Below are 144,179 nucleotides of genomic sequence, written 5' to 3'. Positions count from 1 at the left end.
CCACATGAAAACACTAAGCTCTATTGAAATTGATGCCGAGGACTTAGTTCGGGCTAGTAGCCTCTTAGGCACATATTGCACTAATTAATTCATATGGACATCTGAACAGGGATCTAACACCTGTTTTTTAGAAAATCAGCAGAATATTCACGACATTTTTAAAATTGTCTTTGGAGCCAGAACCAGTGTTTACCTTTGGGTAAGGGGGGTAACTCTAAGAGTAACCCTTGAAGTCATAATGCAATGCACTATGGGTTGGCTTGTCAGCAGAGTTTTAAAATCGTCTTAGTATGTACTTAAGCACTTTTAAAACTTATAATCAACTTTAACTTGAAATCAGATAAGATGTGTTTTTGTGCTTAAGTCCCTCTCCAAACACTTAAAATGAGATGGAAACTTCACTCACAGAACAATTTAATTTGATTTCTGTCGTCATTTTCCAAATATTCCAAAAAAATGGAATGTGCATTTTCAAAGTGTTTCAATATTTTATGTCCCTTCAAGCCTCCATATTGGCTAAAGTATGGATAATATGGCAAAAGGTCATGTACTGCAGCGGGGTGAAGTGCGCCGGGATTCGCTGTGCAGAGTTGCGTCCCTTGGGCACGACAGAAACCTAAGATTGTGGGTTCGAATCCCGGTTCGCCTCGATTATGTTTCTAGGTTTGTCAGCACCATACCCGTGCTCGTGGGTTTCACCGAACTGGTAAACATCTGAGACCTGCATCACTCCGTCTTTCCTCCCACATTAAGCTGACACGCCGCGATATAACTGGAATACTGTTAAAAGCGGCGTTAAACCAAACTCACTCACTCACTCTTTGGTTATTTGAAAAAAATGTTGAATATTAGAGTTCTATAGATTAGAGTGCTGCCCATATTTGGTTATCAAATCAGTACAGTTTTAAGAAGAGAAAGCTTAGCTCAACTGGTTTGAATTTCATGTTTCATGTAAATAAATTCTATTCAATCCATGGCTGCGTCATACCCAACGACATTCAAAGATGGTATTTGTTGTTACCCTCTCTGACGTTTGGCATTAAGGACTGGTCGGCTCAGGGTTAGTTTTCTGTGCCTGAGTGGGGTACTCATGTTAAACTGCTGCATGGTATCTCAGTGGACTAGCACTATAAAATGAGTACGACGCCAGACAAGTACAAGCAGACCAACACACATGCAATAATGTCACTATATAAGTGCCATAATCTTGAATGCAATGTTAAACCAAAGTTCACCTCTCCTTGTATTTCGATTAGATTCATCATTTGGATGTAATGCTAAGCTATATAACTTATAAAGTCGTTTGTTATGAGAGTATCGTTCTGAAGGTGATGTTACAGTTTCTGAAAACATTTATCATACCTGTGCTTTAGAATATATTTACATCCTGTTGAAGTTTTAGTTTATTTATTTTCCTGTCTGTTGAGTTTTAGCGATGTAATTTTGCAACATGTTTTTTCACTGTCCCTGTCTTGTCCATGGTGTACTGAAGCTTGATGTTTGGATTCATTCAACTTGGGATAGGAGGGTAGCCTAGTGGTCAAAGCGTTTGCTCAGCATGCTGAAGGCCAGGTTTGCTTACCTACACTGGTGTCCCTCTCAGGCTCACTAACTTGAAGCATGTCATCGATCCCAATTGCATGGTTCGATGCTCATGATTTTTATCACTGGATTGTCTGGTCCAGACTTGATTATTTACAGACCACAGTCATATAGCTGGAATATTGCTGAGTGTGGCGTAAAACAACAAACCAAAACCCTCTCTGTGAAATTGCTAGACTACTGCGAAAAGAGACGTAAAATCCTACTCACTTACACACTCATTCGGCTTCTTATCCAGCATCCTTTACGCCAGGTGTTGTTGTCTTTGTGGTGTCTGTTGTAAAAGATATAAAGATTACCACTGGCAGATCAAGGGGAGGGGAGGGGTGGGGAAACACAATGGAATCCTGCCCATAGGTCTGTCCTGGACCCACCCCGCCCTTCCATCCATCATCACCACCATGCTTAGCATATGTAATTCATTGTTGCAGCTTAAGTGCCTATTTGTGTCTTTAATGCTGGGAAATTATATGGGTTTAATGGACACACTTTCAGTTGACTGTGTCCTCTGTGGGTTTTCAGAATACATTCCAAGTATGCCATGGCTGTTGTTAGAACTGACTATAGAGCAGACCAATGAAGATTCAGGTTAGAGTTGTTATTTGTGAACCCATTTTTGTCGTAAGAGGCAATTAAGGTGATAAAGCTGGTTGGTTGGTTGTTAACACAGCTCTCAGCAATATTCCAGCTATATTACGGCGGTCTGTGAATAATTGAGTCAGGACCAGACAATTCAGTGATTGATATCATGAACATCGATCCACGCAATTGTCAGCGAACTTGACCACCCGATCCTGTTAGTCGGCTCTTACGACAAGCATAGTTGTCTCTGACGGCAATCATGGGTTGCTGAAGACCCATTCTACCCCGGATTTTCTCGGGTTAGTGATAAGGTGATCAGACTTGCTGACTTGCATATTATTTCATACAATTATGGATGCTCATGATGTCAATCACTTGTTTGTCTGGCTCAGACTTGATAATCTAAATGCAACCATGATAAAATTGGAATATTGCAAACAAAATAACAAAAATCATGGTTCTGTCTGCTCTAAATGTTTTCATCCTGGCTGCATGTCATCTTTATATTGCTAAATATTGCTTGTGTGTGGAAAGCTTCATTGATATTAAACCTTAATGATTTGTTTACTTTACTCTTGTTAGACTCTATGTACTGTCCTATGTCCATCCATGAAATCAGTTTCTTGAAACAATATGTAACCAGTGGCTACAGGAAAATAAAATGTTTAAGAATGTTCTCAACACTGTTTTCACTGATGTTTTGGGATTTTGAGGGGTTTCAATTCTATTTGGGTCAGCAATATAGACGATGGGGCTACTCGGGCTCACCACCTGGACCAGGTCAAGCTCCTAAAAATGTTTCCATGGAGCTCTTAAGTTTTACCAATTATGTGATGACAACCCAATGATCGTCATGTATGGTGTCAATATTTTACAAGATGCCATCCAATATCGAGGAAACAATTTATTCTTTATCTCCCACAAGTTCTCTGGTTTTGAGGGGTCACGGTTGGCCCAGTCATCTGAGGCGCTGCGATTTGCTGCGCAGAGTTGCGTCCATTGGGCACGCCAGAAACCTATGATTGTGGGTTCGAATCCTGGTTCGCCCCAATTATGTTTTTTAGGTTTGTCAGCACCATACGTGTGCTCGTGGATTTCACCGGAGTGGTAAACGTCTGAGACCTGCATCACTTTTGGCTTTCCTCCCACATTAAGCTGACACGTCGCGATATAACTGGAATACTGTTAAAAGCGGCATTAAACACAACTCTCTGGTTTTGGCACAGAATGCTTGGCGTGCTTGTGATCTCCCCTGTTCTATGAACTTTTTTTTCTCATCTTAACTAGTGCCACAGGTCTTTACGGGAATTTGATGGAATCTCCTGCTTCATTAGGTTGTATTTGGTGAGTTCTGAGAACAGTAAACGAAACTCTTCCTCAGATATCTTGCAATTTGCTTTTGCTCCTGAGATATGATCCTCAATGCTATCTATCTTTGCTTCAGCCACCACCCGAAAACTATCATGTTTTAATGCTTTCTTTTGCACCTAGCTAGAAATAAATTAATGAGCTGTTCCTGCCATTCCAGAGAAGTACGATAGGTGCAGCAATTATAGTTGATAATAACCCAACACTAGCTTTGCAAGGTCCCATGCTAGTTACTCAAGTGCTATGTCAAATTAAGAGCATTCACAGCTCTATATAATCCAATTCGAGAATCACGTTCCAATCCTAATTGATGGTTTGTTTGATGTAACCGAAATCCATCAACAATACTTCACCGAGTGCAGGATATGACTCCATAATATACATGAACTATCAAGAGTCTTTAAATGGTTCACTGACAATGTATTGAGGCTATACAAGAACCTTATTAGATGTATATTTGAGGCATAATATCTCAGTGAAATATCCGTCACAACTCGAATCTGAATGCCTTCAAGACTTGAAAGCATGGTTGCTGTTCCATGTAGTATAAAAATACCACAATATTGACGTTCATGTAATTTACGCCATTGTCGACTTGAACCCCGTAATACAGCTATGAAATTTTCTGAAGCATCCCCAAGCTAGACTTCAATAGAAAGTGTAGAGACTCAGGTCTAGCTTCCAAGTTATTTAATATTTCACTGAATTACATAAACACATTTAAGTTAATATCCTTGAATGTTTGAAGACTCTTTTACAGATGGTCTGGTTTCTCCAGTGGTGGTGCAACGAACACACTCTTTCTGGTCCTGCAGATAACTGTAACCATCTTTTAAATGTGGATACAAGCACCAAAATCTATCTGTAGGTTTATCGTCCTGGAACCATTTATTTGAAAAATCCAATTAGCCATCTGAATTTTCAAAATGGCCACCATTTTCCATTTTTTTGACTATGGGGAAGTCAAATATATAACTCATTCAGAGCTTCTTTGTGTCATTCCTAGCAAATAATGTGAACATTCATACATGAAACTCCGGAAAATGGCCGCAACATTTCTTTTATGAATGATTTATCAATACAAAAAGAATCTTCACCTTATTTGTACGTTTTGGAGACATGAAATAAAATTCTGCCACTTACATAGTCCTATCATAAAACAGGGAAGCCAAATGCAGTACACTGTACAGTGTCCTCGTTATAGGCAACATCGGCGCGTCATCACTACATGAAAAGTTCTGTTGAAGTATTCTAATTCTGGCACCTGCAGCTGTACAGTGCTGTGCAGGTAAGACCAATAGGAAGCATTTGCATCGTCCACGGCACTCTGACTTGCATCCGCATTTGGTCAGCTGCTGACAGCTCTCTGCACTGTTGGTGGGTACTGGCTGAGTTTGTTGAAGATATCAGAAGCCTTTGGACATACGTCCCAGGTTTGCCAAACTGTCTTCTCTTTACCAAGGAAGGCCGAAACAACATCACAGCCGGTGAAGGCAAGAAAGAAGAGAATTCCTCTTCTCTTCTCCAGCCGGATAGAGAGATAGAGCTCATGTACAGGGATCCACCTCAGGTTGCATCCTTGGCCAGAGGCAATCCACAATTGCTGCAGACCAATCTCCCGAAGGGCTGGCAGAACGCTGACTTCTATGACGAGAATATCTGTGTCGCTGGCTTTGACCATGAGGACTTTGCTGCCCTCAACTGCTGCATGCCTTGCATGCACGAAGATTCTCGTGTCGGCTTCAGGCTCGATGACTGGTAGACATCAAACACGATGCCTGTTCTCTTTGTACTTGGTGGAGTACGCTTCTATTGTGAGCAGGACATCACATACTGCATAGTCTTCAAATGTCTTTGAACGCCATGGGGACAGAGTGTTCACCAGTGCTGAACCATCAATGATGACATCTGTTTCTGGTTCGGTGTCAGGGATTGTAACAAACTACTCTAAGATGGCTGCAAGCTGTGATTATTAACAGCTGTGGAGCTTCCCGCCATCACTAAGGGCAGTTGGTTCTCGTGACGAATTTTTTTTTTTTATGTCACATTCTCTGCTCTGGCATGAAATAAACAGCTTAGAGAAGAGCTGACTGTCCTCTTTTAGCACATTCAGCTTAGAAGAGCTGACAGATGCTGGTACCTGTCGGAAGAAGTCCACTCGGTTCTTCTTGATTGGTTCGTAGAAAGTAGATTCTTCTTCTTCTAGTCCTTGCATGAACTTCTGGAACTTGGCTATGCCCCTCTCAAAATGCGTACTAATCAATTTAGCTGCACTGGGGTGAGCAATATCCTTTGTGTCCAGTGAAAGCAGGTCTCGACTCTCTGCCTGGAAAGGATTGCCCAGATCTGTCATAACCTGGAAGAGCTTCTCAACTTTCTCAAGGAACACCTTTTGAGCTCGTTCTGTCTGCTCATGGTGGCTGGACTGTTTATTACACTCTTTGGCTTCGGATACTGCCTCATACTGTGCAAACCAAGTGACTGACTTCAGGACCAGCTACCATCCACCTTCTCAGCGTTGATGGATCTTCAGTCACACCGATTGCTCTCCTTTGATGACAGCATAAGCCTGCTCATTGGCTTGGTCAATCGCCATTGCTGAGAACTCCCTGCTCGATTTGTGCACAACGGATTTCCCACTCTGAAACTCCTGGGCCAGCTGAGGATGTTTCTGTTTCAGGGTCACCATGTCTCTGAGACGTATGGGAAGCCATCGTGAGTAGTTCACGTTGTTGTGGGCAAAAAAGTATGGTATCGGCTCGGCCAGTGATTTGACAGTACAGGCTGAAGTTTGCTTCCCTCACCATGAGGATCACCAGTTCCATTGACAACACCAAATTCCAGAACTGAAACTGCGGGCTTTGTAGGTTATGACTCTCGCACCAAGCATTTCCTCGGTGTTTTCAGTTATCTCATTGGAATAGTCAGTGTAGGCTGCCTTCAGAAGCTTGTACAGACTGCGGTGTCTCGGGGTGTGGCCACTGCTGTGCACAAGCAACTTCGAGGAGCCATAGGATTAGTGTCAGAAGTCCATCGAGAGGATGTGGCTGACATCTGAAACAAAAGTACTACCTCTACTGCTACACCACTACACCCCAAATACCTCTACCACTTCCACCACCATGCATGTTAGCCTACCTAGCGATCTCTAAGCAGTATTTTTATTGCATGGCTTAGATATAGTACAAGGAAGCGTCTGTGTAATTCCAGAGTTCTGAATTCGACATCTACGTGGTAACAAATGTATGATTCGACATTAAGATCATTCAAATAGGACAAGACTGGGTTATTCTATTGCAAAAAATCTTGAAAATGGCCGCCATCTTGAATTGTTTGAGTGGCTAACGGGTTTTATCGGGAGTGTGATCCCTAAGGAGTATTGGTGCCGATTTTGGAATTTGTATCCACATGTGAAAGATTTCCCTGAAATATTCACTTATCTTCAAGACTATTCGTTTTGATGGATCATAAGCTCCACGCAATTCCCCACTATTCATTATCTTAGTTAAATGATGAAACGTACCTGTTGGAATCACATATGGTGGTTCAATTTCGATTCAGTCGATTTTTGTTTTTAGCTTAACCCATTTATCATCATCAGTAAGGACAAGATTTACTTGGTGTTTTTGATGGGTTCATTACATTACTTAAATCCCCTTGATTTGGTGCTGCAATATTAGGAACTGTTAATATAACTTCTTTCCGCTTGTATACACCATCTTGTGAGTGTAAAACATATGCATTTTTTATCAATACCCGGTTTATCAATTCAGATCAGAACGTGCAATTGTATTACATTGTCTAAGGTGATGCCCTCCGGGGCCTGCAGATTCAACCATTATTTCCAAAATGAAGTGACACGCACAAATATCCTATATGTCCAGGTTGATGTTTTATAACTAATACAGAAACTCTGAGCTCTGTCATAATACCGTTTTAACTTAACGTAATGATGAGAAAGATTGTGTTCTACCACTATTAACTGTTGTACTAATCTGATCAAGATGGATGCACAGCTCTTGATAGGGGAATATATTGGGTAATTAACTCCAGTAACTGTTGTGTTGGGTGCCACTTCTCATCTTGTAACGCCGTGACATAACTGGAATAATGTAAAAAGCGGCGTTAAACCCAACTCACTGTCTCACTCACCTTGTAAACCCAAGTGTATTTGCTAAGTCCCTATTTTGTGCAGAAATAACAAAACAACTGGGAGCTGGCTCGGTTGTTGCTCCCGTGGGGAAGCAGCTGATTGTAGGGGAAAGCCGGCCAGGACAACCGTGGGGAAGCAGCTGATTGTATGGGAAAGCCGGCCTGGACAACCGTGGGGAAGCAGCTGATTGTAGGGGAAAGCCGGCCTGGACAACCATGGGGACGCAGCTGATTGTAGGGGAAAGCCGGCCTGGACAACCGTGGGGAAGCAGCTGATTGTAGGGGAAAGCCGGCCTGGACAACCGTGGGGAAGCAGCTGATTGTAGGGGAAAGCCGGCCTGGACAACCGTGGGGAAGCAGCTGATTGTAGGGGAAAGCCGGCCTGGACAACCGTGGGGAAGCAGCTGATTGTATGGGAAAGCCGGCCTGGACAACCGTGGGGAAGCAGCTGATTGTAGGGGAAAGCCGGCCTGGACAACCGTGGGGAAGCAGCTGATTGTAGGGGAAAGCCGGCCTGGAAAACCGTGGGGAAGCAGCTGATTGTAGGGGCAAGCCGGCCTGACAAAGAGCTGTGTGAGCAGGGGCAGTAGCCGGCCTGCGAAGAAGGGATTTGAAAATATGTTGGAATTTGAATATGAATTGGGGGATTATGAAATAAAATGCCCAATGTTTTAATGAAATAGTAGGATTTAGTTATGGATGGAAGCAATAACCAGCACAACTCCAAGGAGGTAGAATTGGGTGTCTGGAGGGCCGAGAAGAATGAGACAACATGGCGGATGACAACATGGTGGATGAAGAAGCGAATAAACATTGGAGGCGCATGCGCAGTATGCCGAAAGTTTCGAATGTACATGATGCACCATGAATAAATATGAAATTTGGCACCTGAAAATTAAATGATTGAAATGTATATAACGTAGATGCTAAGAATAAATAATGATAATATGCATAGGTGAAATACGTAAGTATGTTTAGAAGAAACCTACAATTGTGAGGGTACATTATGTAGCTGTGATGGAAAACGGAAGTAAACAAGTTTAAAAATGAAAGTATGTAGGTATACACGTGGGTATATATAAAATTGGTAAAGGGAAGTACTTATGCATAGATGAATTGATTAACATGATAAAGAATGAGGAAGTGGATAAAAGAGAATTAGAGAAATATTTAGTGGAAGAATATAGCGTAATAAATTGATGAAAGGAATAGCTAATTATAGGAATAGGAAGGAAGGTAGTGAATGGATGTATGGTAGGGGGTGTTTTTTCTGCACAAACAAAAATAATAAATTTACAAGTTTTATAGAATATTTTCCACTGCTTAAAATCAGCTTTCCGTTTGACTGATTTAATGTAGTAGCGGTTATGGGGTGGATGTTGGTGGGGCACACACAACACGACGCTACTCGTCAGTTCACATGACAACCATCTTTATTCAGAGAGTAGATAATAATCATAGTAAACCCTGAAAATATAAAGCAAACATCATAAGTATTTTTGTAGAAGAACATAAAAATATTGCTTTCATGGAGATTAAACACAATTACATGACCTCATCTTATCAGCTAGCACATTAGCACTAGCATTATAAATCCTTAAATATAAATAGCAGGTTGTAAACTATTTCTGAATAACTATATAAAATTGCCATTTGTAAATACTTTGTGAATACATTACATTCACACAAAAACATTAATTTAGAAGGATAACAATATACTAGTTATTAGATTGAACCATATATATAATTATGTTCCCCACTTACCACTGTGTGGCAATGAGCTTAATTCAGTGGTTCGCAGCAACGTTCAAGGTTGTTTACGGTCACATCATTCTATAACAAGTTGAAATACAACCTTGACAATACTAATAATGGCCATATAAAATAAGATATAAAAACAACCGATGTCCCATACATACGTTCTTATTTCATACCACATTCAGACAGTTATAGGTTTTAGAACATGTTTAAATAATAATTTAGTTTAGTAAAGCGTATACTAGTAATGCAGTATTTAAGAAGATAACATACTGTAAAGATGCAATATGATACATTTTAGATTGAAATGAAATAAATTCTACATACAACCAACTGTAATGATAGTTGAAATACCTACTTTACTTTAGCTACCAGCTCGGTTTAATTGTAAACTGATGCATTAATCTAAAACCTCTTAAGAAATACAACATGTACAAGACCATATATACAGTATATGAAATACTAAGCCCACATAAACTAACCTGGATAATGAAATCCTCAATACACAAATATAGAGTTCCACGAATGCACAATGTTCCATATCCACAATTAGCAAGGGGCTGATATGAAGGAAAATCCAAGTGACCTCCTCGAATAAATGTATACAACTGCCAACAGGATATGACGGACAGAAACCTTTAAAACTACATACACAATAGATAGTAAGCTGACCAGAGAAACTAAAGCAGACATTAGTTACATTTGACCACTTTCTAAATGGCATTGTGTATTCATAGCTTTCGGCCATGGGGGCCGAGCCAATTTACACTTGTCAGGGGGGTACTCAAAGTACGTGATTTAGACTACCAGTTGTCGGACTTCCATTTTTGTGGAAGCCTCGGTGGCTGAGTGGGTTAGATCGCTGACTTTGTGTGCAGGTGTGGGTGCGAATCCCGGACGGGACTCAACCCCAAAAAGTACTAGAATCTGTACTTTACTAAGAAAGTGTTATCCCAAATATAACATTAGTTATATAAAGGTGGCTATTGTTAAATGCAGGGTGCAGGGATAGGCTTATTGTATTGAGGGCTTGTATAACTCTGAAGGTTTGTTTGTAGGGTACTGTATGTAAAGTTTAAAGCTAAAATGAAACATCTAAAATATCTAACTTATATGTACAAATACTTAAAACATGACTTGGCCACATTAATGTGAGACTAGCTCCATAAGGCTTAAAAATTCATCATTTAGTGAACACACACTATGATATCAATCAGATATAGTACGATGATCTTTGTTTAATAATAACTCAGCCGTGAAGACCAGGGATAGAATGGGTCTTCAGTAACCCATGCTTGTCGTAAAAGACGACTATGCTTGTCATAAGAGGCGACAAACGGGATCGGGTGCTCAGGATCGCTGACTTGGTTGATGCATGTCATTGTATCCCATGTGCGTTAATCGATGCTCATAATGTCAGTCGCTGGATTGTCTGGTCCAGACTCGATTATTTACAGACCGCCGTCATATAGCTGGAACATTGCTGAGTGCGGCGTTAAACAGCAACCAAACAAAACAAACAAAGAATGCAACGAGATTGTGTGCGGGTTCTGCAAGTGGTGATAATACAGTTGCAGAAGATAAGGCTATAGTTGATGCATTAGGTAACCGATTCTATAGACCGCTTGACTTGGAATTACTGGAGAGTCACATGCCCTTCTACCAAGCATCCCCATGTGATAGGTAACAATATGAGCTCACTTTTAATGACTACAACAGAGTACTGTTGACACAGAACCTTACTATCGCATTGACAATATCTCACTGGTGTATGGTATGGCAAAACATCCTGAATTAGGAAGATATATGGTTTCTCAAGGTATGGTTTCTCAAGGCACAGAAAACACCACCACTACCAAACGCAGTCCAAGAAGGGATAAAGCCCCAATTAGAAATAAATCTCCATGTTATGGTATAAAGAAAAATGACCCCAGGTACAGATTGTAAAATATTGGGAAACACCGTGTATCATTCATAATCCTCTTTTTGTCTTAAACTGGCGAGCGTGACTGTCTCGAGGTCTTACCGCGCAATCTACTAGGCAGGATCTTAAATTCGTTGTATGATAAGAAGAATTTCACGTTTCAATAGTCAACTTTCTCTTCATGTCGAGCAATATTTCAGCAGCTCCAGCCTTAAGTGTTACATTTCACAACCTTTGAAATACAATCGAGCATACTCTTTCCACCAACATGTCAAGTTTTTTGATCAAGGTTACAACATTCAAGGCCTCGGTGAAGCTTTCCAACATATTTTTGGTAGAAATGTGGAGAGCATTTCCAAATTTGAGGCATCGGTAACAGTGAGTGAGTGAGTGAGTAAGGTTTTACGCCGCTTTTAGCAATATTCCAGCAATATCACGGCGGGGGATTCGAACCCGGGTCTTCGGCGTGACGAGCGAATGCTTTAACCACTAGCCTACCCGACCGCCCCTGCATCAGTAACAACATAATGTCCGATGTAATTCCTTATTTTGACTTGTACTTTATGTTCTCGTGTTTTTTTAGGTGCACAATTGACTTGCCTTTGCATGTGTTTGTGACGAGTGCCACCGGTCGTGCAGAATACGTACAATCAGCTATTTAATCAGGATGTATTAAATATGGAAAGGGTTTTGTCGCTTTCATTTACTTACCTTCTGGCCGCTGTTAGAAATTTAAGTTAGGCGATTATTTTTCTCAGTGCATTAATACTGCTACATTATTTGGAGATAAATCTACCATGTTTTCAATTCATGGACCATGTTTTGTGACCACCTTCTTAAATAATAGAAAGTTGATAGGCCAAAATGACAAAATGAAATGTTTTTCATCGTGGTGCTTGTCATTTAAACCAAGCGAGTAATGTTCTTTTCCCCGGTTTCAAATTCAGGCACACTTTTTCATGGGGCATTGAGTCTTCAAGGCTAGAGGCCATTGTTCACTATGTGCAAAACTGTTACAGTTTGGCTGTTTCCATGTTCGTGGAATATACTTGCAATTCTTTTTTTGTTGAAATTAAACACTCACACTGAAACACAACCTGGCCAAAAAAGGATTCGAAAAATAGGAGCCATTTGGTTTCAGCAAGCTTTTCCAGCCAGAAAAGTCGTGACAGCCAGATAATTAGGAATCCCTTCCACAACATAAAAAACCGGGTTGCGTCATTAAATGGAACATGAATAGCTTTTAACATATTGCACAGACTGAGAAGCACATGTAAAATGAGAGTGAATTATATTTACCATTGATTTATCACTTTGTGTATGTCTATCCCAAGGTTGTTGGATTTCTGTGATAAAGGAAGCGAGTAATAGTCCTGCTGGATACCGTTTGTCCTTGTCATCCATCAGACAATGGATGTCCCCCAGGTCATGTTCGTCTTTGATGGCGTGTAAGGAAGCAGTTTAGCTTTGTTCTTTAAAGCAACGAATGTGTCGCATCAATTCCATTTTTTTTGTTTCTTTTATTTGTTTGTTTGTTTGGTTTTTTTTAAATGCCAAGGTGATCAGGCCGTTTTGTTCTCTTTTCTTTGTGTAGATGGTCTTGTTTTTACACAGCCACTGGAAAAAGACAACTAGGGGCAGTTTTTATTTTTATTGCAACAAAGAAAGTGTTGAAAGTACATACCATGAACTTCGAAAGAACAAAACTGTAATAGTTTTGTACGAAGTGCAACATGGTCTACAGCCTTGAGTGAGTGAGTTGGGTTTAACGCCGCTTTTAACAGTATTCCAGTTATATCACGGCGTGTTAGCTTAATGTGGGAGGAAAGCCCGAAGTGATGCAGGTCTCAGACGTTTACCACTTCGGTGAAACCCGCGAGCACGGATATGGTGCTGACAAACCTAGAAACATAATCGAGGCGAACCGGGATTCGAACCCACAATCATAGGTTTCTGGCGTGCCTAAGGGAAGCAACTCTGCACAGCGTTGTAGACTGAAGATGCCATAAAAAGGGTGCCTCAATTATCAACCTGGAAAAAAACCCATCGACCCGCAAGGTTTATAATAAGCTGCACGACGACGAGAGACATTTTTTTGCCCCAGTATTCTATTATTCGAGAAAGAGTTCCCAGAACATGGTCGATAAGTTGAAAGCACAGTAGGTTTATTTCCAATTAATAGCAGTATTAAAGGGAAAGAAACCTTTAGGTGTGACTTTGATCTTTTAATCGTTTGTTTGTTGTTAAACGTGACGCTCAGCTGCATTCCAGCTATATGAGGGCAGCCTGGACCACACAATCCAGTGATTGCTATTGTGAAGAATGATCCACGCCTTCGATGTACGATGCCGCACAATCAACCGAGTCAACGCTTCTGACCACCCCATTAATGTGGACGTACCTTACGACCAGAATAGGGTGCTGGGGACCTATATACGGATCTTTGATGCTTTTTAACTCCGTACCCATTAAACAGATATCAAGCTATCCACTTCATCTTAACAAAAAACTGAAGAAAGAATAACTAAAAAGAATTTGTCCATTTTGTTATCTGCTGATTTTGTGTTTGTCTGTCCATTTTACAATGATCTTCGAAAGAAATCTATAAAAGATTATCTTATAGCAATGTCACCGATAAACGCCTTTGTAGTTATTCTATTGACAAAGAACGAATCTAATATATTAAATCTTTCTCTATATATTAAGCATGCATTAGCCAAAAGAAATGAATCTCAATGTGTAACATTTATGATTGTATTTACATGCGTTTATCTCTCTTGTATATTGGCCGGAGGCCTTTTGTACAATAGACTTCTTTTGAATTTGACATTTACATGTGGTTTGTTGTGTACTTAGAAGATTGCCGACTCTGTAAATTCATATATGCAGTCAATGTCATCATAATCATTATCAATCTGAATATAAACGGTACAAATTCAATCTACCCTTGATAAATGGTACGCACAGAAATGATCAAGAACCTTTTTTCCACTCTCAACCATTTAGAATTAAAGCCACTAAAAATCCTAAAACATCAGTGAAACAGGGTTGAGAACATTCTTAAACACTTATATTTACCTGTAGCCACTGGTTAATCATTAAGGTTTTACATTAATGAATTTTTCACAGACAAGCGATGTTAAGCAACATAAAGGTGACTTAGGATGAAAGCATGTGAAGCAAGACAGAACCGTGATTTTTGTTTTTTTATTTTTGTTTTTTGCTTTACGCCAGTCAGCAATATCCCAGCTTTATCACTTCTGCATTTAGATAATCAAGTCTAGTCCAGACAAACAAGTGAGTGATATTATGAGCAGCTTCCGCGTCATCAGGGTACGAAACATTCAATCAACCAAGTCACTGAGTCAGACCACCCAAGGCTCTTTGTCTTTGTTGTTTAACGCCGCACTCGGCAACATTCCAGCTTTCCAATGGGCAACATTCCAACTTTCCACGCAACATTCCAACTTTCCACTGGGCAACATTCCAACTTTCCACTGGGAAACATTCCAACTTTCCACGCAACATTCCAACTTTCCACTCAGCAATATTACAACTTTCCACTCAGCAACATTCCAACTTTCCACTGGGCAACATTCCAACTTTCCACTCGGCAACATTCCACTCGGCAACATTCCAACTTTCCTCTCGGCAACATTCCAACTTTCCACGCAACATTCCAACTTTCGACGCAACAATCCAACTTTCCACGCAACATTCCAGCTTTCCACTGGGCAACATTCCAACTTTCCACGCAACAATCCAACTTTCCACTGGGCAACATTCCAACTTTCCACTGGGCAACATTCCAACTTTCCACTGGGCAACATTCCAACTTTTAAATCAGCAACATTCCAACTTTCCACGCAACAATCCAACTTTCCACGCAACATTCCAACTTTCCAATGGGCAACATTCCAACTTTTCACTCGGCAACATTCCACTCGGCAACATTCCAACTTTCCTCTCGGCAACATTCCAACTTTCCACGCAACATTCCAACTTTCGACGCAACAATCCAACTTTCCACGCAACATTCCAACTTTCCACTGGGCAACATTCCAACTTTCCACGCAACAATCCAACTTTCCACTGGGCAACATTCCAACTTTCCACTGGGCAAAATTCCAACTTTCCACTGGGCAACATTCCAACTTTTAAATCAGCAACATTCCAACTTTCCACGCAACAATCCAACTTTCCACGCAACAATCCAACTTTCCACTCAGCAACATTCCAACTTCCACGCAACATTCCAACTTTCTACTCAACAATATCCCAGCTATATGACAACAGTTTGTAAATAATTGAGTGATTTAAGTCATGGGGTGCTGAAAATAAATTCTAACCCGAATCTTTACAGGTTTGCGCTATAGTCTGGTCTCATAACAAGCATGGCATACTAGCATGGGTGTATTCTAGGTAACCACGGTAACACAGCTAACTGAAAGTGTGTCGATTAAACCCATTCCATTTGCCAGCACAAAAGACATAGAAATGCACTTAAGCTGCAGTAATGAATTGCATGACAAGATGGTGATGATAAATGAATAGGGGGAGTATTTAAGGGTGGGGTGGGGCCAGGATAGACCTATGGGTAGGACTTCCTGGCGCCTCCCCACCCTACCCCTGATATGCCATCTTTATACTTTGATTTAACCGATTACAACAGATAAACAACAAAGACAACAAAGCCAGGGGTTAGGAGTCCCAAATTAGAAGCTGAATGAGTGCGTAAGTGAGTAGGATTTTACGTCTCTGTATGCAATAGTCCAGCAATATGAACAGCGAGGGACATGACACATTGGATTCACCATATGTTAGAATGAGCAGTAAGTATAGTGTTGGGAAATCAAAAATGCATAATTATTACCTGTCTAGAAAATTGCTATTGGAAGAAAAACATTATTTGATATCAGGTTTCAAGATATTTAAGATGCAGTGCTAAAACACGAAACATTGTTTATTTTCCTAAGTTAAACTTGAAAGAGAGAGCTACAATTTCAGACATAATTCTTATTTTCTTATACAATGTAACAGCATATTATTAAAATCGCGAAAAGCAAAAGACATCCGATATTTACTTCAAATGTTTATAAGATATATTGGTAGAATTCAAGTCAAACCGCAGTTTCTTTGTCATCTTGCAATGGTGACGGTTGTTTATATGTTGCTGACATTGTTAAAATCACATTTCAGTTTGAAATGAAATAATCCATTATCCATATAATTGTTTTTATAAAAATATGATGTTATGTAGGTCATTTAATGTTTTACCAATATTTAAGAATTGACTTTTATTTTGTGTGAGTTCATTGGAGTATGAACCTTCATAGAGTGAGTGTCCCATCAGTCATACGCCCATTTGCTTACTTACTTACTTACTTTGGAGATTTAGGTGAGGTGAAATTGGGTTTAACGTCGCATCCAAGATTATTGCACTTATATAGCGACGTGCATGCACGTGTATGTGTGTGTGTGGCTGCTTGTACTAGTCCGGACTGATACCGATTTATAGTGCTAGCTCACTGAGATACCATGCCGCAGTTTAACATGAATACCCCACTCAGACACAGTATACTGACTCCGAGCCGACCAGTCCTTGTTTTAGCCCCTTAATGCCCAGCGCCAGACAGGGTAACAACAAGTACAATCTTTTAACGTCTTTTTGTATGACGCGGCCAGGGATCGAACCCTGGACCTTCCGCTCTCCGGGCGGACGCTCTACCACAAGACCACGGAGGCGGTACTTTGGAGATTTAACGTGCGCTTTCCGACTGATGCGTATTGGGCACACGGCCCGGCTAGGCCATTTAATGTGTTTCCGAAAGGGGCGAAAGTGATGTGTGCAACCCAAGAAGGGGCTTTAGGGGTTGCTTATATAGAATTTGGGAATTTTGAGATTTGGAATAGATGCCAGGTGGTTTGTAATGCGGTTCGATGTGTTAGGTAGTGTGTGCAGTAGATGAGTGCGTGGGGTTTCCGGTTGTTTGCAGTGTGGGCAGTTACCTGTAGTGTGTGTGGTTTTTTTTTAGGTGGTTATTTAGGTTGGTGTGTCCTGTTTGGAGTTTAGTGATTACTCTGTCGATTTTTTTGATGGATGGAGAATTTTTGATTTGGTTAGTGGTTTGCTGAGCACTTTTTTTATTTGGCTATTTGAGTTTAGATATAGGTTATGCCATTTGTTTGGTGATTTTTTGCTTGTTTACACTTTTAATTTCTGATTTTGAGATGGGTAAGTTTAAGCTTATTTCTGGGATTTTGAGGGATAGTTTAGCTGCTTTATCGGCGTTTTCATTACCGTATATTCCTGCGTGGGCAGGTATCCACAAGAAGGTTATTTGTTAGGTCGTTGGAGCTTTTAAGTATTTGATTTATTAATTTAGGTCGTTTTTTTTTTATTTTTGTTTTGGAGGGCTTGCAGTCCACTTAGGGAGTCGGTAAGTATTAGGATTTTTTTGTGTGTTTTTTGGATTCTTGATTATGGAGGGCTGAGGCCATGCCCATTAGTTCTGCCGTGAATATTGATTGGTTGTTTGGGAGTCGGAAGGATTGTGTGGTTTTAGTTGGTTGTGTGGTATGGACTCCGAAACCTGTGTGTTTGGAGGTCGGATCTGAGGATCCGTCCGTGTAAATGTGACACCAATTTGGCCAATTTTCGTGTATGTATGCTAGTGTGGTGGTTTTAGCTATGTTTGGGTCGGTTTGTTTATTTATTTGGCTAGCTAGTGTTGTGTCTATTTTGGGTATTTTAAGTTTAGGGGTGAAGATATTTGATTGTTTGCAGTTTTGTTTAAGATTTTTAATTTGGTGTTCATTTAGGTAGTTTGTTATTCTTTGGGATATTGGGGTAAGTAAGGGGTGTTTACGAGCTAGGGCTTGGTTTTTGGGGCTGATATTTTGGTTTATTTGGTTTTGGATGAGAGGGTTTGATTGGGACGCGGCCCAGAAATTTAAGCTTAGCTGTTCCCTGCGTAGACTTAGTGGCATTTCTACTGTTAAGGCCTGAAGTGAGGTGTAGGAGGTGCCATGTTGGGTGCGTGTAATAAGTTTGAGAGCCTGATATTGTACTGAGTCAAGTTTTTTAGATAGAGAGTTGTTTAGGGTGTTGTATATGGCGCAGCCGTAGTCTAGTTTTGATCTAATTAGTGATATGTAGAGAGAGAGGTGGGTATCTTTGGAGGCTCCCCAGTTAGAACCAGTTAGGCATCTTAGGGTGTTTAGGTCTTTACTGCATTTAGTTGTTAGGTTTTGGATGTGAGCATCCCAGGTGAGATGTTCATCGAAAATTTGTCATACTCCCAATAGTTATACAGCAAATGAGGGATTAGTTAAAACAAAAATAGGCATATACCCTTTTGTCAAAATGGATTAGTCCACTAATTAGAAAGCTTTGGATTAGTTTAAATAAATACCTATGATGTTTTAGGAACAAGTACAGGATTCATTTCAAACTATTTACTGTTCTTTACTGAGTTAAATTGAGTTTACTCAATTTAGTGAAAAAACACAAGCTAGTACATAAAAGTGTCTTGTTATCATGGCAGGATTGATTGAATCCTGAGTTAAATTGAACTTACTCAATTTAGTGAAAAAAACACAAGCTAGTACATACAAGTGTCTTGTTATCATGGCAGGATTGATTGAAGTGGAATATGTTACTTCTAGGCGAGGTACACAGCAGGTACTGTTTCAAGGTCACCTTCACAACAAGAACTCTACAAAGGAACACTGTATTCACTGGAAGTGGGTCGTGAAAACTTGCCGTGGTAGCATTACAACAGTTGGAAACTATGTCAGGAGCACCACTCTTTATAACCACGGCCCACAAGAACCTGACACAGCTAGATTTGTCAGTAACACGAGGAAGAGGGCCAGAGAAGAGATCACCCCGATGCCAACCCTGTACCAGGAAGCAGTTGCCCAACATGATCCTGAAATAGTACCAAGAAGATCCTGAGGTCAGACGCTGGGTCAGAAAAGCATCATCCCTGGCTCTGTTACCGGAAGCTGACGTCCAAGATGCCTGGGTCGACGCCATGGACGATACGCCAGAAATGGACAACGCTCAGAGATTTAATGATTATATTTTAACAACTTGGGTTGATGATGATGCTAGATTCCCTATCCCTCTATGGAATCACCACCGAAACATTGGACCTCGCACGAACAATAATCTGGAAGGCTTCCACTACCGACTGAACAAGTCTCTGCCGCATCATCATCCAAACATTTATCGTTTTGTTGAACTGATCAAGCAGATTGAGAAGTCTGAATCTGCCAAGATGCGTCAAATTGACTTTGGTGCTGCTCCCCAGGGTAGAAAGCGAGTGTATCGCGAGAAGGAAAACCGACTCATCAGATTGTGGGACCAACTCCAAGTAGGTCAGAAAAACTGGATGCTGCTGGTTATCTGTATCCAACTGACCACAACTCCAAACTCAAAATGTTAATATGTGATCCTGCGTTAATGATCATTTAACTAACAGTGATTACTTAATGTGATTAATTATATATATATGTCATATAAGATTATAGGTCATTGATGATATATATATCATCATCAATGACCTATAATCTTATATGACATATATACATAAATAATCACATTAAGTAATCACTGAGGACTGAGGAGTATTAAAAGATTATTAAAAGTTGTAATTTTGTGTTTCTTGTATCATTCCCTTTTAATTGTGGGTATTACAAAGGTAGTTGTTGGTGCAGTCAACCGTACCATATGTTGTTTTAACCCGTATGACTAATGGGTCGTATGACTAATGGGAGGACACCAAACTGTATGAATGTCGACTGCTTCGACCGTTTCGCTTTCATGTAACCGATCTTACGTCCAATGAAAAAGACGTATATTGTCTAAACTACAAATTAAAAATTAATAATTTGGCTGTAACATTATATCCTGAACCGCAAAAGAAACGTCACCATGGATAGATATATGAGAAACCTTATTTGTCCAAAAACTGTCAACATACTTTGAGACATATTAAAAAGATGAAGCTTGGCAAAACTGATCATCAATTTTTGCAATTGAAGTGTCAAATGTTTTTAAAGTGAAACACAACACTAGTCTCTGAGACAATGTAGTGTAACGTCGATAAATGGAATGGATGAAGCTGTTGATGAAGGCCATAGGTAATCGATCCCACACTCTGAGTGTCAGGTAGGTATTTGTACAGATATACAGGACATTGATGCTGTAAACCATTGTGCGTGGGTATATGGTATGAAAGCAAGGGAGGGATATGTACATGGACTGTTGTGTGTGGGTATATGGTATGAAAGTAAGGGAGGCATCTGTGCATGAACTGTTGTGTGTGGGTATATGGTATGAAAGTAAGGGAGGCATCTGTACCTTTACTGTTGTGTGTGGGTATATGGTATGAAAGTAAGGGAGGCATCTGTACATGAACTGTTGTGTGTGGGTATATGGCATGAAAGTAAGGGAGGCATCTGTACATGAACTGTTGTGTGTGGGTATATGGTATGAAAGTAAGGGATGCATATGCACATGAACTGTTGTGTGTGGGTATATGGTATGAAAGTAAGGGAGGCATCTGTACATGAACTGTTGTGTGTGGGTATATGGCATGAAAGTAAGGGAGGCATCTGTACATGAACTGTTATGTGTGCGTATATGGTATGAAAGTAAGGGAGGCATCTGTACCTTTACTGTTGTGTGTGGGTATATGGTATGAAAGTAAGGGAGGCATATGTACATGAACTGTTGTGTGTGGGTATATGGCATGAAAGTAAGGGAGGCATATGCACATGAACTGTTGTGTGTGGGTATATGGTATGAAAGCAAGAGAGGCATCGGTACATGAACTGTTGTATGTGGGTATATGGTATGAAAGTAAGGGAGGCAACCCTACATGAACTGTTGTGTGTGGGTATATGGCATGAAAGTAAGGGAGGCATATGCACATGAACTGTTGTGAGTGGGTATATGGTATGAAAGCAAGAGAGGCATCGGTACATGAACTGTTGTGTGTGGGTATATGGTATGAAAGTAAGGGAGGCATCTGTACATGAACTGTTGTGTGTGGGTATATGGTATGAAAGTAAGGGAGGCATCTGTACATGAACTGTTGTGTGTGGGTATATGGTATGAAAGTAAGGGAGGCATCTGTACATGAACTGTTGTGTGTGGGTATATGGTATGAAAGTAAGGGAGGCATCTGTACATGAACTGTTGTGTGTGGGTATATGGTATGAAAGTAAGGGAGGCATCTGTACATGAACTGTTGTGTGTGGGTATATGGTATGAAAGTAAGAGAGGCATATGTACATGAACTGTTGTGTGTGGGTATATGGTATGAAAGTAAGGGAGGCATCTGTACATGAACTGTTGTGTGTGGGTATATGGTATGAAAGTAAGGGAGGCATCTGTACCTTTACTGTTGTGTGTGGGTATATGGTATAATAGTAAGGGAGGCATATGCACATGTGTTGTGTGTGGGTATATGGTATGAAAGTAATGGCGTTATTTCGTACAGATATCCAGGACAGTGATACTCTAAACTCTTGTGTGTGGGTGTATGTTATGAAAGTAAGGGAGGCATCTGTACATTATTTCTGTTACTCTCAATGCGGGCTCTTCTTTGCATGACATTACTGTGTCTACTTTTGCGTCTATGTTGCTGCTCGAATACAGGAGGAACTCAACACAGTTTCCAAAGACACTGAACCACAAAAGGGTAACAAACAAAATCATCAAAAGAAATACTGGTTTCGAAATAAAATAAAATGAAACAAAAAAAAGACTTATCCTGGATAAAGCTTTGCTTGAAAGTACGTTCCTCGGGACAACCAATGATATTGCCGTGATATTCCTGGAATATTGCTATAGGCGGCGTAAAATCATACTCACTCACTCGAAGAACCATGGATAGAGGATTACAATGATAGTGTACACGAAACAATTTGGTTGTGTTTCATTACATCTGTTTGCCTGAAAAATGTAATTAAAAAGTCCACATCTAATACGGCGCCAGGGTCTGATGGTATGCGAAATCGGTATTGGAAACTGTTTCCTTGTATCTAAACACCATTACTGTTGTAATTCTCTTGTGGATACAGGAGATGTTCCGCCTTGGTTGCGTAAAGGTCGAACAATACCTCTCCCAAAGAAAGGCGATTTGACTGATCCCCAAAACTTCCGCCCTATTACTTGCCTCAATACATAAAACAAAATATTTATAGGGTGTCTTACAGATCTTGTGGCATCATTATGCGCTTCCTTTGACATTACATTCATGGAGCAGAAAGGAATGTTGGGGTTGTAAGGATCTAACTCTGGTTCAAAATATTATCTTTGAAGAGGCTAAAACTTACCACCGTAACCTCTCAATGTGCTGGATAGACTACAGAGAGGCTTATGATTCTGTACCTCACGAGTGGAAGTCACTGGAATGCATTGACAAACCCGAGCGACTACTTGCTTTACCCAAGTCTTTAATGAATTGCTTGTCAACTCAACTTGAGATGTATATGCATGGGCAGATGATTACTTCGGAACCAATTTCTAATAGAGAGGAATATTCTTTTTGTACTTACCGAGTGAACAGATTCTCATTTCGAACAAAGTCACATGCCTGAGAAGACCCCACATGTTACAAGTTCTCCGGTGTGGGGTAGGACTGAAGCCCTAGAAACGCTCAGGTCGTAGAAAGTAGACACCGTTTATGGATAGTGTTCAAGCTGCTTGACATGATGATATCCATAAGATGTGTCTACTATATATTTGATAAATTCAGATTCTACATTAATAGTTCGTAAATACATAGCTACAGCGTACACTTCCCTATTTCATTCATGTAACATATGCATTATATATAGGATATTTATTATATGAGTGTTCATGTCCTGCTATGTTTACGACACGAGTGTCTAGGTTTTGGAACTTTCCATAGCGAGAGCAAGGTGTTTTATTCTTTAAAATAACATTCAGACTCATAGTTCTAAATACCAAAATATCTGGTTTTGTAAGTGTAGCTGGAAAAATCCCTCATACCTGAAGCTTAAGTTAAACGTCTTCGCAAAATTCCCTCGTTTTGATTTTGACAGAATCGACTTAACACAACTGTACCTGACATGCATCATAAAATGGATAGTTTAATGGACTTCACACAACTGTATCTGGCATGCATCATAAAATGAATAGTTTAATGGGCTTCGTACAACTGTATCTGACATGCATCATAAAATCGATAGTTTAATGGGCTTTACAAAACTGTACCTGGCATGCATCATAAAATGTGTAGTTAAATGGACTTCACACAACTGTATATGACATGCATCATAAAATGGATAGTTTAATAGACCTCACACAACTGTACCTGCCATGCATCATAAAATAGGTAGTTTTATCGACTTAACACAACTGTACTTTGCATGCATCATAAAATGGATAGTTTAATGGACTTCACACAACTGTATCTGGCATGCATCATAAAATGAATAGTTTAATGGGCTTCGTACAACTGTATCTGACATGCATCATAAAATGGATAGTTTAATAGACCTCACACAACTGTATCTGACATGCATCATAAAATCGATAGTTTAATGGACATCAAACAACTGTACCTGGCATGCATCGCACAATGGATAGTTTAATCGACTTAACACAACTGTATCTGACATGCATAATAAAATGGGTAGTTTAATCGACTTAACACAACTGTACCTGGCATATATAATAAATTGGGTAGTTTAATCGACTTAACACAACTGTATCTGACATGCATAATAAAATGGATAGTTTAATCGACATTACACACAACTGTACCTGGCATTCATAGCATGCGATAATCCGATCCGATTACTGATAGAAAAATAAGAAAATATGTTCAACGACAAATAGCAAGAACTGTTGTATTTGGAAACAGTGGATGTTTTGACATGCCTCTTTTGAAGTTCACGAACTGGTCATGTGGATTAAAACTAATAGAATAAGGAAGTTCCCTGACTTGCTAGATGGAGTGAGCCTCTGTTCACGCTGTTGTCGGGAGTTTGTTGAGCGGCATACAGGAATGATTCCAAGAGTAAATACAACATTTGAACATTTGCGCGGATATTTCCATTTGTTAGATCTAATCCCCTATTATTCCATATTTTCATTCATTCATTGATACGTTAGTTAAGTTGCCAAGGCAACGGTACTTTTGGTACATAGATAAATACAATTATCATGCCTCTCTGTCAGAATGGTGATATCTTATTGGTCCACGTGATCTCGATAAAATACTATGTAACCCGCTTTGGAGGGTAATAGTTGTTTCAGTGGGGTGATTAATCTCTTATACCCCTCCACGAGTAAGTCAGGCTGCACGTGGATTTCTCAGAGGCAGAATAAATCCCTAAACCCCGCTGCGAACAATCGAACATCTGTTTTTATCAATTTTGATTTTGTGTTAATTCTTTTACAATGTCACATTAAACATGTCGGTGAGATAAATTCGTTGTAGCAGGATCACTCGGGGTAGTTTTATGCTCCATCGTTAGGCTTTATGCCACTCGTATAAAACCTAACACGGGACGCATAACACCCCATATACCCCTCGTGATCCTGCTACATCTTACAATATATACATTCTCTCGCTAGACACACTGAAATTACAAGGTCAAGCCCTTGGTTTCCGACAATAAAAGTATTCTCAATATAGCAGATTCTCTCTGAGCTTTTAGTTTATCAATCAACTTAGATCAAGGCACGCGCCTTTAGCTCTTTTTGACCGCAGGCCCCAGGAATCTCTATAAATATCAGGATAACGATAGACTCTCAGCGACATTAATCACATTTCTGAAACATCTCTTAGCACCACCTTGGTCGCAGGAAGAGTGTGGACGTTTGGATCAGAGGAGAGACCGAGAGGTTCACGTCAGTTAATCAGCTGGTCATTTAATCATCTTAACCGGAAAGCAATTTTATTGAGAACCCATTGACCGTCCGGCTCAATTTGCTCAAACAGGTTTATTATGTGCTTTACGGTTTCGAAAGCAGCAATCGCGAAGACACACAACGAAGAGTTGCCAGAGGCCGTCTTTCTCATAGTGCCTTTACGATGACGCCAAATGTGTTTAAAATAAAATTTCAAGCACGGACAATGTTTTAAAAGATTGTGCCTGGGTATTTTAAAACAGAACACCCCTTGTGATACACCTCGAGATGTGAAGTCGAAGGCTGCAACGACGACGACCATATATGGATGATGTCTGGATTGACGGGCCCACTATCAGCTGTGACCTGACTTGTTGACTGACCTAATATCCCGGGGATCGATACTTAACTTGACCCGCAGATGTGTCTTATCCAGGTTTGTTTGTTTGTTTGTTGTTTAACGCCGCAATCAGCAATATTCCAGCTATATGACGGCGGTCTGTAAATAATCGAGTCTGGACCAGACAACCCAGTGATTGATATCATGAGCATCGATCCACGCAGTTGGGATCGATTACAAGCATCAACCAAATCAGCGAGCCTGACCACCCGATCCCGTTAGTCGCCTCTTACAACAAGCATAGTCGCCTTTTATGGCAAGCATGGGTTGCTGAAGACCTATTCTACCCCGGATCTTCACGGGTCGTCTTGTTCAGGAATACACCAACTACTCCTTGATTTAGTTGCAATGGATCTGAACATATACTAAGCCCATTCGGCTCCTGTGGAACTCAAAGTGTGTGATATTGTGCTGTACATGTGCGAGCTCTAGAACGGTTAATGGGTTGTCGTCGGCTTGTTTGCTATCTTTTAACACACACCCATCGTTTATAGTCTTATCGTATGGCTTCAGACTACTCTATGTGGCTTCTCGCATTAGTTCAAATGTGGTATGATTAATTGGTGTTCAACTATTTCTGGTCTCCAATATTTAGTTTGTACTTTTAAAAGCGGAGGGTTGGTCGAGGTCATACAGCCTGTTGAAACCACTATTGTGATTAAATAACGTGTATGATGGACGACCGTCATCCCATCTCGCGCCACCTCAAGTCGAACAACAACTCTCAGAACTGGTCCTCAGAACAACTTTCTGAACAGACGAAAAGCAGAATCGAATGATAATATGTGACCTCGTTGATAGTGTGTGATAAATAGCGGGTTATTGTTCATACGGCAGATCTGCTGGTTGGGCTGACCTGCGTCCACAGACATCCAGAAACCTGTGATAGTGGGTTCGAATCCTAGGTTTATCCTCATTGCGTTCCAAGATTTGAAGCACCATACCCTGCACTGAAGCGGTAAACGTATGAATCCAACCACATTTCAGGCTTTCCTCCCGTAGTAAGTTGACACCCTGTGATATAATTGGAATACTGTGTATCTGTTTGACTGGCGACCACGTTACCCCCCTGTACTTGTTTGACTGGCGATCACGCTACCACTTGTACCTGTTTGAATGGCGATCACGTTACCCCTGTACCTGTTTGACAGGCGATCACGTTACCACCTGTATCTATTTGACTGGCTATCACATTACCACTTGTACCTGTTTGAATGGCGATCACGTTACCCCTGTAGCTGTTTGACAGGCGATCACGTTACCACTGTACCTGTTTGACAGGCGATCACGTTACCACCTGTACTTGTTTGACAGGCGATCACGTTACCACCTGTATCTGTTTGACTGGCTATCACGTTACCTCCTGTACCTGTTCGACTGGCGATCACGTTACCACTGTACCTGTTTGACAGGCGATCACGTTACCACCTGTACTTGTTTGACAGGCGATCACGTTACCACCTGTATCTGTTTGACTGGCGATCACGTTACCACTGTACCTGTTTGACAGGCGATCACGTTACCACCTGTATCTGTTTGACTGGCGATCACGTTACCACCTGCACCTGTTCGACTGGCGATCTAGTTACCTCCTGTACTTGTTTGACAGGCGATCACGTTACCTCTGTACCTGTTTGACTGGCGATCACATTACCACTGTACCTGTTTGACAGGCGATCACGTTACCACCTGTACTTGTTTGACTGGCTATCACGTTACCCCCCTGTACCTGTTCGACTGGCGATCTAGTTACCTCCTGTACTTGTTTGACTGGCGACCACGTTACCCCCTGCACTTGTTTGACTGGCGATCACGTTACCACCTGTACCTGTTTGACTGGCGATCACGTTACCTCTGTACCTGTTTGACTGGCGATTACATTACCACTGTACCTGTTTGACAGGCGATCACGTTACCACCTGTACTTGTTTGACTGGCGACCACGTTACCCCCCTGCACTTGTTTGACTGGCGATCACGTTACCTCTGTACCTGTTTGACTGGCGATCACGTAACCACCTGTACTTGTTTGACTGGCGATCACGTTACCCCCACTACCTGTTCGACTGTTTGTTTAAGAGAAACTTAAGCTCAGTGGAATTTATCTAGACAACTACAAAATATCACAAAACAAACACACAAAAAACATCACTTATATCTACCGTGTGTCAAATATAGCGTCATTTATATATTTCTATTCGCCATACCCATCTTTCTTGTTTTGCAGAGTTAGGAATATGTTGAGCTGGTCAGTAGATATTTAATAAACCCAGATCTGCAAGCATAAAACATTATTCTGAATCAGTATACTCCGGTAAACAGTCATGGTTTCCGTGCAAAAGTCACCATTCTTGGCGTTACGTCCCAATCTGTCCTCAATTACCGTGTGTAGTATGTCTCGATTCTATTACGACAAATACGTTGGTTTATATATACTACCATACAAGGGGCGGTGGGAAGCCTAGTGGTTAAAGTGTTCGCTCGTCACGCCGAAGGCACGGGTTCGATTCCCCGCTTGGATACAACGTGAGAGGCCCATTTCTGGTGTACCCCGTCCTGATATTGCTGGAATATTGCTTGAAGCGGCGTAGAGCCTTACTCACTCACTCACTGCTACCATACAAACGTTTGTAAGGTGACATTGTACAGTCTTGGGGTAACCAACTCACCTCCCACTAAATGTCTCTCGCACTAGAATGAATGGCTGTTCTTGAGTTGTAGTGTCACAGAGACGGATCCAATGCGAAGGAAAGGGTTCAGCGTATTTATCAGTACAGTAATGAGATATAATACGTGGATAATGAAGAATGATCCTGAACATGCTCGATCTCCTGGCGGTTAATCGTCATTATACTGTTATCTTTGTACGTTAATTCTATCTCATCGGTTTCGTCATTATATTGTTATCTTTGTACGTTAATCCTATCTCATCGGTTGCGTCGTCATATTGTTATCTTTGTACGTTAATCCTATCTCATCGGTTTCGTCATTATAATGTTATCTTTGTACGTTAATCCTATCTCATCGACTTCGTCATTATATTGTTATCTTTGTACGTTAATCCTATCGCATTGGCTTGTCATTATACACTCTTCGGAAAAGGAAACGCACAGGTAGTATGTTGTTCATTGAACATGACTACACAAAAAATCCGGTATATAAATTGGATACATGTCATTGGCAAATGTTGGTGGCCTAAAATTCGACGAATGGTGCGTCAAAACGCAGCCATTGTCGATTTGCAATGTCTGAAACGGCATTGTGTTCACACTTGTTGAAAAATGTCATGTAGGAAAACAGTCAAGCAACATGCACGTGCAGGTTATGGCATTCGTAGCTCGTGGTAGTGGCTATAAAGAGGCAAGCATAAGCCAATAATTTGTCATTCAATTGTCAACATTTTTCACGAAAATGCCGAGACTCAGCGCTGCCGATCGGAACATCGTCATAGGACGGATCCAAAGAGGGGAATCGCAGTCTTCTGTTTCACGCCACTTCAACGTCCACCACAGCACCATTTGCCGCCTTTGGACCGATACACACAATTCAATTCCACTGTAGGCCGTCCGTGAACCGGCCGACCAAGAGTTACCACCCTTGCACAGGATCGCTACATTCGACTGTTCCACCTTCGTCATCGCAATGTCACAGCTACGGAGACTGCAGGACGCATCCCTGGTTTGAGGAGTATATCGGACCAGACTGTCAGGTACCATCTTCGCGAGGCTGGAATCCGACCCAGAAGACCAGTTATCGTCCCTGTTTTGCAACAGATCCATCGACAGCGATGCTTGCGCTGGTGCTAACCTTGCAGCCTTGGAATTTGAGAAACTGGAGACGAGTGTGGTTTAGCGATGAATCACGATATCTCCTATCTACCGGCGAGACGGAAGACAACGTGTTTAACGTCGTCGAAATGAGCATTTTGCCCCACATTATGTACGTGATTTCGACAAATTCGGTCGGTGGCGGTAGTGTCATGGTGTGTGTAGGGGGGTAAATCCTACACCATCTGAGATCTGACTTGGTTGTGATTCAGGGAAATTTGACAGCAAATCGCAACATCAATTACATGAATCAAATTCTTCAACCTCATCTTCTTCCAATCATTGACCTGGCAGAGGGAGCTGTTTCAACTGGACAATGCTCCACCGCACACAGCTCGTGTCACGGCTGACTACGTTCATAATGCTAACATCAACGTCATGCACTGATCATCGAGATCTCCATATCTCAACCCAATCGAACACCTCTGGGACGAACTCGATCGGCGGAACACGTCAGAACAGGCCATAGACACTCCCACAACTGACCAACGCGTTACAAGCAGAATGGCGCAGAATTCCACAGGACAGAATTCGTACACTTATCCAGTCAGTGCCGAGGAGATGCAGAGCGGTGATTGCTGCCCAGGGCGGTCACACAAGATACAGAGTTAAGCGCTACCTTGTGGACTTCTGTGACATGACAATGAACAGTTTTCAATACCTTTGTACTATGACAACATGTGACTATCGAGCTCCAAAATTTCATATTTGTATCTATGGTATCAAATTAAATATATCGGCTTTATTAGGTACACTATATTTACTAAAAATCTACCTGTGCGTTTCTATTTTTGAAGAGTGTATTTTCATCTTCGTACATTAATCCTATTTCATCGGCTTTGTCATTATATTGTTATCTTTGTACATTCATCCCACCTTGTGCTGAGTAAACATATGAAGATATATAGAGGTTATCACGCGAGTGTGTTTCGGGATGGTAGATATCCTGTATTAGGAATAAACAGTGTATATTAGCGAGTCTTACCGAGCTAAATACATAGTTTTAATTCCTATTAAAAATCTCTTCCGAAACCTTACGAACATTATCTAAAGTTTTCCTGGAATGTGTGCATTAATATATATTACGTCAGAAGGTAAGTGATGTGTCAGTCGTTTTTGACAGTCGACCTGTCCTGGTATAACGTTCAGATGTACGCACAGCGACAAAACGAAACAAGGTAACAATTCGGACATATACTGAACCAAATTAAAAACTTCACAATCCTAAATTTTTAACATTTTGACCAAATCCGACTGTTTTTATTTGGGGAGAAGGTTCCAAGCCGCAGAAGTCTCGAGCACAGATACGGATACTAATTCCGCTGATCTTTATAACTCCAAAGATGCCAAAACTTGTAAAATGGCTGAGCACAGTTAGACACTGATTTTCGGTATATATAAGACTATTTTTTTGATAATGATAGCAAATATCACATTGTTTCTCCATATTCCCAATGGTTAATTCTGACTCGATCGCCGAATGACAAGGGCGACGCCATGTTTCTTTATTATCACTGAAAGTGGTCCTTACTTGAACTTTGATATTTGCATCTCTACCCACATGTAACCCCGATATCGTTTTTATCCGTTGGCTTTATCCTGCCGAGAAATCTACCCCTTATGTGATAAATACATGTATTACTTGATGCACTCTCTCAGCATTAACCCGATGAAGGAGCAAGAAGTAGCTCTGAAACGTCGTGACAAAGAAGAAAAGAAGTTACTATCCATAAAATGACATGTATTCATGTTCTTCTAAATGGCTATCAAAGACTTCATATCCTCATTTGAAACTTCTAAATGTAACACAATGTCAATGCAGCATTAACAGTAGTTTTAAAATGACACCCTGATATGTTGTCCTCGAGGCGATCACTTCGGTATCTGATCGGCTTCTTGGCTCCAGATATCCTTCAGGTTCAGCCTTAGTTAAGTAAGATTATCCTGCCCACTTGATTTCTGTGCTAGTCAACACGCGCGTGTTCTTCGCCGGAATAAACGTGTGTAGGTCCCTGATGAGCGAGTGGTGAGCTGGGTTTAATTCCGCGCATGTGTTAGGTCTTCCACCATGTTGACACCTGGTGTTTCACAATTGTTTTCCATTGAACACACAATCACGCGACGAAAGTTTGTTATCATCGTATACTAATGGCATCATTCAACAATGGCATCATTCGTGACCAACTCGTGTTATTCCGGGACAAGCAGAATAGCGACTCGGGCCCCTCTCGTGGCAATTTTTGCGACCGGATTCCGTAAAACAATTGTCAACTTGTTGCGTAATGGTTCACATATATTTCCCCATATATAATATATATTTCAGGTGCAATTTAAAGCACATCGGGGCATGCGGAATTATAGAGTATGATTGACCACATTTAACTGTTACGGAAGCGTAGTAGGGCCACGGTGAAATTTCTTTTTGGACTTTTGATCTCCTACGTGGGACTTAGTATCTCCTACGTAGGACTTACTATCTCCTACGTAGGACTTATCTACTACGTAGGACTTAATATCTCCTACGTAGGATTTAGTATGGCCTAGAATAACTATCTCTTGCGTAGGACTTAGTATCTCCTACGTAGGACTTAGTATCTACTACGTAGGACTTAATATCTGCTACGTAGGACTTAGTATCTCCTAGGACTTAGTATCTCCTACGTAGGACTTGCTATTTCCTACGTAGGACTTGCTATCTCCTACGTAGGACTTAATATCTCCTACATAGGACTTAATATCTGCTACGTAGGACTTAGTATCTCCTACGTAGGACTTAGTATTTCTTACGTAGGACTTAGTATGGCCTAGAATCACTATCTCCTACGTAGGATTTAGTATCTCCAACGCAGGAGATACTTAGTCCTATGTAAAAGATACTAAGTAGGGAGATACTTAGACACACAAAATTTTCACCGTGTCCCTACTACGCTTCCGTTAACTGTGCATTGGGTATGCTTTTAGATGCAATACATATGTAATTATTTCTGAAGGATTCTTTGACGAAGAACTTCGTACACGCATTCTGATTGGTTTGTCGTATTTTCGCACATAACATTCATCGATAGGGGGACGAGTCTTCTTGCAGGTTACGGAAAGAGGCAAGTGGTGACGAACGCAATGGCATAATATGTGTCAAACATGCTTACTACACGCATGGCCCTAGGTCATCTTAACAACATATAGCCCTATGTTGAGGGAATATCTCAAAGACAGGTAAATGATACAGAATTTAAACGTTTTGAATTGGGACATCATGTGGCTGGTTGTTCGCCGCACTCAGCAATATTCCAGTTATATGATGGCGGTTTTGAAATTAATCGAGTCTGAACCAGACAATCCAGTGATTGGCATTATGAGCATCGATCCACGCAATTGAGATACGATGACATGCATCAACCAAGTCAGCGAGCCTGACCACCCGATCCCGTTAGTCGCGACACGAGTTAAACTACCTAAGTATATGAGAACTTAATATCATACAAGAACTGTTGATCAAACACCGCCCATGTATTACAGCAGATGCGCTGTCTTTGGAAAATCCGTCTTTAATGTCTGTGGGGCGGTCGGGTAGTCTAGTGGTTAAAGCGTTCGCTCGTCACGCCGAAGACCCGGGTTCGATTCCCAACATGGGTACAATGTGTGAAGCCCATTTCTGGTGTCCCCCGCCGTGATATTACTGGAATATTGCTAAAAGCGGCGTAAAACTGTTCTCACTCACACTCACTCACTTTAATGTCTGTGTCACGGTAGTAAACCAATAACGGTAGGTTGAATGACGTCTCTCAATACCCCTTGTCAAAACTGTCTGGCCTTTCCTCTTGGGATTTGGATGCTCATCATCTGCAGTTTTTTTAAACGCTCATCCTTGGACATAATTCGAAATAAAGTCCTCTGAGATGAAATGGGGTTTAAGGTCGGGTCCAAGATTACTGCACTTATATAGCGACGTGCATGGAGGTGTACACAGTATACTGACTCCGATCCGACCAGTCCTTGTTTTAGCCCCTTAATGCCGAGCGCCAGACAGGATAACAACAAGTACCATCTTTAGGTATGACGCTGCCGGGGATCGAGCCCACGACCTTCCGCTCTCCGCCCGGACGCTCTACTACTAGACCACGGAGGCGGTCTCAAGTCCTTTGAGATATGCTAGTTGCATGCAATGTTCTCTTTGTGAAACAACGAAGAGATATCAAGGGTGTTTCTCTTTTTGATTCACGTTTAACAAAACCAATATATCTCACGAATAATATCACGTTGTCAACATATCTACACGTTACACGCGATTGCTTGCCTGTAGCGATACTGTTGGTACAACAAGAGGTGTAGGGTGACCTAGGGTCATGCATGTAGCATGCATGTTTGACACACGTCATGTCGTTGTTGTGAGATGTTAAATCGTCTGTTCTTACACACAACCCCCCCCCCCCCCCCCCCCCCCCACACACACACACACACCCGCCTCTCCCCGACACAGACATTAAATACGGTTTTTCTGACGACTGCGCATCTATCAACAATTCTTGAATAATAATTAATATTAAATATATTAATATTCGTACACTAATCCAGTTTAACTCAAACTCTTGTTCCAATTCAAAACTCATATTCGTATATATAGAGGTTATCACGAAAGTGTGTTTGGAGATGGTAAATATCCTGCATTAGTAATAAACATTGTATTTAGCGAGCCTTGGCGATGGTGGTATTGGTGTCTTGATGTTGACGGTGGCGGTATTGGTGTCTTGATCTTGACGGTGGCGGTATTAGTGTCTTGATCTTGACGGTGGCGGTATTTGTGTCTTGATGTTGGCTATGGCGGTATAAGTGTCTTGATGTTGACGGTGGCGGTATTAGCGTCTTGATGTTGACGGTGGCGGTATTGGTGTCTTGATGTTGGCTATGGCGGTATTGGTGTTTTGATGTTGACGGTGGCGGTATTGGTGTCTTGATGTTGACGGTGGCGGTATTGGTGTCTTGATGTTGACGGTGGCGGTATTGGTGTCTTGATGTTGGCTATGGCGGTATTGGTGTCTTGATGTTGACGGTGGCGGTATTGGTGTCTTGATGTTGGCTATGGCGGTATTGGTGTTTTGATGTTGACGGTGGCGGTATTGGTGTCTTGATGTTGACGGTGGCGGTATTGGTGTCTTGATGTTGACGGTGGCGGTATTGGTGTCTTGATGTTGACGGTGGCGGTATTGGTGTCTTGATCTTGACGGTGGCGGTATTGGTGTCTTGATGTTGACGGTGGCGGTATTGGTGTCTTGATGTTGGCTATGGCGGTATTGGTGTTTTGATGTTGACGGTGGCGGTATTGGTGTTTTGATGTTGACGGTGGCGGTATTGATGTCTTGATGTTGGCTATGGCGGTATTGGTGTTTTGATGTTGACGGTGGCGGTAGTAGTGTCTTGATGTTGACGGTGGCGGTATTGGTGTCTTGATGTTGGCTATGGCGGTATTGGTGTTTTGATGTTGACGGTGGCGGTATTGGTGTCTTGATGTTGACGGTGGCGGTATTGGTGTTTTGATGTTGACGGTGGCGGTATTGGTGTCTTGATGTTGACGGTGGCGGTATTGGTGTCTTGATGTTGACGTTGGCGGTATTGGTGTCTTGATGTTGACTCTGGCGGTATAGGTGCCTTGGTGTTGACTCTGACGGTATTGGTGTCTTGATGTTGGCCGTGGCGGTATTGGTGTCTTAATGTTGACGCTGGCGGTATAAGTGTCTTGATGTTGACGGTGGCGGTATTGGTGTCTTGATGTTGATGGTGGCGGTATTGGTGTCTTGATGTTGACGGTGGCGGTATTGGTGTCTTGATGTTGACGGTGGCGGTATTGGTGTCTTGATGTTGACGGTGGCAGTACTAGTGTCTTGATGTTAACGGTGGCGGGATTGGTGTTTTGATGTTAACGATGGCAGTATTAGTGTTGAAGGTGGCAGCATTGATGATGTCTGGCTTGGAGTGGATGTCTTGATGGTGGCAATATAGATGGTCCAATATTTTGTTTTGTTTTGCCACTATTATATGCATTGGAATAAATTTAGTGTTAACGATTGATGATTATTCAATCATTCTACTTTATATCATGTATTCTGCTCTGTATCGTGTATCCTGCTTTGTATCATGTATCCTACTTTGTGTCATGTATCCTTCAGCAACCCATGCTTGCCATAAAAGGCTACTATGTTGTCGTAAGAGGCGACTAACGGGATCGGGTGGTCAGACTCTCTGACTTGGTTTATGCATGTCATCGTATCCCAGTTGCGTGGACGATGCTCATGATGTCAGTCACTGGATTGTCTGGCCCAGACTCGATTATTTACAGACCGTCGTCATATAGCTGGAATATTGCCGAGCGCGACGTTAAACAACAAACAAACAAACAAATTGTATCATATGTACTTTGTATCATATAGCCTACTTTGTACCATATATATCACGTTGTTGATCATGCGCTGGTTACATGACAATCCCTAGCATACGTTGAGCAGTATAGAACCATGGCCTACAAAGCTTTAACAATAATCATGTGAACGTGCAGACAATGTGTCAGCATATCGAATTATTCAACTGCGCTTCGGGACTCACACAGACGCATCAACATGACGTGGGCGGTCGGTCGGTCGATATTACCTCAAAAGCCGTTAAAAACATCCCGCATATCTAATGTCAGGATCATCAATAATATATGATGATTACCATGTATTTTAAAAAACAAATGTAAAGAGAAACTGTATGTAATACATTCTACAATCACTCAGAGAACATAATTTATTTACAGCATAAAACTATCGTCCCATTCCTTCTTCGCTTATACGGCATCACTGCCGTTACTTCTTAGAACGCGTTCCTTGCATGTAACGTATAACATGTCCTAATCTATGAAACCTTACCTTCACCTCAGTTTCACTTAGGGCAATAAGGGGATACCTTTTGAGAGGCTTCAAGGGAACCTTGAGGCCATGTTTAATTGAACTAGTGGAAGTAGAGTGCACATCGTATGTCTTTGACACACAAATCAATATCACACCATGTGCTGTCTTCGTTCGTTCACCACACCCGTTTCACAACGCGGTTGATCTGTTGTATCGGAAATACTCCTCTGAGCAATTATAGGACCATGCCAGTTAATTGATGGAAAAAGAACTCCCCAACACACACACAAACCCACTCCAACATTCCCACCCTCAAAACACGCTCTCAAGATCATACTGGCAAAGGGAAAATAGTTTTCTTTATTTGCCATTTTGCGTATTTTGATGGAGACATGTTTCGTCTACCCACGCAATGTTGGTGTTTTCACGAACCCACGAACTACTACTATTATACATAAAATACATGCTGTTTTTCGTTGGTTATGGCTATATATGGTGGGAACAAAATATACAATAACATTCTTATTTCATTAGATCATTGACACAAAGACGAAAATATATATATATTTACGAAATTGGTCTCAATCTGTATCTGAATCAAACAAATGGATTTATTACAAAATGGTAAAAGATGAATTGTATCCCGAGCAGTATTTATGTTGTTTAAATGTAAAAATATTCCAGGTTTCCTCAGCGAGATTTCGATGTTGTTCACATGACCTATTTATTGAAACTGGGCGTCACACGTGTATTAAAATAGAAGAACGCATTTGTCAATTGTGAATATCACCTCCTTTTTATATGCCCCTTTTATGCAACATTAAGTGCTAAGTATATACCTGAATATTACCATGTCAATCCCAATTTCTTTAAATTCACATCTCTGTTAAACAATGCGAGGTACTTACTTTTACAAATTGTATCATTTATCATGCCATGAGACACAGGGAAAATATAATGTTATAGACATTACTGGTCTGAATGTACAAATCGTAAATGTACTATAGGGATGTGGCCTCCTCAGTACGGACGGAAGACATTGAGGATACTACTGCTACGAATGGAATATAGATGTTAATCGTTGGAAGCTCACATGTGTACATCCGAGCATCACTAAAGTCGTCAAAACACATGGTGCATCGCCCCTGTTTCTTCACACTTACCGTAATGACGCCAGGGCCTTTTTACTGACTGGGCGGTCGGGTAGCCTTGTGGTTAAAGCGTTCGCTCGTCACGCCGAAGACCCGGGTTCGATTCCCGACATGGGTACAATGTGTGAAGCCCATTTCTGGTGTCCCCCGCCGTCATATTGCTGGAATATTGCTAAAAGCGGCATAAAACCATACTCACTCACTCACTCACAATTTTTACTGACTGTTTTCGGAGAATCGATTGATAAGTAATTTTCTATAATTATCAGAACGCTATCAGGGAAGGTGACGTTCTTCTTTGGTTCTTTATCTTTGTGTGGGCACTGGTAGAGAGTGTACACCCCATATCGCACCTGCGAGAGAAACATGTAACTAAATAAGTAGTATAACCCTGTCAGTACTTTTGATGGATTAAAAACCTTTAAGACCTTTAGATTGAAAGTTTGGTATTATTCAAATTCAAGTCTTTTAAAGGTATTTAGAAGTGATATACATAAGGAAGAGAATTTATGGATGTCAACATCTTTATTATGAGGAACGCAACGTTTCGGAGTATATGTTTACTCCTTCATGAAGAATGAATGCTGACTGACTGACTGATATAGAAGATTTAACGTGCGCTTTCCGACTGTAGCGTATTTCGCACACGGGCCTGGCCAGATCATTAAGTGTATTCCGAAAAGGGTGAAAGTGGTGTGTGCAACCCAAGAGGCGGCTTTTAGGGGTTGCTTAATTTTATTGAATTTTTGGAATTTTTAAATTTGGAATAAATGCCGAGGTGGGTGGAGGAGGGAACTAAGGGAGCCGGGTGAGGTGGGTGTTTGTATGTCTATTGGATTTTGGATTGGTAGATTAATTAGTTTTTAGATGCGCTCAATTAGGTCTGTTCTGATTAGGAATACGCCTAGGGCCTTGAAGTTTTCTAGTTTATTTTCAGGGTTTAGTATTTCATCTAGAGTAGGAACCTTATTTAGATTGAGGGTGGTTTGTAGTGTGGTTCTGTGTGTTTTGTAGTGTGTGCAGTGGATGAGTGCGTGTTCTGTGGTTTCGGGTTGTTTGCAGTGGGGGCAGTTGCCTGTGGTGTGCCTTTTAAGTTTTTTTAGGTGGTTATTTAGGTTAGTGTATCCTGTTTGGAGTTTTGTAATTGATCTGTCAATTTTTTTTGAGGGGTGTAGGATTTTAGGTTTGGCTAGTGGTTTTCTGAGCACTTTTTTGATATGGCTATTTGTGTTTTGATATTGATTATGCCATTTTTTGGTTATTTTTTGTTTGTTAACACTTTTAATTTCTGATTTTGAGATGGGTAGGTTTAGGCTTATTTCTGGTATTTTGAGAGATAATTTAGCTGCTTTATCGGCGCTTTCGATGCCGTAAATTCCTACGTGGGCTGGGATCCACAAGAAGGTTATTTGTTTGTCTGCTTTTGTTAGGTCGTTGGAGCTTTTAAGTATTTGGTTTATTAATTTAGGTCGTTTTTTTGGTAATTTTGGTTTGGAGGGCTTGTAGTCCACTAAGGGAGTCGGTGAGAATTAGGATTTTATTGTTGTTTTTTAGATTGTTGGTTATGCAGGGCTGAGGCCATGCCCATAAGTTCGGCCGTGAATATAGATTGGTTGTTAGGGAGTCGGTAAGATTGTGTGGATATAACTGGTTGTGTGGTATGGACTCCGAAACCTGTGTGGTTAGAGATCGGGTCTGAAGACCCGTCAGTGTATATGTGACACCAATTTGGCCAATTTTCGTGTATGTATGCGAGTGTGGTGGTTTTAGCTATGTTTGGGTCGGTTTGTTTATTTATTTGGTTTGCTAGCGTTGTGTCTATTTTGGGTATTTTGAGTTTAGGGGTGAAGATATTTGATTTTTGCAGTTTTGTTTAAGATTTTGAGTTTGGTGTTCATTGAGGTAGTTAGTTATTCTTTGGGATATTGGGGTGAGTAAGGGGTGTTTGCGAGCTAGAGCTTGGTTTCTTGGGCTAATGTTTTGGTTAATTAAGTTTTGGATGAGAGGGTTTGTTTGGGACGCGGCCCAGAAATTAAGGCTTAGATGTTCCCTGCGTAGATTTAGTGGCATTTCCCCTGTAAGTGCCTGAAGTGATGTGTAGGAGGTGCCATGTTGGGTGCGTGTAATTAGTTTAAGGGCTTGGTATTGTATTGAGTCAAGTTTTTTAGATAGAGAGTTGTTTAGGGTATTGTATATGGCGCAGCCGTAGTCTAGTTTTGATCTAATTAGTGCTGTGTAGAGTGAGAGGAGGGTATCTTTGGAGGCTCCCCAGTTAGAGCCGGTGAGACATCTTAGTGTGTTAAGGTCTTTGCTGCATTTAGTTTTTAGGTTTTGGACATGAGCCTCCCAGGTGAGGTGTTCATCGAAAATGAGTCCTAAGAATTTGGTTTGTTTTTGGAATTTGATTGTTTGGTTGTTTAGCTGGAGGATTGGGAAGTCAGGTTTCATGTTTTTATGTTTGAATACTACTCCTGTTGTTTTATCTGAGTTAATGAATGCTATGAGGCAGAGAGCATATATATGTTCATGTAAGAACAACAAAAGTAATAAGATAACAAAATGTGGAAACTTAACAAGGGAAGACAACAGATAATTGGCGCTGACAGGTGGTTAGCAATAGACAATGGAAGCCAAACCTGTACAGTAATTAGCGCTGAAAGGTATGGACAGCTGGAAGCCAGTATTTAAATTATCATTGATTTGTAATTGTCAGTGTATAATAGGCAAACGGGAAGCCGGGTGTAATTAGCACTGAAAGGTAAAACCTTGTGTTCCTCATAATAAAAAAGCTGGCATCCATAAATTCTCTTCCTTATTCAAATTGTTTATTGACGGTAAACTGAAAGGCCATTGGCTTATACTTGCAGATAATAATGTAATGTTGATGGCGCACAATTGGATTATGTCATGATGGTTACTGTTATATGTACACGACTAATTGACTGGTTAATTAGTAAGATTTGTATAATCTCGTTCATTAATATGTACGATGTGTATTATGATGATGATGTGGAAGCCACTTGGAAATTTGAAAAAATAAAAAATAATAATAATTAGAAGGTAAGCGTGATTCTTCTAACTGACAATGCATGATACATGTACAGTGCAATAATGTGTACTAATGTAACATTTGAAAGTGACATGAGTATGCTAATCAACAGATAATTAAAAAATATGTACACGTCTTTGGAATATATTTATTTCTTAATTGAAGATAGAGTTTACGTGACGATTTCCAATTTGAAACATGTTAAACATAAATCTTTACGTAAAAGAACCTAGTGCGAAACCAACAAACAACCAACAAGCGGCATACTATCAACAAATACAAAAGTCAACTTTCCCTTCATGTCATGCCTCAGTAAAAAGCTTTAAAAAAGTGACAAAAATGGTGTCCGATGCAATTCCCTATCTTTACTTGTACCAAATGTTCCCATGTTTTTTCAGGTGAAGAATTGACTTGGCTTTGCATGTGTTTGTGACGGGTGCCACCAGTGGTGAAGGATACGCTTACCTTTTTCGCGAACACCTGGTATCATTACTAGTTGATAGTAATTCATAAACACATGCTCGTGATATAGTCAGAATCGTACAATCGACTCTGCTTAATGCAAAGTTTTCTATTTGATATGGAAAGGATTTTGGCACCTGGTTTACAATATTCAGTTAGTTTGCAAATCAATACAAATTACTGCACAGCAGTTACAATAGCAGTACACAACAGAGACGAAGTACAATGTGCAATGGCAATATATACTGAACCGCAAAAAAAAACCGCTACCATGGATAGATATATGAGAAACCTTATCTATCAAAACACTGTAAACATGCTTTGAGACAAATTGAAAACTTGGAAAAACTGATCATCAAGGTTGAAATGCACATGCGTTCCCCCATTTCTTGCCCTATAAAAATCCACCCAGATCGGATAACATTCATTCGTTACTGAATTGCTGCCACATACAAAGATTGACAAGAAATCAGCGACACCAAGCCCTTGCACGATTGCAAGCTGGCCAAACTGCCCGGCAAGTAGCCAATGCATTTGTAGTCCACGTAAGGACCATATACCGACCACGATGACCGACCACGTAGTGGAAGACCAAGGGTCACCACCCGACGTCAGGATCGTCACATTGTGCGACAGCATCTTCAAGATCGCTTTGTTCCTGCTGCAGAAACTGCTCGACAGACCATGGGGACACACCAGCGACACATTAGTGCGGACGATTGACGAGCAGACACCTCCACTGTCACAGGCCACACCAAGGACCCATTCTAACATCACGTCATCGCCGGGACCGTCTTCAGTGGGCAACACAGCACCAGCATTGGCGCCACCAGCAGTGGAGAAGAGTCCTGTTCTCAGACGAGAGCCGTTACTGTATCTCAACAGCAGATGGCAGAGGGAGAGTCTGGCGAGAGATTCGTGGGGTGGTCCGAGCATCGTGGTGTGGGGTGGAATTGGTCTTGCACAGAGCGACCGGTCGGCCCTGTGGTCTTCCAGAGCATGGGTCCAGGGAGAGGCAATGGTGTCACAGCAGCTCGGTACATCGATCAAGTCTTGAGACCACACGCCTTACCTCATTTTGCACGTCGCTGCAACCACGAATTTCAGCATTATAACGCCCGTGCCAACACTGCGAGAGCAACAAGAGACTTCCTCCAGCAGAATGGCAGAACCATGCAGTGGTTTGCCCTCAGTCCCGATTTAAATGCCATTGTACACCTGTGGGACGTCAGGCGTTCCGCAGAGTGTGGGCTCAAGTGCCAATGACCTTCATCAACCGCCTCATCCATTCCAAATATCGACGATGCACGGCACATATCAATACACATGGCGGACACACGAGATACTAACTTGTGATGCCGTTCACGTTAAGAACATTTGACACTTTAATTTCAACCTTTATGATCCGTTTTGATGATCAAGTTTCATCTTTTTAATATGTCCCAAAGTATGTGTGCAGTGTTTGGACAAATAAGGTTTCTCATATGATCTATCCATAGTGACGTTGCTTTTGCGGTTCAGTATATGCCCATTTGCTAGTTCTTAGCCACATTATCTCTTTAAAGTTCATAATGACATCAACAACATCCTCATCTATCCTGCGTCCAAACTAAACTGAAAGGGTGATTTTGATATTTGTTGCCAAATATATTTTATTGCCAAATATGCTTTATTGCGTGAGTGTGATCGAGATAGGATATCATTTTACAGGATTTTACTGGGTATCGCATGGATGGAATAGGCGTCAGTGTTAACCAATACTTCATACAGCGCTTGAGTGAAAATACAATGTATATATAATGGGTATTTGCCACGTTTGGTATTATGAAACGTAAAGTCGCACTCCCACATGCAACCATGTCCTCGTGTCCCCCGGGGAGAAAAGCCGCATGCCGTTAATGGTGTAGAGGGATTGGATATTTGATATTAGATGATGGTGTTTGAGGCTAGGGCTGGTGGAGGAATCAATAAAAGATCACCTGCCGCTTTGATTTTGCCACGTTCCTGGCATCATTAAGTTGTAATTCAGATGAATTCAGTCTATTTGTCTCAAACCACCAGCGGTAGTACAGGAGTGTCACGTAAAATGCCATTATAAATGGACCGATACATCAAGACACATGTGACAATTATGTCTTTCTAAGATCTATACAATATACATTGATAAATCTTTTATCATCTCCCCAGAGGGTAAAAATATATCAATCTTTTGGTGAATATGGAAGTAAAATTGTTTTTCAGACATAAAGGGTTATTCTACATTCCTGGAGAGGTTCCCTCCTGAAAATGATGGAGAGGTACATAAATGGCCCGTTCTCCATTCCTTCGGTATATCCTTCCAACGGTCAGTATCAACAGGTAGATAATGGTTTAACGTGCTATCTCTTTGAGTGAAGGAATTGATATGTATTTCGGAATCAAGGTACTTTTAAATAATTGGGAAATGTATTCAAATGCTGATAATAATATCAGGTACTTATCAAAATTAAGATTTTTAATAAAAGTCTGATAATAATATCCTTTCGAGCTTGATAAAATGCTTTATCTCTACTTAAGTATTTTTTGGTTTTGTAATACATCTTCTTTAAGAGGCATTTAGAAGTTGGAGTACTAAGTAAGGATAAGCTGTATGGATGAACAACTTCTTTATTACAATCAGGAGCGAGGTTTTTGTGTCGGTTCTAAAACCACTATGAAGCAAGTGATGTACAGAGTTACTTACTTACTTACGTTTGGAGATTTAACGTGCGCTTTCCGACTGGAGCGTATTTCGCACACGGGCCCGGTCGGGCCATTTAGCGTGGTTTTGAAGGGAAAATAAAGGTGTTGCAACCAGAGGGGGGTTTTAGTGGTTGCTTATATAAGTTTTGGAGATTTTGAAATTTGGAATGCATGCCTAGGGGTGTGGTAGTGTACTAAGGGAGTGTGTTGGTGTGTGTTTGTTTGTTTATGTGGTGTGGTTGAGTGTTTTTAGATGCGGATCATTAGATTGGTTTTAGTTAAGTATACGCCTAGTGCTTTAAATTTTTCTGTATTGTTATGTGGATTTAGGATTGATTCTAGGGTTATGGCTTTATCTAGTTTTAGATTTGTTTGGAGTGTTGCTCGGTGGGTTTGGTAGTGCGTGCAGTGTAAGAGTGCATGTTCTATTGTTTCCAGGTGTGGGCAGTGCATGGGTCCAGGGAGAGGCAATGGTGTCACAGCAGCTCGGTACATCGATCAAGTCTTGAGACCACACGCCTTACCTCATTTTGCACGTCGCTGCAACCACGAATTTCAGCATTATAACGCCCGTGCCAACACTGCGAGAGCAACAAGAGACTTCCTCCAGCAGAATGGCAGAACCATGCAGTGGTTTGCCCTCAGTCCCGATTTAAATGCCATTGTACACCAGTGGGACGTCAGGCGTTCCGCAGAGTGTGGGCTCAAGTGCCAATGACCTTCATCAACCGCCTCATCCATTCCAAATATCGACGATGCACGGCACATATCAATACACATGGCGGACACACGAGATACTAACTTGTGATGCCGTTCACGTTAAGAACATTTGACACTTTAATTTCAACCTTTATGATCCGTTTTGATGATCAAGTTTTTAGATGCGGATCATTAGATTGGTTTTAGTTAAGTATACGCCTAGTGCTTTAAATTTTTCTGTATTGTTATGTGGATTTAGGATTGATTCTAGGGTTATGGCTTTATCTAGTTTTAGATTTGTTTGGAGTGTTGCTCGGTGGGTTTGGTAGTGCGTGCAGTGTAAGAGTGCATGTTCTATTGTTTCCAGGTGTGGGCAGTGCATGGGTCCAGGGAGAGGCAATGGTGTCACAGCAGCTCGGTACATCGATCAAGTCAAGTGTGGGCATTTTCCGGTTGCGTGTTTTTTTATTTTTAGGAGTTGACTGTTTAGTTTAGTGTGACCTGTTTGGAGTTTGGTGATTATTCTATCAATTTTCTTGGATGGATGGAGGATTTTAGGTTTGGTTAGAGGTTTTTTGAGGATTTTGATTATCTGTGTGTTTGTTTTTAGGTATGTCTTATGCCATTTTTGGGTGATTTTACGTTTGTTAATGCTTTTGATCTCTGCTTTAGATATTGGTAGATTAAGGCTTATTTCAGGAATTTTGAGGGATTTTTTGGCGGCTTGATCGGCGTTTTCGTTTCCATATATTCCTACGTGGGCCGGGATCCAGATAAATGCTATTTGTTTGCCTGCCTCTGTTAAGTTATTTGCGCTTTTGAGTATTTGGTTAATGAGTTTAGGGCGGTTTTTTTGTACAGAGTATGGTTGACAAGAATATATACGAGAATGAGGCAGTGTTTGTATATACAGTAGAGTAGACTGGGATGTAGTTACACTGGTGTGGAGAAGCCTGTTATGTATACATAAGAGGAGATATGAGGTAAACATCTTAACAGGTGAAGCCAGTAGTATAAACAAAGAATTATGACTGATTGGAATGTTTGTTCATCCATATATCTTATCCTTATTTACCTTTAATATCTTTTCAACTTTTGAGGCTAGCCAATTTGTATTACACTTTAAAGGAATCAGTAAAAACGTATGTCAGTCCAATATTATTCAGTGGCACTTCAACACAATTTAGTCCGAATTTCTTTATTTCACATACTGAAGAGGCCACAGGCCTATAGTACAAGTTGAAGAATATACAGTTTTATACAATTTATGTACATATCTCACCAGATCACCTCACGTCATTCCACCTCGCATTTCAACGCAGTCACATAATTTCACACATTCAGTACAATACCATGCCCTGTAATTTCATAATTTCTATATTACCATATCACATCTTGTTATATCATACAACATATTCTATAACATCATATCATATTGTATCATTATTATAAGATCATATTATATAGTATTATTTCATATAACATTATCATAACATACTATACATACCATCGTACCATATATCACAACTATATTGTATCACATTTCAACATGTCATATCACACAACACATTAGCAATGTCATAGCTTGTCCCATCTTATCTTATCATATCATACCATATAATGCCATGTCAATTTATTTCATATCAATCAATCAATATTTATTCAACACTGGAAGAACGCAAGCCATATAATATGTACACTAAAAAACAGTATTTACACAATTTCTATAATATACATAATATATTGCATCATATCCCCTCATGCATCATATCACACCACATCACTTCATATCATATCACATCATGTCATGTCACATCATATCATTTCATATACATATAACTATACTTAACCATTTGTAATATCACGTCCCACAATATCATATGACAGCCTAGTAGTTTAATACCATTTCTATCTCTTTTGTTTGTAGTTTATTCAGATGGCAAATATCTATAAATATGTACTTAATGTATATACACAATAGTTTCCTAGTACCAAGCAGCTAAGATTATTCTTTCATAAGGTTCTGTCGGTATAAAGATGCATAATATATGAACATGGACACATTTTGTAAGATACTTCTTTTTGTGTTTGACAGCAATGTAACAAATTTAATAATATTAGGGTACCTGTAATAATAAGCTTGCAGGTATTTTTCTCTAAGGTGTAAATACACTGGACATACAAGTAAGAAATGAAATTCATCTTCTACTGAGTTTAAACTACATAGATTACAGATTCTTTCTTCACGAGGAATGTTTACATAGCGCCCTGTTTCTATTAAAAGGTCGTGAGAAGAACATCTAAAGCGTGAAAGAGCCGTTCGAAATTTTTTAATATTAACTTTTGATAAATAATCTTCCATAATTATTTCTGATTTAAACATTTTGTAATAAAAGCATTTGTTTGTTAGAGTCAATGATGCAGTCCAAGATTGTAAATAAATATCCTTTAATCTCTGGGTTAATGAAAGTATAAACATTAGTTTGGAATACACATTTTGGTTTTGCCAAATATCACCAAAGCCACAACTGAAAAGTAATTCTCTAACACCTGTAACCCAGTTTCTTTTCCCATTATTATCATAAACTATCATCATATTATAACACTTTTTTGGCAATCTATATGGGGGCATGTCAATAAGTCTCAGCCAGTATTTAATAACTTTTATATTTGAATATACATAGAGAGGGAATCTTCCACATTCTCCATACACCACCAAGCTGGAAGTGTTTATTTTAACACCTAAATACTTTTTGCAAACATATAAATGAATCCTTTCTATGGCATCAAAGTGCTGTAAACCCCAGACTTCTGCCCCATACAACAAAATGGGGAGTATCTTTATATCAAATATTTTAAAAATTTAGTCATGGATACTCAGTTGGATTCATTTCAGAATCTTAGAAAAATATAGAGGAGATGTGGTCACTTTGGTGTCATTGATATGTAAACTTATTCCACAGACTTCACCACAGACAATAAAGACTTTTACCCCCTGGAGACCGCCTCCGTGGTCTAGTGGTAGAGCGTCCGCCCGGAAAGCGGAAGGTCTGTGGTTTGATCCCCGGCCGCATCATACCAAAAGACGTTAAAAGATGGTACTTGTTGTTACCCTGTTTGGCGCTCGGCATTAAGGGGATAAAAAACAAGGACTGGTCGGCTCGGAGTCAGTAGACTGTGTCAGAGTGGAGTATTCATGTTAAACTGCGACATGGTATCTCAGTGAGCTAGCACTATAAATCAGAATAAGTCCGGACTAGTACAAGCAGCCACACAAACACACATACGTACATGCATGTCGCTATATAAGTGCAATAATCTTGGACGCGACGTTAAACCCCATTACACCTCACCTCACTACCCCCTGGATGCCATTTGGACATATATGTCCCTACACAAAATGCAGTTGCTGTGCGAGAGGGACATATGTGTCCTTCTGAAACATCATGTTAAAAGAATTGGCACAGCGATAGTACACAGGCTATTTTTTGGTGGCAGCCAGAGAGTTAACTTAAGTTACTTAGTACGCTTTCCTGCGAGGTTTAGGAATTTGAAATGTACTTTTTCGATTTTGTCTAGGTCTTCCTATTCCTTAATTTCTGACCCAATAAGGGGCGATAGGTAGCCTAATGGTTAAAGCCTTCGCTCGTCACGCTTAAGACCAGGATTCGATTCCCCACATCAGTACAATACGTGAAGCCCATTTCTGGTGTCCCCCGTCGTGACATTGCTAAAAATATTGCTTAAGGACGACGGAAAACTAAACTCGCTCACTGTTTACTAGGAGTGAGTTCTCACTCACTCCGATCCTGTAATAAGATCGGTCTATGCTTATAAATGACGGCTCTTTTAAAGAGAGACATGTTATAGCTGTGGAGATTATATAACTTAATATTGCCATCGCATAACTGTGATGGCATCATGAAATAACCGCGATATTGTCATGATAAATCTGTGCTATTGGCATTTCTTACACACATATGGGTGAAAAACCAATTTGAGATAATTGGTATCAAACATATGTGTGAGATCGAATACCAGACCCGTGATTGGCTGCTCCATGGTGATGACCTGAGGTCAGGTGATGATGGACTACTTAATTTCTTGCTAAGTTACTCGTCCTTCAGTCGAATGTACACTTATGTGTGTTGAACGTTATGGTTTTCGAGTGTTACCCCCTGGATGCCACTGCGACATATATGTCCCTCCTCATCAACCCTCACTTCGAAATCGAATAACATTCAAAATACATCACGCACACTAAAACGTGAAGATCGGGGGTAGAATAGATCTTCAGCAACTCATGCTTGTCGCAAGAGGCGACTAACGGGATCGGGTTGTCAGACTCACTGACTTGGTTGATGCATGTCATCGTATCCCAATTGTGTGGATCTATGCTCATGATGTCAATCACTGGATTGTCTGGTCCAGACTCGATTATTTACAGACCACCGCCAAATAGCTGGAATATCGCTGAAACAAAACAAACACAGAAACCAGAGACGTGAGACCTCAGACACTTATGAGGCGCGTATATTTAAAACTCAGGTGCGATACATACATCCCTCAATTCCTCATACATTTTAGAATCAAATGACATATGGTCTTTGGCACCAATACAAATATCTAGTTGAAATCAAGCGTAATAAAGTAGTTGTGGACACGAACGAACACTGTGTTCGGAAAACTGTATTTGTTTTAAATGTAAACCAAGAAAATTCAGATTTTATACTGTGTAGCATTCTCTCCTAATTTGAGCGATCCATTCCTCTCATTGTTGCATATGTTGGCCCACGTGTTTGCTAATATTCATGGGAAGAGTATCTTAGCTCGATGTATGAAATTAAAGATATATACGGGACATCATGTAAATTCAACAGAAATCGTGAAAGTTTCCGTCCTGTGTGACGCCATGACTGACGCAAAATGACGCCCAACGAGGACGGTAGTTATCTCTATTTCCCGACAAATTCCCTTGGTTACATGGGAAAACATAAATACAAATAACAGTACACAGATTGTCAGATTGTTTCTGATCACTTACATGGCGCATATATGTATATTCGATCAACGATAGTCCTTCGTAGTGAACACGCCATTTTGAAAAAATCGGTAACCGGAAGTGATGTCATACGGAAGTAAACATTGTTGAGCATATTTTGTAATTTCTTTGAGGTGAAACTATTAACTCGGCATCCAGCGGGTAGTTGACCTTATCTTATTTGCATTACCATCATCGCCTTGATAATCCACAGATATAGCGGAAACCTTTTTGTGTAGGGTCGCATTACTTATAAGTAAGCAGTATGTCTGGTGACGTCACTAATGACCGATGTGTTATGTATCAATGCGCCACTGTGATCATGACAACAGACAAAATGCATCGATTCGATGCTAAAAAGGTGCGATTTAAGGCTGTGCAGGAAACAGATTACTGCAATCGTGACTGTCAGATTCCATTTATTTTACAGCTCTTTCTTTCAAAGCGGATCTAACTCGCCTTCGCTTGAAACAACTCGTTATAAGATAAATGGTATCTGACAAACACTCGTGCAGTAATCTCTGTATCCATGACAACACTATAAGTGAGTGGTAGGGGGCACGAGTAGCCTAGTCGTCTAAGGCGCCGTGCAGAGGAGCTTCCCTTGGGCATGTCAGAAACCCATGATTGTGGGTTCGAATCCCGGTTCGCCCCTATTATGTTTCTAGGTTTGTTAGCACCAAATCCGTGCACGTGGGTTTCACCGAAGTGGTAAACGTCTGTGACCTGCATCACTTCGGGCTTTCCTCCAACATGAAGCTGACACAGCGATATACCTGGAAAAAGCGGCGTTAAACCCAACTCACTCACATGTTGTATTCTGGGGACTGTAACACGGGTCTTGGAACCTACGAGTGAACACTGTAACCACGAGGCTACCCCATCGCCCTGAAAATACTGCCACATATGTTTGTTTGTTTGTTGTTTACGCAACATTCAACAATATTCCAGCTGCATGACGGCTGTCTGTAACTAATCGCGTCTCGACCAGACAATCCAGTGATTGACATCATGAGCATCGATCTAGGCAAATTGGATACGATGACAGTCATGCATCAACCAAGTCAGCGAGCCTGACCACCCGATCCCAGTTAGTCGCCTCTTACGACAAGCATAATCGCCCTGGGTTGGGTTGCTGAAGACCTTTTCTCACACGGTTCTTCACTGGTCCTGCCACATATATAACGACTGGCTGTCGATGATATTATATATGATTGTGTTATAATTGCATTTTCGATATCGACTCATATTACGCATTGTATTGTTTTCCGTGATCAGGATATCTAATTTAACACCAGCAAGGTTATCAGGCGCATCTCACAGAGCACGCTGTCTGCAACGTTAATGTAGCCGACGTTGTACAGTTATCGGGGACGCCAATTGATGCAGATACATTGGTACTACAGTAGCGCTCTTCCATCCCTCTCCAGGAATGGTCGGGTAGTCTAGTAGTTAAAGCGTTCGCTCGTCACGCCGAAGACCCGGGTTCGATTCCCGACATGGGTACAATGTGTGAAGCTCATTTCTGGTGTCCCCCGCCGTGATATTGCTGGAATATTGCTAAAAGCGGCAAAAAACCATACTCACTCACTCACTATTGACACTTAACATTTCTGAAAGTAGATTCAATCTCCCATTCATTCTAAACTGTTTCTTTGTTTAGAATGAATTCTTGCTAGCGGCGTCACATCCCCGCACGGGTATGGAAAATAGCAAGACCATTAGCATCATGTTTCATGAGAACTTTCTGTCTATATTGATTTTATCTTGTGAAGCCATCCCTAGCGTCGGTTAATGTTGAATTTCTTTCGCGAAATGTTCTTTGGCGTAATCCAATCCTCTTCTTTGTGTTTCCTCAAAGATTATAATGTTATCAATAATTATGTTGTTTAATCCTTATTTGGTAATTTACAGATATTCACATTAATTTTTTTCTATTAGTTTTTGGTATCGTCCAGGAATGGTCGGGTAGCCTAGTGGTTAAAGCGTTCGCTCGTCACGCCGAAGACCCGGGTTCGATTCCCGACATAGGTACAATATGTGAAGCCCATTTCTGGTGTCCCCCAGCGTGATGTTGCTGGAATATTGCTAAAAAGCGGCATAAAACCATACTCAGTCACTCTCCCTCCTTCCCTATACAACATAGAACCCGATGCTTTAATTTCGGCGTTAATGCGACACTTACATACATGTACTTGCAAATCGATGGTATGCGTGATAATGTTGTATAACGATGATTGGGTATGTCATGTTAAACTGCGTGTCAGCTCAGTGTTAGGGAATCTAGAAGTAGCAATAGTCTTTTACCAACTTGGCGCAAGCTTTGAGCATGGCGCTGGATAGTACTGACTGAGCTCCTCAATCAGGATTTAACTCGCGATAAGTGACCCTTGCACCTTGCGGCGTTTTCACCACTGGGCCAACGTGATTAAGATTGAACCTTGACAGAATCGGTGATTATTCGTGGAAGGTACTTTCCACAAGACTGTGTGACATGGCGGATGACTTTCCAATCGTCAACTTCTCCATTTTGTCGAGTCATATTCAAGCAGCCCGAGCCTTTGGTGTGTACATTTCACAACTTCACACATATCGTCATACGACTCTTGCTCAAAAGTTTGTAAAATCACTTTTACAACATTCAAGACCTTAGAAAAACTTTCAAAAAGTTTTATGGCAGGCATGTGGAGGGTATTTCCAAATTTGACGCCATTTGGGACAAAAATTATGTCCGATGCAATTCCCTATTTTGACTTACCAGTGTTGCCGTGTTTTTTAAGGTGAACAATTGACTTGCCTTTGCATGTGTTTTCGACAGGTACCTCCGTTGATGCATGATACGCTCACCTATTTGCGAACACCTGGTACCATCACTATTTGATAAGGATTCATAAACACATCCTCATGATGCTGTCAGAATCGTACAATGGACCCTGTTTCTCGGCTGTATAAAGGACTTAGCCGTTTTTATCCCCTCGGCATATAATGCGGGGGGATATAGCGATCAGCCAGTCTGTCCATCCGTCCGTCCGCCCGTCCGTAATAATTCCTTTTCCGAGGCAGAACTTGAAAACAATTCAGTGTATTTGATCGAAACTTTGCAAATCTATCAGTCACATACTGACTTTTGCTATTTAGGAATTTTAGATATTTTTAATTAAGCGAGACCATTAGCATCATGTTTCCTCAAAGATTATAATGTTATCAATAATTATGTTGTTTAATCCTTATTTGGTAATTTACAGATATTCACATTAATTTTTTTCTATTAGTTTTCGGTATCGTCTTTTGCTTTCGATATATCCACATAGTTTGAACGTAATGTGTCTAATTGTCATAGCAACAGTGACGGTGTATGTTACCATGGAGACCGTAAGTAGGGTCCAATAGTGCTACATGATTCAATGGCAGGAAAGGAAGTAGACGCTCGCAACAACTGGAAAACCTTACAACTGTCATTTCCGATGTCATCACACACCCATTATGCATTGCACGGTTGCCACCTATATTTGTCTTGATGCTGAACACACGCCATGTTGACGTCCATGGCTATGAGATAATATTAATGTAGAGGCAAACGGAAGCGGGAAACTGCAGCACTACTTCGATACTTAAGATCGCTGTGAGGTAGCCGAGTGGTAAATGCCTTCGTTCTTCACGCCGAAGGCCCGGGTTCGATTTTCCAAATTGGTACAACTGTGAAGCCAATTTCTGGTGTCCTCCGCCATGATATTGAGGAATATTACTGGAAGGGGTGTAATACCCTACTCGCTCACTGATAACTAGAGTGAGTGAGTATCGTTTTATGTCGCTGCGTGGGAAATCGAACCCATGTCGGCATGCGTAGCAAGCCAACGTTTTAACCACTAGGCGTACCCACGACCCTCATCATTAGAATCGCTGACGTTATAGAATTGAGCTATCATATGAAAGTTAAACCAAACAATGATATTTCATGGAAATGAAGTCATATGATATGGTTTGATACAATCAGCATGGGCGAGAGCAGATATCATGTTCAGATGTGTTTTGTTCAGCTTGCATAGTTTTGTTTTACACGATTGTCGTTTTAACCTGCTCTTTGTTGTATTGATACGTTAGTGTTGTAATAATGTCATTGTTGATACATATTAAAAAATGTTGATAGCTTCATCGTTTATGTAAATCGCGCGATATCTGTTGTGATAGAACAGAACAGAACAGAGCGTGTATTCAACTAAAGGTTCTACATGATATCATACTTATTTGCAGGCAATGCAATAGGTACATGATGAGTTCACTTAAATGGAGAGATAATATAATTACAAAGCTTTGAAAAAATGTAATTACTTTTTTGTACAATTGAACCGTTTTTGCACTTTACACGTTGATACGTGTATGTGATACGTGTTGCCTTTAGATTCCCAAATTAAAACAATATATTAACCCAGAAATATGTACGTAGATGAACTTAGTGTGAAGCCGACAGCCAACCAATAGTGGTGTTCAATCAACGATTGTATTACACAATTAACTAGGTTTACAAATCAGTACAAATTACTGCACAATTACACTGGTGGTATGCAATAGAGTGGTAGTACAATATTCAATGGCAGTATCAAGTACAAAAAATGATGGCAGGGGTGATATAAAAAGGTGAAGTGGTAATCATATTCACCTAACGGCCACACTGGTCAAGCTTCCGAGACAGGACAAGGCTGTGAATCCCGGGTGATAAGTTATCTTCGCGCAAAAACTGGTCTTGTTGTAATATCAGATGTAATGTGAGATGAAATATGAGATGAGACAGGCACGCGAATCTAAAGAGCTTCCAGCACTTTGCACACAGTGTTAGACGAGTCCAGTGTTAGACCAGTCCAGTGTCATTAGAACATCCCAGAATATACCACATGATATACAATCACGCTTGACATCCATCCATGCTATTCCGAAATGTGTCGTCACGAGGCACGCACTCATCCCATTATGTTGCCCAAACACTTTCAAGAACTTTCTCTAACGCCCTAAATCAGTCCACTCTGTTCCGGATGTTTACACATCACACATCTAAATATAATAGCTTCCTCACCACTTAAATAGTACTTAATTTCTGACAACTAATCACTGTCCAAATACAATACAGTGAACTTCTACTGAATCTAAACAGAAACAATGTAATACAGTTACAACTACAACAATAAATTACACTGCCATATAACATACTTATAATCACAGACTAACAGGCAGTGACATTCACCAACTGTATCGTGACTAACAATATGGGCAAGATAGACACAATTTTTATGGATAACAACTTCTTTAATACTGTGAAAAGCGACGTTTCGGTATAGATCCTTATACCGTTGTCAATTGTTTGACAACGGTATAAGGATCTATACCGAAAACGTCGCTTTTTCACAGTATTCATCTTAGGTGAATAAGTTTGGTTTGTCAAGGTATAATTATTACCATTATATATATGAATATGTTCAGCGACATGTAGCCATTTATTATTGAGGTTATGAAAATGAAATATTTTTTTAGCATTCCATAAAAAAATGGAGGATCATTTTCCAATAATTACCATTACTTCACAACCGTACCTTAACAAAGAAACCACATGGATTTCAAATAATCTTAACTGAAATTCACATCATAATTTGTAATATCGAGCTTTGGTTATTACACAATACATTGCTGTAGAGGCTTTCTCACGTAGACTGACAATGAGCATTGTACATGACCTTGTAACTATACTACCGAACTAATTGTACGAACACACGTTTTCCAGACATGAGTCATTTCTCTTTCTTGCGCCCACCAAATACAAGCTCTTTACCCTTTCCCTTATTTATTTAAAGTTTCCATAGGTTACAGTTTGGCCCAAAGGCATGTAGCGTCTATTGTAAATCTTCCTCATTCTACACAATATTGCAACATTGACGTAACATTTCCAAGGCCTGTTCCATTGCAGCTCTTTACTTTTAAGAAATGTCCAAATCAACAAGGCAGTAAAAACAGCGACAAGTTCTTACCCTGCCTTGCACCTTTAAATGAGCTATACATATTACATGTAATTGTAGAACATGTTTCGTTAATGTCATGATTCTATCCTTTCTTCCATTGTCCATTAACAATGCCTTTTTCGAAGTCGACAAAAACGTGACGCGTCACGTATAACGTGCGTCATTTAGTATCTCAATAACCATCATTACAATCTGAAAAGCGAAGCATGATTGATTGGTACGTGTTTTTAATACACCCGTAACAGACGCGGTATCAAATGGGTACCCTTGATAATTTATATAGAACTAATGACTAGGTAAGATGTAAAAATAATAATGATTAAGTCGTTTCATAACACGTGCATTTGTATACAACGACATATGATTTCTTATATAATTATCTCATTTATTAACCTGGGATGCTCATTTGAAAGTTGCCATGACTTCTTCGTGTCTGATGACATGACTTCCACTGGCTGTGTGTTAACTGCGTCAGCGTACCAGTGCATCATTGGAATTCATGCAATTTACGTGTATACCTTTAAGCATACAAGCTCTATGCTGACGTGTCATGAGATAAGACGTATACTGCCCCGTGGTATCACTCCATGAGTTACACGTCCCATTTGTCACACACCTTAATACAACATAGGTCACGTCTGAAGGCACTGACTGGTCTACCCCATGTTACCCTGTGCTGTGGTTAACCGTACTCACTCAGTTGCATATTTGATTATTACTCGCGAACTAAAAACACAATACCCCCGAAGTGATGTCTGAATAATCAGCGATAATGTGTGGCCCTGGGGGAAACTGTGAGTGTGGTGAAAAGGATGCAAGTCTCGGTTATGCACTTATGAAGTGTTAGTGTGTGTTAGTGTGTTAGTGTTAGTGTGTGTGTGTGGACCGGCATTTTTTCTGCCTTCATCGTGCTAGCTCACTGAGATACCATGCCGCAGTTTAACATGAGTATTTTGTTTGTTTTTTGTTGAACGCCGCACTCAGCAATATTCCAGCTATATGACGGCGTTCTGAAAAATTATCGAGTCTGTACCAGACAATCCAGTGATTGATATCCTGAGCATCGCTCCACGCAATTGGGATACGATGACATGCGTCAACTAAGTCAGCGAGCCTGACCACCCGATCCCTTAGTAGCCTCTTACGACGAACATGGTCGCCTTTTATGGCAAGCATTGTTTGCTGAAGACCTATTCTACCCTTGATTTTCACGGGTCTTTTCACGTGAATACCCCACTCAGATACAGTATACTGTATACATCACTTCATAATTCAATCCAAATGTCAACTCCAGCGGTTTCCCAGAAAGCTTGGCTTGAAGGTCCAAGGTACAATGCAACCACAATAGGCCTTAACATTCCACTGCCTAACGCGCACTTGCGTGGAGTACTTCTTCGTGGTCTCGGATATGTATTTTGGACCTTTCTTTGATATTTCATGTTTTACACAGCACCTGTTTATAAGTGAATCTGGATCATGCAAAATAGTTACTTGATCAGTGGTTGGCCACAAGTTTGTTTTGTTTGTTGTTTAACGCCGCACTCAGCCGTATTCTAGCAATGTGGCGGTGGTCTGTAAATAAGCGAGCCTGGATAAGACAATCCAGTGATTGACATCATCAGCATCGATCTGCGCAATCGGGATACGTTGACACCCATCAACCAAGTCAGAGAGCCTGACCAATCGATCCCGTTAGTCGTCTCTTACGACAAGCATTGTTTGCTTAAGTCCAATTTTAACCCTGATTCTTCATAGGATAGTTGGCCACAAATCAATGAAGTGACTATAGGGGGAAATTTGTTTCTAGACATGCCTATAGACTGTAAGCCTGATTATTAAACAGGTGAAACATTGAGAGCATATCCTGCACCACAGGTGCCGGCCGTCCCAAACACATGCAGCGACATGCAATTGTTCATTTTTGTCACTGATGTCTATCATAAAACCCTGAGTTGGTAACCCTGATCAAAACCTTTTGAGCAAGAGTCGTATGACGTATTTCAAAGCTTCTTAGAGAAAGCATGCTCGATCGTACATCAAACGTGAAATTCAGACACCGAGGGTTGCAGCTTTTGGAATATTGCTCGACAAAAAGGGAAAGTTGACTATTTGAAATCGAGACACGGTTGAGTTTGCGAGATTGTGTATCGAGTGGCACCTTGCTGTTTAGAAGCAATTAGTTCCAGGCACCGACGTTATGGAACAATTAAACCACATGTAAACAATAAAACAACAAATACACAATAAGCGGAATGCCTTTTCTACACCACAAGCACAAGGATGAGCGGAGATTCGAACTCGGACATACATCACTCCTTTAGTTCCATGTGTAGAAGTGTCCGCTTCCCAATGCAAAATGTAGATAATCTGATCAATAAATGGTGTAACATTACTGGCCCTAAGTAAATATAATTTTACCCAAGTTCACCGTCCGGCCAAAAAGGCCTATGGGACACAATCGTATAAATAACAAAATAGTACAGATTATCAACTAATGTTAAAACATTTGCAGATATTTTCAGTTCAACTAAAATATGAATGTGTGTTTTTTACAGAACAAATGAGAGGAATGACATTTCCTCCGCTTGAACATAATACATGACACATTTTTTTATGGATAGAAACTTACCCTCTTAAAAAAAAAGAAACGCAAATATTGTGGACATGTTTCAATATCACTCATGCTGTTTGATAACCTTACAAGTTGCATAGGTTTACATAACCTGTCTGGTAAATAAACATATAAAGTATCAAAGACTTATTTTGCTTCTCCGCTTTGCTTGTTGTGCATGCTATATCTTCAAATGCATAATCAAAATAAAAAAACAAGTCACCAATTAAAACAATTGCTTGCTCACAGTCTATAATAAACAAGTGCATATTTCTCTCATTGATGAAAGTAAATCATATATTTTTTCTAAACCTTATTGCAGGTGTTCCATTAAAAAATAATTGCATATTTCAGAATTCTGAACGTAGTTGCTGTTTTAAACTGCAAAACCAGTTTCGTTTGAAACCATTCCAGAGGATTACTGAAGGGAACAACTCTATGTACACCAAAGAAATGTATGATTTACCCTTTCCTTGATTGTAGGTTTCTGAGGTTATTCCTTCTGGACACAAACATGTGTTTCCAGTTTTAACGAGTATTGGATTCCTGGAAACATCACTTGGAGCCATAGCATTACATCGTAAAGCAAAGAATTAATTCAAAGATTTCAGGACATGTTTTCATATCCAATTTGTGCACTGGTTCAACATCTCCTTCTGGTCCACTGGTGTAAACGACCTCATTGTATTAGGCCCACGTACTGTATTGGCTTGGGGAGACATGGAGGCCAGGATGAGCGGTGATGCAGCAGTAACAGCCAGGGGTTGATGTGTCAAGCGTGTAACTGATGGGAGCGACATGCAGACAACTCCTCTGCTCGGTCTGCATACCCACACAGTGACAAGTGCACCTGTACCATTATTGCATCATAATAATAATACATTATTTAATATACTATATCACTTAATTACATAACTGATCCTAATCACCACAATGGTTTAATTCTTTTTATGCACATAATGCAAAATATAGAGGTTAGCATTCTTATGGAGTAGATCTGCATGTGAATATTTCCAGTCCGCTAGGTTTAACTGGGAAGGGGTGGGCTGTTCCAGAGTTTTCGACCAAACATTCAGGTCAGGAGGTCAGAATTATAAATAATAATTTTACATTTTGAAATATTTATTTTTATTTTGAACAAGTTTTAATTATAGCATTTTAAATTATATTAATAGTGACAATAAATGTACTTTTTGTAAACTTCTGACACATTTCTGATCCACTCAATTAAAACCCCAACTGTTATCAATATTTAATTCTATTCGAAACTACATTTGATTACTTGATACATTAATTCATATACATGTAATAAGACTTAATCACCTTTTTCGTAATTTAATCACATTTAACATTGTTCAAATAATTCCAAATAGAGTAAATTGTCTTGACAGTGACATCACTTTGAGCTTGCCTTAATTCCTGTTAAATGAAATGTTTTGACTTACTTTATAATTCATGTGGCTCATTCGTGATCTTTTCATTATACCTCGTGAATCACCTGGTGTTACAGTCTATTTAAGGTATATATATATATATATATATATATATATATATATATATATATATATATATATATATTTATATATATATATATATATATATATATATATGTGTGTGTGTGTGTGTAAACATTTATATGCTTGTACAAAAACAACAGTCAGTGGTGCAACAAATCATAACTAGTTGAAATAAAAGAAATTACCGTTTGAAACTTGAGAAGCTGAATGGCCACGTCTGGTCACAAAGACAATGAGGCAAAGTAGCAGACGACAAGAAAGGAGACAGCAGACAACAAGAAAAGAGACAGCAGACGACAAGAAAGAAGTCAGCAGACGACAAGAAAAGAGACAGCAGATCAGATGAAAAGAATTTGTACGCTTGACTTGCACCATATTGATGTCTATCACATATGCACTGACTCAACAGATTTTGTCTAATAAATGCATAGACATTGTTAATTTTTCTTGAGCACATGCTATTCTGCAGGGGGAGTAGTTGTTATTTTTAAAATGCATCAATATTTAAAATATGTCTGTGGGGTATCGTCAGTGATACTTATGACAAATGTTCTTACACCATTGACCATACCATGATGAATAGTTCAAAATATAATTTTACTGATAAAGCCTAAGGCGCCGCGATTCGCTGTGCAGAGTTGCGTCCCTTAAGGACGCCAGTAACCTATGATTGTGGGTTCGAATCCCGGTTCGCCCCGATTATGTTTCTAGGTTTGTCAGCACCATACCCGTGCTAGTGGGTTTCACCGAAGTGGTAAACGTCTGAGACCTGCATCACTTCGGGCTTTCCTCCCACATTAAGCTGACACGCCGCCATATAACTGGAATACTGTTAAAAGCGGCGTTAAACCCAACTCACTCACTCACTCCTGTTACTGATAAAATAGTTCAATTATACTTTAATACACGATTGGTGCATTTCAAATATGATCAAGTCCTGAAAGGAAACAGAAAAATCTGGCTTTGATTGATTTTGTTATACCATTGACACAATTCATTCCCCCACTGACACCAGCGTTATCTCTTGTTGTGGTCCTTCTGTTTAAATAAATCTATGTATTTATTGTCATGGTAAAGCTTTTTACAAACTGAAATATGTTCATGGATAAAAACATCATGAACATAATCCAAAAGGTAATTAATGATTACCACACAACACTACTGTTAGTCATCGTATCCCAATTGCGTGATGTCAATCACTGGATTGTCTGATCCAGACGCGATTATTTACAGACCGTCGTCATATCGTTGAAATATTGCTGAGTGCGGCGTTAAGCAACAAACAAACAAGCAATCAAAATATATTATGATGTTCACACAACACAAGGCGAGATGAATGTACAAACGTCGTACAAAAAAAGAAGGAGTACCTATCCATAAACAAGTGTCATATATCCAATTTGAAATTAAACTGATATTTCGGGTATAAGGCTAAGCGAGGTATCGTATAGCTTCAGGGGAAACAAACTTGAAAATTGAGATAAAGCATCACTAGACATGATAATGTACCATTTCAACATTATTGCCTGTTCTGCTAGACATTGTTTTGTTTTATGTAGAGATTAGGATTGTATATTTGTCTCGTAACCTGAGCCGGAAATAGCAATCAGCTGTAAACACATTTTCTCCCCGATCTACCGCCGACTCGGTTTTAAAATACCAACAATATAACCTGAAGGTATTCTGATACAATGATAATAAGAAATTGTATCTGAAACTATTCTTTTACAAGCAACGGTATATACCAATATCGGTGCAGCATATTAAGTTAATAAAATGATATGCTACTTCTATTGCGCGAAAACAATTTGTTGACATGTGATAGTCCAAATGCAACAAAAATGACTTTACAAGTCAAACTGTATATATGGCATATATAATATATATCCTTTCTCTGTCAACTAATGTAAGTTTCAAAGCGCCAGTAGCGGTAATCTGATCGTCGTTGCTGAAATAACAGTGAGTTGGAGCGATCTGCCGATCAGTTAAAACACTTTATGCTACCATCACACCAAAATAGTTCTATCCCGCTCTACCCCGTTCTAAACGAAATACTAGAAAGGGCTGTGATCACGGTAGAAAGCGTAGTTTGGCGTAAAATACTATGCTAGTACGTTCATAAGCAGTCCCCAATACGTCTATCTCATTCTTATCTCGTTCTAAGCCAGTACGCAGTCTGTTTGTATCCAGTTCAGATCGTGTAAAAGTGCCCGTTCACCTCATGCCGACAACCTTTCGAAGCAGTTCGAGCACGTCCGTAGCTGTTCTCAACCTGTTCTTAACCAGTTCAACCTCGTTCTACCTCGTTCACAATACGTCCAAGCCAGTTCTAACTAATTCTTAACCCGACCAACTCGTTCACACTACTTCCTCAACTAGTGCGTGTGTATTCGCGTCCTGGCCCGACTCCTATGGATACCGAGCGCGTTATAGCCAGTCTTCATTCAAGGTCAGGGTTCCGAGCTGTACACTTCATGAACGAGCAACAAACGGACCCGGTCGATGTGCACACGTTCTGAAATTTATGTCCGACTGCACCACGTCGTAGGTTCGAAGTTTGTTTGGTTTGGGTTTGTTGTTTAACGCCGCACTCAGCAATATTCCAGCTACATGACGGCTGTTTGTAAATAATCGAGTCTGGACCAGACAATCCAGTGATTAATATCATGAGCATCGATCCACGAAATTGAGATAGATGACATGTATCAACCAAGTCAGCGAGCCTGACTACCCGATCCCGCTAGTCGCCTTTTACAAAAGCATAGTCACCTTTTACGGCAAGCATGCTAGGTTCGAAGTATGGCAATTCCGTTCGTAATACGTCTTTCTCGTTTTAAGTATGTTGTCAATCCGACTAATTGCAGAACGGGCTGGACGGGATAAAATTTTGAGCAGACTTATAGTTCTGGAGCACTCTCCCCGTCCGAGCCCGTCCATGAAGTTCGTAAAAAGACTGTCAATAGTTGCTACTACGTCCACTACATTTATACACAGCTGGAGACCGGTCGATATATTTTCACGAACGTTTTGAGAACTAGTTTGGTGTGATGGGGGTTTTAAAGACCAGATATACAATAGACGCTCTCATAATCAGATCATAAGTGTAATAGCAGGATTAACATGCGTACTTTGTCAAATGCCTCCCGCCTCACTTTTTTTCAAAAGTTGGATGAGAATCTGGAAATTAATTTATTATGGCTTCGTGTACGACAACAAAATTATTTTTGTATTTAAACCAAAACAATTTTGATCACTGATATCCTAATTAGTTCTGCTTAATACCTATTTTTTTATTTTGAAAATGAGTAAATTGTTGGATCAAATTTATCTGACGTTTAGCAGAGAAAGTTGTCCAAATATTACGTCTTAAAATCTAAAATTTCAGCAAACACCATCTAAACAAGATGATTGTCATCTGAAATATTCGATGTTATTTTTCTAAAATTCGCAAAAATTCAATAAAGAAAGTTTACTAATATTTTTAGCATAGCTGCATGCACAAAAATTGGTCAAATGTTAAAATCTACTTTTATTTAATTCTAACGATGTTTATCCGAGATGGAGCGTTATGAAGTGTGACCGCCAAAAAGTAACGAGGTAATAATTTTAGTGATACTTTCTGACCCCATGTACAAAACACCAAAATAAATAACGAAAGCAATTATGCTGCTACAAAGAAAAATAATATTTTTTTCCGATTGATTCCAGTAATTAAATACTTTGTTTGATATTTAATGGGGTAATTTGTACTGGAAAATGTATAAATTGTGCATTTCTCGAAGGCCGCCATTTTCTCTTCGTACGATCGAACAATGGGATGTGGAACGATGTTTCCGTTCGTTAATTCGCAAGAATAACAACCTTTACATACAGGTATTTAGTCACTTCACGAAAACCTAGCTTGGCTAGAGTACTACGGAGAGACAGATTCCACAGTGGTGCCTGTATTACGTCCAGAGTGATATATACTGAACTGCAAAAGAAACGTCACCATGGATAGATATATGAGAAACCTTATTTCTCCAAACACTGTAAACATACTTTGAGACATATTACAAAGATGACACTTGGCAAAACTGATCATCAAGGTTGAAATTAAAGTGTCAAATAGTCTTAAAGTGAATCACAACGCTAGTCTCTGAGAAAATGTCATCACAAGTCATCATCTCGTGTGTCCGCCATGTGCATTGATGACTGCTGTGCAACGGCGATACATGGAATGGATGAGGCGGTTGATGAAGGCCATAGACACTTGAGGCCACACTCCGAGGAACGCCTCACGCAGTTCAGCTGTAGTTGTCGGCTTGGTCGGACGTCATTCAGTCGTCTTTCTCGTCCCACAGGTGCTCAATGGGATTTAAATCGGGACTGAGGGCAGGCCACTGTATGGTTCTGATGCCATTCTGCTGGAGGACACGGGCGTTATCATGCTGAAACCGGTGGTTGCGGCGACGTGCCAAATGAGGTATGGCGTGTGGTCTCAAGACTTGATCAATGTAACGAGCTGCTGTGACACCATTGTCTCTCCATGGACCGATGTTCTGGAAGACCACAGGGCCGACCCTCTGTGCAAGACCAATTCCACCCAACACCATGATGTTCGGACCACCCCACGAGTCTCTCTTAACAACACAAACATCCGAATAACGTTCCCCACGGCGTCGTCAGACTCTCTGTGCCATCTGCTGTTGAGATACAGTAACGGCTCTCGTCTGAGAAGAGGAATCTTCTCCACTGCTGGTGGCGCCAATACTGGTGCTGTTGCCCACTGACAATGGAGGTGTCTGCTCGTCAATCGCCGACGCACGCACTAATGTGTCGTCGGGTGTCCCCATGGTGTGTCGAGCAGTTTCCGCAGCAGTAACAAAGCGATCTTGAAGATGTTGTCTCAAAATCTAACTATCCTGACGTCGGGTGGTGGACACAACAACCTGTCCAAGGCACACCACTGTCTTTTCAATTCATCGATACCTATCGCGTCGTCTTCGCCCCCGAACATGTTCCATACCCTTCCTGAGATCTGTAAGGGGGCCCATGCATCGTAGCAGCTTAGGCTGAACACTGGACAACCCTTTATCTAGGTTCTTATCAACCGTCCTGTTGCGCTGATCCAGAACGGCTCGGTCCATGTTGTCCACATCTTTCCCTTGTAGCACTGTCAAATCTGGTACAGAGGGACCTCCATGTCAGTCTGTCCGAGTATGTTGTCATCGATGAACACGGTCACAATAATGACCGGTAATTACGAAGACGCTGCCTGTCTCACTGCAATCGGATCGAATCGTCCTTGCAAAATGGCATCAGGTTCCTAGCCATCGGGCACCATGTGGTCGCTGGGTTTGGTTGCATTTTGGCCGACTCACCCATGGGAAGGGTCTTTGAAGTATCGAGAGAATTCTGATATTAAATCAGTACCATCATTGCCCATCCCTTGAATGTCTTTTACCTTCTTTGGGATGTGGTATTGGCCCCGGTCCTTAGTGCTTGACCTATGGCCTAACGTGGCCGACCATTTGTAAAGGGTTTCTCCACTTGTGCAATTGGAAATCCCCTCTCCGGACAGAACAGCGGTCCAGTAAGTCGAGACACGTAGGAAAACGCTACGATAACTAGTCGCTTTATGAACCACCAAACAAATATCACGAAAAATATGTCTTGTCGGATCGAGCAGGTAATGGAGAATGCCAAAATCTCGTTGAGTCTCGCGAGACTTTCAGTTCAGCTGATTGCGCAGCCGAGCGGCCGTAGATAACACTTGAATATCTCGCCGAGATTACGATATGAATTTGGTCCGTTCCACGAAGCTATCGTAGCGCTGAGGTCGTCATAACTCCCAAACTTTAAGGAGCATTCACATGGTACAACCACGGTACAACCACAAGGCGATCGGTAGTCCAGACTCACCACTGCCGTTGGGTTACCGATCGCCTTTTGGAAAGGAGTCCTGCACCACAATGATTTACAATTTCGTCACAATACCCTATTACGCAATTTGTGGAATTTTGTCGCAAGATACCCCGTAGACTGGGTTCCTGTCTACCACAACTAAATCGCGCTAAGCTTGCGTCGCGTACCAACAGTGGAACCAGTTTAAATACCCCGGCGAAACAATGCCATGTGACGTCAGCCTAGCAACAGGATTGCTTGGGTCATCGCCAGTGCTGGGAACCATGCAGCTTCGGGTCATCTAGTGTGCGTAAGATCATATCAGTGATTTTGCATGCAAAAGTTTGCAAATCGGTTTTTCGATTCATACCTCAATGAACCGAAAGCAATTCACGGTCAATCCTTAAATGTTTATCAAATGGGTGATGTCTTCACTACATTGCGTGTAGAGATGATAGATCACTGAGAGGAGCTTATGCACATTCTATGTCCCCAGCATGCTGACGTCACATGGCATTGTTTCGCCGGTGTGTCTTCCACAGTGATATCTGTATTATGCCCGCAGTTGTGTAGCCTCCATGAAGGTATGTGGATGTACTATTGAATGTGCTGTAATTGGGTGAAAGTATTATTAAACGTGCTCTAAGTTTGTGGACGAATGATTAAACCTGCTGAAAGTGGATGAAAGTATTATCAAACCTGCTTCGCATGTATTTATCAAGTTGCATGAGTGTCTTACTCGAGCGGTGTAATGATGGTTTTACTAAAGGTTTCTCACCCCAGGGTGTGGTGATGGATGAGAGCTTTACGTCGCCTCACAATTAAATAGAATGACATAGCAAATGTAGGGAGATTCATTTCTTTTCACGAGGAGCTCAAATTACCACATCGTGTATGTGTGTGATATTAATAGTTATGTCAGCAATGAGATATTGCACAGTATTGCCAAATACCCACCCCCGCAATAATGGAATAATAGTGTTTTCAACATGGACAAGGGTGGGTTAACAATAACACATGGGCTTTCCGCCCTTTTAAATACATTCCCGAGGGGCCACGTTCACTATAAGTGTATAGTTGGTCATACCTGAACGAGCTGTGCATTTTGTAAGGTGATCCACGCTATAGCTATAGCTATTCATAGACAGATTATTTGAGTTTCACCTCACAAAAATATTTACATAGATACATATAAAAGGACATTAAAGTGAGCCACCCGTTAAGGGTTACGAGAGACTTAAAATATATCACAGTATATACAGCATAAATATATTGGTGTAAAAGGGGTATGTAAAATATACGACCCGTAACTAGCCATATAACATATTTTTTCTTCGTTGGAGCAGGTTTAGGCTGTAAGATATATATAATATTTAAAAAGTACAATAAGTTTATCAGTATTGTATAACTCTAGAAAGTTGGGATAGCTGAAACTGACCTTTTCGTATAAACTTTCACGCAAATCATCGTACACAGGGCAATCCAGCAATACATGACATTCATCTTCAATACTGTCCTTACACTGAAAACACACTCTTTCATTCACATTCATATTCGTATACCTGCCTGTTTCCAACTTCAGAGGAGCAGTACCTGATCTAAATTCGGAGAAGACAGAGCGGTAAGAACGAGGCATATACATACTTACATAACTTTCACACCCATACCCATCTTTAAACATTCTATACGTACGTAATTTATTACCACCCGTTCTTCCACCAGGATTGCATGACAGTTCATTCCAATCAGACCCATACTTTCCCATGCATATAGCATGCACACGTACAACTACACTTTTCATGCTAACATTCTCAGAAATATTCAGACCCCATTCGTTCAGCTTTGCCCTCACACGAAAATTCCAGTTTTTCACACGTCCACCAGCATAACGTTCAGACCACATAAAAACATACTTATTTAATCTAACAACAATAACACATCCACTGTCTAACTGTCGGAGGAATCCATCCCATATCTCCATTAAAATAAGTGTCTTTTTAATACATTTTCTAGTTTCAATAAAAGAACAAACAGAGTGAATATGATCCGTAGTTGATCTACGCTTCCGGAACCCATTTTGTGCATCATTTAGAGCTCCTGTGCTTTCAGCCCAAGATTGCAGATGGTTATTTAAAATATTACAATATAATTTGTACATTGGTGAGGGTCAAACCTCTATATGATAAAGGATCCGCAGGATCTAAAGTAGAACACTTTGGTATGGGGTTAATTATGCCCTTTAACCACAATGCAGGGATTTTCCCTGTGCTAAAACATATATTAAAGATATTGTCCATCGCCGAAATAACATTTCGTGATTTAAGACATTCCATCGGAATTCCGTGAGCACCAGGAACCCTGCCACAGTGGCTTCTATCAACCGCTCTGGTTACTTCCAAGAGAGCAATTTTAGCGTCGAACAACATATGTATGCCACCAGTCTCACTGTCACACTGAACATTCTGTATCCTGACGTCACCATTCAACAGTTTACAATAATCATTCTTCCACTTATCTAGTACATCACTCCATTTCTCAGACACATTTCCATCCTCTAAAACCACTATTCACAGCAGACACCAGGAGCACGGGTGGGACAGTCGTATAGCTTAGGAACCGCAAACCACTGTTCTGAGTGGCATCCCTTGGGTGTGCCAGAAATCTATAGTCGTGGGTTCGAAGCCCTTAACATATTTTTTTGTTCGCCAGCAACACAATCATGCTCGTGGGTTTCACCCAAGAAGTAAACATCCAAGACCTGCATCACGTCGGTGTTTCCTGCCACAAACTGACACGCCGTGATATAACAAGAACACGGCGGCGATTATAGACAGCAGCGCGTTTTAGAGATTTCAATACATTCAATACATTCGTTGATTGCATATCCAGAAATGTTTAACATTCACAGAAGGATAATTTCACATATAAGTCCAAACACACGTGCACGCGCGCGCGAACACACACACACACACACACACACACACACACACACACACACACACACACCATTTAACCATTTCTCGGTACACATGCACTTAAATATAGGTTTCCGTGACCTATTTTCACCTATACATTCGTCACAACTCGCATGTTTCCGTAACCTACAACAAGGCTCGTCACCCCTCTCGAAGACCGCCATGCGTCGAAACGGCGCAAGCTAATCAGAAGGCGCGTCAGGATATAGGTACATGTACTTCGATCAATATAATTCCTAGTATTTAAATGAATTTTGGGATTACGTTTTGTTTAAAAAATGTGGAAAAATGTACATTGAGGGTTCCACGCCGCACTGTATACCGAGAGCTGTATTGTGTCCTATTAATTGATGTTGTTACTTGTCGTGTTGATAGATTCAAATATACACTTGCGTTTGCATTCGTCACCACTTGCATGTTTCCGTAACCTACAACACAGGGACGAGTTGGTCACGCATGGACTGATACCCCGCTGAGAAATAAATCGGAACACACCTTATTTACCTTGCTTACCTGTCACAAGTATCGTTCAGCTATAATGAACCGATGTTATCCGAAAGCATTGGGTAAAGGAAAGTAGCAATGTAATTCGGTTTGCGTCGTCTGCTAGCTGTAAAAATGGCTGAATCAAAGCGTTTTACTCGGTGAAACTTCGGACATACGAGGGATGGCTGAAAACTTCTAAGCCTAACTGTGAAAGACCCGTACCAAGTCGATGGTTTTCATTTGTTTCTCCACATAGTCCCCTTCCAGCTTTTGCCAGCGATGCTGCAAGGCCTGGATGCCGGCCAAGAAGAAATTTTCTTCAGCCACCTTAAAAAAGTAATTCACAGCGGAAATGGCGTCATTACTATGAAAATGGCGACCGGCTAGTTCCTTTTTCCTTTTTGGAAACAGTTGGAAGTCTTACGGGGCCAAATCGGGTGAATAAGGGGGATGGTCAATGAGTTCGAAGCCACAATCATGGATCGCTGACATGGCAACCACCGATTTGTGAACAGGAGCATTGTCTTGGTGGAACAGGACTCCTTTAGTGAGCATTCCCCGTCGCTTAGCTTTGATAGCTTCCCGCAACTGTCTCAGTAGGTCAGCATAATATCTTCCATTGATAGTCTGGCCTTTTTCAAGATAGTCAATCAGCAGAATACCCTTGGAATCCCAAAAGACTGAAGACTTTTCAGCCAGCCCTGTATATTCCGGGTCTGTACCAAGGAATGTCGGTGAGATAAATTCGTTGTCGAGCGATATATAGTCCATGTCTGGTGTCCCCCGCCGTGACACTGCTGGGATATTGCTAACAGCAGCGTAAATCCAAACTTATTCGAGCATAATTATTAACAAAGACAAATCATACGATAGGGGCCACAAAGTATTTTGGCGAGCAATGTTATAATCAAATTTAGCCTGCCTGTATACCTAACTAATTGGCGTTCTATCACAGTCAAGTGTTGGGCTTTTCAGCATGGTCAAATACAGAAGTATCGTCAAATGAGCGTTAAGCCTGGAGGTTTTCACCTCTGGGAATAATGTACCCAATTACAAGTTAATGGTCACTAATATTTTCTTTATTCGTGAAGAGGGCGGTCAGGTAGGCTAGTTGTTAAAGCGTTCGCTCGTGACGAAGACCCGCGTTCGATTCACGACATGGGTACAATGTGTGAAGCCCATTTCTGGTCTCCAACCATACTCACTCACTATTCGGGTTTGTTTGTTTGTTGTTTAACGCCGCACTCTGCAATATACGAGCTATATGACAGAGTTTTGTAAATAATCGAGTATGGACCAAACAAGCCAGTGATAGATATCATGAGCATATATCCACGCATTTGGGATACGATGACATGCAGCAACCAAGTCTGCGAGCTTGACCATCCGATCCCGTTAGTCGCCTCTTACCACAAGCATGGTCGCCTTTTAGGCAAGCATGGGTTGCTGAAGATTCTAACACGGATCTTCACGGGTGTGGATGGTTTTACTTCTGGGAAAACTCCAAGCAGTAAATGATGATTAATACTTTTATTCATTAATGAAGTATGTAGTTCACCGGCCCATGTTCACAAACGAGGTAGCGTGTTGGGCATCTACATAATAAAGAAAAGAACAAGTACTGCTATGGGCCTTAACTATATTCATTTCTGATACACTAACATCATATACTGAGCAACAAAAGTTCCTGTGACATTGAATAAGATTTAATGCAAAGTCAAGTTTTTTACCAAATCTGAAACAATTTCGGTTTGCAACAGATAAAAGACTCCTGTAAGTGTTCAAAGGGTTTAATTTGCCATACTGACTTCAGAAAATGCGTGATATCGTAAAAAAACACATGAACATGCCAAAATGTCAATTTACAAATCAATAGCGTGTGTGTCCACCTCTGGTTGCGATGCAAGCAACACATCTTCGTCTCATGGAATGGACCAGGCGTCGCACAAAGTCATGTGGGCTATCTGTTCATATCTGCTCGAGCATGTTTCGAAGTTCCTGGAGTGTCTGTTGAACACGTGGTTGACGTCGAAGGTGCCGATCCATCTCATCCCACATGTGCTCGATTGGTTAGAGATCAGGGGAGCGAGCCGGCCAGGGGATGACATTCATGTTGTTTTGTTGAAGAGAATCCTGTAGAAAAACGGTAGAAAAACAGGGCCGATGATCTCGTCGCGGTAGCGCTGTCCATTGAGATTTCCCTCTACCACTATCAAACGGGTCTTCTGTCTTGCTGTAATCCCACCCCATACCATAACCCTGCCGCCCCAGAACCGATCTTCTTCCATCACACAATGATTGACGTAACGGTCACCTCGACGTCGGGACACTCGAATCTGTCCATCGCTCTGGCTGAGGTGAAAACGTCAGTGACTCGTCAGTGCATGGAACTTGTCCCCACTGCATGGCCATTCAGCGGAGACGCTGTCTGCGCCACTGTAGACGTGCTTGACGGTTGTTTCCTGTCAAAATGGGACGTCTGGCGGGTCTTCTGGCGACAATCCCTGCACATCTGAGGCGACGACGTACAGTTTGTGAAGATATTCGTCGAAGGCCAGGGATGCTTCTTGTAGTCACTGTTGCTGGCTGGAATCGATTTCGTAGGTGTGTTGTTCGAATCCAGTTGTCTTGTCGATTATTGGTTACGCGTGGCCTGCCACTCCGAGGATGATCTCTGACTGCATTTGTCTGTTTCCAACGTTGCCATAAACACCAAAACACCAAATGGTGTTTTTTTGGACGTTAAATTGTCTTTCAACATCACGTTGACTCGATCCTGCTTCAAGCATACCAATGGCTCGCAGACACTCATTTTCGGAAGGCGTGTCATTTCGTAATGTTGAATAATTGCGTAATTTTGTAGATCTACATTAGTAGATGCTAGAAGTTATAAAAAAATCATGTTCTGTTGAATGTACAAAATAAATTCTAGAGAAGTGTTTATCTCGTCGGGATTTGTGAGTAAATGAGGGAGTTGGGTTAAAGGCAGCTTTGTACAATATTCCCGTTATATCATGCATGGCATGTCAGCTTGGTGTGGTAGGAAAGCCCGAAGTGATGCCATTTTAGACGTTTACAACCCATGGAACTGACAAACTAGAAACATAATCGGGACGAACAGTATTCGAACCCACAATCATGGGTGCCCAAGGGACGCAACTCTGTATTTTACACGAATCATCAGGGGATGATATCTTCCATATAGCCCTCTTCACAAACTGGTCATCATCTTAGATGCCATGGAATATTACAAGATCTACCGGTTTCTATCTTATGACGATGAGAACTACAAGGAAATGGCGATAATGCAGTACGAAATTCTGAAAGAGAAATATTCTTAATACAATTTGACTCCAAATACATCTTTTAAAAAGTGTTATTTCATATGTTTTGTTTGGGTCATTAAAATGAGAAGAGTCCAAATCTTGCTCGAGTGAACGTTTCAGCCTTAACATTCAAAATAAAACATTATTTGTGGTAATTGTGATTTCCACAGAAATCCGAAGCGGAACTGAAAAAAGAAATGTTTCACTTTTGAGACCCGATTACATTTACCGTTATCTGTTGCTTGTAATAACACATTATAACATATTTTGATATGTCTTAATTTTGGCGTATTTATTAATTTAATATACAATAGAGTAGTACAGGTAATAGGGGTTCTGCCGCAACCCCACTGGAGCAGGATTTATATACCTATACTGCTACTACAGGTGGCATTTTTTATGCCAAAATGATTATGCGATTCAACGATAGTTACTAGAGCGCATTTTTGGTAAGGGCTACCATATTTTCGGCTACTTTTGTACACCGCGTTTTTGTGTAGTTGTGTTGGCTTTTTGCTTGCGCACAAGATAGTTTTTGTATCTTTTGTTTTTGTATAGCAGCATAGATAACCTAGCTCTACACCTTCTTTGTTTGCGGATAGAATTTCTACCTGGAATATTGGGCAGTTTCGGAAACCAAAATCTCCTGTAGCCCATCGTATAGCTCTATTCCATTTTCTGTCGTCTTCTACAGACATTGTTGTAGAGCCAATTTAACTTAATCTCATGACTATCATTGCTAGAGCCAATTTAACTTAATCTCATGACTATCATTGAATCGCATAGTCATTTACACATAAAACATTCCCTCTGTAGTAGCAGTATAGGTATATAAATACGACTCCAGTGGGGTTGCGGCAGAACCCCTATTACCTATACTACTAATAGTTAACTTCTTGTTTCCATGCTAAGATGGATATCTTCCACACTGATCCACACAGTGTCTGTAGGCCTAGACGACTTCACACCAAGGAATCGTGTATATAGTTTCAATAATTGAAAAATTGTCTAGTCCACAAACCTCTGAGCGATATAAAAGGACACTGCCTTAATATAAAAAAAAATCTTGAAAAAACAAAAACAAAAGGAAATGGGTTGACACGCTTGTAGAACTCGTAGAGGCACCATCCTGTTTACCCATTGATGAAGTTTTACTTGACATAATACAGAAGTAAAATAGAATGAGGCACATTCAATTCTAAGACCCTCATGAAAACTGTTTCGTTTTTGACAGTGATCCTCCCTTCTTGAAATCAACATCTTTAGTTTTATCAAAATTAGATATTAATATACTGAGTCAAATTAAAAACTTCACATTTTTAAAAGTAATGATCCCATATATGATATACAACGGACAAATGTATCAGAGAGGGTAATTTTAAATCATTAATGTCCAAAGAATTTTAATTAACGATGGTAACCATAATTTGTTCCAAGCACCTACGGTATTCGGTAATAACATCAACAGTTTAAATAATACGTCCGAAGCACGAGAATCTGATGGCACACAAGTTCAGTAGCGTGTATGGCCACCATGTGCGTTGACAACTGCCACACAACGCCTCCGCATGGACCTTGTGATGCTTGTGATCAGATGATTGTGAAGACGACGCCATTATTGCTGCAAAATGGTGCCAAGATCTTGCAAATTCTGTGGTTGGTTCTGGAGAGTGCACAGACTTCTGCCAAGAGCATCCCAGACGTGTTCGATGGGATTGAGGTCGGGAGACCTTGACGGCCAGTCCATGACGTTGACTCCCGCATTCTTAAGGAAATTCCTTGTCAAAATTGCCGTGTGGGATCTGGCATTGTCTTGGTTGAAGATCAAACCGGGTCCATGTGCTGCCATAAAAGGCAGAAGTTCTGGTGCCAGTACCTGGTCGCGGTAAGCAGCAGTGTTGAGGTTGCCACGGATGACAAGAAGCCTGGAAATCTGTCAACTTCCTGTACACAACACTGGGCGTAACGTTCATGACGGCGCCTCCACACCCTCGCCCTACCATCAGCAAATCGAAGATTAAATCGGGATTCATCACTGAAGACGACTTGATTCCAAATCCTCTGAGTCCATCGTAAGTGTCGCTGTGCCCCCAATTGACGTCTGTGTAATTGAGTCAGAATCGGCCCGCAGTATGGCCGTCGTGCTTGAAGGTGAGCAGTTCTCAGACAGTTTCGAACAGTTTGCGCACTCAGTCTACCCCTAAACAGTTCATTTCTGGTTGATGTAGCCGTCAAAAATCGGTTACGGAGGTGAGGTAAGACAATCTGACGATCCTCTGCATGTGACGTCACACGTGGTCGACCTGGCCGAGGGCGATAAGCGGTGGTACCCGCTTGCTGTAGACGCGTCTGTAAATCATAAACAGTCCGTCGACTACAACCCATCGTCCTTGCGACTTCAGCTACGAACGTTCCCGTCTGCAACATGCGAATGGCACGTTCACGTTGAACATTTGAAAGGCGTGGCATGACAAATGGCCGTAAAGACTTTTGTTTTCTTGTGTTTTTCTTTTTTTGTTAATGACTGCTTACAAGTATGGCTGAAAACACGTGCGGTATTATGGCCACGTGACCAGTTGCACGTGGAAAACCATTTTGCCACTATAGTGCTGTGCACATGGTTTTGATCGATTCACCTGCACAAAAACGGGTGGTATCTGAAGACAATACGTGGCTATTACTGTTAAAATACACAATAAGGGCCCACAATGATAACTGGTCAAAATGTTAAAGTTTTAGGATTGTGAAGTTTTTAATTTGGTTAAGTATATTTTAACTGATATTCATTACACTAACATTCTACAATATATATATTCTCTTCTTTTTAAAAAATTTTTTTTATTCAATTCAGTATATGATGTTACATCGTTTTACATAGAGTAACATGCCATGTGAAATATTAATCAGGTGTAGGTTGCATACCTATACCGCAGACAGCAAATATTGGTTGGCTACAGGTGTACAGCAATGTTAACAAATGGTGAAACGAGCAGGCTACATTTGCCATGCTTAATGCAGTCATCATTAAGTGTGAAGCTAAATCCTTACAGCACATTAGTGGAAATTGTTCATGGTCAAAATGGGGACATATTAACTAGACAGTTCAGTTTTCTGTCAAACTGTCTTATTGTGTTGTTTTTGTGTGCAATTGATTTCTCCATCCGAACAATATCGATTAAAGTCATTAGAAAGTGACAATTTGTTTTTCTTAATACTTGTTTTTTCTTAACACTCCTGTGACACCAATATTTTAGTGTATTTTTCAAACAAGTAAAGTTTGGCTTTCAATATTGTAGTACATGTATGGAATCAAGTCACAAAAACGCAACTGCTACAGAAAAGCATGCATTCCATGCAAAAGTTGACTTTTATGCATGCCCCATGCATTTCACTACCCAAGAATGGGTATAAAAAACATGTGCGTTAACGGGATTCCATATGCAATGTTTAGCATCGTGCTGACAACAACCACTCAGAAAAACAACAAATTTACGCAAATAATTAACATTACGAAATGACACGCCTGTCCGAAAATGAGTGTCTGCGAGCCATTGGTATGCTTGAAGCAGGATCGAGTCAACGTGATGTTGCAAGACAATTTAACGTCCAAAGAAACGCCATTTGGTGTTTATGGCAACGTTGGCAACAGACGAATGCAGTCAGAAACCATCCTCGGCCACGCGTAACCAATAATCGACAAGACAACTGGATTCGAACAACACACCTACGAAATCAATTCCAGCCAGCAACAGTGACTGCAAGAAGCATCCCTGGCCTTCGACGAATATCTACATAAACTGTACGTCGTCGCCTCAGATGTGCAGGGATTGTCGCCAGAAGACCCGCCGGACGTCCCATTTTGACAGGAAACCAAAGTCAAGCACGTCAACACTGGTGCAGACAGCTTCTCCGCTGGACGGCCATGCAGTGGGGACAAGTTCGATTCACTGACGAGTCTCGTTTTCAACTCAGCCACAGCGATGGACGGATTCAATGGACAGCGCTACCGCGACGAGATCATCGTCCGTGTTGTTCTACCATTTTAGCGTCGTCATGGCCCAAGCATTACCTATCAACATGACAACGCCCGGGCTCATATTACTCGTCTTGTTCAGGATTCTCTTCAACAAAACAACGTGAATGTCATCCCCTTGCTGGCTCGCTCCCCTGATCTCTCACCAATCGAGCACATGTGGGATGAGATGGATCGGCGCCTTCGACGTCAAACACGTGTTCCACAGACACTCCAGGAACTTCGAAACATGCTCCAGCAGATATATATGAACAGATATCTCACAGGACTTTGTGCGACGCCTGGTCCATTCCATGAGACGAAGATGTGTTGCTTGCATCGCAACCAGAGGTGGACACACACGCTACTGAATTGTAAATTGATATTTTGGCATGTTCATGTGTGTGTTTTTTTATGAAATCACGCATTTGCTGAAGTCAGTATGGCAAATTAAACAATTTGAACACTTACAGGAGTCTTTTATCTGTTGCTAACCGAAATTGTTTCAGATTTGGTAAAAAACTTGACTTTGCATTAAATCTTATTCAATGTCACGGGAACTTTTTTTGTTCAGTATATATATTTTTGGCACGCCAGTATGATGTGATTTAACAGAATATTGTATTTAAAGTTTTATTATAAAAGATAATGTGGTTATTTCTAATAGCATCTTTTCAGGATGTTGGTATGTTTAATAGAACCTGGTAATAGTCAATAATTGTGCTTTTAATTTGGTATTTTCGTTATAAGTTCATTGAAGGACATTATATCATCTTCAGTACAGAGATCTTTAATAGTGTAAATTCCCTTTAAAGACCTTCGATTCCCGACATGGCTACAATGTGTGAAGCCCATTTCTGGTGTCCCCACGCCGTGATATTGCTGGATTATTGTTAAAAGCGGCGTAAAACCATACTCACTCACTCACTCACTCACTCACTCACCTTTAAAGACAAATTTCTTTATGATGAAATCAGTTTTTTAAACTGATGGTTAGACCCAAGGGGTTCTGATAGTTCTTCTCCAATGTTTGTAATGTTAGTTTCATGTCTTCTACACAATGTTCCCCAAGCAGCCGAAAACATCTCTCAATATAAACTAACGGGCAAAAGAAACGCCACCAAAACAATTTCTGGTCTAAATCAAAACAGACGCAAAATGTAGTAACAGTTGATGTTTAAAAAATACAATTATTCAAAAACGGTATTTGAAAATGCAAAGATAAAAAACCATGTACTTAAAGTTCTGCAGACACGTTTATCAAACTGGGTGCACTGTCCAGTATTCGATCACACAAGCAGAATCGACATCGATCTCTTTTAAAGTCTCGTGCTACACACATGGCTCAGTATCGGATGTGACCCCCTCTAGCAACGATGCAGGCCCTAACACGACGTCGGGGGCGGTCGGGGGGCCTAATGGTTAAAGCGTTCGCTCGTTCACGCCAAAGACCCGGGTTCGATTCCTGACATGGGTACAATGTGTGAAGCCAATTTCTGGTGTCCCCCGCCGTGTTATTTCTGGAATATTGCTAAAAGCAGCGTAAAACCATACTCACTCCACTTCTTGGACGCAACAACGTGCTGTGCGTTCACCACGCCGTCGGTAGATTCGAACCCGCCCATCAGACTTGAAGAGCTGGCACCTACTCTCGTCGCTGAAGAGCACTCCTCGACAATTTCCCTGCTGCCATTGCTGTACTGTCCTGGCCCATCTCAGTCTGTGACGTGTTAACGTCATGCCCTTGAAAGGTCGATAGGCAGGAGACCATACAGGCGGGCTCGTCAAGCAACGGTCCTTTTGCTGACTAGATGGCCAAGGCCGTTTGCGGATGATGACGTCACAGTTAGGAATCTGCGCCCCGTTCACAAAGCCATCGAAACACAAAGACGATCTTAACTCCCATACTTTAACATAGACTGGCGACAGTCGTAGCGCTACTATCGCTTTTTGGAACGGGGCCCAGGACCTCAGGTGAAGCACCCGTAAATACCGGTCGTGACCTTGGGTCTTCCACTCCTCGGCCTGTCCGCAGTACTGCCAGTTTGCCTGTGACGTGTGACAAGTCTGGCGATGGTGCACTTGAAGCAGCCCATGATCCTGGCAACGTGCTCCTGCATCGCTCCCATTTGCAACATACCGATGGCTCTCTCCCTCTGCTCTGCGGTTAGTCGAGGCATGTTCGTTGTTTTAAACGGTTTCATGTGATGAGAGAGTAGAATCCTGCAATGTTTTATACCAGAATTACATACGGGTAACTTTGTGATCATTTTGCATTTTTTACTGATTAAATTCACTTTTCTCGCAAATCACGAGAAGCACTTGCACATGTTCACAGGGAATAGGTAAGTTGCATTCCAGCTATGTGTTCCCAACCGTTTTCGTGCTGTTTGGCAAATTTGTTGAAAACTGACGACCATTATAAACTCACGGGCAAAAGAAACGCTGGTTTTATAAACGTTGACACAGTTTTGATCAAAACCTAAAACCATGATTCGATACCAAATGAAAACATTCTGCCAAACGGACCAATTATTTCCTAGGGGTCGTGGCGAATCTGCAGCACGTGATTTTCGGAGAAATACGTTTTTCCCTCTTTTTGTAAAAAATACATAAGGAAAATTTCGTGCTAGATTGAGGTATAAATTGTGCACAGAAACCTTCTGTAGCATTGAATCGTTTAGGTTTCACCTACAAGAATGCCACGTCTGACGTCTGAGCAGCGAGAGAGAGCAATAGGAATGTTGCAGATGGGTGAAACTCTGACCAGATTTGCAGAAATCATGAACTGTCACAAAACCACCATCGAGAGACTGGTGAAACGTTTTAGAGATACTGGCCGGACATCAGACAAATCACGAAGTGGAAGACCACGAGTAACCACGCCCAACGAAGACCGCTATTTGCGTATGTTGCACCTACGTAACAGATTCCTCACTGTGACGTCATCAACACAAAATGCTTTCCAACACACCGTCAGCAGAAGGATTGTAGCCCGACGTCTCCGCCATTTTGATTTGAGAACTTATCGACCTTTGAGGAGAATGACCTTGACCCGACAACATAGACTCAACAGATTGAGGTGGGCTCGTACAGTGCAACGCTGGCAAAGACGACATTGGGACAGAGTGCTGTTTACCGATGAGAGTAGGTTCCAGGTTTTCAGTGCTGACGGCCGATTGCTAGTTTACCGGCGTAGAGGCGACCGTACGTCACGTTGCTGCGTTCAGGAAGTGCACACCCATGGCGTTGGCAGTGTGATGATCTGGGGCGGTATTTGCAGTGACACCAAGACCGACCTGGTGGTTATAAATGGTAACCTCAACGCTAACGGCTATATCAACCAGGTCCTTACACCAGCCGTACTTCCATTCCTGCAGAATAATCCCAGAACGCTGTTGCAACAGGATAACGCCACTCCACATTCTGCACGTGTTACAAGAGACTTTTTGAATGCAAGCAACATACAAGTTCTCCCGTGGCCAGCCCGATCCCCTGACATGAATCCAATAGACCATCTTGGGAGACGTATTCGGCAACGTCAGCATCACCCACATGACAGACAGACCTTGACGCAGGCACTGCAAGAAGAGTGGCGTCTCATCCCTCCAGCTATTGTGAGGAGACTGGTAACATCAGTACGACGTCGTGTCAGGGAGTGCATACGTGCTAGAGGTGGACACACTCGATATTGACGATCAAATGTGATTTTCAGGTGTGTTATTGTTTGACAACAAGAAAAAGAACATGATCGAATTATGGACATTCAAACACCTCTTCCAAATATGCTCATAATTCCTGAACATATCATCATGTGGCTGTCAGAGTTCGTAAATCTGATGTCTATTGTTGTTTCTGTAAAATAAAATGATATCTGTTGACATAATTGTTCATATGTCTTTATTAGATTCTAATATTAGAAGCCAGCGTTTCTTTTGCCCGTGAGTTAATATTTGGTGACGTTTCTTTTGCCCACTAGTTTATAGTCTCTTTCGCATATCCAAATTATATCCGATACCATTATCATATTGAGTTTATATAAGTAAAAGTTAGATCATTAAGATTTCGATAAAGTAACGCAAAAATGGTGGTGGTTATAGTAGGAATCGTACAACCGACTCTGCTTTTGGCAGGGATTTTTTTTATGAATATGGAAAGGATTTTGTCGTTTATATCTTCATCAAAGATTTGTATGAACGAACGAATTAATGAAAGAGCGAAATATACTCACGCACGATGGATAAGAATATATATATATATATTCACATGTCAAACCCGGTCATAAGGTTAGCGGATTCTTCAAACAGATTTTCAGTATTTATTTAGAGGAATCAGATCAGCACTGGCATACATTACCTTTCAATATACCCTATATTTAATATTTAAATCACACATACAAAGTTAAAATATAAGAGATTAGTAAATGGAGCATTCCAACAAAAAGCACCTCCGACGGGACTCGAACCCGCAATCCCCGGCTATCACGCATTGTCACCAGTCCGGCTTAGGAGGCCGATGCCTTATCCATTAGGCCACGGAGGCTTATGACAGCCAGGGCGAAAATATCTATTTTTAAACACCTGGTATTTCCCTCCGCAAGAGGGCGCAGTGTTCGCTGCAACAGAGAAGAAAGCAAAATGCCCAAAGAGCGATCTCGTTCACCTGCCAGAAGAGGTGAATAATTGTCTTTTCTCCCCTTTTTGTCGTTTTCTGTACGAACATTATGTGTGAGAGGTTATCTGTCAACACAACTGCGTTTATATGTATCAATATAAGTCGTTTCTTTGTACCATGACGTTCATTAAACGTTTGTATTTTGATCTGTCCGGTTTTCGTTTGAGACAGACAACAGGCAGTGTTTTCATTTCACGTTGTTGCATTTTCAGATACTTTGAGATCGAAATTTTACGAGTTATAATTCAGAAACATTAATATTGCACCTTTTAAAAAAAAGTTTCGAGGTGTACATGTGACATCATGGATCAATATAATAATAATACCAAATTAAAACAATTTGCAGAACAAATCTTGTAGTTTTTTAATTCCTGGGAACCGTAAATCAGTATGAGTATGGTCATGGAAGAAATCCTAAAAACGAAATACGGCCTCGTCAGCGAGTTTGTTATCATTATTAGTTACATGGTCCTGTGCTTCAGAGGTGCCATCTTGGTCACAGTGGCTTCACTAAAGATCACCCCATTACCTTTCTAGAGCTGGGACCATATCCAAAGTCACAAGAGTGTAGTCAAGATACTTATCCTGATACAGAAAGATTCATACATTGGTTGTCTGGTCGTCATGGTTCCCAGAAGTCTCTGATTAAACTGTGTTTGACAAATCCTAGACATAGTTTCTCGACCCATGTCTTTGGCAACCCATGCTTACTGTAAAAGGGGATGATGCTTGTCGCAAGAGGCGACTAATGGGATCGGGTGGGCAGGCTGACTTGGTTGATGCATATCTTTGTATCACAATTACGTGAATTGATGCGCATGATGTCAATCACTGGATTGTCTGGTCCAGACTCAATTATTTACAGACTGACATCATATAGCTTGAATATGGGCTGAGTGCGTCGTAATCAACAAACAAACAGACATAGTTTCTTGAACTCACTACCTTCAGCAACCATACTATGCATTCTATGTGAACTGTTCACCATTGGTCCCTAAAGTTTAAACTGTATACTAGAAACACTTGTGTACTTGAAGTAACTTTGGGGCTATTAAAAATTATTATTACCATTTTTCTTGACCAATTTATCAGGTTCATTGTTAGGATATAGAACTTTTCTTTCGAAGGTTTAATCCCACTTTTCTTTTTTTCAGATCGTGAGAGACGACGATCACGTTCAAGGGAGAGGAGACGTAAGGTTTTATTATGATATCTCCTTTTGTTATTTGGGTTTGTGCTTGTACGGGTAGACCTGACATGATGTATCTGGGTACTGTACCAACCTTTCTATGCTGCTGGGGCAAGGGTGGTCTTGTCGTCTGAAGCACTGCGATCTGCTGTGCAGATTTGCATCCTTTAGGCACACCAGAAACCTATGGTCATGGGTTCGAAATCATGTTTTTTGTCAAAGGTAGAAGGGGGCACGGGTGGCCCAGTCGTCTAAGGCGCCGCGATTCGCTATGCAGAGTTGCGTCCCTTGGACACGCCAGAAACCTATGATTGTGGGTTCGAATCCCGGTTCGCCCCGTTTATGTTTCTAGGTTTGTCAGCACCATGCCCATGCTCGTGGGTTTCACCGAAGTGGTAAACGTCTGGGACCTGCATCACTTTGGGCTTTCCTCCCACATTAAGCTGACACGCCGCCATATAACTGGAATACTGTTAAAAGCGGCGTTAAACCCAACTCACTCACTCACTCACTCAAAGGTAGAAACTAACAGTTTTGGTTTACTTGTCCTTATAATGATAAAATTTTGCAAACCCTTAAAATATGGCATATTTCTACTAGTCCTAATGATACCTTAACTGTTGGGTAGTTTGGCAAGGATTACAGAACGAGTAACACTGTAGAACACTGTTGGTTTGTCAGCACCATGCCCATGCTTGTGGGTTTCATGAAAGTGGCAAATGTCTGAGACCTGCATCACTTCAGGCTTTCCTTCCACATTAAGCTGACACGCCATGATATAACTGGAGTACTGTAAAGTATTCAAAGCGGCGCTAACCCCAACTTACTTCCATGCTACTTTGGAACACTTGACACTACTTTAGGTATGGATCACACTGCCACAAATTCTGCATTGACTTAAACTCAAGAGTGAAGCCCATTTCTGGCTTGATATGTCTAGAATATTGCTAAAAGTAGCATAAAACAATACTCACTCACTCTAAACTGCTATATCTATCCCTTGTCGCAAAGTTTTACAAAAACATAAATGCTGTGTCACTCTGCCTGTTGTTGTGTACCTATGTTTACAGCTTTACAATGTCATAACATACTGGTCTACAAGTGCATGAGTAAATTAGGGTTAATATTTTAAAGGGGTGGTCGGGTAGCCTAGTGGTTAAAGTGTTCGCTCGTCACACCGACCTGGGTTCGAATCCCTACATGGGTACAATGTGTGAAGCCCATTTCTGGTGTCCCCTGCCGTGATGTTGCTAAAAGCGGCGTAAAACCATACTCTCTCGCTTACTAATATTTTAAATATCAGTGTGAAGCTGAAAATCTAGTAAATCTCTTCCGTTCCACTGAGCTTAGCTAATTAAATACCATATATTGAAACATGACAAGTTCAGCTATTAGACTTAAAACGTTTTTGTCACTCACTGTTTTAGGTCTATCATCAAAATAAGTGCCTGTCAGCTTAATTTCAGTAAGGCCAAAATTTTGAAAAGGTTATAGACGTTTACAACTTTGGTGAAACCAGCAGTTGTCAGACCAAGAGGATCAACTTTGTGACAAATAACACACATAGCCATTGGAATAGGCATGATAGGGATGCAACTCTGCACAACAACTTGAGGCCTTAGATAATGTAGCATACATGATGTTGATAACTGGGCCTCTCCCCCAACTAATAGCTACTGCTGGACCCATGAAGATTCGGGGTAGAATAGGTCCACAGCAACCCATGCTTGCAGTAAAAGGTGACTATGCTTGTCATAAGAGGCGACTAACGGGATCTGGTGGACAGGCTCACAGACTTGGTTGATGCATGTTATCATATCCCAATTGGATCGATGGTTGTGATGTCAATGACAGGATTGTCTTGTCCAGACTCCATTATTTACAGACTGCCGTCATATTGCTGAAATATTGCTGAGTGCGGCGTTAAACAACAGACAAACGAACTAACAAATAGCTACTGCTATCTTGACCTATACACTATAGTTAATCTGTCAAGGCTGGTTGGTATTCCAATTATGGGTGTTCTTTTCCTTGTTTTGAATAGGGTATGTTCTCAAGTATCTATGTCAAACTTTATAATTTGGGTGAATGTTTCAAGATTTATTATGTAGTCTATCCTCGTTTAATGTAGTCTTATGGCCCAGTTTCACAAAGCAGATATAGCTTAAGTGTATGTTAAACTGTGGGAGTAAATACTGTGGTAGCAGTTACAAAAGATTGTGAAACAAAGCTCTGATCACTACTGAATAACACGACTAATAATAAGTCTTGTATGAATCCCACAGACCACAGGAGGAGGAGCAGGTCACCGAGGGGCAGGCGTTCCCGGTCTCACTCCCCACGAAGGAGATCAAGGTAAGTGCTGGCTTCAGTTATGTTTGTTTGTTGTTTAACTCCACACTCAGCAATATTCCTGCTATATATACCAATATGGTCGTGGTCTGTAAATAATCAAGTTTGGACCAGACAATCCAGTGATTGACATCATTAGCATCGATCTATGCATATAGGATACAATGACAATCATCAACCAAGTCAGCGAGCCTAACCACCCGATCTTGTAACTGTCTCCACCTGTAAAACCAGAGCTACAGATAAGCTGCGTATTTGCGTAAAATACTCCCCAAAAATATTCAAAACCCAATTACTGTCAATCATCTTGTGTACAAAAGCGTGCATTAAAGGAAAAAACTCATATGTTTGAAAACAGCAGGCGTATATACCCAATGAAGCTTTTTAGCATGAGTACAACAGAGCTAATTTCCGAAACACAATTCTGAGTTAATTTACTTTCTGAGTCAAGTCTATCTATATCTATATATATATATATAGAATAGTTATATACATCTAAAACATTATTTCATTTTTATTAAATCTTAAAATGTTCACTAATTTTTGGAAAAATCCAATAGAGTGATGAATGGATGAGTGAAATAATTAGAAGGTAAATACTATGTATTAGGCGATCCACTCAATTGGAGTCGATGACATACATCAACCAAGTCAGCAAGCCTGACACCCGATCCTGTTAGTCGCCTCTTACGACAAGCATAGTTGCCTTTTACAGCAAGCATTGGTTATATTAGTATATTAGTACAGAAATATTTGTCAATACTCATATAGTGCAACTAGTTTCTTGCAAGTGAACAGACTCCCAGTTCCTTCTGAGTAGTAGATCCCCCAAGCCTAAATGACAGCTAGATATTATCTACTTGCCACTCTTAATCTTATGATAAATAATGTGTTGTCAGGTCAGCATCACCGGGCAGAGAGCGGAGTAACTCCGAGGACAGGTGAGTTAATGAACACAGTCATGTTGTGTTAAAGTTGTGTGTACACAGGTGTAACCATAACAGTGTTGGTCCAGGGACAGGTGAGTTAATGAACACAGTCATGTCATGTTAAAGTTGTGTGTACACAGATGCTACTGTAACAGTGTTGGTCCAGGGACAGGTGAGTTAATGAACACAGTCATGTCATGTTAAAGTTGGGTGTACACAGGTGCTACTGTAACAGTGTTGGTCCAGGGACAGGTGAGTTAATGAACACAGTCATGTCATGTTAAAGTTGGGTGTACACAGGTGCTACTGTGTGACTGTAACAGTGTTGGTCCAGGGACAGGTGAGTTAATGAACACAGTCATGTCATGTTAAAGTTGTGTGTACACAGGTGCCACTGTGTGACTGTAACAGTGTTGGTCCAGGAACAGGTGAGTTAATGAACACAGTCATGTCATGTTAAAGTTGTGTGTACACAGGTGCTACTGTGTGACTGTAACAGTGTTGGTCCAGGAACAGGTGAGTTAATACTACATTATCGAAGATATTCAGATTTTGCCTCTTCTGTCTGGAGCTGCCCTGTTTGTCACTGATTTTGCTCCATCTAAATATTTCCATAGTGAATACTATGATAATGTGACGAATATTGACGCAAACACATACCTATTATTTCTTGTGTTTTAGGGAAACAAGCAAGTCTTCAGACAAGCCTGTTCAGCTGAACTCATCACATGTTGCTAATAAGCCCAAGTTAGACAGTGAGTACTGCACCAGACATTGAAGTCGATACATTGGCGATTTCTTGGTAGTTTGTTGTTGGATACCAGACTAGAATTGGCCCCAACTTACGCTTGTCGTGAGGTTGATTTTGTGTCATCATACCCCAAGGCTGTAGGAGATTCCTCATTATATTAATCACTGGTTTGTCTGGTCAAGACATGTTTGTTGCTGACATATAATAAGGCTGAGACTCAGATAAGTTAACGTCTGTTTTTAACAGCACATTGTCTATGATATCTTCCTGAGGCAAAGTCTAGCATTCACCCTGGACATTTTAAGCCTGATTTTCAATGCAAAGATATGGGAGGACTACAGTGAACACAGAGGACACGATAGTCCAATCAGAGAACGTTTTACAAAATCAACGCACGTGTTCTGAAAACATTTTCTAAAAACGTGTTCCGAAACTGAAATTATTCCAAAAATTATTCGAAGACAAATGTTTTCTAAGTGGTTTAAAATTTTCTATCAACTTGCCCAAGTACTTTTATATATTTCAGTGCAAACTTCATTCTTTGTCAAGTCGAAACAATCAGAAGCAGTTTTATTTTTGGTTAACCCCTGCTGAGCATATCATGTTACTGTGACGTGCAGTGTTACTAAAGTACTCACGGAAATGAAAAAAAACTGTTTTTTTCGACCTCAGATCTTAAATAAATGCAGTTTATATACAAAATATGTAAATTAGTACTAATTGGGCCGTGGCACAAATACAGCGTATCAAATAATTTTATGCCTTTTTACACGTAAAAGTGTGTATAAATGTGAATAAAACAGACTATTGTGAAACAGGGCATAAGCAGGTGTAAATAGATCAAGGTGACCTATGACACCTTGACGACAGGTGAGAACAGGTGCATAATACCTGTAGTCTGTTTCTGCTATGTCAATTTGGACTTAGTTTTATTTTTGAATGTTGAAAGTGCCGACAAATTACAAATTTTTAAATTGAGAAAAACAGTTTTTTTTCATTTCCGTGAGTACTTTAGATACTTTGTAGTATGTACACCTCTGTTATTGTAAGAGCGAATTTGGCAGTAATAAATACCTTGACTGTGATTGATTTTCTGTCACTAGTGTTGGGGATGAAATCTTGAATGTTTTCGTTAACTGATCGACCAGGTCGTCTGCTGTGGTAGTCATCTTTGTCAAACCATTTGAAATATGAACAGCTATTGGAATGGATATCATGTTTTCATCACAAGGGACATAACTCATGTTCTGCATTGTGTGGCTCCATGATCAAACTAGGAAAAGTAGGCTTGAAATGACAAGGACGGAAACAAGACTTCGATGTTGACTAAAGTATTGTTGGAAATGCTAGAAAACTGCTTTTTGTCTGTTAAAAAGGGATATAATTTTTCACAGACTGTTGTTATTGAAATATCGAATACCGTAACTACCGATCGCCCTACCTGTGGTTCGAAGAATTTCAGTCACAAGGAGTCCTAACGACAAGTTTACAGGAGACAAACTCAAACGAAAACAGGAAGTTTACATTTATTCTAAGTTCAATGATGGCAGAAATATGCGCACGTGACTCCGTTACAATGATAATAATGTAGTCTTCATAAAACATCTACTCCACACACAAAAATCATTTTGAAAAAATTCTAGATGTGCATCTTCTAAAATGACAAAATGACGCTGCATATTTTTTGTTAACATTGCTCCCATGATGCATGTTACATTACACTTGCATAGCCATAACCGATATGGAACCTGTACTTGGAAATGCATACAAGTTCTTTACACTTTAGAGAGATAGAGGGAAACCATTTATTAATTTAGATAGGGTGAATTACCGAACTGCCTATGCTATGGTGTTTTTAATTCATACCATCAAGTCTACGGTATGATAAGAAAACAAAACAGGTATAGGGGTGGTCTCAAAAACAAAACTGGGGCGTAAAAGGATATTAGACAGCTTTGATACAGGGTGATTAGGCGTATAGTGTACAAGCTTTATGAGCAGAAAGTAACCCTGACTTGTAGTAGAATTTGGGAGGAATTAAAGATACAATTAATGTACTGCACTATTGCTCTCCAAGAGATGCGATTTCGATACACTGTGCGTGGCGATGACTGAGCACTTTTCAGGGGAAAATATTCGGTCCTGTCTATGAGGTCACATTATCTCCGAACCATGCATAACTATCACAATCAGGGCGTCCAGATAATTTACCTTGGTGAATCATTTCACTGACTACATGTGGCTATTGGCAGATGGACAAAAAGCACCCATGGTACCATCAGGTAAAGGTAATCGTGTTATTGTTTTGCACGCTGCAACCCATCATATGGGGCTTATTGATGGATGTTTTCGAGGTGAAAAAGAAAACTGGTGATTTTCATAAGGGAATTATAGGAGGTGATGTGTTCATAGACTGGTTGGAACTTCAGCTATTGCCCATTTTAAACAACGTCAGTGTGATTGTCATGGATAACGCCAGTTAATATAACGTCCGGGAATCAGATACTGTCGCTTAAACCATGAGTAGTCTGAAGGCAACCATACAGGAATATATGACATTGTCGACTTCAGACCATATGAAACGAAAGTTCAACTCATGGAGAAAATTCGACTGAATAAGAAACCAGTAAAGTACAAGACATATGTGCTGGCGGCACAACACGGTTACGTTGTCTTACGTACGGCAGTCAGACATAGTGAGCTCAACCCTGTTGTGTCTATCTTGGCTAAATGTACAGGGATCGTGGCAAGACGTAACACAACATTCAAAAGTTCAGATTCATATACGTCATCAGAGGAGATAAATGCTACCTCAAGAAACCATCTGTAGAACAACAAATACTTTTGGATCCCAAAACCGAAACCTTCCAATACTCATCCCTTTTCATAGCCGTTTCATAGTACATATTCTAAATTGCTACCTCATCAACGCATGTCAATTAAGTACAATAACAGCATTATTTTGAGACCACCCCCAACTCGGTGACATTTGCACCTGGGAAAATGAGGTCATCACCTCAGGTTTAAGGCCATTTCATACATGCATGACAACACACAAATATTTTCTAAGTTTATCATCATTTTACCTGTAAAAGTACATTTTAAGAGTAATCACAGTGTCAGTTAGGACAGGCTAGATTAGGGCAATTCGCGTTATTTTGATATATGCTCTTTCTATAGTCCTTTGACTCGTATTTATTCAATGAAGCCAGAAAAGCAGTTTTCTAGCATTTCCGACAGTACTTAAGTGGACAATCTTGCCTCGGGAAGATGTGTCTTGAATAGAACAACAATTACATGTTTAAAGGGAGATAACTTGTGAAGCCTTGTCAATATGTTCAAATTAAACACAAGTGTGGGCAAAATGTATATATATACAACAAGATGAAACTTTTTTTATCCTCCCTGGTTTGAAAGATGGGGATAAAGGGATTACTTTCTCTGTCCGTCCAGTTGTCTGTTTTCTTTTTCCGGAGCAGAACTTCAAAACCATTATTAAATATATTTCTTGGTGAAACTTTCAAATCAGTCTAGTGGGAAACTATTTCCTTTTGATGATTTTTTATTTTTATTCTTTTGTTTTGGTTTGTGTCATGATGTAATGATGAAAACAAGTTGTTTTCTGTTTACGGAGCAGAAGTCTGAAACCGTTAAATATTTCTTGTTAAAACATGCTATACAGATCAGTCTAATGGGGAACTGGTGCCTTTTGGTGATTTTTTGTTTTTTAAAAAAAAACCTGTTATGTTTTCATAAAGTTGGACTGTTTTCGGAGCAGAACTTTAAACTGGATGAATATTCCTGGATGGAACTTCCTATACAGTCTCATGGTGAACATTTGGGATTTTGAAAAGAACTGAACAGCATTATTTTTTTTCTTCACTGAACTGAAGGTATCCAATGGCAATGAACCAAAAGTGGGGTATGAGTTGCCAAACTCCATTTCTTCATAACGCCAGACTGATGACTCATGTTCAGATAGTAATAATGGCCTGTGTGGAGTTGTGAAATTATTGTGAACTAGCTCAAGAATCAACAGTTCACAGAGTGAGTAATTCTTTCCTGAATATTTGATGTCAGGTTGATGCAGTGATGACTACGCTTTATCATACACATTAATAAAAATGACGACCTTGACTTTCAGAACAAACAATGTCCAAAGAGGAGTCGGACATGATGAAAGTAATGGGATTCTCTGGCTTTGAAACAACAAAAGTGAGTAATCAGTAATGGAAATCAACAGTTCTCCTTTGTATCATGGTATGAATGTCATGCCTTCTCACTGTAGTCGTGTCACAGTCTCCTATAGTTATACTGACCACCTCCGTGGTCTAGTGGTAGAGCGTCCGCCCAGAGAGAGGAAGGTCCTGAGTTCGATCACCGGCCGCGTCATACCAAAAGATGTTAAAAGATGGTACTTGTTGCCCTGGCTCGGCATGAAGGGGCTAAAACAAGGACAGGTCGGCTCAGAGTCAGTATACTGTGTCTGAATGGGGTATCCATGTTAAACTGCGGCATGGTATCTCAGTGAGCTGGCACTATAAATCGTCATTAGCCCGGAGTAGTACAAGCAGCCACACACACACACACATGCATGTCCGTCGCTGTATAAGTGCAATAATCTTGGAGGCGACGTTAAACCCAATTGCACCTCACCTCACTCCTATGTTAATTTTGCTGTCATGTCACAGTGTTAATCAATAGTCTTTGTATTTTGACTGCTGCTTTGCTCGACAAACATATACGATGTACTGTTTTTCTGTTCTCTGGGAACTTAGTACAGGAGGCTTCCACTAAATGAGAGGAGATAAGCAGTAATTTATATATTTATATACTCTTAAAATACTTTTTGGAATCAGCTTTTATGTTGGTCACTTATCTTGGCCAAAATGTATCCCAGTGGGTATTCCGCTGTGCACTCCTGTGGTGATTTCAAAATGTTGCCCTGTGGGATTTTCGAAATGTACCACGTAGGGATGGATTCCTGGTGAGATTTGGTACCCAGCTACCTGTTTGCTCATCATATGAATCACTGCTTAATCTGATCCAGATTAGTTACAGGCCGTTGTCATACAGCTGGAAGTTTCTGAGTGTGGCGTTGTTATCATGACAGCCTTTTTCTGTTTTAGAACAAGAAGGTTGAAGGCAATGATATTTATGTGACTAACCTCCAGAGGAAGCGAAGATACAGGTCAGTGTTTTTACTGTACACTTGTGTTTGAAATAGCTCCAGGTGAGATGGAGACGTTGTACTCTCCTACAACTAATCATTGTCCAGATTCATTGAATGAGCGTCTACTGAATCTCAGCAGAAACAATGTAACACAGTTGTTAATTGTTCAGCCATAAAATACCCAGTTGACAATTATAGTTAAAGTGGAAGTGATTATATGTTGTGATGTATATTTCAGACAGTACATGAACAGAAGGGGAGGATTCAACCGGCCACTGGACTTCATTGCCTGAATGGTGGTGCTGCAGTGGTGGCATCTGTGTGACTGATAGCATCTGTAGTACACTCCGCATCACACTGCTCGGGTGCCACCAGCGTCCAGCATGTCACCATTACGAATTTGATAGAATCAAATATTTCGAACAAGGTTCTGCCAATACGATGAAGTGACGCATTTAACAAGTTTTCCTGACAATAATTCAGACTGTTTTTGTCCTTGGTACAGACATTCTTGCAGATAGAAATTTGTAATTAATTAGTTATCACTTGTTTTATCATGAGATGCAAAGGTATACAGATTTAGAGGAGTTTGGGTGATAAAGTTTAGCACAAAAAATATTTACTTTTAATAAGTAATAACGGTTTTATTCTAATTACTAATGCGAAACACAACTCTTTCAGATGTTCCAATTGCCTCTAGTTAGCGTTAGCACGCTGCATCTTGCTGTCGGATCTCTTGTCTTTGTTGCATCTTTGAAAGCATGACCTGGGTATGTGCTGAACTATGATCTACCATGTCTATTCCATGTCTGAAAGGTCTACGTAGTGCCAGAATTTCCAATCCCATGTTGTATGTCTGCGATCCCGAATGTGGAGAACACTGTAATTCACGATATGATGTTATTTAGGTACGGATGTTGTCAGTGGATGCTCCAATATTTACTCCTGTGATTATTCTTGTTTCTCCTTTTGATGTCCTTTGAGTTGATAAATGTTTTGGGTTGGGGTGGTGATCATTATGGAATATCTAAAATCTTTATTATTCAGTATGTTTGTCCAAGATTTGTGTTCTAGAAAAAGTATGCATCTTAGATTCCACAACACATCTAAGACTTCCAATAAATATGACAAGTTGCTTTTTTCCATTGCCATAGGATTATTCTAAAGTAGTCTTGTTTTCCCTGTATGGGTCATCATGTGACAGAAATTAGTTAGTTCTACCTCTGCCTTGTCTGTATGGTACTGGATGAAAGTTGACAGTGTGTTGTGTATGACAGGGAGGTAACTGTGTTCACTTGATTGAAAACTCAGACTTGAAGGCTCAAATGGATACAGTTATTTATACGTGCTTCAATAGCAGCAAAAGTGCTGATGAAGCATTATGGTGACCTGCATTTCTGGTGTCCTCACAGTAGCATTGACATCAACACTTTGTCTTGAGTTGTCTCCCTTCAGCTGTCCTGAAAGTTCAAGTTTAGTTTCTGTGTTTGACGTGTGAATGTGTCCATGAACTTCTTATTGATCTATCAATTATTGATTTTATTGATTTATCAATATCCAAATTATTCAAATGATATTTTGTGTATCAACAGTGTTGTGACTGACAAAATTAGGAACAGGCCTCGACCATGACCTCTAAAAGACAACCAACTTGCTGGGATATAACAAGTCTATTGTTTAGAACTCATAGGCGGATCCAGAGGGTGTATCTAGGGGGCCCAGACACCCCCTTTTGAAAACCAAATAGTAGACACTAAAATTGACAGAGGATTTGGATATTTTGGACCCTCCCTTGCTGGATTGTCATTTGGAACTTGATTCGTAACAAACACTTCGATCATCATGAGGATGACAACGCTAAGTTGTACCAGAAAACTGACTTCTACTAATTAGTGATAAGTGAAAAACTCCCTTGACACATGACAAGATATAGGTAGCCTCCTGACCTCCCTCAGCAGTAGAAGCTCAGCAGTGTGGTTATTGATAGATTAGGAAAATAATCAAAACAGCCAACTACAGAAAATGATTTTTTTTTTCTCTCTTTTTTCTCTCAAATATGAAGGTGCATGATATTAAAGACTGGTTGGTGTAGGATGGTCAGGTGTTCTTGGCGTAGGCCATCATGGCATTCTACATAGGAATTGTGTCATGTATGTATGTAGTGGAGGTGTATGTGTACTGCAGACTGGTAATAGACACTATCATTCTTTTTCATGTGTAAATAAAGTATTTTAGTCTGGTGAAATATTGATTTGTTTTTTTGTATTAGAAATCAGTGTTCAAAGTGCAGTTTGAGCTATTATGCTGTAGCATTGTTGTATGTGTGTCAGTGAGTATTGTTATGCACCTTTTAGCAATATTCCAGCGATATCTAGGTGGTCACCAGACATGGCTTTACATATTGTACCAGACGTGGGTTGCACACATAGTACCCACATGGGTAATCGAACCCAGATCTTGGCGTGATGAGTTAACGCTTTACCTACAAGGCTACCCCACTGTTGTTGGTTGGTTGGTTTGTTGTTTAATGCCGCACTCAGCAATATTCCAGCTATATGACGGCGGTCTGTAAATAATTGATTCTGGACCAGACAATCCAGTGATTAATATCATGAGCATTGATCCACGCAATTGGGATCGATGACATGCATCAACCAAGTCAGCGAGCCTGACCACCCGATCCCGTTAGTCACCTTTTACGACAAGCATAGTCACCCTTTACGGCATGCATGGGTTGCTGAAGGCCTATTCTACCCCGGAATCTTCACGGGTCCCACTGTTGTACCTCAGACTCTCCATGATTACTGAAGATAACTGTATGTATGATGCTTTGAATCTCATGACTATCAGGGGGGCACGAGTGGCCCAGTCGTCTAAGGCGCCGCGATTCGCTGTGCAGAGTTGCGTCCCTTGGGCACGCCAGAAACCTATGATTGTGGGTTCGAATCCCGGTTCGCCCCAATTATGTTTCTAGGTTTGTCAGCACCATACACGTGCTCGTGTGTTTCACCGAAGTGGTAAACGTCTGAGACCTGCATCCCTTCGGGCTTTCCTCCCACATTAAGCTGACACGCCGTGATATAACTGAAATAATGTTAAAAGCGGTGTTAAACCCAACTCACTCACACTCATGACTATCAATTTGGGAGATGGATCGAGACAAAACCAATTCTAACCCGGATCTTCAGGGGTTTCCTGGCCAATGTGAGATGCTCAGTGTAAGTGTGTGCCACCAGTTTTCATCTACTGGATTATCTTTATTTGTGCCTGTTATATGCAATACAACTCAACTCTACTCAGGTCAACAATATCACCTCAACACAGCAAGTTGCATAGGGGACCCGTGAAGATCCCGGGTAGAATTGTTCTTCAGCAACCCATGCTTGCCGTGAAAGGCGACTAACGGGATCGGGTGGTCAGGCTCGCTGACTTGGTTGATGCATGTCATCGTATCTCAATTCCGTGGATCGATTCTCATGATGTCAATCACTGGATTGTCTGGTCCAGACTCGATTATTTACAGAATGCCGTCATATAGCTGGAATATTGCTGACTGCGGCGTTAAACAACAAACAAACAAAATGCTGCTGAGGTCCCTAGCTACACAAAATACTGAAAATTACATTCGGCCCTTGCTCATGGAGTCATATGTATCAATTGTCTGTCCAGATTCCATTAAATACAGACCGCCCTCGTATACCTGGAATATTGCGGAGTGTCACCTTGAACAGACAAATGAACATATGACCCCGTGTTGATTCCAGATAGGAACACATCCAGAGTATCTCGTGTGTGACGATTTAGGAGACCCCCTTACAGCTTGAGAGTCGCTATAATGCTGATGAGACTTTAAATTTTAACTCACTCACCCCAGGCTGAGATGTTGATCAACCACTTTCTTGACTGGCCCAGACGTGATTATTTACTGGTTAATGTGAGAGTTGGGATAATATAAAACAAGAAGGAAACATTGATTATATCTTCACTTACTTTGAAATTATAAGATACATTGTTTTGAAATGTCTATAAAAAATATTTCTTCATAATCTTGAAGCTGGTTGTTTTTAAAAACAACACCTAAATAACTGTAAAATGAACGAAATATTGATTGATGCACCCATAATATGTTAGTATGTATAGGATAGCGACCTTCATGACGGGTGCCATGGAATTCAAGGAGGACAATATTGCACCCGATGGAGGTCACTGTCATGCACAACGTGGCATGGACTGACACCCATTTTACACTTGGACCCGCTCGGATAGCACGTGCTGCTCGCTTGCATTTTACGGGATTGGCAACTTGAACTTGCGACCTTCGCATGCGTAGCCAAGTGAGTGTACCACTAGGCTACAGAGACGCTGATAAATCACAATGCTTTGAAGAATGTCTTTTTCAAGAAACTGTACGCCAGCAACAGATATTTTACGCCCGTTTCCTATGGTTCATGGAAAGTGTTTGAAACAAAAATGTTCATAAATGTTGTTTTAAGTTTCTTTTTTCGGGTGTCGCCCCTCGGTTTCATCCATTGGATTCGGGTTTTTAATTTCATAAAAATACTCTGACGTCTTTTTCCGACACAAACAACCTCAGAACACTGGAAGTAATGTGCCCGCTGTGTTTAAATGTGGTCTGTCACGTGAATAATTAAATGTCACCGTGCAAGTAGTGACAGATTTTTCTCACGTCATTAAGTAGCCAGTACAATGCGATGGCCGACAAAAACTGTGTACTGATACCGGTACTAATACTAAATGTACTTCAAGGGCTACGCCCTTCCACCTCGCCCTCATCATGTCTGGCCTGTCCCAGATACCATCGATCGGGGGTAGAGACATGGGTGAACATGTTGGGATTCAGGAGGGATTATCTCCGAGGGGCAGTGGGGTGGACTAGTGGTAAAAGCGTTTTCTCGTCACGCCGAGACCCGGGTTCGATTGCCCACATGGGTACAATGTGTGAAGCCAATTTCTGATGTCTCCCGCCGTGATATTGTTGGAATATTGCTAAAAGCGGCGTAAAAACTTACTCATCACAGCTAGAACTACCTGATTGGTAATTGGCAAACCGGCGGTTTATCTTCATTTTAACAGTTAATATAGCGTTAAAATAATGTTTTAGTATACGGTTATACTGACTATGAAGTTCTGCATGACTGGTCTGACGTAATCACGCAGCCCTCACTTTTGAGGGTTTGTCTTTTTCTGTTTATTTTTCGTGTTGCATGTAACATTAGATGAGCCACTCACGAACTGTCATCATTCAAAACGTGTTATTGTCATAAAATATGTGGTAATTATAGAAATACACAATGAGTGGGAGTTGTTTATCAGACAATGAAATACTGCAGGGAGAATAAACCACTCGGGCTATCATACAATAAAACACTGCAGGGAGAATAAACCACTCGGGCTATCATACAATAAAACAATGCAGGGAGAATAAACCACTCGGGCTATCATACAATAAAACAATGCAGGGAGAATAAACCACTCGGGCTATCATACAATAAAACAATGCAGGGAGAATAAACCACTCGGGCTATCATACAATAAAACAATGCAGGGAGAATAAACCACTTGGGCTATCATACAATAAAACAATGCAGGGAGAATAAACCACTCGGGCTATCATACAATAAAACACTGCAGGGAGAATAAACCACTTGGGCTATCATACAATAAAACAATGCAGGGAGAATAAACCACTCGGGCTATCATACAATAAAACAATGCAGGGAGAATAAACCACTCGGGCTATCATACAATAAAACACTGCAGGGAGAATAAACCACTCGGGCTATCATACAATAAAACAATGCAGGGAGAAAATAACAGTTTATTCTCCATGAAATGTTTTATTGTACGGTAAACAACTCCCACTATCAACATTATCACCAGCCTTATAAAGGATGTCAATAAAATGAAAACTCGTATTTAAATAATGATGACTCCCTGTATACAAAACAACCTCGGAATGTCGAACAAGTCCATTATATGAACATGGCGTTAATTTTGGTTTGTTGGTTTGTTTGTTGTTTAACGCGGCACTCAGCAATATTTCAGCTATATGACGGCGGTCTGTAAATAATCGAGTCTGGACTAGACAGTCCAGTGATTGACATCATGAGCATCGACCAACGAAATTGGAATACGATGACATGCATCAACCGAGTCAGCGAGCCTAACCACCCAATCCCGTTTGTCGCCTCTAACGACAAGCAAAATCGCTTTTTTTACGACAAGGTCCGGGGTACGAGTCCCAGGCCGCATCATACCGAAAGACGTTAAAAGATGGTACGTGTTGTTACCCTGTCTGGCCCATTAAGTGAGTGAGTGAGCTGGGTTTAACGCCGCTTTTAACAGTATTCCAGTTATATCACGGCGTGTCAGCTTAATGTGGGAGGAATGCCTGAAGTGATGCAGGTCTCAGACGTTTACCACTTCGGTGAAACCCGAGCACGGGTATGGTGCCGACAAACCTAGAAACATAATCGGGGCGAACCGGGATTCGAACCCATAATAATAGGTTTCTGGCGTGCCCAAGGGACGCAACTCTGCACAGCGAATCGCGGCGCCTTAGACGACTGGGCCACCCGTTTGGTCATTGCGTTTATCCGCGTTGCCCAGCTACATCTATGGGGAACAACTCATAAGACACTTCGCTCTCAAAAATAACGACGTGCAAATTAATCACGCAGCATAACTCACAACACAAACCCGTCGCATGTACATCTTATATAACTCTGGAAAGAAGTGCATAGTCTGTAGCAATTAGTAATTCGTCATAGTATCACCCAGCGTCCATTTCCCCTGCAAGAACCCGCTGATATTGTGTCGAATCCCATGCTCGTGGGGTTTCACCATAAAGGTAACCGTCTTTGACTTGCGCCACTTCGGGCTTCCCTCCCACGCTAAAACAGACAATAATTTCAACAGATACGCCCCGTGTTCTTGTTCGGTTTGTCACAACCCGCGTGCGGTGACGAACCTTGCCTTCTACATACCTGTCTCCCAATCCAGCCTTCAACCTGTGCACTATTTGGGAGGGGCGTGTTGTCCTGATGAAAGACCATCGTATGATTTCTGAAATAATTTAGTTCCAACAATTATGTCAGTATGAGCCATGTTTGCCCGGCATACGTTTAACGGTTAGAGGAACGTGATTCAAACAGGAAGCTACTTGATTTGGACATGTAGTATATTTGTAACAAAGGATCCTGTGTTTGCATAAGGTTGTCTTTCGACTTCAATATTTAAAACAAATTTAAATAACATTCGCTAGAGGCAGGGGATGAATGATGACTCGCGAGAACGTCCATGTCTAAAACCCTGCTCAAATCGGCGTTAAATCCCTTAATCCCTCACTACCTCTTCTTCAACAAGTCATCGATGACACATATTTCTCCACAGAACCTACAAGTTGACGGCGTGTATGTATAAATAAAAACGCAAATACGAACTATAGTCATTTCTTGAAACGAAGCAACCTAAGCTATTCCTATTAGCATACACCGCTCTTAAAAACTCAACGATTATATAAACCCGACTTCAGAAACCTTTAAACATTGTGCAGTCGTACGAGCATTGACCGTCATGGATTTGGAACCTTATCTCTTGTTTAAGAGTCGACCCAGCACGTAAAATGTTATTGTGGTATAAACGTCAGGTATAATATTTTATTTAATGTTTATTTAATATTTTTTTTATTGCTATATTGAGTGACATGTTAATATTTTACATCCAACACATGTTATTGTTTACCTCACGTGATTTGTACTTACAAGTATGCTTGTTCTTTCAAATATTCACCAGCGAAATGCCCATTAAACATATCCGGTTGCGTCACAGCTGTCAAACGCAAGCTGTCTGATTCCGTGATTCGGTTCAGCTGTCCCGTTGGCATTTGTGACCAACTCGTGTTATTCCGGGACAAGCCGAATAGCGCCTCGCACCCTTCTCGTCGCCATTTTTGCGACTGGGTTCCGTCTAAGCGCAAACGGGCATAGCTAAAAGAATTGTCAACCCGTTGCGTAATGATTCACGTATTTCCCCCCATATATGGTATATACTCCATACTTCCAGATGCTATTGAAAACACACAAGCACTTACAGTATTATACAGTATGATTGAACACATTTAACTGTATCTTGGGTATATTTTAAAATGCTAGAAAGGAAATCTATGTAAAATCAAAACATATTCCTGAGGGATTCTTTGACCGAAGTACTTGAAGTCATACGCGCATGATTGGTTTGTCGTATTTTCGCTCATGGCATTCATCGATATTCCCCCTTGGTCGCACGTGTCGCTCGTGCAAAACTACCACGTGCAACTCAAGAAGGAACGGTGTCATCGTCCGTGGTGTGATATGACCTGGCCACGATTGACAGGGCCACGCTACAAACTCGTTGTTGAATGGATTACTCGTGTACACTCGATATTTCGAGGGGAGTTACTCTCGCCCCCCGAAATAGCTTGTGAAACTCTCGTAGTTCCATTCAATAACCAAGACACCAGTAATGGTCATGCAATAGTATCACAGTAGTGTTTTCAACTATTGTAATACATATTATGCACTAGTCGCACCTATATAGCAACCGGTGGATACGTATTAGAGGTTGAGTCTTCTCGTGTTTCACACTGTCATCCTGTAGCGTTATGGATCTAGCGTCATCTGGCATTCGATGTGGCCACGCCCTCCAATGATAGTGTCAACACGGCTGTTATCATGTTTACGTGCGACCTTTCTTTATACTAGTATACAAGATTAATACGACACTCCTTTTTGTAAATGGCAAGTAATCAATACGCGTTTATAGAGGAATGAACGATGTAAGAAATGAACTCCATGACCTCTGTTTGTGATGAGCAAAATATACTCAAGTGTGTTAGTTGAACGTCTGTGGCCTGAGGAAAAGTCTAGACTATCCTGAGTTTATTGATTTTTATAGAGCAATATGACATTATGGGCCTGCAATAACTTGCTATTAAAATGATGGATATAAGGTAATTCTTAAAAGCAAGAAGAAATTGTGCAGGATATCGGGTGGGAAAGATACAGATGTGTGATAGAGATTGTCAGAGATTGTGCATCTGTTGTTGATCATAATATTGACTCTGTTTTGTGGGTTAAAGTATCAGGGAGTTTATTCAATTTATCTCTGGACTTATTAAAGTAAATAACCAATACACGATGAATGAACGATGTGGTAAGAAATGAACGCCATTGACTTATACGAGACCCCAAGGCCCTCGTGTGAGTAACTCTGATTTCCTAAAAAATGTTTACGAGTTTCGGATCAACTATATTGTGTTTTCTTGCGCAAACACGAATGTTCAGAATGGACAGTGGTCTTTATGATCATATTTCGGTAAAACATACAATGGACAAGGAAACAAACTAAACACAGCCATCCAAAAAGAGAAAACCGATAACCAACCACACGCAGATAATTATTAAGAAAACTCAAAAGAAAAAAGAATGCAATAATACAATGATATCAAAATTAAACTATAGATACATATAGTAATATTTAAGTAATAAAAAGTTAATATAAAAGAACAAAAATATGACAGGAGGAAAAACAATCTTCTCAAAGGACCTCATGTCTTTCACAATGGAAGCAAGATTTGAAGCAAAGAAGTGACGAAAGCGATCTCACAAGTAAATAACGTCATTGAATGTTGACGATAGAACGCCGAATCTAATTTCAGTCCTCTCTGTTGATGCAAGACGTTACACCCCACAGTTAGTGTATTTGTCTGGGTCTTTCTTTGCATCAACGATTGAAGGTATGTCTTTAACTGACGGAACCGCACGTGGACTATGACAACTACGGGTCTTGTCAGCCTTTGAAGACTCTGTGTTTTATGCAATGTCCCGACAGATCCAGCATCACTGAAATCAGATCGAATGTCCGTTCCGCGTAATAGTCAGCAGTGAAGGAAAACATGAAACAATGTTTAGCATAATTGTCATTTCGAGATACTGATTAATTTCCATTTATAGGATAATATCTTCTTTTTTCTTCAAATGAAACAAAAGGTTTTCTACCAACAAAATCGTTGTCTTTTACGACCAAAGCCACGCCCACGCCCTTCATTATCATTTACGATTGTCTTCCGTTATTATGTGTTTGTTTGTGTGCGTGTGTGTGTGTGTGTGTGTGTGCGTGTGCGTATGTATGTGTGCGTGCGTGTTGTTTAGGGACTAAAATGCCGTAAAAGGCGACTATGCTTATCGGAAGAGGCGACAAACGGGATAGGGTGGTCAGGCTCTCTGACTTGGTTAGTGCATATCATCGTATCCCAATTGCGTGGATCGATGCTCATGATGTCAATCACTGGATTGTGTTGTCCAGACTCGATTATTTACAGACCCGCGTCATATAGCGGGAATAGTGCTGAGTGCGGCGTTAATCAACAAAAAAAAATGTTTCTCAAGCATTAACTTTAACGCTGTATCGAATAATTTGCTCTCAAATATCCACTAACGGTACTTTCCCATTAAATCAGGCACATGCATGACCAAGGATGGTGACTTTGTCAATACCTCATGTGTGAGGGCTATCACTTGAGTACAGCTGTGATACAAATCAATGTCAACACTACGTAGATAGCTCCGTAGAGGAAAATCACTGCATGTGCTGATCTCAGAGAAGAGGGGACACAGGGCATCAGGGATTATCTTAAAGTTGAACATCGGACCTCGCAGACTTTCTGTGAAGAAAGGTAAGCAGCTTTGTGTTGATGTTGACTTTTGAGTCATCGTACTTTCACTAACTAACGCGTTGAGTACACCATCCAGATCGTAATTTCTTTCGTGAATTTTTATTTTGCAGTGTTTCCAAGAAGAATTAAATGGAATAGAGAAATACTAAGCCCTAATAGCAACAATACTGACGCCATTATTAGTACATTAATTATTAAAGTTACAAAACGTGTGTTATTGCACTGTCCACAGAGAAACTGATTTCCGGAACTTCGAATATGTTTTGTTTGTTTGTTTGTTGTTTAACGCGGCACTCAGCAATATTACAGCTATATGACGGCGGTCTGTAAATAATCGTGTCTGGTCCAGCCAATCCAGTGACTGACATCATGAGCATCGATCCACATGGGACACGGTGACATGCATCAACCAAGTCAGCGAGCCTGACCACCCGATACCTGTTAGTCGCCTCTAATGACAGGCATAGTCGCCTTTTACTGCAAGCATGGGTTGCTGAAGACCTATTCTATCCCGGATGTTCACGGGTCAACTGTTTAACATACCCAATCACAGACTATGTTCTGAATGTCTACCTGCTGACATATTATGTTACCGAGCATGACCTTTCCATTACGTCGCCTCGCACGACAAACATAGGGGTCTGGGACCAGTTGTAAAAAGGGTGCACCAAGGGGCATTTATGCATGTATCAGTGTTAGTGGTAGAGGGTCCGGTAACGTCATACCAAAAGACGTTAAAAGATGGTACTTGTTATATCCCTGCCTGGCGCTCGGCATTAAGGGGCTAAAACAAGGACTGGTCGGCTCGGAGTCACTATACTGTGTCTGAGTGGGGTAGTCATGTCAAACTGTGGCATGGTATCTCAGTGGGCTAGGACTATAAAATCGGTATTAGTGCAGACAAGTACAAGCAGACACGCAGACACACACACACACACACACACACACATACCATGCACGTCACGATACAAGTGCAATACTCTTGGACACGACGTTAAACCCAATTTCACCTCACCTCACCTCACCTCACCTCACCTCATACTGATTTAGTTATGTATATTTTTTATTGTTGTATTATGTGACAGTAAATATTGTTGTGAGTTTGTGAGAAAAAGATGCAGTGTTGGATAGCGTTGATATTAACATTGGTGCTCGTTAGCATCAGGCGCGACGGTAACTGTACGACCGCGTGGAGACTGGTATCTCAGACTTTAAGAAATAATTCAAAAAGAGTTTAAGTGTAGGTCACAAACAATACTTATTGTGATCATGATCAGTCCAATAAAAAATATAAGGAATCTTAAACGTGTTTTATCTGTAATGATATATCCCTAACAACACAACCAGTATGGGAAATGTCCCATATCAGATGATCGATCTACCACAATCAAAATAGGAAATGGCCCACATCAGATGACCAGTCCTTTAAAGCCATTATGAGTGAGTGAGGTTTAATGCCGCTTTTAACAGTATTACAGTCATATCGTCGATCCTTTAAAGTTATTAAAAGAAATGTCCCTCATAAGACGATCGATTCTTTCAAGTTATTATGAGAAATGTCCCACAGAAGATGATCGATCCTTTAAAGTTATTGTGAGAAATGTCCCACATAAGACGATCGATTCTTTAAAGTTATTGTGAGAAATGTCCCACATAAGACGATCGATCCTTTAAAGTTATTGTGAGAAATGTCCCACATAAGACGATCGATCCTTTAAAGTTATTGTGAGAAATGTCCCACATAAGATGATCAGTCTTTTACAGGTAGAAGACCATGCAGTTGCTTTAAGCTAAGTACAATTAAGTCTACGTACACATAGGAGAAGCAGACTTAAAGGGGATAATAATAGAAATAAGACTTCCAGCGACATTTGTATGAAGTCGTCTTGTTTGCCCGGGTAGTCTGTGTACTGTGCCATTCAGACCGTAACGGCTGTATGCATGTATTCAGGCTGGGTCATGTTGCACCATTTAAGAATTTTTTTTTTCTTTCTTTGTTATGTAACGCCGCCTTTAGTAATGCTTTATCAATATGACCCGGGGACGGATATTTTGAGCAACGATCTGAGCCGTCGGTGTACGATGACACGCTTGAACCAAGTCTTCAAGTCTGATCACCCCATCCATTAAGTTACCTCGTACGACCAGGGGGCCTTTCCAACCCGGAATCGCCAGGGGACCGGTTGGTGATTTAAGTGAGTGACAATATGCAAGGCCATTAGCAATACTCAAGCAGTCATGGATGGGGAAGGTCCTTTTGCCAAGGTAGTTTCTAGGCAGGGATTTCGGGGGATGAGCTGAGGCTTCTACCCCAAAAATATATAGACACTTTTAACATTCAATGACAATCAATGTGTAACCTCGAAAATGTCGCGATAGTCGGGCTAATGATTATTTGTACAGTATTTTGTTTCACCGGGGTCGTTATATAAATAAATATCATTGGAGCGTCAAGGCCGAGCCAGAAAATTGATTCGCCCCAAGTTGAGACAATGTAAACCTTCACGGGGCCCTGTTCAGCAAGTCGATGTTGGTTTTGTGACAAGTCACGCTTCGTGTCGCAGTCTTATTTTGACATTCTGCGTACCACACACCTTCACATCTGCCGCGTTAAGCGTAACGTGTTCACAGTTAACCCTCTGGATGCCGAGTTTTTTTTCTGACGCACATTTTCCTAAGATCGGAAAAGTGAACGTTGTGCGAGAATTGCGCTCACGCGGCACTGGATCTACCTCTGGCTATAAAATTACGCAGAGGTGGAGAATATTAAATATCCTATTGGATGGTGTAAAGCTAACTGCAAATATTAAACCGGTTTAAAAAAATACACTTCTAAGTGTTGCCCGAGAATTTTTTCTGCCTTGAAAAACAGTAAATTTCTCCGCTTTTTATCGTACACCGATAAAAGTACTGTGCGAAGATTTTTTTTATTTACAAGCTTTACGGAATCTGTGAGCGAACAAAATACTGCCTAATATCTGAACGACATAACTATATACCAAATGGAGTTGTATGCGTATGTATAACGACAAACATGCAATGCCAAAAATAGATTGCCGTAAATGAGGGAAACTGATTTTTCTCTATGACGTCAAAAGGCGACAGAGAGGTTACACACGTTCACAGAAAAGGGGGTATAACTCCGCTAAGCTTAGCACTAGTTTATTGTAACTCAGGTCACTTGGTGAGAATAAGCTGTGGGTAAGGGTAATCTATTTTCGTGGTGTTTTGTTCACGAGGAACCAAACTATTCCAACACAAATATCGATAAAGAAACTGTATACGTTTAGTTGTAAAAAAACACCCATAAGAAATGATGAAATCGTGCTTCATAAAAAAGAGGTAATAGAGAAATGGATGGCCCTATCTAGATTATAACTTAGTCCTTAGATTCCAACATCCTCCTGAATGTGTAAGTGTAATTTGACTAATGTTGCACCATTATTAATGGAGCACTAGCCTTATAATCAAATGTAATGAAATACCCAAAGAAATAACACCGTTCTATTTGACGTCATGGCTGGTTTTATGTCTTTCATAACGTCGGAGAAAGATGACTCTGGTATTTTGATTAATATATATCTCCCCTAATTTTCGTTCAAGATATGGAAAATCTCGATGTGTAAAACGGAATTTCACGCTTTTTTCGACACAACATAAAATGACTGCTTTCACCAATTAAATAATGTCTTGAATATGTAAACAATTAGCTAGTTTATCGTGTGTCTTAATTGGACAAGACACGCACCTGTTTGGCATCAATTTACGTAATGAAATACCCAAAAGAATATTTCAAAACAACCAAATTATATTCAATATTGGACAGATATTGTTATTATTTCTCTTCATCTCGTCTCAGAATTACACACTAAAAGATGCGAAGAATTTTATTAAAGCTCTATTGGTATAGAATTGTCAGGATAATCGTATACGGTTGAACCAACAGCTAGCTAGGGTACTTGGCATGGGTTATATTTTTATACATTTTACAATTCCTGGAGAAATAAAGTGAACAGTTTAATATCCTGTGATCACAATATTAAAAAAAGAATGAACCCATTGATTATATAATGCAAAACGAGAGGAATAATGCATAAATTGTGTGTGGCTAACACGCACCTGGCGAATCGTTAGATATCACGGCTCTGTGTATCAAACGACAAAAAACAAAAACAATTCCAAGACCAAAACAATTCTTTCAGAAATGTGTGCATATATTTTTACGAAAAATATTATCCATTTTGTTAACGTAATAGAGACCTATTCAGTTTTAGTTATAAAATAAAATGAAACAGCTATTCAAAGACATTGGTTATATGGACTTATGATATTGACTTTTACACATCCCAAGAAATACGTACATGCTGCAGTTACCTTTACGCTTCATCTTGTAACATTTGTCCAAAGGAAAGAAATATCGTATTCGACACTAAAACCCTATCAATTGTTATGTAAACAATGTTCAAACAAACAGGAGATTATCAAAGGTTCGTTCATACATGTTGTGGCTTATATCTGCGTATGATATCATTTTGTACATTGACAAATATCCAAAGGGAAATTAATTGTGTGAAAAAATGTATAAAACATATGCAAAATCTACATCATAACTGAAATTGTAAACAGCATGATACAATGATCATGTGCACTCTCATTCAAGGACCTTCACCTCAAAGAAATTACCAAATATGTACAACAATGTTGACGTATGACATCACTACCTGTGACCGACTTTTACAAAATGGCGTGTTCACTGTCAACAGTACGCGGGATTTTACGAGGGGACTTTCGTTGATTCAGGGATCGTATGTACATAAATGTGACATGTAAGTAATCAGAAACAGTCTGACAATCTATGTACTGTTATTTGTTGTTATAATTTTCATTGAAAAGAACCGAAATAGGCAGAAATTCTGATAAATACCGTTGTCGTTGTGCGTGATTTTGCGTCAGTCATGGCGTCACACAGGACGGTAACTTTGACAATTTCTGTTGAAAATATCAAATCATTGCAATGTATCTATTTTAAATTCCCTAATTTTTCTTACTATTCTCTTCCCGTGCATATTCTGAAAATGTTGAGCCAATGTCTTGAAAGAATAGATGAATGGATAGCTCAAAATAGGAGAAAATGCTACACTGTGTAAAATCTGTATTTTGCTTTGTTTACATTTCAAACAAGTGCAGTTTTTCGAGCACAGCGTTCGTTTTTACATCTAACATATTTTGCTTGATTTCATCCAGCCACTTTGTATTGGTGACAAAGACCATTGGTCATTTGATTCTAAAATGTATGAGGAATTCAAGGATGTGTGTATGGCAGCTAAGTTTGAAGTATACGCGATGTTACAGGCGCCTCATAACCGGTGTACCTGAAACGTGATTTTGTAAACACTATCAACATGGCGGAAAGTTCACTTCGGCGTTCGTGTTTGCGTATTTTCCAAAACATTCGAAACGATTCTCGGGTTATCGGAGACGTTTTGGAATGATCATTGGTGATTTCATAAAAGACAGATACCCGTGCTATTTTTGAAATTCATTTCTCCGAGTAAATATCCTAAATTTAGATTTCAAAACATGCTGTAAATAACGCCGTGAGTGGTGATTTAGTAATGTGTAAAAATGGCGACATTTACGATGTATCTAATTTTCAGAGGTCGTTTTCAGTAATTTTGCTTGGCCTAAAATACCAGTGGATGATATCACAGAACAGGGAATTTCCCACCTTATTCAAAACTGTGAAGTGTATTTGTGTGGGTGATGTATTTTGAATTTTATTCGACTTCAAAGCGAGGGTTGTAGAGGAAGGACATATATGTCCCTCTGGCATCCAGGGGGTTAAACTGGCGTTTCGTGTTGTGATGCATCTTCCTGTATTCAGGGGGAAATAGGGGGCACGGTAGATCAAGTCAATTAAGGACCTATGCAAAGTAGGTACCACTGTCTCAAATTATATATTTTGACATTTGCATCGGTCTAATTCTCCAGGTTAAACTGTTTATAGTGTTATTTGAAACGACAGGCTATGTGACTGTATATACTGTAGTGTAGACCAAGGTGAGATTAGGTCCATATACGTTTCTAAAACTTAAAATACATCATACACACAAATAAACGTCACAGTTTTAGATTCTGAGGGGAATTATCTATTATGTGATGCCATTAACAACTATGTTAGGCAAAGCATATGTATCACTAACGACATCTGAAAATAGTGTACAGCGAAAATATTGCCATTTTCGCATTTTACCAATTCACTGTTCTAAATGTCAAAATTTATTTAAATAAGGTATAGCTACATGAGAATTTCAATTACAAAAAACATTGGGTTTCTGCTCTTTGTCAAAACACCAATCATCATTCCAAAAAGACTCCAATAATCCTATATTCGTTTTCGAAACAAAAACTCTGGACCGAACCGCCATGTTGATAGGGTTGGGAAATCACGGTTCTTTTCGCGTTTGACGAGATGCCTATCACATCACATGTATTTCACACTCAGCTACGATACATACATCCCTGAATTCATCATACCATTAAGAATCAAAGGACATTTTGTCTAAATCACCAATACAAACGGTCCAAATGAAATCAACCGCAATATTCAAGTGTGAAGCCAAACCCTGTGCTCTTCTCATTGAAAAAAATGTAAACAAAGCAATCTTCTAGTTTTACTTAACATTTTCTACTATTCCGAGAGATTTAGTCGTCAATTTGTTGCCTACATTAGCTCGGATTATTACGATTATGCAATCCTTGCAAAAATTGAGGAATAAATAATTAGAGTCTAGATACTTTTTTGGAAAAGTCAACAGAAATCGTTCCACGTGACGCCATGATATTGACGCAAAATCACACACACTGACGACGGTATTGGTCTGCCATTCCACATAGTATCAAAGCGAGAATGGAAACATAAAAACAAACAGAACTTGTTGATTTCAGATTGATTCTGATTACTTAACTTACATGACTCATTTATGTATGTATATGATCCCAGCATCACGGTAAAACCTGCTCCAAACATTCCGCGTACTGCTATCAGTGAACTCGCTACGTTATGACGGGAGGTTACCGGTAGTGATGTCATATTAGTATACGTCAACATCAACATCGTTGTACATATTTGTTATTTTCTTTGAGGTGCGGGTGAACTAGCACACAACGCATTCAGTTTTTGAAGTAGTTTACTGTTTCAATCTTGAATTATAATTTGAATATCTCTTCAATATCTTTTCACCCAGTAAAATATTGCACTGCTGCAAAATGGGTACATGTATGTAGTACTGTTACTAATATAATCTAAAATGCCATAGAATTTATGAAACTCAGAATAATCAGCTGGTTTTTTTATCACAGAAATTGACATTCATCGTGTTATTCTTCCTATAATATACTTTGTTAATGTACCACACTGCAGCATATACATATTTCCTTTGGAGAATTGTGAAATATTCATTGTGGCAAATTTATATAGATAGGTTAAATAAAACATGCCCTTCATTTCTTAAATTAAAGTAAATGTACACCTGAAGGAAATTCGTCACGTTATATTTTTATTAATGTATAACTCATGTGTGGACAACTATTTGTTTTACATTTGGATTTTATCGTCTTATTGGCGGAACATTGACAGCTAAGGCTTTTTGTCAGAGATCTCGCGAGACCCGAGTTGTATGCAACTCGCCGCCGTGTGAATGCGGAGTTGTATACAACTTCAGTTTGTGCAACTAATTGCATACACCAAGTTGTATACAACTAGTTGTACCGTGTGAATGCCCCTTAAGGCGTTTTGGACAGTTATACCCCTTTGTAGTATCAGGATCCGCTGATCATGAGTTCGAGTCCAAGGGTGTAGTGATGATGATCCTTGGTTTGTCAGTACCATCGTGGGTTTCGCCAAAGTTCTTTAAACGTCTGAAGCCTTCAGCACTTTCTTTTGGCTTTCCTCCCGCTTTAAACTGAGATTTGCTGAAAAGCGGTGTAAAAGCTCGCTCACTCACTCACTCTAACGGTTATAATGTGTGCCGACCTGAGCAGTGCTTTCCGTCTTGCAAGTCAGTGATATATACAACTCAAATAAAGTTAAAGAACATCCGATTTTTTCAGATGGCAGTAGTATAGTGTCAGTAGGCAGGAGCTCCTTTTGGTTGAGGGAGGTTGAGTGAAAATAGGGAAGGTGATTGGCTGATCCAAGTCACGTGATCGGATAGGATGACTCAAGCATCAACAGCGCGTCGGGAAAGGGCGGGGAATGAAAGGTGTGTGTTTATAAGACAGAAAAGAATTCGTAAGTAAACAAAAAGTAAAGGGTATTCAATAGAGCTATGTGTATAGCGTGCTGCTCTGAATAGACAAGCAGCCCAGTTTGAATTGAGCGCGCTTGACAACTCACGTGGCATCGTCGTTTCAAATTGTTTATTGGTCGTAATGGTTTCGTTACTTTCAGGCGTTAGTAGAAATTACAATTAGTGTACAACTCACGAAGTCGTTTCAAATTGACCGCGCTCGCGAGAGCGTGCGACCTGGTTTGATGATTACAGGGTGTGTGTTGAAAGTACATCATACCGCAATAGAGACGGGTTATGTCAACACGATATACGCCGGGTAATGTAAGGAAAAAAAAAATGTACGTCGAGCTGGAACAAATTCATCTTGTACGGTCTACACGTTGTACACCATGAACGTTAGACAACCTGTATGGAAAAAAATATAGACAAAATAGATAAGACTACGCAATCAGCAAGCTAGCAGTGTCGTTTAATTACATTTAGCGCGCAAGAACGAGCTAATGTATAGCAGAGAGACTAAGCGACCGACCGCCCATAACAATGTCAACATACCCCGGCCGTACAATTAATGTTAACATACCAACCTCGCCTGAAGCTTCCCATTCATAAATTGTGTGACCAGTGTCCCGTATCTATGATATGTTAGGGAACATGTGTTGTACATTTGTTATTTTAAAAGGGAGTTAGTTCAGAGAGGATATATATATATGGGTATTCCCCTCATTAAACCTTTCTTTCGTTGGTGTCTATTAAACGTATCCGGTATTTAATACATTTGAATGATGTAGGAAAGTATGTGCGTGTAGATGTTGTACCTATATCCGAACACGAATGTATGACACCTTTCAATAGATCAATTACGGTTCTAACCACGACACGCAACATGACTATGAGCGTGGTTAGCAGTTCATATTTATAAACACATCGTAAATGGCAGATTTCTGATGAATGAACTCGCCCGCACACATGTCTATAGGGTTATGTTCGCCAGAACTGTAAACAGTGACACATTGATAACAGGAAGGGTGCGTGGAATGCACTCGTCTTTGTAAGGGTAAAATACGCGTTTAAACTCACCATTTAAACGATGACATTACTTTTTAGATGTATTGGTATCAGTGAGTGAGTGAATTTAGTTTTACGCCACACACGGCATTATTCCAGCTCTAGGACGGTGATCTGTCAATAAACGAGCTTGGACCAGACAATCCAGTGATCAACAGCATGAGCAGCGGTCTGTGCAACTAGGAACCGATGGCACGTGTCATCCGAGTCGGCGAGACTGACCAATGGATCCCCGCCGTCAGTCGCCGATAAGCATGGGTTACTGAAGGTCGATTCTATAACCCGGGACCTTCACGGGTGTAGTATGACGAAGACTATATACTAATATGATCACTTTTTTAACATACTCACAAGTGTGCTGTGAAGAAAAGAGTGTCTTCCAAGATTCCCTGCACGTGTAAGACATTATAAACTCTACAGTAGTGTAGCCCGACAAACAGTTTTACTCTCGCCAGCAAACGGATTGGAGATGAACAACATGAAGAAAGCATCAGAGATTAGACTTGACCCTAGAGATATATTTAGGAAGACTACGTTGAGAAAATCACAACAGAGAAAGAAACCACAAGCAGCCAAGAAGTCGACGCTGAAGACAAAGAAGAGACAGGTAACACCTAAAATGAAAACGATGACAACCAAACAGGGATCGAAGACAACACCCCAACCCGTGAAAATACAACATGTGTCGGAGGTGAAGGCTGTGGTGGAACGGGCACTTGCTGCCTTGAAGCGTCAACAGAGTCAAGGGTATAAAAGAAAGCTCCATACCCTCTAATCGCACACCGTATTGGATCGCCATGGGGGTTGCCACCTGTCCGGACTGTGGAAAAATGTTTTCAAGGAGAGATGTCATGTTACGACACAGGAGAAATAAACATAGCATACCGCCTCCGCCGTTACAAGCCCACCCACCGCCGCAAGTCCACTCGCCATTACAAGCCCACCCGCTAACGCCGCCGCAAGTCCACCCACCGCCGCCGCTGCGTCAAGCCAACTCGCCGTTACAAGCACATCCGCCGCCGCCGCCGCCATCGCAAGTCCACTCGTGGCTGCCTCATTTACCATGTATATCTGATCTTCGAGAACAATTCAAGTTCCTGATTCCCTCAAATGCCCTCGTTGTGGGACCCAGTGGTTGTGGAAAGTCTGTGTTTACCTCTCATGTACTCCGGCATGGCCTGATCCAACCTCAACCTACCCGCATCGTTTGGTGTTATACTCAATGGCAGCCATTATATCAGGACCTCGGTGAGCAGCTGCCTCAGCTGACCTTTGTAAAAGGAATTCCCTACGATATCTTGGACGAGGATTACTTTGATGCTCGTCAACAGAACGTGTTGGTCCTGGATGATTTCCTGGCAGAAGCAAAGCACGACAAGCGTATTTCGCGGCTGTTTACTCAAACCTCACATCACAAGAATGTATTGATCTTTCTCTTGATACAAAATCTGTTTCCGAGAGGTAAGGAATCGAGAGACATTGCTTTGAACGCGCATTATGTCACCCTGTTTCATTCCCCCATAGATAAACAGCAAATCAAACTCTTCGCTCGTAGAATTTTCCCCGAACATATGGATCACTTTATGGCTATGTATGAAAAGGTTGCTGAAACACCCTATGGACAACTCACCATCGATCTAAAACCTACCACCAAAGATAAGGATCGACTGCATGTTAACCTCATAAATGAGGAAAACAGGAGAACAACAGCACAGTCTGAACCTGATCTGCGTAGGGAGAAGTTGACTACAACAGAATCTCTGGATAGTCCTCTGACACAAGAAGAGTGATTGCCCCAACATCAGCTCACTCCAATTGAAACCGATTCAGACACGAGTAGTGAGACATCATTGACTATGGCCACGGCTTGCGCAGATTGCGGGGTGCTGATAAATAACATGCACGATCTGCAGCGACATATCAAACACTGGTGTCCGGCCAATAGCCTTCAACCTAAGAGAAAGCGTGCCAGACTCGAGAGTGATGACGATGACAGTGACTTTGACGACCTAGCCTCTTCCCAGAAAGGCAGTGGTCTTGCCGTCAAACCTCCACGCGGGAAGTCAACATTCACTAATATGGAAGCCGAGGAGTGGCAAAATGTAGGCTTACAGCGCATCTGGAAGCAGGTGTACGATACGTTTCATGACAAGATGAAACTGCAGAAAAAACAGTACAAGCGACAGGGACGAACGCAAGAATGGATTGAGAGAAGATTGAAACTGAGGTGGGAGGATCTAGTGCGTAGTACTCTCAACTATGCTATGGAATATACCACGTACTTTAAAGAGGCACCTCTGTTTCAAAACATGCTATACAACCTAGGAGACATGAATCCTTCCACGGAACAATCCGTTCTCAAAAATAAAATCAAACTCCTCCTAAAACCCAAGATGAAAGAGATCCTGCCTTTGATGGATATGCCGGAAATAGAAAGTGAGACTGAATCTGATAGCGTTGCAGAGGATAACGACGGTGATGACGAGGAGGAGGATGACGATCGTGAGCAGAACGATTAGGCATAAAAACCCATCACTACTGTGTCAGTCTAACAGTCTGAAGAGAATGCCGAGTCAACGCCACGCGTCTAGTTTGATTCATATTTTGAAAACACCTCGTAAACTGAGGCGTTTGAACGATAAGAAACGCCGAATTTCCCTCTACGTGAGAGGAATTGTGAAACTGGGACCCCTGGACGGAAATCGTTACAAGCAATGGATAAAGCATAGACTATAGACAACCATTCAACCTTAAAACATTCAACAGTGCGAAATGTGTTTCAAAACATGGACTGGCTGTTTAAACAATAGGGCCTTCAGCAGCAGCATGTGTATATGAGTGACTAAATAATGTTCCAGAGTGAATACTATTGTCCATTCGTATATCACAGCTTTGTATGGAACCAATTGACTCGAATCAATAAATGATACGAATGAATTGGTTTGGTTTTTCTCAGTTTTTTTGCATATTAGTATATAGTCTTCGTCATACTACACCCGTGAAGGTCCCGGGTTATAGAATCGACCTTCAGTAACCCATGCTTACTGACGGGGATCGGTTGGTCAGTCTCGTCGACTCGGATGACACGTGCCATCGGTTCCTAGTTGCACAGATCGCTGCTCATGCTGTTGATCACTGGATTGTCTGTCCAAGCTCGTTTATTGACAGATCACCGTCCTAGAGCTGGAATAATGCCGTGTGTGGCGTAAAACTAAATTCACTCACTCACTGATACCAATACATCTAAAAAGTAATGTCATCGTTTAAATGGTGAGTTTAAACGCGTATTTTACCCTTACAAGGACGAGTGCATTCCACGCACCCTTCCTGTTATCAATGTGTCACTGTTTACAGTTCTGGCGAACATAACCCTATAGACATGTGTGCGGGCGAGTTCATTCATCAGAAATATGTCATTTACGATGTGTTTATAAATATGAACTGCTAACCACGCTCATAGTCATGTTGCGTGTCGTGGTTAGAACCTTAATTGATCTATTGAAAGGTGTCATACATTCGTGTTCGGATATAGGTACAACATCTACACGCACATACTTTCCTACATCATTCAAATGTATTAAATACCGGATACGTTTAATAGACACCAACGAAAGAAAGGTTTAATGAGGGGAATACCCATATATATATATCCTCTCTGAACTAACTCCCTTTTAAAATAACAAATGTACAACACATGTTCCCTAACATATCATAAATACGGGACACTGGTCACACAATTTATGAATGGGAAGCTTCAGACGAGGTTGGTATGTTAACATTAATTGTACGGCCGGGGTATGTTGACATTGTTATGGGCGGTTGGTCGCTTAGTCTCTCTGCTATACATTAGCTCGTTCTTGCGCGCTAAATGTAATTAAACGACACTGCTAGCTTGCTGATTGCGTAGTCTTATCTATTTTGTCTATATTTCTTTTCCATACAGGTTGTCTAACGTTCATGGTGTACAACGTGTAGACCGTACAAGATGAATTTGTTCCAGCTCGACGTACATTTTTCTTTTTCCTTACATTACCCGGCGTATATCGTGTTGACATAACCCGTCTCTATTGCGGTATGATGTACTTTCAACACACACCCTGTAATCATCAAACCAGGTCGCACGCTCTCGCGAGCGCGGTCAATTTGAAACGACTTCGTGAGTTGTACACTAATTGTAATTTCTACTAACGCCTGAAATTAACGAAACCATTACGACCAATAAACAATTTGAAACGACGATGCCACGAGAGTTGTCAAGCGCGCTCAATTCAAACTGGGCTGCTTGTCTATTCAGAGCAGCACGCTATACACATAGCTCTATTGAATACCCTTTACTTTTTGTTTACTTACGAATTCTTTTCTGTCTTATAAACACACACCTTTCATTCCCCGCCCTTTCCCGACGCGCTGTTGATGCTTGAGTCATCCTATCCGATCACGTGACTTGGATCAGCCAATCACCTTCCCTATTTTCACTCAACCTCCCTCAACCAAAAGGAGCTCCTGCCTACTGACACTATACTACTGATGGCTTTTATTGTCTGTCATGGCTGGTAGGTATTGCAAAGCACAGACTTCTAATTGAGGGTTTTCTTTGACTTGTATTGTGTTGTTTATAAGTATATGCGTGGAGTCAGTCAGTCAATCGTTACCTTAAACATTGTAAAAGCGAGTTGAATGTCTCGCCGCTTTTAGCAATATTCCAGCTATGACAAGCAATCTTCTTCCCACGTGGTTACTCAAACTCGAGTCATCAGTCTGACGAGCGCACATTGGACCACGCCACCGCTCCATATTCAAACGCCTGCGTCATCCGGTCGAAAAAAAGAAGTATTAGCATTAACACACGATAACAAGATGACTTACAAGGGAAATAGCGAGATCAAATATGTTTATGAATCAAATTCCCCCCGGCGTATTAGGTGACGGAAAGGCCCATAACGTGCATGAGACAGAACTACGTTTTATTGGTAACATAGTTGAATTAATATTGAAAATATCGAGCCTCGGCATGTTTCAACTCAGCAATGGTGGTTCCAGCAGTTTTTAAAAGGAGAGGCCCACAATATCAAAACCTCTCTCACTCAATTTTACTGCCTACAACATACTACAACATTTGGTTTCCAAAAGTGGGAGGCGCGGCCTAGTGGTTAAGGTGATCGCTCGTCACTCCGAAGACCCCACATAGGTACAATGTGTGAAGCCCATTTCAGGTGTCCCCCCCCCCCCCCCCCCCCCCACCACACACACACACACACCTCCACACACCCACACCCCAACCCCTTGATATTGCTGGAATATTTGCTAAAAGCGACGTAAAACCGTACTCACTCACTCCAAAAGTGGAGGACACGCTTCTGGATCCGCCTATGCTCAGTACAGGCACAATTTTGATATGACATGTTTCTATTGTTTCAGTCCCTGTGATTGGCCCAGATCGACCGCCACTTACAACATGGAGGGCTCCACGTGCCTCGCGCGCTCCACCAGGCGTGTAATGTCAACATAAACAGAGCCACTTCAAATCAGACGCAGCATGTCGCGGATGAGGAGGTTCATCCTGTTGTTTCTCCTCGCCTACACCTCGACGTCTATTTTATTCTTATCTCTGGTTGCAGAAAACAACTACTTTGGAAAGTACGGTTCAATTTCCTCAGGGGTCAGGAGACTTCGTGACAACCCCGGGAGCCGGAGTAAATCGAAATTTGGAAGTCAATGGCGTAGGGTTAATATATCTTACCCGGTAATGGATTCCTGCAGCGACGATGTTAAATATAACTCACGATTGGAGGATGTGTATGTGTTGTTGACGAACAGCATAACGTTATATTCCGCCTATTATGACGCTAGGGAAGATATACCTTTCATTAGAATCATATCGGCTGTAAAACCCGAGAAGAAGGAAGTGCGGTTGTGGTGTCACTTTGACTCAGAAAGAGGCTCAGGAGCTTCGAATACTTCTTGCGTGACGCCAGTCTCGTATTACCAAATGTGTGAAAATCATAAACGGGAGATAGGCGGTTGGATATTATCATGTCAAGTACCAAAGTGTTATGTGGACAAGGGGAGACAACCCTGTGTTGTCAGCGTCTCTCTGTCACCGAAAGAGTCTTCAACAAACAGCGTTGAGATGTCAATATTGACAACCGAAAGATCACCGCAGGAAACTCAGGTTGATTTTGCTGTGTGTGTACCGCCCCTATTTGGTAAAATACGCAAGGATCAGATTGTTCAATTTGTAGAACTTACGCGAATGCTTGGAGCAAACCATTTTATGTTTTACGTGCATGACGTTAAGCCGAACGTCAAGGAGGTTTTGAAACATTACGAATCACTAGGAATTGCAACCATCCGCAAGTGGGCCGTCCCATCGAAGAACCCAATGTCCATATGGTATCATGGTCAATCTTTGGCCATTAACGATTGCCTCTACAGGCACATGGCCAACGTCCAGTATTTGGTATTCAACGATGTGGATGAATTTCTCATACCGCACGGACCGGACATGCGGACTTGGCGGGACATCGTGGCGTCACATCATAGCTTTACCAACACGTGCGCGATGACCTTTAAGAGCGCTTTCTTTGACCTAGCTTTCAGAAACAACCAGGATTTCGTTGTCAGAAATGTAAGTGTTCTGGACATAACAACACGGGCGGTGTCGTACTGTGAATTTCGGAATAAGGTCATGGTCGTGCCGTACAAGGTGTTCGAGATGGGGATACACCACGTGAGTCGTCCTTGGCCCGACGTTGCTAACTACAGCGTTGTCGATGTGTCGCCCAAGACGGCATACATTCATCATTACCGCCCCTGTAAGAACTTTTCGTGGATCTGTATTCATGGACAAATTGACACGACTCTTGTGGACAAATATGGAGAGGAATTTTTTATCAATTATAATCGCACAATGAACATTATTCCGGATTAATTCCCATCAGTAGTGTCGTCATTCGTCACATGTTGCAAAATTGTGGATTTTCATATGACGTCATAATATGTTCAAAATAATATACAGAAAAAGGACCCTTGTATATCATCTGTGTCTACCCCAGGGATTCCGGGACAGAAACAGTCCGCGTTCCCGATGCTTGTATTAATTTGCGATATTAACAGGCCGACGTCATTTCATTTGTGTGTGACACGGTGTGTTTAGTGTAACGCCGATTTGAACACTTTAGTTATATTAGGGCGTGTCAGTTTGACGTGACAGGAAAGCAGGAAGTGAAGTAAGTCTCAGACATAATTCTAACATATAATTAAAATTGTTAATGACAGCAGTTTGACTGACTGTGCAATCCAATATTTCTGTCTTTATACATTTTCCGAAGTACCTACGTTCGTCAATCAGCTGGAAAATTCCATTTCGAATTCTTTTTCTAAATTTGTTTTTTAGTCTGTAAAAATAGTCCCAGCATGCAACAGTGTCATTACCCACCACTGTATTTAAACTCACACTGAACATGGTACGTTCCTGTTTGTGTTATGCATGTGTATGTGAGATTCGAGTGAGTGAGTGAGTGAGTGAGTATGGTTTTACGTCGCTTTTAGCAATATTCCAGCAATATCACGGCGGGGGCACCAGAAATGGACTTCACACATTGTACCCATGTCGGGAATCGAACCCGGGTCTTCGGCGTGACGAGCGTACGCTTTAACCACTAGACTACCCGACCGCCCCATGTTGGATTCGAAACACAGAAGATATATTATGATTTGTTTTCAAACAGCTTAAATGTTGAAGCGACTTCGTCATGTAATACTGTCTATTGTTTGTATGTATATTCGTTATTGTTGTATTATGTGACAGTATATATTGTTGTGAGTTTGTGCTGATTGAAGCGTTGTAGTGGCCAGATGCTCACAGGAGGTGTGATTAGAGTTACCGCCCCTGGTTGTTGTACTTGAACTGTTTAAGATCGACACGAGGGCGACCCGATGCCATTTACTAGATTTGCATCTTATTAACTTTGTTAATAACGCGATGAAGATGCCAGTTTTGACTATACATATCCTGTAACCTTTGTTTAAAAGAGCATAAGAACATGTTTGTATCCCCTACGTCTTGTGGAAATCCACACAAATGAATAGATACAAGAAAATAATAAATATCGAACATTGGACACCCAACTCGTTTTGCCTTTGTCATCAAGAGCTTTCAGTAGTTTAAAACATTGGATATCTTTGCGATAACATCCTCAGTAATTTTAACCAATATTATGTCATTCGAAGTTGACTTTTAAAACGAATGGGATAGCGTCCTTTTTACCACAATTTCTTTATTGGAAGCATTTTTTCCAACCATAGAAAAACTTTTAAAGGACGAAGAATAGCGGAATTATATTTTGCGCCCCATATTTCTGCTCCGTCTAACTTTGGCGCAAATATAGCACTAGTTAAAGAAAAGGATAAATGAATATTTTGCTTGAAAAAATTAAGATAGGTACAATTGCTTTTGATACTTTTGATGCTAGCTGTTTGCACGCAACTGGCCATGATAGTGTAGAAGATAGTGTCACGCCTAACTATGTATAATGAGTATCAATTTTTAAGAGGATATTACCACATGTCCATTTTTTTATTTTTTGCCCTGATACATCCCTTTCTGAAAACCCCAATTACATCTGATTTGGACAAATTGCTTTCCAATCCCCTTCTATCGCAAAACGATTTGTTTGTTTGTTTGTTGTTTAGCGCCGCACTCAGCAATATTCCAGCTGTACGACGGCGGTCTGTAAATAATCGAGTCTGGACCAGACAATCCACTGATTGATATCATGAGCATCGATCCACGCAATTGAGATACGATGACATGCATCAACCAAGTCAGCGATCCTGACCACCCGATCCCGTTAATCGCCTCTACGTTGCAAAAGAATTTGTTTAGCAAGTAAAAGTAACGTTAAACTGCGTTACATAAATATCAAAGGGTTTGGCTTTCACGTTATGAAATGCGGGCTTAAGTTGATCTTGAAAATAAAAATAAGTGAAAATAATCTGGTGACAAGGAGTAACTAGATATATTACCTCGTATCGCCCTTTTTGATGTATTCCAGAAATGTTTAAAGTCTCCCTATTTCAGCTGCCACCTTTATGTCAATACACAGTTTAGCATCGTATGGATTCTTCGTTTTTTATAGCACTCTTTGAACGCAGATTTCGCTTTAAGATAAAGGTCTATAATGGCATCACATTCATATATTTTTCTAAATTTGTTCACCAACCTAGATTTTATAACAAATGTGATATTTGTGATAACACTCTCTGTAAAGTATAGATTCTCGTACTTTGTTTGGGTTGAGTCCTGTCCGGGATTTGAACCTTCACTGCCAGAGTGAGGCACCTTATCGCCAGCACACAAAGTCGGCGATCTAACCCACTCAGCCACCGAGGCTTCCACAGGGGGTACTCAAACTACGTGATCAAGAAAACCAGTTGTCGCACTTTCATATTTTTGTAGAAGCCTCGGTGAACGAGTGAATGACTGGGCAATATTCCTACCGTATCACGGTGGGGTGGGGTGGGGTGGGGGGGACACCAGGAATAAGCTTTGGAAACTTCGTCGGGGTTTTCCATCCTCACCCTGTAAAGGGTGACAGTCTAATGCGGACAACCTGTATTCAAGACATACTACTTAATTGCAAAAGTTTTTTTGCGTTTATGTTTTCATAAACGCCAAAAGCAATATGCTACTCCCACTAGCGGATTACTGTTTCCTGATTGGCTGATACTAGAGTGGGCGCACCTTTTTGGCGTAAATCCGCAAAGTCATTTCTTAAAAATAGTGAAAATGGATTAGATCCAGGGGATAATTTCGAATAGAGAGTGGGGCCAGGTTGCACAAAGCGACGTGAACTACGGCTGTCGTAACTACATTACTGCACATCAAAGTTTGGCTGACAAGTTTCGCCGTCTAAATGAGATTGTATGCGTGAAGTTCTTATATAGCTTTGGGTCATATTGTGTGTTTGTTGTTTAACGCCGCACTCAGCTGGATTCCAGTTATATGGCGGCGATCTGTAAAAAATCCAGACTGGTCCAGACAATTCAGTGATTGTTCTTCATTTGTACCGAGCTTGATCCAGCACTATTTCAATGTCGGTCTCGTTTGGTCCACGTGAAGGTCATCTCGAGCATAACACGTCCTGTCGCCGGAATTATATAATCTACAGCTTCCGGTGCACAGATACAGCTGTTGACGAACTGGTGGGTGAACGCTGGGAGAATCTCGGGATGCTGTCCCGTCTATGGCGTAGTTTGTTATCAGTGATTCTCGGTCCATGATTATTGAGTGAGTGAGTGAGTCGGGTTTAACGTCGCTTTTAACAGTATTACAGTTATATCGCGGCGTGTCAGCTTAATGTGGGAGGAAAGCAGGTCTCAGACGTTTACCACTTCGGTGAAACCCACGAGCCCGGGAACGGTGCTGAGAAACCTAGAAACCTAGAAACCGTGAGTCGATCCCACGATCATAGGTTTCTGGCGAGCCCAAGAGACGCAACTCTGCACAGCGAATCGCTGCGCCTTAGACGACTGGGCCACCCGTGCCCCCCCCCCCCCCCCCCCCCAACACACACACACACACACACACACACACACACACACACACACACACGGTGATTTTCTGTATGCAAATATTTGAAAGGAAAATATTTGAAATTTGTACGTAACAAAATGATCAGATCATCTTCATTAGTTTACGAAACGTAACATGAAATCGCTTTTCATGTAAATTTAGTTCCCAATTCCAATGCGACGTTATAAAAAGTGGTGTGAACGTGTTGAGGTGAAAATCGTTAATGTACATGTAACAATATATACACTGTCGTGAACGACACGACTCTGGGTTAAGGTGGCATTGAAAAGTGCTGTAGATTTCCCTGTGTATATATCATTTGTTTCCTTTTAACATTATTAAATTGTTCAACTATCATATAAATGAATACTAAATTTTAAAACAATTCGGTCTTTTATTCGTGAATGGTTTGACGTTGGCTATCAGACATTCTTATGTCATGTCCCTTTAACTCCATGATCACGTGAAGGGGGAGAAGACTCGGTACAGTAACAGGCCCGTGGCAAGATGACGCAAGCCATGCAACGCCAAATGTGTTTGGCTGCTAACTTAAATAGCGTTATGCATATCAATTCAGCATCCGGGTCAGAAGATGTCTTCAGCAACCCATGCCTGTCGTAAAAGGCGACGATGCTTGTCATAAGAGGAGACAAACGGGATCGGGTGGTCAGGCTCGCTGACTTGGTTGGTGCATGTCATCGTATCCCAATTACGTGGATCGATGCTCATGAAATCAATCACTGGATCGTCTTGTCCAGACTCGATTATTTACAGACCGCCGTCATATAGGTTGAGAATTGCTGAGTGTGGCGTTAAACAAACAAGCAAACAAACAAACTTATCACAACGTCCAGGGCCCACTTGCACAGAACAATCTTAGATACAATCAATCTTAAGCGGCTACAATCAACTTTACAATCACCATACAATTGTCCTATTCCACTTGCGCAAACCGATCTTGTAAGTTTCGATTGTAGCTTACAATGATCTTAGCCTACAATCGCTTTGTGCAAGTGGATGACGATTGTAGCCGAAGCCTAAGATCGCGATCTTAAGGATTTACAATAATTGTAGCGCTAAGATCGCTTTGTGCAAGTGGACCCTGGACAGGTAATAGACCTGACCCGCTGACGTTGCTTGGAGCCCAACATACCCCCCCCTACCTATAAAACTTGTCTTGGGGGGCATTTTCGCCATGTGGATGGTTGAACGAGATACATATATATTAATCAATGAATTGGATGCAGCTATAGTGAAGACAGTTTTCAATGTGTAGTATTTTGAAGTAAAAAAGTAGAAAAATAATTTAAAATGGGAATGTCTCTTTTCCGGTCCTGTGGTCGGCCGTGACTGGCTGGCGATCTACTGATCTGGTATGTAACAGTATAACGCCTTTCTATTTTCGGAGTAGTTATGTGTTTCATCATCAATGCTGCTCAGCCCTCGCCCTGTCAAAGCATAACAGTAAATAAACACCTTCCATATTCATAAGAAATCACTGCCAAAAACAGTCGATTGTACGATTCCGGCGACATCACGTGTTTATGTATCATAAATTTATGTTTCCAAAAAGGTGAGCGTATCCTGCCCCACCTGTGGACCCGTCACAAACACATGAAAAAGCATGTCAATTGTTTTCCTGAAAAACAACCTCACAGAAACATGTACAAGTAAAAGAAATGTGGAATTTCACCAGACATAATTTTTGTCATTAATGGATCAAATTTGGAAGTATCCTCCACATGTCTGCCATAAGTCTTTTTGAAAGCTTTACCGAGGACTAAAATATTGTAACCTTGATCAAACAACTTCTGAGCAAGAGTCGTATGAAATCTCCGTAGAAAGAGCATGGTCGATTATACGTCAAAAGTTGTGAACTGTAGACACCCATGTCCCCGTGCATCTGTTGATGGTGGGTCCACCAGGCAAGTCTTACATATAGGTTTGACAGGAAAGAAATATTAAAATACTAATATTTCTGACACACACACAAGCACACACACACACACACGTAGATACACATACATACATACGCACGCACGCACGCACGCATGCACGCATGCATGCATACATACATACACACAGACATACATACATTGTGTATAAGCTACACTATGGGGTGAAGATACAAATTATACAACAAGCCATTCAACACCAATTTAAAATGCATGTATGTCATAGCTAATGTTACTATCGGGATATACCTATAATTATGCATTTTTTATATTTATAATATAATTGTTGAATATGATATATCTTTAAGTGTCATTTTAAAATATGTAGCAATATCGGAGACCTCCTCGGTGCTGAAGCCGCGCAGTGAAAGAAAAACTCGTTCAATCCATGCCAACACTCTCTTCCTAAATATTAAGTGTCATCGTCAGGTCAACAAGCATGACATATTTGTAACTATTTTTTTGTCGTTCTATGTTTAACTACACCTGCAAGACTCTGCCCCTTTAATTATGAAACACATGCCTTATGGATGCCAAGTCCATAAGACGATACGCCCTCTGCAAGTCAGGAAACTGTTACATTTCTCCTGTGTATGAAGAACAAACACTACGCGTGACAGTATCCCGTTCGATAGCATTTTCTTGAAAGTTGTATCGCTTTGAGTAAATCCTAAACCCTTCACTCTTGTCTGCCTGGATACATCCGGCTAATTTAGGAACCTAGGAAGTACAGTTCAATATCAAAATAGCCGAGGTGAACCGAGGCTAGCGTAACTTCGTGATCTAACCACACTGTATGTTTAACGCTAAGCTATGCGCCGATTCTTGCACTTAACACACGTACAGGCCGTTATAAAATGCCGTCATCGCGAGGGACATCGAACAAGTGGATTCAACGCCGGAGCTAACAATTTCGGGAACGTACTGGCCCTTCCTCCAGTGGGCAGACTGCAACCTGCTAATTTCGCGAGAAATGTCTAAACGAGGGAGGAAGGCTTGCTGAGTTTTATGTGCAAATATTGAATTACTCACTAACGCCACTCGCTGGTGGAGGGACCGACACAGGAACGCTGGAGATCTGAGTGGGTTAGAAGAACACACAGCGTGGGACTTGACGCAAACATGGTGAGTGCCATTCCGTATGGATCTTTGCAGTTTCTTTACCTGCAAAACTCTTCAGTGGTTTAACGCAACGATTTGGGGGTTTATCCATGTATTTGTGAATCATTGATGTTTTCTTTCCGTAATCTCTCAAAGCATTACAGAAGGTGGCTTAGGGTGATTCATACGCTTCAAACTGATAATATATTTGTGGAATATGGATTTCATATTTGAATATGTGGTACCGTGACATGCGATTCAGGGTTCAATTTTTTTATTTAAGCATTGTCTTTAGAAAATGGTTGTTAGGCTGTGTTTTGAGAAAGTGTTGGTTGGGCTGGGAATAGGGAAAGTGTTGGTTGGACTATGATTTGAGAAAGTGTTGGTTGATCTGTGTATTGAGTCAGATCGATGGGTCAGTAGCTTTATCTACCCTACACACCACCCTACACTAATCACTTGTAGCCGAATTTCTTGACTTTCCTTTATATGTGTTTGTGCCAAAGGTGGGGCAGGATACGCTCACCTTTTCGGACCATCACTATTTGATGGTGATTCATAAACACATGTTCACGATACAGTCGGAATGGTATCATCGACCCTGCTTTTAGCAGATATTTCTTCTGGCTAAGTATGGAAAGGACGTTGTCGTATTATTCATTGTGCATGCTAATCGTGTGAGGGTTGTTAACTTTGTAAGTGAATAAATTCGTTTCATTGATGAAACATTGTCATGTTTAGATTTAAATAAAATAAAATTTCCAAATACACACATTTATCCTCTTTTTAAAGATCTGCCCGACAACATCGCGTGCAACGTTCTTTGTACTCATCCCCGCCATCGTGATTGTCCTGTGCAGTGCAGAGGGTAAGACCACATATACATTGAACGCTAGTATTATTCTTATTATCAACAGGATCATCATCATCATCATCATCATCATCATCATCATCATCATCTCCTTCTTCATCATCATCATCATCATCATCATTATCTTCTTCTTCTTCTTCTTCTTAACATTTTTTAAACTGTTTTCCAATATCTGCCATCACGCCATATCACGACCCTGTAAAGATGCGGGCAAACCAGGCAAATCAGTGATTGATAACACGAGCACCTGTTTCAGTATGTTCTACACAAACCATGGTATTACTGTGTATGCATATAGAATCCCACTGGATCAGTCACCCGATGGCATCATAAGGTACAGCCGTACACGTTCAATGGGCAAATGGACACCTCAGACAACGAAAGTCTTAATGAATTATTATTAGATCTTGTCTGAGACCCAAAAAATGAAATGAATGCGGATGGATGACACAGTATTATTCACAGTTTTATCTTTAAATAGAATGAGGCTTCAAACGGGAATAGTTCGATTTGAATTACAGACATAACAACGCCAAGCATTCCCGTCACAACCAGTCATCAAAACAATGCTCTCATCGACTGAACTCAGTGAGAGGAATCAATTGAACGTACCTCTTGGTATCGAACCGGACAAATTCAATATTGTTTTGTCAACTAGGAGGCAGATCGGTATTCTACTTGTTTAAATCGCGTACAAATATAGATCAGAGATTAAATATGTAGACGTCAGTGTTTACCAATGGGGGATGTGGAGAACAAACGTACTTTGTGATGCACGTCAAAACTCAAGTCATTACTTGTGATCCCCATAATATTTCGACGGGTCATTAAGACTACTTGCTCTTCGACATTTCCCTAGCGTCACTAAGACCACTTGCTACCTCGACATTTCCCTTGGGTCAGTAAGACAACTTACTCTCTCGACATTTCCCTTGGGTGAGTAAGACACCTTGCTACCTCGACATTTCATTTGGGTTAGTAAGACAATTTACTCTCTCGACATTTCACTTGGGTAAGTAAGACAACTTGCTCCCTCGACATTTCCCAAGGGTCATTAGGACTACCTACTCTCGAGCTAAGACAACTTACTCTCTCGACTCAGATTATGTCCAAATATGCCAATATCTGTAAAACATTAAATGGAAACCCCGCAAGTTCGTTGGTATGTTTAAGCTCAGCTTTGATTCCCACATTTAGTCATATAAAGGCTTGTGGTGCAGCTGTACCATTTTATAACTTATCAAACTCAAAACGACCTGGGACTAAAACCCACAACCCACAACCACGGTCGAGTGACTGGTAGATCCACTGGAACACCCAAGACCACTGTATACCACATGTCTACCCATGTCTGGGATATATCTTATCATAACGTCCCAGATAGATGCAGAAACCACGCATTATCGAAGAGCTCAGACACATTTCTGGAATATGATAAAGTACATTTACCGTGGGAATAGTGATGTACGCAGTGTGCCGGTGTATATAGGACAGTTTATCAAGTACTCAGTGTGGTGGTATATATAGGACTAATGAACCTTCCACTAGACTTCAGGATATTGAGATCTTCATCAGATGCTAATGAGATGATCAGATGATCAGGAAAGATGCTGGCATTGTCGCGTTATTATTTTGATGAATATTGGTATATGACCTTTATGTCATTATCTAATCATGCCAGGTAACGTGCCTATACACACTAGTAGATGCCCTTTATAATCACAATCAATTTTAAATCATTACATTGAAATACGTAGTCCGAGGAACATGACGTGTTTTTTTCTATTCCCGCATGGATTGTCGTTATCTTGAAGCCAGTGGATCAAAGGGCGGAGTTCTCTTTAGACTCCATGTTGTCTTATATAGACGCCCTAATCGAAAGAGCTGAGACAAGCAGAGATCAAGCAGTTGATAGGAAGGTGTAGGTCATATGAATGCTTCGATATAAGTAATACTTTGAGATAATGCTATGGGATGCTGACACACAATCAGTCACGAATCAGACATCTCTATCAACAATTAAGCAGTACATACTGGCACCTGTTCTGCTCCGGAACTGTTTAAGAAATAAGGTGTAGATTGTTAAAGTGAGTGAGTGAGTGAGTGAGTGAGTGAGTGAGTATGGTTTTACGCCGATTTTAGCAATATTCCAGCAATATCACGGAGGGGGACACCAAAGTATTTTGTCAAAGAACACACTTACCAAGAATGTTCCCCAGCTACTGTGGTCTGTGAAACTATTGTGATTCATTTATTTTCGATGGCATTTCGAAAACTAAGAATTGTAGGAACTGGCGTTAGACCATTCCGAGCATTTCCTGTGTGTAGTTTTATGGTAGATATTGTGGAGGACATTTCCAAAGTTGACAGAAATTATGTCCGATGCAATTCCCTATTTTGACTTGTACCATATGTTCTTTGAGGTGAACAACTGACTTGCCTTTGCAAGTGTTTGTGACAGGTGCCAAGATAAGCTCACAAGCATATGGTATCATCAGTTGTTGAGAGTGATACATAAACACATGCCCTTGATACACTCGGTATCGTATAGTTGACTCTGCTTTTAGCAGAGATATATTTTGTCGTTTATATTTACGTTCTTCTTTTCTTGATTAACGGGACCGCCTCCGTGGTCTAGTGGTAAAGCGTCCGCCCGGAGAGCGGAAGGTCCGGGGTTCGATCCCCGGCCGCGTCATACCAAAAGACGTTAAAAGATGGTACTTGTTGTACCCTGTCTGGCATTAAGGGGCTAAAACAAGGACTGGTCGGCTCGGAGTCAGTATACTGTGTCTGAGTGGGGTATTCATGTTAAACTGCGGCATGGTATCTCAGTGTGCTAGCACTATAAATCGGCATCAGTCCAGACTAATACAAGCAGCCACACACAAACACGTGCATGCTATATAAGTGCAATAATCTTGGACGCGACGTTAAACCCCATTTCACCTCACCACCTTGATTAACGCCGCACTCGGTAATAAAACATCTATAAGAACTAAGGTCCCGTAGGGACATACATGGGGCCAATGTCAAGCAGTGTATTAGCACAGTCAATAGATCAATGCCTGTTCGACTTTGACGGAATTCGCGGGCCGTATTACTCAGAAGGTCGTATACATGGGTTTGGTTTTCCATCACATGTCCTTCATTTCCTTTAACACGACTCTACCATAACGCTACCTCGTCGTGAGAATGTAACGAAATCGATTCACCTGCCGGCATGGCGAGCGTTCTACCCCTGAACATCAATACGTCATTACGTACCGGAAGTGGCCCTATGTTGAAACATGTCTCAATGCTTTAAGTGTTGCTTCTCCATCACCGGTCTGCTTGATCTCGCACCCAACTCCCCCGGGTTGTATGTCACAGCCGCATCACGAGATATCAGTCCCATGTGATCACGTGATCATACTGTCACATGCCACATCTTGGACTCATATGTGACCCAATCGTGTAATTCCGGTGAGTGTCGCTGTGCCCGCTTGAAGGCATCTGTTGTGTAGATAATGTTAGAGAGAACCCAAGTGCAGTGGCGTGGTGACGTTCAATGAGCGATCTGTGTGCTATTGCGAATAGTGTTTCCAGTTCAGATGTAAGGGCATGTTGAGTCACACATATATTCATTAACTTTAACTCTGTAACTTTATGACTCAGTGACAAATATTAGTCACGGAGCAATAAGTGTTACGTGAGTCACTCACTGTTATTCAGACAAACATGACTGGATAACAAGATGACATTATTCAGATTTGTCAGTGTAAAATTAATCATCAGAATTCTTTCTGTAATTACATTTTTATTGTTCCTAAAGTTGTAGAGTAATACAGAATTCCATCAAAACATTTTTGGGATTGCATAGAATGACACAATACACTATAAAATTTAATCACTTCGGGCTTTCCTCCCACATTTAGCTGACACGCCGCGATATAACTGGAATACTGTTAAAAGCGGCGTTAAACCCAACTCACTCAGTCACTATAAAATGTTAAAGTTTCAAACCAAAAAGGTTGCAACACACAATCAGACTCAAACATAGCATATGTATCAACTGAGAGTTAAGAATCAAATGCTGAGGATAAAAGTGACCATTTTTTGTTTGAGTTATTTTGTCATCCTTTTTTTTTATAGCAATACCTTTCTCCATTGAGATAGGTTTAAAAGTTGATTAATCATGAGAATTCTTGGTAAGATTTAGTTATAAATGATAACTGTATTCGCGAAATAGAATTGAAACCCTGCTCCAGTTGCGACCATACCAGATTACATAGAAGAGGGAACTAGGAGTTGAAATTAAAATGCAACACAGATTTAGAAACTAGGCCATGGTTGGTTTATTTGTAAGTAATATATTGTTTGATAGGCATTACTTAGAAGTTTACGGATGACAAGGTAGACACAATTTTAAAGATATCAATTTATTTAATACTGTAGAAAAGCGACGGTACAGATCCTTATACCGTTGTCAAGCAAAAAGTATGACAGTATTAAAGAAGTGGTTATCCATAACATTGTGTCTACCATGTAATATATTGAAGAAGACGTTGTACTCTTGCCGCATGCTGCTGTCGACTTATTACACCAGGTTACAGGCTCCATTTTTTTCATCTATTTATACCATGTTATTAAGACCTTGTTTATCTTTTTAATGGATGCTATTAATCCGATGTTTATCGACCAGCTTGTTAGATAATGGGTTTCAAATGTATTGTTTATTTGCATTGCAAGGATAATAAACTCGGGAGAAGCTGACTGATGGAAGCGTTGTTTGCCTGATGGACCACATGGCCTTGACGCAATGCCCCACGTGTTCAGTGCCAGAACTACCCTATAGTCTTGTTCAGTTACATTGCAGAAATGTGCATAGATAGAGGAATTGGTGGATGTTTTGACATGTTGGTTGGTTTGGTTTGTTGGTTTGTTGTTTAACGCCGCACTCAGCAATAATCCAGCTATATGACGGCGGTCTGTAAATAATCGAGTCTGGACCAGACAATCCAGTGATTAATATCATGAGCATCAATCATGATGACGTGCATCAAAGAAGTCAGCGAGCCTGACCACCCGATCCCGTTAGTCGCCTTTTACGACATGCATAGTCGCCTTTTACTGCAAGCATGGGTTGCCGAAGACCTATTTTCCCCCGGGATCTTCACGGTTTTTTTTACATGGAAGTGATCGATGGAAGGGTGAATAAGATTATTTTGATGGTGGGGAAGATAGGGGATTGAGACGATACATGAGATGGCTTGATATGGAAGATATAGTGGTGGGTGTTTGCTATAGCTATAGCTGGATGGATGGATGGATGGATGGACGGATAAAACCGATAGAGATATGTATGGATGGACGGATAAAACCGATAGAGATATGGATGGATGGACGGATAAAATCGATAGAGATATGGATGGATGGACGGATAAAACCGATAGAGATATGTATGGATGGACGGATAAAACCGATAGAGATATGGACGGATAAAACCGATAGAGATATGGATGGATGGACGGATAAAACCGATAGAGATATGGATGGATGTTTGACGGATAAAACCGATAGAGATATGGATGGATGTTTGACGGATAAAACCGATAAAGATATGTATGGATGGACGGATAAAACCGAAAGAGATATGTATGGATGGACGGATAAAACCGATAGAGATGTGTATGGATGGACGGATAAAACCGATAGAAATATGTATGGATGGACGGATAAAACCGATAGAGATATGTATGGATGGACGGATAAAACCTATAGAGGTATGAATGGATGGACGGATAAAACCGATAGAGATATGTATGGATGGACGAAAAAACCCGAAAGAGATATGGATGGATGGACGAAAAAAAACGATAGAGATTTGTACGGATGGACGGATAAAACCGATAGAGATATGTGTGGATGGACGGATAAAACCGATAGAGATATGTATGGATGGACGGATAAAACCGATAGGGATATGGATGTATGGACGGATAAAACCGATAGGGATATGGATGTATGGACGGATAAAACCGATAGAGATATGTATGGATGGACGAAAAAAACCGAAAGAGATATGGATGGATGGACGAAAAAAAACGATAGAGATTTGTACGGATGGACGGATAAAACCGATAGAGATATGTATGGATGGACGGATAAAACCGATAGGCATATGGATGTATGGACGGATAAAACCGATAGAGATATGGATAGATGGACAGATAAAACCGATATAGATATGTGTGGATGGGCGGATCAAACCGATAGAGATATGTGTGGATAGACGGATAAAACCGATAGAGATATGTATGGATGGACGAATAAAACGATAGAGATATGTATGGATGGACGAATAAAACCGATAGAGATATGTATGGATGGACGGATAAAGCCGATAGAGATATGTGTGGATGGACGGCTAAAACCGATAGAGATATGTGTGGATGGACGGATAAAACCGATAGAGATATGCGTGGATAGACGGATAAAACGGATAGAGATATGTATGGATGGACGAAAAAAAACGATAGAGATATGTATGGGTGGACGGATAAAAGCGATATAGATATGGATGGATGGACGGATAAAACCGATAAAGATATGAATGGATGGACGGATAAAACCGATAGAGATATGAATGGATGGACGGATAAAGCTGATAGAGATATGTATGGATGGACGGACGGATTGGTGGATAAGATTGATAGATAGATCATTTGATCGAGTGGTCGACGTGTAGAGAGATGGATGGGGAATATAGACAGTTTGAAGGTTGGTGAAGAGATGATGAAGTTGGATATTGATGCTTAAGTGATGGGACGGCGGATGAGGAAGAACCAATGAGAATGGCGGTTCAAGGCCGAAGTGTCGAGAAGCGTTCATATATAGTAGGACCGAAATATCAAATGGCGAAATTGGCATGTTGTTATGTTCAGTACCAAACTATCGAAAAGCCCAGATAATGGATTTGATTAACAATAAGTGGTGCCAATTAACTTATGGCCTCGTCGGTATTTCTATTCTCCCCACATAAGGTTAAAAAGCTAAAACTGACGACAATGGGACGGAAATAGAAGAGAGCAATACAACAAATAGCGGTCCCGAATTGACTTATGTCTTCGTCGGCATTGCTCTTCTCCCTACTTCTCTCTGCTAGATTATAAAATTCAAAATAAACACAGATTTAAGATCAAAGTGATCAATGTTACTTACAAACAGGGCAGAGGAGACCTAAACCCGTGTTGAGGTAGATTTGGAGAAAGCTACACACAAAACCATCGGAACCGCGCTCCCACACGCTCAAGTTGTTATCCATAAATTGTGTCTACTTTGTCATCCGTCAACTTCTAAGTAATGCCTATCAAACAATTTACCTCGACTCCCGGTAAATTTAGACTCATAACTTTTCCCGCGAAGTGCATTTGCATATGAGCTCTTATAAAATGTATAATGATGGTAAACTATATAATAATTATATAAATAAAGCGACAAAACCCTTTTCATATTCAATAGAAATCTCTGCAGAAAGCAGAGTCGATTGTACAATTCCGACTATATCATGAGCAAATACAATATGAAACAGTTGTTACAATAATTCTATTAAACAGTGGCAATATATGTATATGTCTTGTGTTCTGTACACAACACTGAACTGTCGAAAGTACTCTGTGCAATGATCTTCAACCGACACCGAACAGTCGAAAGTACTTGGTACAAAGATCTTCAACCAACACCGAACAGTCGAAAGTACTCGGTGCAATGATCTTCAATCGACACCGAACAGTCGAAAGTACTCGGTGCAATGATCTTCAACCGACACCGAACAGTCGAAAGTACTCGGTGCAATGATCTTCAATCGACACCGAACTGTCGAAAGTACTCGGTGCAATGATCTTCAACCGACACCGAACAGTCGAAAGTACTCGGTGCAATGATCTTCAACCAACACCGAACAGTCGAAAGTACTCGGTGCAATGATCTTCAACCGACACCGAACAGTCGAAAGTACTCGGTGCAATGATCTTCAACCAACACCGAACAGTCGAAAGTACTTGGTGCAATGATCTTCAATCGACACCGAACTGTCGAAAGTACTTGGTGCAATGGTCTTCAACAATGATCGGCATTTTCGACATTTCGGACCGACACCGTATGACGTGTGAACCAAATATATAGTTATCTACTTACAAATGTGATTGAGTACGATGTTATAGAGGACAACAGATGGCCACTTATATATGTGGTAACTTAAAGGACGGATATACATTTAGATAGTACATTGTGATTGGACTGACATGACAGACGGGTAGAAGATGGATGGGTGTGATACAGATATATGGATTTATCATATAATGGGTAGGTTTCTCGGCAGGATAAAGCCAACGGATAAAAACGATATCCGTTGGGGTCATATGCGGATAGAGATGCAAATATGAAAGGTCAAGTAGGACTACTTTCGCTGTATATAAACAAACATGGTGTCGCCCTCGTCATTCGGCGATCGAGTCAGAATTAACCATCGGGAATCTGGATAAACTACAGGGATAATTACTATCATTATGAAAAGAACCGTCCAATATACTGAAAATCAGTGTCTAACTGTGACGTAGCTAAGGCATTTTATAAGTTTTGGCAACTTTGGAGATATAAATTTCAAAACAATTTTGCGAGGGCACGAGGCCGAGCCAAGCGGGATCAGTAGCCATATCTGTGCTTGTAGACCTCTGCGGCTTAAAACCTTCTCCACAAATTAAAGTAGTTGGATATTGCCGAAATATGTTTGAATTGTTACCTTGTTTCGTTTAGTCGCTGTGTGTACATCTGACTACACTTCTTAAAGTTATAACAGGACAGACCGACTGTCAACAACGTCTGACCGTGGCCGTGACGTCTCATAGACTAGGGTTAGAGTAGCTTCCCTTTGACAAAGGGCAGTTACTCTACCGGACAGACCGATGAATTGCCGCTAAAGGCAATTAAAAACAACTGTTGTTTTACGTATATGTTGCTTCGCCACTGTATAAGAAACAGATTTCAGTTGGAACTATATTGGCTACTGTCACTGTCCGACTGACACATCACTTACCCTGTGACGTAATAAATATTAATGCGCCCATTCCAGGAAAACTCGCAATATTTCGGTAACGTTTGTGAGAGAGGGAAAGCGATTTTAAAGCACAGAATTAAAGAATGACATTATATGATAAAGAGGTTATCACGCTTGTGTGTTTGGGGATGGTAAATATCCTGTATTAGGAATAAACACTATGTATTTAGCTCGCCAAGGCTCGCTAAATACAATGTTTATTCCTAATGCAGGATATTTAGCATCCACCAAACACACTCGCGTGATAACCTCTATATATGTGCGCATATTGAGATAGCGTGAGCTGGTTGGAGTTAGAGAGTGAGTTGGATTTAACGCCGCTTTGAACAATATTCCAGTTATGTCATGGCGTGTCAGCTTAATATGGGAGGAAAAACCGAAGTGATGCAGGTCGTAGATGTTTATCACTTCGGTGAAACCCAGGAGCACTGGTATGGCGCAGACATAATCGTGGCGAACCGGGATTCGAACCCACAATCATAGGTTTCTGGCGTGCCGAAGGGACACAAGTCTGCACAGCGATGGGTGGTCGGGTAGCCTAGTGGTTAACCCGGGTTCGATTCCCGACATGGGTACAATGAGTGAAGCCCGCCGTGGTATTGCTGAAATATTGCTAAAAGCGGCGTGAAACCATACTCACTCACGCACTCACTGCATTGCGGCGCCTCAGACGGCTTGGCCTCCCGTTCTCCTTACTCGAATATAGAAACAATACCAAAAAATCTTTGTGATTATTGGACACATAGGGGACTGACGATGAAAGGAAGAATAACGTTGAGTTACTAGATGTCACATTTTCATCTTTGCTTTCTCTTCATCCCCAGACGCTGAATCACGCGTAGAGAGGGCTATAGGAGGCCGCCCTGTCTCTCGGGGTTCCACGCCCTGGCTGGTGTTGCTAAGGGCCACCATAGTAACCACGCGGTTCCTGGGAATTCCACTTCAGCATCGTCATATTTTCTGTGGGGGAACAGTTCTGAATGACCGGTGGGTCATCACCGCAGCCCACTGCTTTAAGGAGTACGGGTGAGTGTTTATACACTGACGGGCGATAGAACGTATGCACCCATCTTTGATGGTACCTAAAAATGTAACAAGAAATGGTTATTCGAGGTTGATGTATCTACCCATGTCGGGGATCGAACCCGGGTCCTCGGCGTGGCGAGCAAACACTTTAACCACTAGGCTACCCGACATGATATGTGTACATATTAAATATATAAGTCATCATGAAAATATTTTTAAAAACAATCCTTACCTGTAAAATATTACACTAACCATGCCTGTGTTAGCCGGGCTTAATGATCAAAGGGAGCCAAGATCTGACATGGGAACAGTCGGGAAACGTTCATCCTTGTAACAACAGTAAATATACAGTACGCTAAGCATGAGGGGGGTGGACGCTTATTAGAGAAGTATGATTCATGGTTATATAAACACTACGCACGCACAACGTTGTGGGTTTCAGTTATAACAATATCAAGCATGTCTTCACTGACCTAGGGCATCATAAAATGATGTAACAAAAATGTTAATATTACTTCCAAAAGATTAATTATGAAACATTATTAAATTTATCACGGTAGAAATACAAAACTTTTACTATGCCTTTTCGTCCAGCCATTGTGTGACTGCCATAATTGTTCGTCCAATTCTAGACAATGCAGTATATGTTGCTAACATATGATGTGCCAACAAAAGAGGTTTATGCCATTGCATTCAGTTAAAATTTAAACATTTATCATGTATACCACTATGAGCGTGTCCTCTTATTCCTTGAAGACAATACCAAATGTTCCAGGAAGTCATTGTTGTGAAAGCATGTGACTAGTTTTGTTTTCTACGTTTATATTACATATGTATTAAAACAAATATGAAACATGTTCTCATTTCTGATTCTAAAGTTGCCACATGCAAATTACATTGAGTGAGGGAGTTGTGTTTAACGCCGCTTTTAACAGTATACCAGTCATATGACGGCGTGTCAGCTTAATGTGGGGGGAAAGCCCGAAGTGATGCAGGTCTTAGGCGTTTACCACTTCGGTGAAACCCACGAGCACGGGTATGGCGTTGACAAACCTAGAAACATAATCGGGGCGAACCCACAATCATAGGTTTCTGGTGTGCCCAAGTGACGCAACTCTGCACAGCCAATCGCGGCGCCTTAGACGACTGGGCCACCCGTGCCCCCCATTTTCTAAGGAAAACTTACATCGAAAATCATAAACACATAAATATTTCTTACCTTGGTGCACATGTACTCGAACTCAGGCTTATACTCTAAAGCACAGGAGGGGCCGTTACAGAGAATCTCACCGTCGACGCAGGTGCAGGTATGACAACGTCTTTCCCATGTCGTTCCGTTCGTAATGATTTGGATTGCGTCATAGTCTATTTCATAACAAGAACGCCCCCATGTAGTAACTTTGGATAAATGATATATCCGAAGCGTAAACAATTTTGTATAGATGATATATCCAAAGCCTAAACAATTTTGTATATATTAGATATTCAAATTTGGATTTTGAATCATAGGTTTCTGGTGTGCCCAAGGGACGCAACTCTGCACAGCGAATTGCGGCGACTTAGACGACTGGGCCACCCGTTCCCCCCATCCAAATTACAATTTGTTTCACCTTCTGGGTTACACATATGCGCTTTATGACAGTCTAGGTACTTGAATCAATAGGTTGGCATGCTTATAAATTTTGCGCGCCGTGTTGATTCTCTGGATTAAAGTTATCTTCACTGCATGTGTCTCGTCTTCCTCAGGCAAGAGAGTTAACTGACTTTAAAAATTCAGTTTCCGCCGCAAGGGTTGGAACCTGGCTTTTAAAGTAAGTTAACTCTCTTGCCTTGGGAAGATGAGACACATACAGACAAGAGAACTTTGTCTATATCTATGTCTATAACATGAACCAATGAATATTTGTCCAACTGTTCGTTTTTTCATTAAAGATCAACTGCTCGAACACCTCGCAACTGGGAAGTCCGTCTCGCCACAACTAAACTCAGGGTAAGTCTAGGTCAGTATGCCTCACTGTAGGTCAATATGTCTCTCTGTAGGCCAATACGTCTCTCTGTAGGTATGTATGCCTGACTGTAGGTCAATATGTCTCTCTGTAGGCCAATATGTCTCTCTGTAGGTCAATATGTCTCACTGTAGGCCAATATGACTCACTGTAGGTCAATCTGTCTCTTTGTAGGTCTGTATGCCTGACTATAGGCCAATATGTCTCACTGTAGATCAATATGTCTCTCTGTAGGTCTGTATGCCTCTCTGTAGGTCTGTAGGTCTCACTGTAGGCCAATATGTCTCTCTGTAGGCCAATATGTCTCTCTGTAGGTCAATATGTCTCTTTGTAGGTCAATATGTCTCTTTGTAGGTCAGTATGCCTCTCTGTAGGTCTGTAGGTCTCTCTGTAGGTCAATATGTCTCTCTGTAGGTCAATATGTCTCTCTGTAGGTCAATATGTCTTTTTGTAGGTCAGTATGCCTCTCTGTAGGTCTGTAGGTCTCTCTGTAGGTCAATATGTTTCTCTGTATGCCTCACTGTAGGTCAGTATGTCTCTCTGTAGGCCAATATGTCTCTCTTTAGGTCAATATGTCTCTCTGTAGGTCAATATGTCTCTCTGTAGGTCTGTATGCCTCACTGTAGGCCAATATGACTCACTGTAGGTCAGTATGTCTCTTTGTAGGTCTGTATGCCTGACTATAGGCCAATATGTCTCTCTGTGGGTCAATATGTCTCACTCTAGGTCAATATGTCTCTCTGCAGGTCTGGATGTCTCACTGTAGGCCAATATGTCTCATTGTAGGTCAATATGTCTCTCTGTAGGCCAATATCTCACTGTAGCTATGGCTTGGCCCACCGTAGGTCAGTATGTCTTATTGACCTTACAGATTTCTTTTATTATTTCATTAAATACTGCAATATTCTATATGATGTCAATGTATCCGGCAGAGAGAGGGGATCATGAAACAGGACTGCAAGGGATATGTATCGTGTGTTTTCTCTGTCAGACATCGCCGGCGGAGCGGCTACTACATCTGCTGGGACGACTTCTACAACGATCTGAGTGGATGCAGTGGGAGATCGGGGTGGAGAGAATAGTGATCCACCCGCACTATAACGAGTCGAGTAGGTAGTCATCCTGTCACCATTGGCGTCCATCACTTAAGTAGCACACGAAACCTCGCTCCCTACTATGTGGCCCCGTCGTTGGTTCTTATCCTTGTTCGACCTGATTGCTTATGTATGTCCACTCCATACCCATCCTCGCTCACTCACTCACTCACTCACTCACTCGCCGAGAACCTACTCGCCCTTCCACTCACTCACTCACTCACTTCTCCAGGTATCTGGGCCAATGACATTGCCTTGGTCAGACTGAGCCGTCCAGTGCCTTCCGGTCCCGAGTTCGGCTACATCAAGAGGGTCAACCTCCCCCGTGCCTTCGACGACAGTTTCCCAGGGGTGGGGCAGCTGTGTGTCACTACCGGATGGGGGTGCACCAGTAACGGTAAGTCAACCACCATGCAGTTAAACAAATACATTAACTATTAAGAAGCACCACATTTGAAGAAGAAATTGCACTTTGTATTACCGTGCGGGTGAAAATGAAAAAAGTTAAAATTATGTGATATTTTGGATACGAGAATCTGTAATGGCAAACTACTTGACTTGTGATACCACTAGGTGGCGGGCCATCTCCTGTAGCACGTGAGATTCAACTTCCGGTGTACAGTGACTACATGTGCGAACTCCACTACAGTATCCGGGACATGGACAAACGGGTGTGTGCAGGCTACAGGAACGGAGGAGTCGGAGTTTGCTCGGTATGGAGTTCATACTTCAAGCTGTTACGTCGTCAATATGTTAATGTTTGTTTGTTTGTCTGTTGTTTTACGCCGCACACAGTGCTATGACGGTGGTCTGTAAATAATCACTGGACCAGACAATCCAGTGATTGACATCATTACCATCAAACCACGCAACTGGGATACGATGACATGCATCAACTAAGTCAGCGAGCCTGACCAGCCGATCCCTTTAGTCGCCTCTAACGACATGCATAGTCACCTCTTACGGCAAGCATGGGTTGCTGAAGATCTATTTTACCCTGATCTTCACGGGTCCCAATCTGTAAATGTACCTTTTACTCATTCTCCTTATCCACAAAATCAATAGTAACCACCCCCACCCCACCCCGTGATGGGGTGATCCCCGTGATACTCCGGGTATACACCAGCCCATGCTTATCGTAAGAGGCGACTAACGGGATCTGGTGGTCAGGCTCGGTGACTTGGTTGATACATGTCATCGTATCCCAATTTCGTAGATTGGTGCTCATGACGTGGATCACTGGATTGTCTGGTCCAGACTCGATTTCTTTACAACCGCCATGATATAAGTGGAATATTGCTGAGAAAACCCCAGCAATTTTGAGTCAAGGTCTTGTAAGAATATATTTAGACGAATCTACTTTTAGCCGGCCACAATGTTGGGATTTCCTTTATATTCATCCTCGATGAATTCCCACAGGTACTTAATGAGGTACAAAATTCCTGAGATTGAAAGAGAGTATGTTAGTATCCTACGGTAATTTCAGACTGTACGTTCGTCAGTTGTTGGCTCGCATTGGTCGTACTGAACAGGTAGAGTCTGCCATGTAACCGTGGATTTCACTACAGTTGTAAACATACTGAGGGCTTCCCATCCACATTACGCTGACACGCAGGTCTTCAGCAACCCATGCTTGTCGTAAGAGGCAACTATGCTTGTCGTAAAAGCCGACTAACGGAATTGGTTCGTCAGGCTCACTGACTTGGTTGATGCATGTCACTGGGTTGTCTAGTCCAAACTTGATTATTTACAGACAGCCGTCAGCAGGTATATTGCTGAAAAAACCCCAAAAGAACTGTTCAAAGCAGCGTTTACCCTGGTCACTCACTCACTCACTCACTCACTCACTCTTGCAGGGGGATAGCGGGAGTCCGCTAGTGTGCCGGGAGGACGGTGAAGACGTCATAGCGGGCGTCGTCTCCTTCACCAGCCGTGATCGTCCCGGGGAGTTTCCTGCCGTCTTCACACGCGTCACCGACTACGTGACATGGATCCGCAGCGTCATGGGCGTATCATGACGACATCGACGATGGCATGTTCTGTGATACTGCTATACATGTGTAGATGTAATGTTAATTAGCGTTATCGGAGTGGACGATGCACGTCAGAAAGTATACCCACAAGGCATCAAACTCAAATATAGATTTTCATAAACTCTGATGTAGGTATGCTCGTATTAGGACGCACTGGCTCTAGTAGTATGTGGCATCATTGTACGAAGCACATTCTTAACAATTATCTGGCGTTAGCTGATCGCGTGTATTGATGCACCATTCATCAGAGGCGGAGCCAGGGTTTTGTAAGGGCGCAGGGGTGGGGATGCACACAACCGAAGTCACACAATTAACAAAATCACCAGGCCACACAAATTGACACGGAATGTGTCTTGAAAAGGAGATATGCACGTTCTGCACGCCTTTGTGTCCCAGTGATTCACTACTGCCGTGAAATCTACCGCTATCTACAACATATCGGCTTTCCGGACTTCAATCATCTACCGCTATGTAACAGTTAATAAAGGGAGGTAAGCAGGAAGGTTAAGTAATGTTTGAACGATCTCATTCAAATTTACTGGGTAAAATTCAAAGGAACTCGTTATTGGTCAGTAAATAAAAATATATACCCCCTATATGTAAGTAGAGGGGATATATATTTTTATTTACTGACCAATAACGAGTTCCTGTGGTAAAATTTGTATCGTAATGTACGTTTTTTTGCTTGGATCGGAAACTGTTAAATTTATTACATCCACTGATATCGGATGTAGCTTTATACTAATTCCAGAGGGTATTGATGCTGGCGTTATGATGAGAAACATGATTTTTTTTCCCTAATGTGTCCAGTGTCTCTGTCCAGGACCATATGGCTGAAATGTGAAAGTATATTCACAAAATGCATTCATGTCATAATATGTCACGACTTTAGGTGCACGTATATATGTCGTTTTGCAACATGTTTCATAATATGATTCAAGTAGGATACATGTTCGTAATTAACCCCCACAATGGGAAATATTTCTCATACTATTTTTTATCTTTATTATCTTGAATAAATATTGTTTTAATTTGAATTTTGATATTTTTTCATTTTTTAGTTAATGAATGTCTTTCTACAGGCACATTACTGTTGTTTATTGAGGGGAGGGGAGGAGTAAGTGAGTGATGCAGGTCTTATAATTGGACCACATTTCATTGGGCGGAGTAGGCAGGCGGTCTCTAACACCAGGTGCTGAGATACCGCTTTGGCCAGGTTGTTATACAGCCTGTTTACAGTGTTGTCACTACCCCTTGTGTACAGTGCATTCACCCTGTGCACTCAAAACAACTCACTTATCCGATGGACTCGTAAAGACCCAGGTTGGAATAGGTCGTTAGCAAGCCATGCTTGCCCTAAAAGGCGACTTTGCTTGTCTTGAGATGGGATCGGGTGGCCAGGCTCGCTGACTTGGTTGATGCAAGGAACAGGACTGGTGTTGATTTAATGTTCTCATTTATTTCTGAATACTTGCATATATAGGCTACAACGAAATAATTATAATAAGGTTACGCCTTTAGCCATACATAATACTGACTAAAGCGCCTTGAAACTATTCCATGAAGGACCAACTTGAGCGTTACTACGGAGATTGTAAGTACGCATCACACAACCCGACACGTGGTTTCTTGTGACCAAAACCTGAGTTTTTATCTTACTGGTTTTCCACAAAATATAGTGTAATATACTATATAAAACAATTCCTAAAGATTTTCTAATAAAATAATAAAGTAATAAAATATTTCTAAAGATTTTTTACATTAAAATATGTAAACTTACACAATGGGTAGCAGATGTTTCAAAGAAATAAAGCATGATTGTTATAATGAAAACTAAGTTCGGATCCCAGGAGGTGCTCACCGCAACGTCTTGACTGGCACTTCATAAGTGAGGCGCACAGATGCATACCAAATATCCGTTTTTGTAATTTGTTAGTTTGTTGTTTAACGCCGCACACAGCAATATTCCAGCTATATGACGGCGGTCTGTAAATAATCGAGTCTGGACCCGACTCATGAGCATCTATCCACTCAATTGGGAAAGTCAGCGAGCTTGACCACCCGATACCGTTAGTCACCTCTTACGACAAGCATCGTCGACTCTTATGACAAACATGGGTTGCTTAGGCCAATTCCAACCCGGATCTTCACGGGTACGTTATTTGTAACAGTAACACTGTCGAGGGCATATGTGTGTTCTGTGGCGGTTTTCTTTTGCTGAGAACGAAAGTCGAATCGTTTAGAAGAACCTAAACTTCTTTTGTTGAGTGGGTGGACACAGGATTCACCTGACGTGACCCTCTATTAGGTCTCATCTTTCCTTAATGCAGTGAGGTATCGTATCGGAGGTAAATAACTCACTGATAATTGGAAGTTGAGAGACATGCTTAATGACTGAGAACAGAGGGTCGGGGTATGGTCGCGAAATACGGTTGTAAATATATTGTTACCTATATCAATACCTTATCCTGTCGTTAAATGAAAGTCACCAACTCACCCCTTTATCCTCACTCAGTCGCAGTTTAAAGACACAATGAGAATCTTTGGTGCCCGTACCAGCCTCTGCTGTTACCTCTGGGGGCATCTGATATCCCACTCTCTCTTAGGAAATGTCCCCGTGAAGATCTGGACAACCCATGCTTGTCGTAAAAGGCGACTACGGGATCGGGTCGTCAGGCTCGCTGACTCAGTTGATGCATGTCATCGATCCCAATTGCGTGGATCGATGCTCATTATGTCAATCACTGGATTATTTACAGACCGCCGTCATATAACTGGAATATTGCCGAGTGCGGCGTTAACCAATAAACCAACCAACAAACAAACTTAGGAAGCGGACCTCTCGATACTATCACAAGGTTAACGCATCTTCGGTTGAAACACTGACAGCCTCAGGTGGGTGTATGTGAGTGTGTCGGGGGATACTG

At 41.0% G+C, this 144,179-nt stretch overlaps 5 protein-coding genes and 1 non-coding gene across 7 annotated transcripts; 4 read left to right on the top strand and 2 right to left on the bottom strand.

The window, feature by feature from the left end:
* Positions 1–19,016: 19,016 nt before the first annotated feature.
* LOC139452009 (uncharacterized) lies at positions 19,017–29,369 on the top strand. Its single transcript, XM_071233287.1, has 3 exons — positions 19,017–19,213; positions 19,470–19,767; positions 29,247–29,369. The coding sequence occupies exons 1-3, from the start codon at positions 19,017–19,019 to the stop codon at positions 29,367–29,369; spliced, it is 618 nt and encodes a 205-aa protein (XP_071089388.1).
* Positions 29,370–34,365: 4,996 nt separating this feature from the next.
* LOC139452007 (uncharacterized) lies at positions 34,366–41,991 on the bottom strand. Its single transcript, XM_071233286.1, has 2 exons — positions 41,752–41,991; positions 34,366–35,139 (listed from the first exon to the last, which is right to left on the bottom strand). The coding sequence occupies exons 1-2, from the start codon at positions 41,989–41,991 to the stop codon at positions 34,366–34,368; spliced, it is 1,014 nt and encodes a 337-aa protein (XP_071089387.1).
* A 38,787-nt stretch (positions 41,992–80,778) lies between these two features.
* On the bottom strand, positions 80,779–80,876 carry Trnar-ccu (transfer RNA arginine (anticodon CCU)). The gene is made up of 2 exons: positions 80,840–80,876; positions 80,779–80,814 (listed from the first exon to the last, which is right to left on the bottom strand). It is a non-coding gene; the product is annotated as a tRNA-Arg (tRNA).
* Positions 80,877–80,936: 60 nt separating this feature from the next.
* LOC139453078 (U4/U6.U5 small nuclear ribonucleoprotein 27 kDa protein-like) lies at positions 80,937–93,647 on the top strand. Its single transcript, XM_071234701.1, has 8 exons — positions 80,937–81,008; positions 82,163–82,201; positions 84,483–84,552; positions 85,449–85,490; positions 86,160–86,233; positions 90,374–90,444; positions 91,359–91,420; positions 91,641–93,647. The coding sequence occupies exons 1-8, from the start codon at positions 80,972–80,974 to the stop codon at positions 91,693–91,695; spliced, it is 450 nt and encodes a 149-aa protein (XP_071090802.1). The 5' UTR covers positions 80,937–80,971; the 3' UTR covers positions 91,696–93,647.
* Positions 93,648–104,177: 10,530 nt separating this feature from the next.
* Positions 104,178–119,012, top strand: LOC139452498 (beta-1,4-galactosyltransferase galt-1-like). Of its 2 annotated transcripts, none has more exons than XM_071233997.1 (2): positions 104,178–104,332; positions 116,915–119,012. In XM_071233997.1, the coding sequence occupies exon 2, from the start codon at positions 117,033–117,035 to the stop codon at positions 118,425–118,427; it is 1,395 nt and encodes a 464-aa protein (XP_071090098.1). In that variant the 5' UTR covers positions 104,178–104,332; positions 116,915–117,032; the 3' UTR covers positions 118,428–119,012. The 2 variants fall into 2 exon arrangements, with proteins under 2 accessions (XP_071090098.1, XP_071090097.1); XM_071233996.1 differs by lacking the exon at positions 104,178–104,332 and adding an exon at positions 115,984–116,049.
* Positions 119,013–124,790: 5,778 nt separating this feature from the next.
* On the top strand, positions 124,791–141,832 carry LOC139452567 (serine protease 1-like). Its single transcript, XM_071234090.1, has 8 exons — positions 124,791–125,152; positions 125,921–125,996; positions 135,918–136,119; positions 138,052–138,109; positions 139,117–139,234; positions 139,452–139,616; positions 139,793–139,932; positions 141,076–141,832. Exons 1-8 carry the CDS (start codon positions 125,150–125,152, stop codon positions 141,235–141,237), a joined length of 924 nt encoding a protein of 307 aa, XP_071090191.1. The 5' UTR covers positions 124,791–125,149; the 3' UTR covers positions 141,238–141,832.
* Positions 141,833–144,179: the final 2,347 nt, after the last annotated feature.

The sequence above is a fragment of the Haliotis cracherodii genome, unplaced genomic scaffold (assembly GCF_022045235.1).
Source record: "Haliotis cracherodii isolate W230 unplaced genomic scaffold, xgHalCrac1.p SCAF_9, whole genome shotgun sequence".
In the NCBI taxonomy this organism is placed as follows: domain Eukaryota; kingdom Metazoa; phylum Mollusca; class Gastropoda; order Lepetellida; family Haliotidae; genus Haliotis; species Haliotis cracherodii.
Note: the sequence above shows the minus strand (reverse complement) of the source record. Positions and strands in the feature narration are given on the sequence as shown.

Coding starts and splice junctions, on each gene's coding strand:
- LOC139452009 (XM_071233287.1), top strand. CDS start 19,017: ATGGCAGGATTGATTGAAGTGGAATATGTTACTTCTAGGCGAGGTACA. Junction 19,214..19,469: donor ACTCTTTATAACCACGGCCC/ACAAGAACCTGA, acceptor GAGATTTAATGA/TTATATTTTAACAACTTGGG. Junction 19,768..29,246: donor GATTGTGGGACCAACTCCAA/GTAGGTCAGAAA, acceptor ATTCCACTGTAG/GCCGTCCGTGAACCGGCCGA.
- LOC139452007 (XM_071233286.1), bottom strand. CDS start 41,991: ATGCTCGGACCACCCCACGAATCTCTCGCCAGACTCTCCCTCTGCCAT. Junction 35,140..41,751: donor TCCGCACTAATGTGTCGCTG/GTGTGTCCCCAT, acceptor CTATACCGCCAG/AGTCAACATCAAGACACCAA.
- LOC139453078 (XM_071234701.1), top strand. CDS start 80,972: ATGCCCAAAGAGCGATCTCGTTCACCTGCCAGAAGAG. Junction 84,553..85,448: donor TCCCCACGAAGGAGATCAAG/GTAAGTGCTGGC, acceptor ATGTGTTGTCAG/GTCAGCATCACCGGGCAGAG. Junction 90,445..91,358: donor CTGGCTTTGAAACAACAAAA/GTGAGTAATCAG, acceptor TTTCTGTTTTAG/AACAAGAAGGTTGAAGGCAA.
- LOC139452498 (XM_071233997.1), top strand. CDS start 117,033: ATGTCGCGGATGAGGAGGTTCATCCTGTTGTTTCTCCTCGCCTACACC.
- LOC139452567 (XM_071234090.1), top strand. Junction 139,235..139,451: donor CCCGCACTATAACGAGTCGA/GTAGGTAGTCAT, acceptor TCACTTCTCCAG/GTATCTGGGCCAATGACATT. Junction 139,933..141,075: donor GAGGAGTCGGAGTTTGCTCG/GTATGGAGTTCA, acceptor TCACTCTTGCAG/GGGGATAGCGGGAGTCCGCT.